Raw genomic sequence first — 144,179 nt, 5'->3', positions numbered from 1 at the left:
CTGTACTCAGGAGTTCTCACCCATGTAGCATGAGGTGTTCTTGGGGAAGTTTGGCTAGAGAGATAGAGGACTGATTTCCAGTACTCTCTGGTTTGATAAGTCCATATTCAGACCCAGAATTTCTGAGTTTCAAAGAGATTTCGGTGGGAAGAACCTCCAAACCCTGACTACCAGGTCTTGAAGAGGTTAAGCCCTAGACAAGGAAAGCTTGAAAGGCAGCAGAGAGAAATCAGCACCTGTGAATGTCAATGAAGCAGTGTGGAGGAGTTCACTAGTTGTAAGCAAGGGTCAATGGTCTTAGGAAATCAGACATTTGTTGCTGGATCCCTGCCCAGCACCCTGAACCACTGAGGAACCCTATGAAGGGTATAGACGGTATGGAGGAGATGTTTTGACTTACAATTAATTTGTCATGTTGTCCAGCCAGGTGGGTGATCTCATACTTCCAAGCAATTTAATATATTGCAGCTTTTGCAGGTTTGGTGGCTGCATTATGTTTCTTTTTCTAGGCTTATTTTCTGTTGATCCTGATAGCAACTTGCCTCCTATCCTAAACTTAAGCTAGGTACATATGGGCCAAAAATGATCTGTTCGACAGGTACTGATCTGTGTATACAGCTCCTCATCCAACAGAAGCCAGCTAACTTCTGTCAAACCAGCATGCTGGAAAACCAGCATCTGTTCAGCGCTCACAACCAATGGCTACAAAAGCTGATCACATTGTCCTGGTGGGAGGGGGGGGGGCACAGTCCCCCTGTCAGAACACAATAGCTCAGCGGGGAGATCACCACACTAACATCAGATGTGTTAGTAAAGCGATCTGTGAGGGTTTTTTTTCAGCCCGATGTTTTGAATGAAAACAAGAAACTTCCCGTGTGTACTCACCATTGCCAACAAATTCTTTCCAGTCCTCGGGACACTATCACCCCTGTCCAGCCCATGTCATGCCTATTACACAGTACGGATTGGTGAATCTGCTGCTGTGGTTATTGTATTTGGACAGCTAGCCCTGCCAGCTGTCCAAATTTCTGAACAAATTTCTGACTAAAGCCTCATACACACGATAGGACTTTGTACAAACTTTCCCTTGGATTTTTGTACAAAGGGCGTCGGCCCTGAACTTGTATTGCATACACACAGCAGGACTTTTTCAGCCAACTTTCACCAAATCATGTGTTTTTTCTGCTCTTTACCGCCACCTTTGGTCAACTTCTGTATTGTTGTCTGATCTTTTGCATTGGTTATGAGCATGCCTATTTGTACTTTGTACAAAAGTCCTATGGTTTTCTATACACACGATCAGACTTTGCTCCATCGGACTTTTGTTGCCAGAAAGTTTGCCCGTTCGCACAGCCAACAAAAGTCAGATGAAAACCAAAAAAGTTTGTCCGATGGAGCATACACACGGTTGGATGTTGCTCCAAAACAGCTAATTTGCATGTTTATTGTCAAAAAGTCTGATCGTGTGTACGGGCCTTAAGTCCTTTGATTTTTCAGCGGGAAATGGTGGGCAGAAGGCAACAGGCAGGGCCACCCACTAGCAAATTTCATCCGGTTCATCTGGAACCATCCAAAATTTGAACAGTGTAGTTATTGGTGTCTTCTATGGCCTAGTCCCAAGCTTCTTTTGTGTCTAGAATACTCCAGTGGGAAGGGAAGTGAAATTCCAGGTGATTCCTTGGCAATCTAAGTAGATATTATATAAGATTGTGTAAGCATTAAAAAAAAATCTGTTCTCTTCATCAGCCATCCCTGTCCTTGTGGGATTTCTGGGTGATACCTAGCTTTGCGTGTTTTAGTTCCTTCTGTGAAATTCTTCATACCTTAGATTGTAAGCTCCTTGAGGGTAGCTACTGATGTGCATGTACAATGCATATGTAAAGCGCTGCGTAAATTGACAGCTCTATATAAGTACCATAAATAATAATAATAATATAAAGTAAACATAGAATCCAACTGGGAGATTGGGATCCCTTCATAAAAGCCATAGCAGATGAGTAGACTCCAGCAGAATCCTCGAGAGATAGAAGAAACTAATTTCACCTCTCCAGAATCTATCAAAAAACTAAATATTAATTTTCGGTGGGCCAACCTTTCACATGTTTCACGTTTCAGCACAACTAAAATTGGTTATACACTGGAAGAATTTCTTTACAACTTTCGTTGTAAGAACATTCTTTTATGTTTCTAATCATTAGTGGGTCAAATCAATGTTCGTTTTCAACCACTGTGATGAGAAAATTCAAAGAAGCAGAATAGAAATTTTTTCTCGAATGTATGAATTTCTAATAATGTCTGTTGTTTTCTTTCGGTATGTCCATTCACTCCAAAATCAAATGCTAAAAGTATACAAATTCTTTCAAATGTTCAGAAAATTTTCGTACAATTTTTTGTTTGAAATTCTAGTATTGTATACCCAGCTTAACTCTTTCAACAAAAGTCTTTTTTATGACTTTTGACTTTAACAATTAAGCATTCATGTTAGTTCTGAATGGTCTATTTACCTAACCGATAAATTCCATTGTGACAAAAGGTGAACTTTTTCTGTCTAGTTTCACATATGAAATGTTCCAACAGAAAGTAAGCTACTTCTAATTCACATGTTCTGGAAGATAACTCAGCTTACTTTCTTCACAGCTCAGTGTGGTCAATGGTCACCTAGAGAATGACGTTCTTTTCTAATATTGTGTTCAACCATGATAGCTGAAAAGTTTACATAGTTTTGCATCAATGTGGTATGATCCAGGCCATTAGTATACTATAATGGTTATCTACACAATGCGTAACTGCTTTGACTTCAAGACTTACTCCACCTAAATGTAAACATATATGTGCATAGGAAGTGTACCATGTACAAAGTGCAACAGTGATCTGAAACCAATAAAAATTCAAATTTCTGTCATTTAACAGCAAACTAAAATGTGAAGTGGTCTGTTTATAAAAAGTTTGTATAGAAATTTGCCCAGTTAAAGTGCACGTATATTTGTGTTGTGGCAAAAATAAATTTGATCAGGCTTATTTCTTGTGATGGTCAACTGTTTTTATTTTTAAAATGCAAAATAGTGCATTTAGGAACTAGGTGGTGCTAAGTATCATGGGAAATTCCTATAATACTTAGTGCCATCTAGTGGCCAAATTTGGGAATTTTCCATTTTAAATCAAGGAATACAATCGACCAGCGCATAAAATATCCTAATAATATTTGCTTTTACTTCCTCCGTTCACACAGAACAAATATACATTTACTTTCACTGGGTTGATTTCTATGAAAACCTATAAACAGAGGTTTAACTAAGGGTTAACCGAGTTAACTGAGGTTAACTGAAGTTAAATTACTGAAAATTTTTTATTTTTTTGGCCCATTTGCACAAAACGACTGTTCTTGATCTTTCACTGGGAAAATTTCTTCACAATTTTTTTTATAAATACACCCTTAAGTGTTTGATATGAGTTACTGCACTTTGCACATGATCATTGCGCTTTACCCTGCTTTATTTAAAGTGGACCTTCCATAGAAGATCCTCTTTATTAAAAATTCACCCCCCCCAAAAAAATCGGATGTTTTGAAAATAAAGCTGTTAAAGAAGAACTTTTTCTTTTAAGTCAAGCAGTCAGGAAACAGTCCAAGCAGCTTAATTTTTTGTTTTATTAGGGGATTTGAACTTGGAAAGGGATGGGGGATATGGCATGCCCACTTGATCAGTGTAGTACAGTCTTCAGGGACAACTATATACACACAGTATATACACTCCTCTGCCTCCTGCACTAACTTGCTTTCAGGCCTCCTTTAACTCCTCCAACACAACTCTTGCTTGTGGAACTACAACACTCAGGACCAGCTGGCACTGTTTGGTTGGTTTAATAAAGGCTCAATTAGACCAGTAGCAAATGCCCCTTACAGGCAGGGACCGTGGGCCTCTTTGGTGTAGTTAAGTTCTAGTGCACAGCTGTCCTATTCCTGTGACTACTGCTCCCAGTACCACCTCTTCAAGCACTGCCAGCCCACCTGGTTGCAGCTGCCCCTTTCTCCTGCCCGTTTCAATACAGTCCTCCCGACTGACTCTGCATCCATCCCAGACTGCTCTACCCAGTCCTCTCAGGCTGCCTCTCAGTCCGCCTCTCTGTCTTCCCGACTGTGTGTCACTCACCATCCCACCTGGCTAACTACCTTCCTGGAGAGTTGCCCTGGCTAACTTCCTCCCTGGAGATTTGCCCAGCAGTGTCCTCCTGCTGTCTTCTCCTTGCTCCCATACCTCCTGGTCAGGATCCCAATGTGTGTCATGAGAAGGGTGTGTACAGCACCCAAGCCCAGGCCTGAGTTCACCCCCCAGACTAGGTGGTTACTCTCAAAGCCCTCCAACAGCCTAACACTCCATCTCCAGCTTCCACCCAAACTCCGCTGCCTCCAACTGGGCTGACACTAAGTATTTGAGGGGGCCTGCCCCCTGCCAACCCATCTGTTGGGGATTGGTCAGGGCCCTCTTGAATACTCCAGGCAGCTTCACCTTACTTCCAGTACATTTCCAGTAAGTTCTAGAAGTAGAGGGAGGTCTCACTGATGCTGCCTGTGAGTGATCCAGTCCTTCCTGGATCCCTGCCCAACCCTGGGAAAAAACACACAGGCTTGGCTGCCACCCAAGACTGAACAAATGTACTTACTCTAACAAAAACAAAATCTATTCTAGCACACTAGAGGGTGCTACACTAGTACACACCAACACTAGAGATTCAGCACTGTACTGTTTCAACTGGGGAAATGTTTTAATTATTTAGGGCCCCAGGCAGCAGACTTTTGTAACTGCTATTACTATTATCTCCTGTCCCCCTGCCTACATAGTACTTGAAGTGCTGCAACTGCTTTATGATAGTAATGTAGAAGCCTACACTTTATACCTGCTAACAGCTTTATTTTCTAAGTCCTCGAAACAAAAAACAAAAAGTTAGAGGAATTAACAGCGGTGAAAGATGGGACTTGTAGTCTTTATATTCACAGATTTATGCAAATTGATTTGTAGAGGGATGAGGAAGCTGTGCAATTCAAAACAAAACAAATGCCTGGAGGGAGAAGCACCCCTTGTTTGAGGTAAGTGAGGCATGGATTGAAAGTGGGGGTATGTGACCATGTTTTATGTTACACACTAAATATTGAACTAACATGGTCAGAAAGTTTAACACCTTCCCCCCTGGCCTATAGCCAGGCGGTGGTTTTAGCATTCTGACTGGACATCACATGACGTCCTTCATAGCGTGCCACTCGTGTGCGCCCCTGGGAAAATGCAGAACGGCAATCGGTGGTGAGCTGTGTCTCTTGGATACAGAGTATTGCCGATCAGGGTAAAGGGCCGATGATGTAAGCTCTTTACCATGTGATCTGCTGTGTTCAATCATAGATGAACACATGTAAAAAAATGAAATGCCATGGATCTGCATTTCCTTTCCTCAGTGCTGTCAGTGTCCAAGTTAAGGAAAGCCAATAACCAACTTTCCAGTTACAGGGGACATTTACACTGATAAGCAGGGCACTGCTTATCAGTGCCATCATGATCAGTGCAGCACCATCAGTACAGCATATCAGTGTCCATCAGTGCAGCATATCAGTGCCCATCAGTACAACATATCAGTGCCCATCAATGTCGCACATCAGTGCCCATCAGTGCAGCATATCAGTATCCATCAGTACAGCATATCAGTATCCATCAGTACAGCATATCAGTATCCATCAGTGCAGCATATCAGAGTCCATCAGTACAGCAAATCAGTGTCCATTGGTGCAGCCTATCAGAGTCCATCAGTACATTATATCAGTGATTTTTGGTCTTTTTTCGTTTGTTTATCAAGAAATAAAAAATTAATTAAACACCCCCATTTAAAGAGCTATCTGTGTCAAAAAAATGATCAAAATGTCATGTGGGTACAGTGTCGCATGACCATGCAATTGTCATTTAAAATGCGACAGCAATGAAAGCTGAAAATTTGCCAGGGCAGGAAGGGGGGAGGGGGGGTTTATGGTATTGAGGTGGTTATCTAAGCTTTTAAGCCTCATCCATTGGAGGAATGTGTCTGCCTGCACAGGATGCACATGTGTTCCATGCATCAGCATGCAGGCAGTCCTGTTTATTTCAATTGGGATGCAGTGGATGCACGGACATGGCTGCTACTGCCAAATTGACAGTCATGTGCATGCATGGCCCTGATATCACACTGTCTGTGCTCAGGGCAGTACACCTACAGCCACACAGATGTCACATTGGGAGTGGTGTCTGTATAGCTGCGTTCCTTTCGAAAGTAATGTGACTGCCTTCTCACAGATGCACAAAATACGTGTTCATCCTGTGCAGGCAGACGTGACCCTTGCACGGGTGTCAACAGTAGTACTCAGTGTGAAGGAAGCATCAACCCTTCCCTACTCTCACCAAAACTGAAAAAACACAACATTTTAGCTATACATACACTAAAGCCCCATACACACAGAGAAATTCTGCAAGCAAAAGTTGGATGTGAGCCTTGGTCAGAAATTCCGACCGTTTGTATGCTCCATCGGACTTTTGCTGGCAGAATTCCAGCCAGCAAAAGATTGAGAGCAGGTTCTCTATTTTTCGGTCGCAAAAAGTTTGGATCGGATATTCCAATTGTCTGTACAAATTCCGATGCGCAAAATTCCTACGCATGCTCGGAAGCATTGAACTTAATTTTCTCGGCTTGTCATAGTGTTGTACGTCACTGTGCTTTTGACGGCTGAAAGTTCCGAGAACTTTTGTGTGACCGTGTGTATGCAAGCAAAGCTTGAGCGGAAATCCGTCGGAAAAACCATCCAAGTTTTCTTTGATGGAAAATCCGCTCGTGTGTACGGGCCATAAGTATTTCCATACAAATTGGAGATTTAAAAATCACCTGTCCTTCACAGGTATCTTGTTCCCACTTCGGGTAACTTCAGCCACGGGTATTGATGTCTCCGCCCTCCTCGTTCCCACCGGGCCAGTAGGAGAGAGAAGTGGAGCCTCGCGCATGCGCAGTAGGGTTCCCAGCGTGAAGCCATAAGGCTTCACTGCCGGGTTCCCATACTCGCAATAGAGCCATCAGCTGTGGTGCCGACATTGCTGGACTTCATAATAGGTAAGTGTCCTAATATTAAAAGTCAGCAGCTGCAGTACGTGCAGCTTCTGGCTTTTAATTTTAGCAGTGGTTGGCAAACCTCCACTTTAAGTTGCTTATTTGAAATTATGGACCCTGCATTGGTCTGGGTGATGTTAGGACCTTTGACTGTTGAAGCATTAGAGAGGAGACACTACATGCGACTGGTCTAGCAGTGCAAAAGAGCAGAAGATCAGGTAGGTAGCCGTCCCCTAGTCTAGACCTAAATGAACATATAACAATAGCAGTGCAGATGCAGCCCCAACGCAAGGTGAAGTTTCCAAATTTTCAGGACGCTGGCTTTAAAGTCATTCCAATCGGGTTTGATAGATCTAAGGACAGAAGGCCGGCCAGTGATTATGACTATCTTGCAATGTTGACAGAGTAGATCTCAGTCTTGATTTTTGAGGTTTTATAGGACTAACATTTAGGGGCACTATTCAAATGCCTGTGTGTGTGTTTGAGGCTATCCATAAGAGATGAAAGCTAACCCCATTTAGTATCAGTTATAACTAATGGTGATTGAAGTATAACTATGACATGAGTAATGAGTAAAGCAACTTGTAATGAAGAAGGGTTTATTTACACAGTGTCTACAGAACACACCCTCCTCTGTTAGTTGGTAACATGGCGATAAGATCGAGCAACTCATTCTCTCCTCTGTCTCTATGTAACTTACAGATACATGATGTCACCGGTTAGAAAAAGGTTACAGGGGAACCACCGGCTCTTAGCTACTGCATTTGTTTGCCGATGAGGTCAGATTATATAAATATCCTGAATGCCATAGTCAGATACAGTATAAAATAAGATAAGCAAGATATAGGCATCTCTAATCGTTTTTGTAAAGGCTGAAGGTTTTTTTACATTGTACCGGAGGAGGCTGGAGCTCTAGAAGAGTAAATAGAGGTTCCAACTGATCGTCCAGTTTGATTTTATTATTAATTCTGGGCATCCCATAATTTCCCTTACCCCAGCCAAGTTCAAATTCCCCCAATAAAATACAAAACAAACATACGGACAGTTCATTGTTCATTAAGGTGAATCGGAAGTGAATGCCAAGCTGGGCAGAGGTGACAGGTAGGACCACGATATCCGGCACCAACAAAAATCCATGAACTGTGCAGGGACTGCAACAATGTACAATTTCTCTTTTAGGCAGGGTGGGGTTTTGACCATTTGACCTTTATTATACATAATAATGTGTTACTGAAGTCATCAAAATGATGTGTGGGTGGATATGCGCTGCTCCATGCCATGGACTATGTAGCCTTTGCAGACATCCAGCCCTAGTCATACTCAATCATAGTTCATCAAATGCAATATGTGAGTTTGGTACTGTAACAGATGAAATGATAAGAGACCAACTAGAAAATAAAAAATAAACTTAGAGAAAGATTGCTCCTGGAACATAATTTAAAGTGGTCCTAAAGTCTAAATGTTTTTTTACCTTAATGGATCCCTCCATTAAGGTAAATAATGCTCCACAACCTGTCCTAGCCCCCCTGTCTCTCAACACTTACCTGACTACTTTCACTAATCCAGCGTTGTCTCGACTGCAGCACCACTCCTCTCTCTTAGTGGTCTCACTGGAGACATTGGCAGCAATGGAAGCCATAGACTCCTGCTACTGTCAGTCAAACTCCTGTGAGGAAGGAGTGGGGGCGCGACTTACTGGCGCTGTGTATGTCTATGGACATACAGAGCCTAGCTCGGGAGCATGCCCCTACCGCTGCCCCTTTATCACATGGCTTGCTGAGGGGGCACCCAGAGGGAGGTGGGGTAGACCGTTCTGGTGTTCTGGTGGGGACTGCAGAAAAGGAGGTATATATATATATATATATATATATATAACTCTAGAAAAAGCTGTGGCAATTTCAAGACAAAGTGAAACTGCTGTGGCTGAGGCAACAAACCTCAGTTAGGGGACTGCTGATACTGTACAGGCTGTCACTTCAGAATCTGCCTCTTATAATGCAAAATACAAGGGTACAACAAGAGACTGATCTAAACTTTAATGCAAAGCTTGTGGGCAGGTTGAAATAGTTAGATAGGTGCTGTCCCAGGCGGGAGGGTAGGAGTTAATGTCTTTTCTGGTTCTTTGGTGTTTTTTGGCAGGTTCTTCTCTGGGTCTGGCTCACTTAACCTGTGACAAATACATTGGGACAGTGGTCTGGCCTGAGAGTTCCCCAATGGAGAACCTAGAGGGAAGAATCTCTTGTAGAAAAACCCATAGGGAGGTAGAAGTGGGAGAAGGAGGAGGAGGATGCTCTCTGCCACCGTCAAAGATGTAGAGCTATCGGAACCTGGGGTTTGCCCTGAAGACACTAGCACTGGTCTGTGCCTTGAAAGGACTCGTACCTGCATGGAGATCCTGTAAAGGACTTATCTTTGCTTGACCTATGCCTTAGCAGGTATGCTGGGGCAGCACTCAAGCTTGTATTTAGAGTTAGGGAAAAAGAAATAGTAATACCTTCATTGTCAGACTGTGAAATGTCTACTTGCACCTTTCTTAAGTAAAGCATTTAAAACGTCCTTGCCTCTAGCAGCGAGGGAGATGTTGCCGGCACCTATTACTCCAGCAGTCTTTCCCCCAGAGCAACGAGAGAGGATTCATGGCGCAGAGGTTCCCATCCAGTACAGAGGTACTGAAGGCCAAGAGTTACATTAAGTGCATGGCGGGGCCCACTCTGCTACTAGGGAATAGAAAATAGTAGTGGAAAAGGTGGATGGGGACATTGGCTCAGCATGTCTCTCCAAAAATGAAAGTTATGGTGAAGGTGTACATTGTCACCGGGACCCAAGAGTTAACTGGAGAACAGTTGCAATACATTCATCTCTAAGAGTGGAGGTCCATCTTAAGGGTGAGTGTTCCCTCATGACAGCTTCAACCTTGTCCTAGGGCATTGATGAAGATGACACAAAACGAAGGTACCTCCCATGTGTGTAGTAAGTTGACCCTGTTAAAGTGCCTGATGTAGCCCAGAAGAACCCACGTGAAGTAGGCCTTTCATGTGACCCTTTCTTGGCGCCAAACGAGTTATTGGGATACATGGGGACATGGCAAACAACAGATCTACCCATGCAGGCCCCACCTGTCAGCCTGCATACAAGCTGAACATACACAAAACAAGTACTGCTTCATGTGTGGTTTAACACCGCACATTGTAAATTATGCTCTGTGCCCTGACAAAAATGCAAAGCTCCATAAAAGCAAGAAAAAGGGGCACTTAAAAAAATAACTGCCATATTTCAACTGCTAGACAGGTTAATGAAGTTACTGCTCCGGAGGTAACTGTCCTAAATATAGACAAATATGACACTTTTCAGATGAACATTTGCAAAGTGTAACTACTACTGCTGTTCCGCTATCAAGAGCCACTCCAGTATCAGGATGCTTGATACTATCCTGATGCTTGATACTGGATCTGCTGTCTGTACTGGCTGAGACCAGAAGTACTTTGCAAGAGAACCACTTACTGCACCCACTCTAAAACTGATTAGTAACCTTGAAGACCCTATTTTTGTGCTTGGTTACCAGTGACTGTAAAATTTTCATCAACTAATGTGCAAACTGAACTCTACATTGTAACAAACGGCACTACTTTACTGGGCAGGGGTGTTTTTGATGCACTAAATCTACAAGTATGCTACCATTGTATGTTACCATTGTCCAAAGCTTTGCCACTCAGCACAAAATTTAAGTGTGCTCAGATGTGAATCAGACATTACTAACATGTGCTTGTCTTGCATGCTCAGTACAAGTACAATTACGGTACATTCTACAAAGCAGATTGCCATACTTAGAAAGTAAGCTGAGCCTTGTTCTACAACCTTACTACTGGGTTAGACATGAACTGTCCTTGGTTAGTGAATGTAATAGCATCAGAGAGACCTTAAAAGAGCTTCTTAATGAACCTGCATGAGAGTCACCAAGGAATTGTAAATCTGGCCACACATGGATCGAAATTTGGCTGGTTCAGCAGGGCCTGGCTGAATTTGATCCATGTTTAGGCAGGGTGGTTGTGCAGAAGTCAATCTACTGATTGACTTCTGCACAACCTCCTTTTCAGGTTCTTGCAGCTCAATTGGTGCTGCCGGCTAGGGCCGTCTTTAACACAGGGCAAAAGGGGCATCTGCCCTTGGGCCCTTTCATTGCTATGGGGCCCAAAGCAGCTGTCAGTGATTTGTGTGGAGGGAGAATGACATGCAAGAGTGGGAAGCTCAGGGACAGATATCTAGTGCTGCACACAGTGCCCAGCTGAGTAGGAGGTGGATGGAAAGTTTTGACAGGTAGAAAGCAAAAACGGTGTGTGCAAGGAGGAGGGTTGTCAGTATGATCAGTGGGAAGATGAGCATTATCAGTGTGCAGCATTGTGGGTGGAGGACTTGTTGTTTGACATGCTGTTGGAAACAGTGAGTCCGCGTGGTGAAGCTTCCAGTAACTTCTGTTTGCTTCTGTCCTGCTCCTGCCTAACACACTGGGGTTGCTTTACTAAAGGGAAAAAGATTGTACTCTGCAAGAGCAGTTTCTCCAGAGCTTAGTAAATGAGCAGAAACTGTGATACCTTATATCATCCAATCATGTGCAAGCAAAAATGCTGTTTTTTTATTTCACTTGCACGTAATTTGGTACTCTTTGCAATGTGAAGGTTTACCCAACTGCACTTGCAGAGGCCAACTGCACTTTGCAAAGTGCATAGTCTATTTGCCTTTAGTAAATCAACCCCACTAAGTTCTAAGGTGGGGACTAACTTAAAAACAATTGCACTTTGCTACTTTACTTTGCATAAGCCTCCAAGCTGTATGTATTTAAGCTGCTTGAACCATTGCCTGTGCATTCCATTGCTGTTCTAATATTCTGCATAAGCCTCTGTCACAAAAGTTGTGGTTATTCCAAGCCTGCAATTGTGCAGTGCAATGGGACATCCTTTACAAGCTTGATGGTGGTAAAGCAATCTAGCCTGTTTGCATGATCCCCTTCACTCCTTTGCTTGGACTAGCTGGTGTATTATAACACCTTTATGATATTCTGGTAAAGCATTTGCTTAAAAAGCTGTATGTTTATCCACTTTAATGGACATAAGTTTCAATTGTGAGAAGGACTACTAGTGCCAGCAAACCCAAAAGCTAAAAAAAAAATCGTTTTATAAAAAAAAATCGTTTTATATATTTTTTCTTAAGTCCCTCTTTTTTTTCAAAAGTCCCTCTTTTTTTCTTTATAGCACAAACAATTAAAACTGCAGAGATGATAAAATACCACCAAAAGAAAGCTCTATTTGTAGGGAAAAAAAGGACGTCAATTTTGTTTGGGAGCCACGTCGCATGTCCGCGCAATTGTCAGTTAAATCGACACAGTGCCGAATCGCAAAAAGTACTCTGGTCAAGAAGGGAGTAAATTCTTCCGGGGCTGAAGTGGTTAAGACAACAATGTCTTTATTAACTGGGAAGGTGTAAGGCAGAGTACACACGGGCGGACTGTTCGCCCAACTTTGTCCGCTGAACAGTGTTTCAGCGGACAGTCTGCTCGTGTGTGGGCTTCAGCGGACAGTTTCAGCGGACAGTCTGACGAACAAAGTTTTTCGGAATTTCCGTAAGACTGTCCGCTGAAACTTGGTTTGAGCGGACAGTCCGCTCGTGTGTAGGCTTGTTCGGCAAACTAAGTCTCGCGCATGCTCAGAAAGAATTTACACGGCGAAGGTTGCATTGCAGTGTATCGGATGCCGAATTTCTCGTCCCGTCGTACGTGCCGTTCACGTCATCGCGCAAGTTTTCAGCGGACTGTTCGTTCGTCGTGTGTGGTCAAGTCCGTTCATGCTAATTTTGAACTAGCTGTTTGTCAAACTGTTTGACGAACCTAGTTGGGCGGACAGTCCGCCCGTGTGTACGCGGCCTAAGGTGTGTTTTGCACTTTAATATATTTGGGAAATTATATTTATAATAAAGTTCAATTTTAGAAATATTTTATGATTATGGGTCTATAATAGGGTGGTTTCTGGGTGTTGGGATGTCTATGTCCTGACCAGTGTTTATTTTGAGTAGGAGGTGGACAGGATTATTGATTAATCGAATACACTGCAGGGCTGCAGTTATAGTTGCTCCACCTGCTGCCTCTCAGCCATTCAGTGAGTGATAATGATAAGCAGTAACCTATAGCAACCAATCAGTGAACGGTAATAATGTGTAATAAACTCTAGTAACCAATCAGTGAGCAGTAATGATGTGCAGTAACCTCTAGCAACCAATTGGCAAGCAGAAATTATGTGCTGCAACCTCTAGCAACTAATCAATCAGTGAGCTGTAATGCGTGCTGTAACCTCTAGCATCTAGTCAGTGAGCAGTTATGATATGCTGTTACCTCTGGCAACCAATCACAATCATTGCCTGATCTGCTGCAGTAAATTGGTTTTGAGTCTAGCTGCTATTTATTGCAAGTCTTAGAGGGGAGGGGTATGATTAAGGAGTCCAAGAAAATGTTTGCCCTGGGGTCCAGTCAATTTAAAAGACAGCCCTGCTGCTGGCTATAGCTGCCAGCAGCGGTGACCAATATATTCTGACAGTGGGGGAGTCTTCCCACTGTCAGAATACAAGGGCACAGAAAGGGAGGATTCCCCCATCCACCTTGAATGTGTGGGAGGGAGAATCAAGTCATTTTTTTTCATTCAACCCACTGGTTAAAAAAAAGACTCATCTATAGGCTGCTTAAGAACACAGCAAAGAATATGTGACCTATACTATTGGTCAAGCATGGATACCCAAATACTAACTGCTATTCAGTCTTGCCTTACTTGTCAAAATCATGACAATCCCACTACCACATTTCCTCCACCATTCCAGCCAGTACAATTTCCTGATTCTGTTTGGGAGAAGATTACTATTCATACTGTAGGTCCTTCAACAGAGGCACATGTGGACGTCTGATTTACTATAACATTAATAGATTGATACAGTGAATTGCTGGAAATTGTATTTGTTTCCAATATAACATCTGCTACTTTAATTACATTTCTCTCCAGTCTTCAGAAGGGAAGGTAACCCAAAGAACTAGTATCTGACAATGGACCACAGTTATTTCACCTGAGTTTAAATCCTTCCCAAGAGAGATAAATATTGTGTATAGGAAATCCTCAGTTTATTACCTCCAAGTAAATGGAGAGATTGTGAGAATGTATAATACTTTCTATGATAGGTGTGCACAGCCTATTGCATTAGGGTGTGCACCCCAAAGCTGAAAGTGAAACATGCAGACTTGTGTGTATGTATGTATGTGTAAGATATATATATATATATATATATATATATATATATATATATATACAATCCTACAAAAAAAATTTTTAAATGTATTAAAACATGGATGGTGTTAGTAGGGTGGAGGTTGGTGTCAATAGGGCATTATTTTTTACAATTTTATTTTTATATTACTTTTTACAATTTTTTTAAGAGCCCCATTGGGGGCTTTGGTGAAATATCAGCAGGGGAAATCTGCTCTGCACAGGGACACCTGGCACACCCCCTGTGCACACCTATGCTTTCTATACTCTGTACACGTTAGTTCCTCTTCCTGTTATGAAATACTCAGAAGGCTGTTTTATGGAATACTGTTAATAAAACACTCTGGGGATGATTTACTAAAACTTGAAAACCTGGCACAGCTCTGCATAGAAACTAATCAGCTTCCAGGTTTTATTGTCAAAACTTAATTGTAACACGCTGAAGTTAGAAGCTGATTGGCTACCATGTACAACCGCACCAGATTTTGCACTGTAGTAAATCAACCCCTCTATAACCGATCTCCTTCCAAGACTTCAGGATCAGGACACAACACAAACTACCTGAACAAAACATAGCGGTCTAATTATAAAACATTGTTTGGACGAATGTCACATACATTTATGCAAGCTGGACAAACTTTCCCCATAATTTTTGTAATAGGTTGATTCCTATGATTGCCAGTATATGTTCTCATTAGATAGTTCAGAAAACGATATCGCATTTTAGCCATTAGATGGCACTGATGACCATAGAAATTAATCTATTATGGAAAACATAGGGAAGGTTCATCTAGCCTGCTTGAATGTGTGTGACATTCCTCCAATGAAAATGTTATAAATATACCCTATGGTTTGGCACAAGAAATACAAATACTAGCTGTCGGGAGAGTTTATTTTTTTTATCCTGTGCGATGTGTTGAGAAATAAAGTTTGAAAAACTGCAAGTGCCTCAGTACTTTATCTACTGTAAAAATGAGTTTATTATGTAAGCAGATTCGAGGACTATTTTACATATAGTCATCCAGTAAACATGCACTTGGGACACGTAATAGAAAAAAAAGAAAAACATACACACGCCTATGTGAAAGTGGATCCCACATGCAATACTTGCTATGTAATGAGTAGCTCTGAGCGAGAATGTCGTTATAATATGAATCATAGCAATCACTTCTGGAATGTTTCCAGTGTCTAAAACAAACCCAAGACCCGAGGACTTTTAAAAGACTTTTGGGCACCCTACAAACAATATACTGTAAGCTGTGCCAAGAAGACATAAATTTCACCCAAGCTGTATAAAACTCCAGACTTCATTAAGAGCTATCAGCCAGTAAGGGAATGAAGAGTAGGAGAAATAATCATGGCTTGGGGTTAACCTGCCATTTCCATTTCGAATAATAAATGCAATGTAGAGTAGCTTGTGTGCCCTGCACACATTGTACCCATTGAGCTTACGCTACTGTGTGTAATTCCAAACATCAGAAGCCCCATGAAATGGACCATGTGTTCCAAAGTCATTGTACAAGCAGGCTCCACGGGCAGATTAAGAACATCATGGGCCTGGTGCTGAGGATTTTGGTGGGGCCTTTTATGAACAATAAATAAATAAAAATGCAAACTATTTTTTGTTAGAACAAATTGAATTAAAGAGAGAGAGGGAGGATGAGAGAGAGAGAAAGAGAGAGGGAAAGGGGATGAAAGGTGTGAGGGGTAAGGAAGGGAGAATGAGAGAGAAAGGGGGGGTGAGAGAAAGAGGATGCACATGAGCATGTGTGGGAATGACATCAACGCAGCCTGGCCAAGGCAAGTGACCGAAGGCACAGAACCCAGAAGGAAGACCGGGTGAAGATGTAAGTGCCCGGGTCCCGCTGGATTGATCACAGCACAGCACTGGAGGGCTCAGTCTGACAGGTAAGTGTGCCCTAATGTGCTAATATGTTGGGCATACTTGTACATTATGACATAACCTACCCCAGGGCCTCTAAAAAGTAGTAATGTTAGAAAAGTTTACTACCGCTTTAATATCACAGCAGCCTCTCATGGGGCCCCCTACTGATCCTGTGGCCCTAAGTGCATAGTTGTCAACATTTCAAAAATATTTTCAGGGACGCTTTTTTTACAAGTGCTATATTTAGAGTAGCTGACATCCCCTATGTTCCTCTATACATCACAATAGTAATTAGAAAATTAAATAAGTACTAATAATGGGCAGAACAAATATGAGGACTGTGAGATTTCCTTTAGTTGAACTAACAAAAGTGCCCATTCTAGAGCTGGTAACATTGAGGATATTCAGTATAATTTTAAAGAACTGTTTTTGTGGGCAAGAGGCATAGGGGAGGAGTATGGATGGTATAAAAGTGGGAAGTATGTGCAGGGGAGGGAGAGGAATGTGGAGGGTCTAACAGTGGGCACTATGTACACGAGAGGAGTGCAGAGGGTATGGCAGAAGGCACTATGTACAGGAGAGGAGTGTGAAGGGTATGACAGTGGGCACTATGTATAAGAGAAGAGTGTAGAGGGTATGACATTGGGCACTATGTATAAGAGAAGAGTGTGGAGGGTATGACAGTGAGCAATATGCACAGGAGTGTGGAGGGTAAGACAGTGGGCACTATGTACAGGAGAGAAGTGTGGAGAGTAGGACAGTAAGCAGTAATTACAGGAGAGGAGTGTGGAGGGAGGGTATGATGGTGGGCACTATGTATAGGAGAGGAGTTTGGAGGGTATGACTGTGAGTAGTATGTACAGGAGAGGAGTGTGGAGGGTATGACAGTGGGCACTATGTATAGGAGAGAAGTGTGGAGGGTATGACAGTGGGCACTATGTATAGGAAAGGAGTATGGAGGGTATGACAGTGAGTAGTATGTACATGAGAGGAGTGTGGAGGGTATGACAGTGGGCACTATGTATAGGAGAGAAGTGTTGGAGGTATGACAGTGGACACTATGTATAGGAGAGGAGTGTGGAGGGTATGACAGTGAGTAGTATGTACAGGAGAGGAGTGTGGAGGGTATGACGGTGGGCACTATGTATAGGAGAGGAGTGTGGAGGGTACGACAGTGGGCACTATGTACAGGAGAGAAGTGTATGACAGCGGACACTATGTACAGGAGAGGAGTGTGGAGGGTATGACAGTGGGCACTATGTATAGGAGAGAAGTGTTGGAGGTATGACAGTGGACACTATGTATAGGAGAGGAGTGTGGAGGGTATGACAGTGAGCAGTATGTACAGGAGAGAGGTGTGGAGAGTATGACAGTGGGCACTATGTATAGGAGAGAAGTGTGGAGAGTATGACAGTGGGCACTATATATAGGAGGGTAAGATGAAGTAATCTGGGAAGGAAAAATTTAAAGGTTTGTGGAAGGATGTTTAGGGACTGCGTAATGGTTAAGCGGGCCATACATGAACTGAAATTACACCAATTAAGCAGAGACCAGCCATAGTCGATCTATGTATGGGCTAGATGGTTTTACACAAGTCAACCTATTAATCGACTTGAGTACAACCAGCCTGTCAGGTTTTCCCCAAAACAATCAGTGCTGCCAGCTATAGTTAGCAACACTAATCATTGTATTGACTGGTAGAACACAATAACACTGCGGGAGTGATTGCCTCATTCACAGGTCAGCAGGTAAGAGGGTGTGTCCGGACAGGCTGGGGAGAGATACTAGTCAGTCCCTGGGTAGGCACTGGTTAGTATCAGAGCCAGATACACACAGGTTACATACGCCACGATCGTTAGAGCGAGAGCAATAATTCTAGCACTAGACCTCCTCTGTAACTCTAAACACGTAACCTGTAAAAAAAATGTAAAGCATCGCTTAGTACACAACAAAAAATCGTGCTAACTTTAGTGTTTTTTTTTATGAATGAAACATATTCTTTCCAAAACGTTTGAAAAATTGCTGCGAAAATATCGTGTAACATAAAAAGTTGCAAAGACCACCGTTTTATTCCATAGGGTGTCTGCTAAAAGAATATATAATGCTTGAGGGTTCTGAGTAATTTTCTAGCATAAAAAAAAATGATGATTTTTACATGTAGGAGAGAAGTCTCAGAATGGGCCTGGGTGGCAAGGGGTTAATTATCATAAGTAATATACAAATAATTATTATAAGCACTGTGAGTTCATCCTCTCAGTCTGCTGCAGAGTGTCCCAGCTTGTATTTAAACTGGCCGCTCTGTATGTAGCTTTTGGCAGGCTGAGCAAGCAGCCCTACTGTATCTCCGGAACCATAGATGATAGCAGCCCCATATTTTAACCAGTGCTGGAGTGGGTCTTTAGCTACCTACTCACCAAATGTGGGGTTTCTGTGACTCCTGATCGCCGAACTACAATGCTCGAAGTCAATCCTTTTTTTTTTTTTTTGGGCAAATGGGCCTATCTTGAGAAAGGGGTCTGGAGCTGCAGCTCCAATAGCCCCTATGTTAATCCGGCCCTGGCAGGCTCAAGCGTAAAAGCATGTGATGTGATCATAAACAGGACCTCCAGGGGAAAAGTCCAGTGTATCATCCACAAATAAAATAAAATATAAATATAGCTTCCTTTTCTTATTACTTCTACCATGTTTTAATCTACCACCGACATAAGATCCATTCCTATCCATAAAAGTTATATGTTTCCTATCAGAGAGATCTGAAACACTTTTTACAATGTGATCCTTCAGAATTGGTGCTCTTCTACAACATTCTGTATATATCTCCAACTTTTCTGGAAGATGAGAAGACAATATTTTGTCATTTTCGATAATTGGTCAATCTTTCTGCAGGGCTTAGCGTCCTTATATTGTACTCAGTTATAATTGCCACATTGCCATGTACGTTCCTAGTCTCCTTAAAGTTGACTTCTGGCCAAAACTATATACACACTAGTTTGCAGTACAAAGTACATGTGTGGTCTTACCTGTATGTGTATACCTGCGAACATGCCAGATCTCTCCTGGCAATGCTGACTTTTCATTGAAATTACCAGGTCATCACCAGCTCTGGGAAGCAATGTTTGTGAACATTGCGTGCCGTGATGTCATATGACAGAATTGCCTGCCCTTTTCATCACCCTCCTCACCCCCGCTAGTCCTCCTCCCGCTGATGTTACCACTTTCTGTGCCCCAGAGCCATGGAGACTCGTGGACCATAGACCAGAGCGGGGGAAGAGGCAAACTGACATTGAGCTACAAACTGACATTGAGTGACAGCACCCAGGAAGGAGTAAAGTGACTGCAGATACCAAGATGACAGCGGAATACTTTCAATGTCCTTGGTGTCACTAAGGCTAAGCAGTCAAGTAGGAGATTCCAGAAGATAAGAGCGGGACAGTTTCCTGACTTCTGCCATGTGTCACACTGATGAGATACCTGGGCAACAGGTAAAAGACAGGGACTTAAGTGTTGCTCCCAGAAGTGGTGTCAGGCATTTGGGTAGAGGGTCCACATGAAGGACTTTCAGGGAAGAAATGTTGTCAGTGTTTCCCCACCCCAGTACTCCACTGACACCCACACCGTGGCATTTTTCCCTGACATGGACATTGACCCAGGGACGTATTTTCCTTCCAGTGACACCACTGACACAGGGATATATTTTCCTCATACTGATGCTGGGGCATTTTGTCCTTCCCCACTGTTAGTCTCATATTTTGCACCACTTTGAAACTCTTCAATTGGTTGCGGTGCACCACAATCCTCTACACTATTTTAGTGAATATAGCAATCATTAAATATGTTATGGCATGGCACACTGCTTTTACCTCACCCCCTACCTTGATCCCAATTTTCTCAGGACTGCTGATATACAAAGTTCTCAGGTATGTGAACGTAGTATATTCTTTTTCTTCATATGTGCCTCAATCCAGCAAACTTTCCTACAAGTTTTACTGTAGGGGCCTCTGAACAGGAACACCCTTTTTACCCAAATGGTCACTTCTCCATTCTCTCCATCGCAGAGGGACCGGTCACCTAAGCTCCCTCCTGCAGAGGCAGTGCCTGGAGTGGGAGGAGCTGTAAGTGCATAATGCATTCTAACTCCACCCAGACACCCCCAAGCATTAATTGGCACCGTGGGGTCAGCTTACCAGATATAATCCGCAAAATTCCAATTTGCTACCTGGCAGCAACTTTTCAGCACTGGGGTTGCCTACTCACATGATCATCAGTTTACTCCTGACGATATCCACCAGGCTCTTCCTAATGAGGGAGATATAGACTCACACCACCATAAGACAGCCGGACTCTTTCCCACCAACATCTTCCTGGCTCCCTCCAGTGAGCTTCTCCAGACCAGACTTCATCCCTGGACTCAAGCTTGTGATTAGGGCCCAAACTAAGCCTAGCTGGCGTCTTCTATGACCCTAACAGGTTCTTCTAAAACTCTGTCCCAGTGGCAGAGCCCCCCTGCACAGGGATAGCCTTCAGCATGACTGGACCCAGGAACTCTGCACCCTACTGCTCAGGTCTCAAACTATTTATGGTTGGTCTCTCTCTCCACCAACTGGACCTCAGAGATTGGCTGGAATCCCATAAATATTCAGGCTGCCCACTCTATTCCTAATCCCACCATAATTAAAGAAGTAATCAGAACAGAAGTCAGCATTTGCTGTTGATGAGTTTTAATGAGACTATATACACAGAAATATTTCTGAACTCGTTAAGAACTTGAAAAATTCCTTTCCCAATCAATGCAGCCAAATTATATTAACATGAAAACAGCTTGTGTTGCAAGTTATAATGCTTTAAGGTGCTTCCAACTCACCTTCTACCACAAATTATATAGTCAAATTAAGTGAAGAGCAACACTCTCTTTGTGATAAAATAACAAATTATGTGTACATGATTACATCAAATATAGTCCATACAAAGAATATAATCTATGCATGAATATGCAAAAAATGTAAAAAATTTAAAAATACCAATAGGTCCTGCCCCCCAAAACAGTGCAACACACTCCAACACACTAAAAGCACGCTTATCTGTATCCTTCAATTGGTATTAATCTCATAATCGGCAGACCTTCACTCTCTCCTCTTGGTCCAGCTCTGAATGGAAGCTCCTCCCAATTTTAAACCAACTCGTATGACATACAACATGTGTTATATGAGACAAAAAGGTAACAACATAGTGCTCTCCTTTTAAAAAGAGTTTTAGTATCCCCCACTAATAAAAACACTTACAGGAAAAATTGTAGCAGCCAGCTCACCACTACACTCTTACAGAGGTGGCTATGTGACGTCACGGGCTTAGCCCCTCCCTCCTAGACACATTGTGCCCTTTGATTGGGCTTCCTCCGTAGGCCTGGAATTTGTTTGAAACTCTGAAGCATCTACTTGTAGAAGATGATGGTGGCAATCTCTAAAAAAGGGTCTCGAAAGACATTTTGAAAGACACTAAAATCATAAAAGTCAAAAAGTCAAATCATAAACTAAAGGCTGGAAATGTAATGGTTCTAAAAGGTTGTTACAAAAAAAGTAGAAAAAAAGTAAAATAAATAGAAAATATAAAAGTACAAAAAAAACAAAAAAAGTAGGTAATGTTATTTTGTTACCGTGTCTTATTGTTAACTGTTTTTTGCTTTGCAAGAACGCCAATCAGCTGAAGCACTGATCTGTGTATTCTGACAGCAGCAGGCTTCTGCTGTCAGAATACATATGCCAGTGCCTATAGTGCTGCAGGAGGAGATTTGTATACTCAGTTTAAAAAAAAAGTAAGTGTATGCCCAAGTATTAAGAGCGTAGGGTGGTCAGCGGGCGGTAGTTCCTATGCGTCTGCATATGCGTTTTTAACTTTTTTTCTGGCCGAGATTTCTTCATCCACATCGATCCAAGGGTTAGCCATGGGCTAATGGAAAAAAGAACATTACACATATGCCCAACATTAGAAGAGTGGGTGGATGTGTGACGGAAGCTTCTAATGGTGGGCATACCATACACTTTTTCTGGAGGAAATTTCTTCATTCACATCAATCAATGTGAATGGAGGAATATTTTCTTTTGCTAGACACAGAGACGGCTCTCAGGAGTAAGAGGAAGATGATCACCAGAGTCTTCCAGGATGTATAATATCTTCTCATGTTTCAGGTCAGCGATGTTATAATGGAACACCTGCAATTCCTAAATCCATAACCACTGAAAAAAAAGACTCAGCTGGGAGACATCTGTTCTATATAAATAGTTAATTGACCTCAGCTAATATGCATATAGAACTTTCTTCGGGTTAGAAGAAACCTGTCAAAAGAAAAATATGTGAGCTGAAATTTTTTTTTATTGTACTGATCCTCTGGCTTCAATAGATTTTGAGTCTCGATGTATTAAAAGCTGAAGTTTAGCAAAAAAAACTTTTTCTTTTCTCTACAGCTTTAGTTACATTACTTACGTGTAACAAAATAAGTCTCACAATGTGAAGGTTGCTGGATTCTGTAGAACTGTTCACTGCAGGGATGCCCTGTCCTCTTCCTGTCTCTGAAATTTCAGTGCTGCCATGGTTAACAGCTTCAGGTTTTCAGCCAGAACAGCAGTACAGATGGTCTGATGGGGACATGACTCCTCCACTGAGAAAAGTTCTGTCATTGATTACACTGCCTATAACATGATTTGTGATGGGGGGGGTCTGAGCAGTCACAGGATTCTCTCCCCCATTTACAAATCATGTTACAGGCAGTGTAATCAATTGAAGGGGGGGGGGGGGGTACATCCCTGTCATACCATCTTTGATCAGCTGAGCCCTGAGACCCAAAGCTGTTGACCCCCACAGCTCAGAAAGTTCAGCAGCAAGAAGAGGTCAGTCTATTTCCCGGGGCTTCCACGTCTTACCTCCCCGCTCTGTAGTGGCGCTGGCTTCCCTCCTCTCCCCCCTGCTGCTACGGGGGGTTGTTTCAGGATGGAGAGCGATGGAAGGGGCTAACAAATATTTAATCTACCAGCGCCTTCCTTTTCTAAAGGAACACAATGAACTCACTGTGTTCAATCATGACTGAAGCATCGCAAACTGTTTGTGATGCTTCAGTTTGTGAATGAACAGGAAGCCGCTCAGCACAGAGCACTTCTTATTCATTCATGGCCCCGCGCAGCTGAGGCTGCAGAGAAAGGAATGTGTGTTTGAGCTTTGGGGTGCACACCCTAAGGAAATGGGCTGCGCACACCTATAATTACTGGTAAGTAATGTAACTAAAGCTGTAGAGAAAAAGTTTTATTTAGCAAAACTTCAGCTTTAAGAGTCCATTCACACTTGTGTGATTTGTCATGCGACTTTGGACATCAATGAAGCATGACAAATCGCACACCGTTCTTTTCCTTTGCGCATGTTCAAATCAATGCAACTTAGGCCCCTTTCACACATGCGGACGATATGTCCGTATTTCATCCATCCGTTTGCGGATGAAATACGGACATACATTCATCCCTATGGGATAGCGGGTGTCTGCGGATGAGCATCCGCAGACACCCGATTTCGTCCGCCTCCGCAACAGTCCGATTCTGCAGACGGAGGAAAATCCTATTTTTCTATCCGTCTGCAGAGCGGATCGGACGAACACGGACAGACGGTCCGTGCTCGTCCGATCCCCATAGAGGAGAGCGGAGAGCTGACAGGGCGGTCCCCGCACAGTGTGCGGAGGCCGCCCTGTCCGCAGCCGGCTCAGCGGGGACAACGGAGCGATCCCCGCTGAGCGAGCGGATCTTCACGGGGCGGATCATTACTGATCCGCCCCGTGTGAAAGAGGCCTTAAAGGGTCCTTTCACACGGGGCGGATCAGTTCTGATCCGCCCCGTGGATGTCCGTTTGCTCAGCGGGGATCACTCCGCCGATCCCCGCTGAGCAGGGAGATGACAGCTCCATCTCTGCACACTGCGCAGGGACGGACCTGTCACAGCGCCGCTCTCCCCTATGGGAGATCGGATGACGACGGACCGCAGTGCCCGTCGTCACCCGATCCGATCCGCAGACGGATGGAAAAATAGCTTTTTCCTCCGTTACACTTTTTCGGATCGGAGCGGGTCGGATGTCAGCGGACATGTCACCGCTGACATCCGACGCTCCATAGACCTCTATGGAGCACCCGTTCAGGTCCGCCTGAAAAACTGACAGGCGGGCCTGAACGGGACGTCAGTGTGAAAGAGGCCTAAGTCGCAGTGACTTTGAAGAGGTGCCTATACTGCTGATCCACAGACTGTAAAGACGAATCATTATCGCACCAAAAGTCACATCAACGTCACATTTCAAAATCACACTGGAAATCGTTTTCAGGTGCACGTGATGTGAAGGAGCCTCAATCAAGAGGGTCAGCAAAATATTACATTCTTAGGAATTGTAGCTCACATATCAGCTAGTAGTAGTATATCTTAATGTTTATTAATATTCTTCATTTATATTGTCAGGAGACTTTACGTGCTACAGAAGGGTTCACTGTCCTTTTCCTGAGGGCTGCAAAAGCTTTCATGGCTCCATCCCTCTATGCCCGCATACGCAGTGTGCTCTTTCTCCTACTGCAGCCACTGAGGTCTTTCAAGCAGACAAGGGAACACACTGCGCATGAGCAGCCCTAGAGAAAAAGATGGTGCTCCTCCCTGTAGTGTCAGGGGGTAATTCGTCCTAGTAAGAAGACGGGATGGAGCCATGAAAGCTTTTGCAGTATTTCTGGCAGGCTTCAGTCATTGTAAACATGGCCTATATATATTTTAACAGAAGAGAGGCATAGAGAGAGAAGACGGGGTGATGCTATTGTGATGGTTTTGTCTATAGAGGCTACATAGACTGTTTTTTTTAAAAAGGTGAACTTAAAGTAGTTGTAAACTCCAGATATTAAATATGAAAAAAAAAAACATATCTCTATATAGTGTGTGCTTGTCTCAATCCAGAGAACTGAGTGTAATTTCTGTCTATTGCCTTGTTCCTCTGCTATAAGCATGAATCACTTTTGAAAAGTCTTCCTGACACCAAGAGAAAAAAGGTGACAAGCAAGGAAGCTCCAGCTGATTGACAGCCTCAGCTCTGTTCCTGTGTGCTGTGTGAAGGGGGTGTGTCCCTTCCCTCTAATCAGTTATTTTCCCCCCTGCTTTTCAGAGCTGAGAGATCCTGTGTAAATTCTGCATTTTGAAAGGATGTAGGAGGAAGATGGCTGTAGATAAACAGGTACAATTGATGTACAAGAATTTGTTTCATCTATATGTATCACCTGAGGCCAGTCACTTCACTTGGTATACAGTGCACCCGGAAAGCATGCACATTAATTCACTTTTTCTAAGTTTTTTTATGTTACAGTTTATTCCAAAATGGATTAAAGTTATTGTTTTCCCTAAAATTCTACAAACAATACCCCACAATGACAACGTGAAAGATATTTGTTTGAAATCTTTGCAAATTTATTAAAAATAAAAGCGCATGTACATAGGTATTCACAGCCTTTCCTCAATACTTTGTTGAAGCACCTTTGGCACCAATTACAGCCTCAAGTCTTTGAGTGTGATGCTATAAACTTGGCACATCTATTTTTTGGCAGTTTCATTCTTCTGCAGCAGGACCTCTCAAGCTCCATCAGATTGGATGGGGAGCCTCAGTCACAGACATTTTCAGATCTCTCCAGAGATGTTAAATTGGGTTCAAGTCTGGGCTCTGGCTTGGCCATTCGAGGACATTCACAGAGTTGTCCCGTAGCCACTACTTTGTTATCTTGGCTGTGTGCTTAGGGTCATTGTCCTGTTGGAAGACGAACCTTAGCCCCAGTCTGAGGTCCAGAGCGATCTGAAGCAGGTTTTCATCAAGGATGTCTCTGTACATTGCAGCATTATTATTTCCCTCCATCCATGCTGCCATCATCATGCTTCACTGTAGGGATGGTATTGGCCAGGTGATAAATGGTGCCTGGTTTCGTCCAGACATGGCGCTTGCCAATCAGGCCAAAGAGTTCAATCTTTGTTTCATCAGACTAAAGAATTAGGTCTCTCATGGTCTGAGTCCTTCAAAGTGCCTTTGGGCAACCTCCAGGCAGGCTGTCATGTGCCTTTTAGCAAAAAACAAAAAGGCAGTGCTCTGTAGGTAAAGTCAGAAAGTACATATAGACCAATGGCTAAATAAAAAATAGTTTATTGCACTGTAATGGTGAACAACCACTGCAGAAAAACTGTAGAAAACTGTGGAATCTTGAGAAGGCTGCAGCAATCAGTCATAAAAGCATGTAGCAAATGAAATTATTGAAATATTAAAAGAAAAAACGGTACCACAATGACATCCGGGTGGGAGGAAGTTAACATCATCCAGGTGGCTTTCTGGTTGGACATGGAAAATAGACAACCTGAACCATGTGAAGAATGATGACAGCCCAGTGGAAAAAAGGTGATGGACAGCACACTGCCTGCAAGTAGGAGATCAAGCTTCGTTAGATGGAAACTGCAATGGTGGGAGGGCACTCTTCTAGCTGCTATGGAGTGCTTGAAAACACTCATGCTGAACTGCAGGTAGTATAGTATGCCATCCGCTGCTGGAAGATGGAGCCGGGGGAGCAGGGCCTGCTGGGTGACGTCAGGTCTGCTTCTGGAAGTTAAGGGAACAGGATGCCCATGTGAGGTGGTGGACCAAAGCTCTAGGTTGCCGTGACTAACATGTTTCGCACGCAGACGCTTTATCAAAGACTAGGAGGAGAAGGTGGGAAGGGGAGGGGGTGGAGATAGCAAGCCTGGTGTATGCTGTTAACTCCTCTCAACCCTATAACTTAGAATAGAAACTGTATAAAGTGCCTAATGCATATGAGCCTGTGTCACTTACATATAATAAAATAAATAAACTGTTAGCTGATATACACATTGAATAAAACTATATGTACATGTATAAGAATTAATAAAGATATATTGGAAAATTAAAAATGATACTAATAAAAAATTATAATAAATAGTAATGAATTATAATGAAAAATAAAAATAAGGTAATTAATGATGATGATTAATCAATAATGATGATAAAAAGAAATGGTGAAACATAGGTGAATTGATGTGAAATATGATATGAAAAGGAGGACATAAGACTTGGTGATAGCACATTTGATGAAAAATAGAGAGGAAAAATGCATGTATAAATCTACATATGTTGGTGAACAATGGACATGCATGCAAGCAGTAATAAATAGGACAAGTCTATTGGTCATACTGCAGAACTCAGTATAACAAATGTCATGCATAAGGGTATCACATGATGCTATGAATTTCAAAGCTCTTCATTGAGGCCCTCGGGCAAAAGAGAACTCAACAAATAAATCCAAAAGGTTTCCCTCTTGCAAAGGAGGGAGAACCTCTCATTATCGGTAAGCGTACCCTTAGGGATGACCTCAATCACCAATACATCCAGGCATCTCAAATACCCCAATTTTCTTACACCTAGCGCCGCCTAGCCAGATGCAAAAAAATATAACAAGCGCTTACACTTTAAACTGTGTGTATATATTCTGGGGGGTGTGGGATTTCGTTCCTATTTAAGCAGCTGTTTTAATTCGGCTCTATACACTGATACAGCCCTATCACTATTGTGCAAAAGAAAACTCTGTAAGGATAAAGCGACCCCACCAGAAGATGAGTTAATCCATCAAGAAAGAGTTAAAAACAGCGCATATTATTCTAAATCCAGACAATAACGGTATATGCATAAAATAAAATAAAAATAAAATAACTTCCTGAAAATATTTAAACCCAAAAAATATGTTGAATAAATTCCAAGCTCAATATTTCATATTGTATCCATTAACCAATGTCCGGCTAAAAGTTAGTGCTTGGTGACGAAGACATCGATCTCAAAGTCATTCAACATAGTTCATTAAAAATTATATATAATCTATATTGCACTATTGCCCGGAATACACCTCCACACGTGTGCACATGCAAACACCGCCCGGAATCGTTGCCAGTGAAGAGATAGTCCCCCTTAGGTATTTCTCTTACCAGACTTTAGCTGGTTTCTCGCAGCTGATTAAGAAATCCTCATAGGTGAAAAATGCAGGTGTCTTCCTTTCTTCCTTCATATGCTCCTCCACTCAGTCTCCACCAACATCCAGGCATCTGAAGTCTTTGTTATGTGTCCGGAGGAAATGGCGTGGGACACTGTGTTTGTCAAATCACTTTTTTTATAAACCTACAGTGCTCACCCACTCTTATACAGAGAGAGTATGTATTGTACGACCCACGTACAAGAGATTGCAGGGGCACCGCAGGACATAAATTACAAATTCAGTTGAGTACGTGATAAGCGACTTAATCTGAAAAGAGGTGCCCTTGTTGGTGACAATCTTAGTACTTCCATGAGTAATATATTGACAAGTAAAACAACCTCTTTTCAGGCATTGAAAAATACTTTTTCTAATATCGAAATAAGCCTTAATATCAAACAAAGGTCTTTTGTTAGGTTTTTCTAGCTTACTCGGGGCAATGATGTTTTTATGGTACTTGATTTTCTGAAAGTTATTTGTGGTTTGGAAGGTAACAGAGGTGCTAAGCATTGATCCAACTTCAAAATATTGTAACGATTATGAATAATTTTCGAGATGGACCTATATTTAGTGTTGAAAGTGGACACAAATCTCGCTGTAGTTACAATTTCTTTGGTAATATTATCTTTATTTTTATATGGCTTATTAATATGTAATAAAAAAGCATCTTGAACTAAATCTCTAGGGTAGCCCTTTTCTTCAAATTTCCTTTGCATATGTTTACCATGTGAGATATAGTCTTCCAGTCTGGTACAATTTCTTCTTAATCTGTGAAATTGGCCATTGGGGTATTCTTCTGCCATATTGGGTGGTGGCAACTTTCAAAGTGAAGGTAGGAGTTTCCACTTGTGGGTATGGTTTCTGGTAATAATATTCTGTTGATCATGAGATAGGACCAAGTCAAGAAAAACCATAGGGTCCAACGCGTGTGTGAAAGATAACCCCAATGCATTTGTATTACAGTAGGTGAGAAAGGAGAACGCGTCTGGGCCCCCACTCTAAATGAGCAAAACATCTTCAATATAATGTCCATGGAAGATGATGTGCTCGGAGAAAGGGTTGTTGGCCTAGACGTGCTTCTCCTCTCAATAACCCCTGGTGAGGTTAGCATAGACTGGGGCAAAATTTGCCCCCATAGCTGTTCCTTTATGTTGAAAATAGAATTGATCCAAAAAAGATAAAGCAATTGTGCTGTAAGCAAAAATCTATGCTATCTGGCAGGAGCTCAGACTGTAAAGAGTTCATCTCCCCATTTTTGGTGAGGAAGTATTACACATCATTAAGTCCAACCTCGTGGGGTATGGACGTATATAATGAAGCAACATCCAAAGTAGCCCACAAATATCCCTCTTGCCAAGAATAGTCTAAAATGTCAATAACATGACTGGAGTCTCTAATATACAATGAAAGTTGACAAACTATAGGCTGTAATAGGAAATCTATATAAACCGACAGACCACTGGTGAAGCTGTTGGTGCTTGCTACAATAGGCCTACTTGGGGGATCCACCAAGGCTTTGTGCACCTTGGGGAGATGGTAAAAATAGGGGATGCTACACACCGTAGGTAACAAAAAGTGTTTTTCTTTCTTGTTTAGCACCCCCTCTCTCCAGGCCGTGTCAACCAGGGTAACGAGCTTCAATTGATATAGGGGAAGGGGGTCGGAGGGAAGTTTCAAGTAGGTGTCAGTGTCTGCCAAGAGCAGATGGGCCTCTCGGAGATAATTTGATTTATTTTGGACTACCAGGCTACCTCCTTTGTCTGCCCCTTTGACAATAATGTCTTTGTTTAATGTTAAATGTCTGGGGGCTTGGCGTTCTGCTGCACTTAGATTGGAGGAGCTCTGTTTGGCAGAAGTGTCACATAATTGTACAAAGTCCCAATAGACTGCCTGGTAGGACATTCTATGTATGGAGCTTTGGATTTTGTAGGGTTAAATATAGATGGAGATTTAAAACCAGTGTGTTTGATTTTTGGGTCCAAAAATGGGCATTGGGTTTGGCTTTCTATATTGCCCTCCAACCACAAGTCATCTAAAACCCGCAGGATGTCATCTTGAGGGTGAGAAGAGGCCTCATCGATAATAAACTCCGATATTAAGTTCCCACTAAGATGGTTCGTAGTCTCATTTCTGGCATAATGTTGTTTTAAGGTAAGAGAACGAACAAACAAATTAAGATCTTTGAAAAGACCAAACTTGTTGGGTCCTATGGAGGGTGAGAAACTGAGACCTTTTTTCAGTAAAAGAAGTTCAGCAGGTGTGCGGGTATGTGTGGACAGAATATAGATCTTAATGTTACTCTCTTCTAGTTGGTGTCCATCCTCTCTTTTTTGTTTGATCTTGGATTGTATTCCTCCTCCTACACCTTGTCTAGTTTTATTTTTTCTTTTGGTTGTGAAGCCCACTTTGGAGATTGGAATAAAAAATTCTCATCAACCAATGATGTCTTGTTTGTATAATTTGTGTTTGTGGGAGGACAATCAGGCAACCCTTTACTCCTAGGTCGAGCATGTCATGTGCCTTTTACTGAGGAGTGGCTTCCGTCTGGTCACTCTACCATATAGGCCTGAGTGGTGAAATGCTTCAGAGATGGTTGTTCTTCTGGAAGGTTCTCCGCTCTCCACAGAAAAATGCTGGAGCTCTGTCAGAGTGACCATCGGGTTTCTGGTCACCTCCCTGACTAAGGCCCCTCTCCTCCGATCACTCAGTTTGGCTGGGCAGCCCACACTAGGAAGAGTTCTGGTAGTTCCAAACTTCTTCCATTTACAGATGATTGAGGCCACTGTGCTCATTGGGACCTTCAATGTTGTAGAAATTTTTCTGTACCCTTCCCCAGATTTGTGCCTCCATACAATCCTGTCTCGGAGGTCTACAGACAATTACTTGGACTTCATGGCTTGGTTTGTGCTCTGACATGCACTAATTGTGACCTTATATAGACAGGTGTGTGCCTTTCCAAATCATGTCCAATCAACTGAATATACCACAGCTGGACTCCAGTTAAATTGAAGAAACATCTCAAATGTGATCAGTGGAAACAGGATGCACCTGAGCTTAATTTTGAGTGTCGTGGCAAAGGCTGTGAATACTTACGTAAACGTGATTTTTATTTTTTTTATAAATTTGCAAAGATTTAAAAACAAACTTCTTTCTCATTGTCATAATGGAGTATTGTTTGTAGAAATTTGAAGAAAATAGTGAATTTAATCCATTTTGGAAAAAGGCTGTAACATAAAATGTGGAAAAAATTAAGCGATGTGAGTACTTTCCGGATGCACTGTATGTGAGGGTTTACAGCCTCTTCAAGCTTGTTTAACCACTTGCCGCCCGCCCTATTACAAATTGACGGCGGCAAAGTGGTTTCATAATCCTAACCGGACGTCATATGAAGTGATTAGGATTATGAGCCGCTGCGCGCCCGCGGGGGCGCGCATCGCGGCGATCGTTGTTGCGGGGTGTCAGTCTGACACCCGGCAACTACGATCTCGGTAAAGAGTCTCCGACGGAGACTCTTTACCATGTGATCAGCCGTGTCCAATCATGGCTGATCACAGTGTAAATGGGAAGAGCCGGTGATCGGCTTTCCCTCACTCGCGTCTGTCAGACGCGAGTAGAGGAGAGCCGATCGGCTGCTCCTCTGACAGGGGGGGTCTGTGCTGATCGATTATCAGCACAGCCCCCCCCGAGGATGCCCACACTGGACCACCAGGGACACCACTAGACCACCAGGGAAAAGGTAATAAAAATCCATAATCCTCCCTAGACCACCAGGGTGCCAGTCAGCACAATGGGTGCCAATCAGTGCCCATAATGGATGCCAATCAGTGGCCACAATGGGCATCACTGATTGGCATGCATTATTGTTTGGCACTGATTGGCATCCATTACTATAACACCGATGCCGCCTATGAGTGCCCACCTGTGCCGCCTATGAGTGCCCACCTGTGCCGCCTGAGTGCCCACCTGTGCCGCCTGAGTGCCCACCTGTGCCGCCTATGAGTGCCCACCTGTGCCGCCTATCCATGCCCACCTGTGCCGCCTATCTATGCCCACCTGTGCCGCCTATCCATGCCCACCTGTGCCGCCTATCCATGCCCACCTGTGCCGCCTATCCATGCCCATCCGTGCCGCCCATCTGTGCCAGCTATCAGTGCCAATTTGTGCCACCTATCAGTGTCCGTCCGTGTCGCCCATCCGTGTCGCCCATCCGTGTCGCTCATCAGTGCCGCCTATCAGTGCCACTTCATTGGTGCCACATTGGTGCCCATCAGTGCCACCTTATCAGTGCCCATCAGTGTAGCCCCATCAGTGCCCATCAGTGAAGGAGAAAACGTACTTATTTACAAAGTTTTGAAACTGAAACAAAAAAAAACATTTTTTTTTTCAAAATTTTCGGTATTTTTTTATTTGTAGCGCAAAAAATAAAAACCGTAGAGGTGATCAAATACCACCAAAAGAAAGCTCTTTTTGTGGGAAAAAAATGATAAAAATTTCATTTGGGTACAGTGTAGCATGACCGCGCAATTGTCATTCAAAGTGCGACAGCGCTGAAAGCTCAAAATTGGTCTGGGCAGGAAGGTGTTTAAGTGCCCTGTATTGAAGTGGTTAAAATGGGCTTCAGCTTGTATAAGAGCAATGTAAACAGCAAGCTTTGACATTTGCAGAGTTTTCAGCAAGCTTTGTTGAAGCTTTTTAAATACCATCCAGCTCCAGTTTGGAAATGTTGAACAACAATTCTAATGGGAGTACTTACAGTCACTTTTAAGCAAGCTGTTTAAATGACGGGTGATATATAAAACAAGTTTGCATGTGATTGTTATGGCACAGTGCTTGCAGTTTTTTCTTCTAACACGCTGATACACTTAGCAGTATCATTAGCTGTAGGGAGAGTGAATGAGTTTTGGTGAATGGTAAATTCAATATATTCATTCTTGGCTCCTTGTTGCCTAAAAATTACCTTGGATCAAATTGCTTTAATAAATCTCATCAGGGCCACCATTAGAGGATGTAAAAAGTGCATGGTTCGCATCCTCATTGAAACTGGACCCTGCACAGAGTATGACAGGAAATACAACTAAGATATACCGTAAATTCAACTTTTCCAGCTAGGAGAGGAATTACCATTATAATAATTAAGTTACATCCTGTGAGTATTTTTAACACAAGTTTCAGAAGCTGCTGCATTGGAATTGGTAGTGAACCTACAAAGAACGGTTCATTATCCTCTACTCATCTATACAGAAAAAAAGGAAAAGCAGGTTTTAAAGGTGCCAACCAATATCAAAGAATATAAAAAAAAAAAATTACAAAATGTTCTTGCACCAAAATGAATTAAAGTCAATTAAAACATGGACAACAAATCCAAATTTGCTACAATGTGGGTTCTATCTGGATCTCTGGTAGCTTGCAATGGTAACCTCAACATGTTTTGCCCTGAGCGGCTTCATCAGGAGGAAATTGATTATAACTGTGTCCTCCTAAAACAGGGCTCTTTATACATTTCAGTACAAGGCAAGGTCACATATTTTACAAGTATTTACGTGCCAAATGAAAAATCATTGTTATAAATCAATATCATTGCTATGAATCAATACATTTTACTTGAATCATTTTGTAAGCATGACACAGAGTCCACCTTTTACATCAGGATCCACAATCAGTCCCCACCCTTTACAACAGGTTCCCTATCGGGGTCCCCCCCTTACATCAGGGTCTCTATCAGAGTCCCTCTCCTACATCAGATTCCCCATCAGAGTCTGCCTGCTTTCATCTGAGTCCCCATTAGAGCTCCCTTTTGCACCAGACCAGTACCTCCACCAGAGTCCACACCTTACATCAGAGACCCCATCAGAGACCCACCCCCTTTACACCAGAGTCCTGCCTTATATCAGTATCTCCATCAGAGTCCCTCCCCTTACATTGGAGTCTCCATCAGAGCCCCCCCTTACTTCAGGGTCTCCATTAAAAAAAAACGTTACACCCATCAGAACCCACCTTTACACCCATCAGAACCCAACTTTACACCAGGGTCTCCCCTCCCCTTATATCAGTATCTCCATCAGAGTCCCCTCTTACATCAGAATCCTCATCAGAGCCTCTAATTACATCAGGGTCCCTATCACAGCCTCCCCTTATATCAAAGTCCCCCTTACCACTGTAAGATTTACATAGTGGATTTAGCAGCAGTGCAGGAGGTGAAGGTGGAGCAGGTTTGGATAGTGGAAGCTCCATTCTTCTGTGAATGCTGGGGCAAACATGTCATTGGTTGTGAGGACACTGGCAGGGAGAAGCATAGACATCCTCTGCTGACCTGAATCCTCAATCAGTGCACATTAAAGATATGCCACTGACCCTAGCTGCAGGCCAGAAAAATTCTTGTAGTGGGCCAGATGTGGCCCATTAATGAGACCTCTATCCTGAATCAATCAAATCAATGAGTTAAAAAAAATGGCCAGCGATAATCAGATGAATTTCCATCCATTTATGGATATTGTCGTTCGAGAGGAGTTGATCTAGTGTTGGTAAATTTCACTCGATCATCACTTGCAGTGAAGGAGTCCTCCTGTCAGAATACAATAACACAGTGGGGAAATTCCCCCATCCATCTCGAATACGTGGATGGGGAAAATTGGTTTAGTTTTATTTGATAAGCTGGCTGGCTTATCTAAAAAAAAAAAAAAAAAAAAAGGATCCTTCTATGACCAGCTTTAGGGACTTTTGATCGATCTGTCAATTGTGCGACTGAAATCTCACATGATCTTTTTTCTGTTGTCTCTCATGTGTTCCAATGGAATGCACAAATAAAAACTATCCATATACTTTCAGCCTAAACTTCACCTTACAGATGTGATATAATTCACAATTCACATAGTATGGAACAATCGGTTATCACAGCACGGAACAGGTGCGTACAGATTTTATGACAAGGTTTTACAATAAACAGATTTCTGAACCTGAGACGGCCTATGCAAATTCCCCAACAGTCACATATCGCATTCACTGACACTTTTGTTCTAGTGAAACCTGAGTCGGGTTGAATCTAGGCCGGTAATGGTTGTAGGTGGGGTGATGCTTCTGCTATTCCTTTGAGAAGAAACTGCAATAAACGCTTAACCCCTTTATGACCAAAACAACCAGACCAAAGTTAGCAGCATCAGCATGCACTAATTAACTTAATAAGAACTCTGTGGCTAATTTCCCTAGTTAATTTCTGCCTAGAGTTCAGCTTTAACATTAACATGCACATTGTTGTGACAGGGACTCTTTAATCGCTTGCCGACCACATACTATACAAATACGGCGACAAGGCGGCTCTTATGGACAGGATCACTTTTTTTCAACAGGAATGCGGGGGAACGCAGTTCTGGCATCTCCAGCTTTGAATGTATGTAATGGCAAGGGGTGCTGGAGTGTACTGAAGGGTCTATTGATGTTGTTTGCTGGAGGATCTATTGTTGCTGGAGGGGAACTTTTTTTACAGGGGGGCAGTCTGTTGTTGCTGGGGAGGTCAGTTGTTGCTGGTGGGGAATCTATTGTGGCTGGGGTACTCTTATGCTACTGGGAGACTATTGTTTCTGGGAGACATCTACTGTTGAGGGAGAGGTCTATTGTTGCTAGCTGTTCAGACTCTATTGTTGATGGGGATGCTCAATTGTTGCTGGCTACAGGGGATCTATTTTACTTCCTATCATTAACAAATTACATACAAATTAGCACCACAAATTGAAAATTGATTCTGTATCCATTACTGAGAGGTGGGTAGGGGGTGGAACCAAGGAATGTTGCTCAGAGGTGTGTAGGGAGTGGAACCAAGGAATGGAGTTCGGAGTTGGGTAGGGGGTGGAACCAAGGAATGGTGCTCGGAGGTGGGTAGGGGGTGGAACCAAGGAATGGTGCTCGGAGGTGGGTAGGGAGTGGAACCAAGGAATGGTGCTCAGAGGTGGGTAGGGAGTGGAACCAAGGAATGGTGCTTGGAGGTGAGTAGGGGGTGGAACCAAGGAATGGTGCTCGGAGGTGAGTAGGGGGTGAAACCAAGGAATGGTGCTCGGAGGTGAGTAGGGGGTGGAACCAAGGAATGGTGCTCGGAGGTGGGGAGGGAGTAGAACCAAGGAATGGTGCTCGAAGGTGGGTAGGGGGTGGAACCAAGGAATGGTGCTCGGAGGTGGGGAGGGAGTGGAACCAAGGAATGGTGCTCGAAGGTGGGTAGGGGGTGGAACCAAGGAATGGTGCTCGGAGGTGGGGAGGGAGTGGAACCAAGGAATGGTGCTTGGAGGTAGGTAGGGGTGGAACTAAGGAATGGTGCTCGGAGGTAGGTAGGGGGTGGACACAAGAGGTGATTTGGAAGGAGGGAGTTCCTGCACCTATTCTAAAAAAGCCCTGCTAGTACCTGATCCTGCACGTCCGGGTCTGGGGCGCACATGTGCGCTGCCGGTGACCTGCTCCCACTGTGATTGGACACAGCGGGAGCCAATCAGCGGGTCTGGCAGACTCAATGTCTGCCGGGACCCCCTGATCATTCAGGACACAATCAGAACGGTAGTCTGCCTATGTAAGCAAAGCAGACTGCCGCTCTGTCAGTAGGGAAGATAGGGACCCTGAGTTTCTGCAAATAAGGAACACCGATCTCTGCCTTCCCATAGTACAAGCACCTGCCACACAGTAACCAAGCACATTTTAGGCACACATTTAACCCTTTGATCGCCCCTGATGTTAACCCCCTTCCAGTCAGTGTCATTAGTACAGTGATAGTGCATATTTTTTAGCACTGATCACTGTATTGGTGTCACTGGTTCTCAAAAAAATGTCACTAAGCCCTTGTTCACACTGAACACAACTTTGAAATCATGTGTGTTTATCTGTGTGACCACTCCCCTAACAAATTCATACTTGTAAATTGCACATGCTAAGCTGAATTCACATTGCGATGTAAAAAAATTGCAAATCAAATTTGCACCGTGTACTGCTTTAAATTCGTACCGCATTAGTATGAACCAGAGCTGAAACAATATTCATCCTCCCAGTCCCACCTATAAATGAACAGCAAGAATTAAGCGCAGCTTTGTTGTCAGATTATTTGGAATTCAACCACAAATGTGATTTACAAAGCGATTATTAATTAGAACAGGGAATATAATGTTGCTATGGTGATAATCCTTTCGACCCCACCCATAACTGAAGGAAAATGCTCCATTCAGTTATGTGCAAACATTTCAACAGTATTAATTCCATTGGTTCCACTCATTACTGAAAAGCCCACATTATAAGTGGATCTCTTCAGTCACAGATTAATTGGAATTCAACCACAAATGTGTTTTTCAAAGCGGTTACTAATTAGAATGGGGATTACAGCGTTTCTATGGTGATAACATTTCCAACTCCACCCATAACTGAAGAACAAATACTCAATTATGTGATGTGGAAACTGGCAATCCCCTTATCCTGGTGTGATTGCTTTGTGAATGAAGCCTGTTGTGTAATACAGCGTGTGTCCTTATTAAACAGAAGCCAAACCAGAGAAATAAATGGACAGAATCAATTGACTTAGACTACATATATGATGCAGATTATCAATAACTTTTACAGGCAATTAGTAAAAGTAAAAATTGAAAGTCCAATAACATGTGTAATCATAAGTAGTGATGGACGAACTTCCGACGGGACGTTTCGCGAACGCGAAACGCGAACGGGCACAAACGTTCGCGAAAACGACCGTTCGCCGCGGGCTCCATTGACTTCAATGGGAGGCGAATTTCGCAAACCTTTAGGTCGAATTTGCGGCCACGGGGTAATTATTAGGGGGTAGCACGTAGTCCCACCACCTGGACAATAGCATAATACATGTATGAGGTGAATTTGGGATCGATAACTACAAGCATTTTTTTTTTATTTGGGAAATTGTTCTGACAATTCAGGACTATGGAGCTAATGAAGGCAATGGAGGAGAGGGAAGGTCAGGGACCAGGGTAGGCAAACAAGAGGGTGCAGGAGATACAGAGCACTGACAGCAGCACCGTAATACAGAGCACTGACATCAGCACCGTGACATACAGCGCTGACAGCAGCTCCGTGACATACAGCGCTGACAGCAGCTCCGTGACATACAGCGCTGACAGCAGCTCCGTGACATACAGCGCTGACAGCAGCTCCGTGACATACAGCGCTGACAGCAGCTCCGTGACATACAGCGCTGACAGCAGCACCGTGACATACAGCGCTGACAGCAGCTCCGTGACATACAGCGCTGACAGCAGCTCCGTGACATACAGCGCTGACAGCAGCTCCGTGACATACAGCACTGACAGCAGCTCCGTGACATACAGCGCTGACAGCAGCTCCGTGACATACAGCGCTGACAGCAGCACCGTGACATACAGCGCTGACAGCAGCTCCGTGACATACAGCGCTGACAGCAGCTCCGTGACATACAGCGCTGACAGCAGCTCCGTGACATACAGCACTGACAGCAGCTCCGTGACATACAGCGCTGACAGCAGCTCCGTGACATACAGCGCTGACAGCAGCACCGTGACATACAGCGCTGACAGCAGCTCCGTGACATACAGCGCTGACAGCAGCTCCGTGACATACAGCGCTGACAGCAGCTCCGTGACATACAGCGCTGACAGCAGCTCCGTGACATACAGCGCTGACAGCAGCTCCGTGACATACAGCGCTGACAGCAGCTCCGTGACATACAGCGCTGACAGCAGCTCCGTGACATACAGCGCTGACAGCAGCTCCGTGACATACAGCGCTGACAGCAGCACCGTAAGCAGCCCCAGGAGGAAGTCAGCACAGCACAGGGATGGTGTGATCCCCTCATAATAAGAACCCCCAGGAGGAAGTCAGCACAGCACAGGGATGGTGGGAGCCCCTCATAATAAGAACCCCCAGGAGGAAGTCAGCACAGCACAGGGATGGTGGGAGCCCCTCATAATAAGAACACCCAGGAGGAAGTCAGCACAGCACAGGGATGGTGGGAACCCCTCATAATAAGCAGCCCCAGTAGAAATATGACACCGCTCAACCTCTTCAAAGAGGAGGGTAGGGGCATATAGTACGGTGTGCTTTTTTGGGTCAGGGAAGTGAGCCAAATGAATTAAGAAGGTCTGTGTGCTTGATTCCAAAAATTGTTTATAGACATATACATGGTCTACTGATCACATGTGTTGAATTCCTCCGAGATCCATGCCTCATTCATTTTTAGAAATGTGAGGTAGTTAACACTGTCGTGAGCTAGGCGAGTACGCTTATCGGTCACAATCCCCCCTGCTGCGCTGAACGTCCTTTCGGACAGGACACTGGATGAGGGGCAAGCCAACAGTTCGATTGCAAATTGGGCAAGCTCTGGCCAGAGGTCAAGCCTGCCCACCCAGTAGTCTAGGGGTTCATCACTCCTCAGAGCGTCCACATCGGCCGTTAACCCAATGTAGTCGGACACCTGACGGTCTAGGCGTTCCCTGATGCTGGATCCGGATGACACCTGTCGATGGGTCGGCTGAAAGAATGACCTCATATCCGAAGTCACCAACACATCTTCAAACCGGCCTCTTCTTGCAGGCGCTGTTGGATTGGTACCCGCAAATCCTTCTCTGGGAGTGGGAATTGCTCCTCTGCCAGCGCACGCAAAAGCAGAATGCAGCATTTCTCGAAGCAAGGCCTGGAAGTGCTGCATTCTGACAGCCCTCTGCGACGGCGGTAACATTTCCGCCATTTTGTGTTTGTACCGGGGATCTAAGTACGTTGCCACCCAGTACTGGTCCTTGACCCTCATGCTTTTTATACGGGGGTCCCTATTAAAACACTGGAGCATGAAGGCCCCCATTTGCACTCAAGCGGAAGGTATGTGGTGGTGGTGGTGTTGTTGGTGGTAGTGTCTTTGGGGGTGCACATAGCAGAGAGTGAAGAAGAGGGTGCAGATCGAGAGGATGAGGAGGGTGCAGAAGAATAAGGCTGAGTGAGCCACTCAACCAAGTCTGGTGCGTCCTTTAAAGTAATTGAACGCACCTTCTGCAACTTCCCACTTTGGCTCAAGGCTGTTGCTCCTGCCCTACCCCTACCACCCCTGCGGAAGGGCCTGCCTCTTCCTCTGCCTGTCATTTTTTAAATCACCCTGTGACAAAACTCTTAGTCCCTATACCGCTGAAGGACTGCTGCAGTATAGGGCAGCGGTCAGCAGTAGTGCACGTCAACCCTATGTATTGTGGACCGATAGCGGTCCTTACAGAACAGCAGACTGTACTGCACTCAGGCCTATGTACCGTAGCACCCTATACCAAGTTACCAGTCCTTATAAAAACTTTTGTGGACCAAGCAGGTTGTGTGTTAGTGATTAGCAGACTGTACGTCAGTCCCTATACCAATGAAGGACTGCTGCAGTATAGGGCAGCGGTCAGCAGTAGTGCACGTCAACCCTATGTATTGTGGACCGATAGCGGTCCTTACAGAACAGCAGACTGTACTGCACTCAGGCCTATGTACCGTAGCACCCTATACCAAGTTACCAGTCCTTATAAAAACTTTTGTGGACCAAGCAGGTTGTGTGTTAGTGATTAGCAGACTGTACGTCAGTCCCTATACCAATGAAGGACTGCTGCAGTATAGGGCAGCGGTCAGCAGTAGTGCACGGCAACCCTATGTATTGTGGACCGATAGCGGTCCTTACAGAACAGCAGACTGTAACGCACTCAGGCCTATGTACCGTAGCACCCTATACCAAGTTACCAGTCCTTATAAGAACTTTTGTGGACCAAGCAGGTTGTGTGTTAGTGATTAGCAGACTGTACGTCAGTCCCTATACCAATGAAGGACTGCTGCAGTATAGGGCAGCGGTCAGCAGTAGTGCACGGCAACCCTATGTATTGTGGACCGATAGCGGTCCTTACAGAACAGCAGACTGTAACGCACTCAGGCCTATGTACCGTAGCACCCTATACCAAGTTACCAGTCCTTATAAGAACTTTTGTGGACCAAGCAGGTTGTGTGTTAGTGATTAGCAGACTGTACGTCAGTCCCTATACCAATGAAGGACTGCTGCAGTATAGGGCAGCGGTCAGCAGTAGTGCACGGCAACCCTATGTATTGTGGACCGATAGCGGTCCTTACAGAACAGCAGACTGTAACGCACTCAGGCCTATGTACCGTAGCACCCTATACCAAGTTACCAGTCCTTATAAGAACTTTTGTGGACCAAGCAGGTTGTGTGTTAGTGTTTAGCAGACTGTGCGTCAGTCCCTATACCGCTGAAGGACTGCTGCAGTATAGGGCAGCGGTCAGCAGTAGTGCACGGCAACCCTATGTATTGTGGACCGATAGCGGTCCTTACAGAACAGCAGACTGTAACGCACTCAGGCCTATGTACCGTAGCACCCTATACCAAGTTACCAGTCCTTATAAGAACTTTTGTGGACCAAGCAGGTTGTGTGTTAGTGATTAGCAGACTGTACGTCAGTCCCTATACCAATGAAGGACTGCTGCAGTATAGGGCAGCGGTCAGCAGTAGTGCACGGCAACCCTATGTATTGTGGACCGATAGCGGTCCTTACAGAACAGCAGACTGTAACGCACTCAGGCCTATGTACCGTAGCACCCTATACCAAGTTACCAGTCCTTATAAGAACTTTTGTGGACCAAGCAGGTTGTGTGTTAGTGATTAGCAGACTGTACGTCAGTCCCTATACCAATGAAGGACTGCTGCAGTATAGGGCAGCGGTCAGCAGTAGTGCACGGCAACCCTATGTATTGTGGACCGATAGCGGTCCTTACAGAACAGCAGACTGTAACGCACTCAGGCCTATGTACCGTAGCACCCTATACCAAGTTACCAGTCCTTATAAGAACTTTTGTGGACCAAGCAGGTTGTGTGTTAGTGATTAGCAGACTGTACGTCAGTCCCTATACCAATGAAGGACTGCTGCAGTATAGGGCAGCGGTCAGCAGTAGTGCACGGCAACCCTATGTATTGTGGACCGATAGCGGTCCTTACAGAACAGCAGACTGTAACGCACTCAGGCCTATGTACCGTAGCACCCTATACCAAGTTACCAGTCCTTATAAGAACTTTTGTGGACCAAGCAGGTTGTGTGTTAGTGATTAGCAGACTGTACGTCAGTCCCTATACCAATGAAGGACTGCTGCAGTATAGGGCAGCGGTCAGCAGTAGTGCACGGCAACCCTATGTATTGTGGACCGATAGCGGTCCTTACAGAACAGCAGACTGTAACGCACTCAGGCCTATGTACCGTAGCACCCTATACCAAGTTACCAGTCCTTATAAGAACTTTTGTGGACCAAGCAGGTTGTGTGTTAGTGATTAGCAGACTGTACGTCAGTCCCTATACCAATGAAGGACTGCTGCAGTATAGGGCAGCGGTCAGCAGTAGTGCACGGCAACCCTATGTATTGTGGACCGATAGCGGTCCTTACAGAACAGCAGACTGTACTGCACTCAGGCCTATGTACCGTAGCACCCTATACCAAGTTACCAGTCCTTATAAGAACTTTTGTGGACCAAGCAGGTTGTGTGTTAGTGTTTAGCAGACTGTGCGTCAGTCCCTATACCGCTGAAGGACTGCTGCAGTATAGGGCAGCGGTCAGCAGTAGTGCACGTCAACCCTATGTATTGTGGACCGATAGCGGTCCTTACAGAACAGCAGACTGTAACGCACTCAGGCCTATGTACCGTAGCACCCTATACCAAGTTACCAGTCCTTATAAGAACTTTTGTGGACCAAGCAGGTTGTGTATTAGTGTTTAGCAGACTGTGCGTCAGTCCCTATACCGCTGAAGGACTGCTGCAGTATAGGGCAGCGGTCAGCAGTAGTGCACGGCAACCCTATCTATTGTGGACCGATAGCGGTCCTTACAGAACAGCAGACTGTACCGCACCCAAGCCTATGTACCGTAGCACCCTAGACAGACCAAGTTACCAGTCCTGATAAAGAGCTTTGTGGAACAAGTGAGTTGTGAATGATTAGCAGACTGCAGCAGAAGGGCAGCAGTCAAGTATAATATTCTTTCTATATTTGGAAGAAAGAATATTATACGTGTACAAGCCTATTACCGTACCACTGATACCAGTCCTGAAAAGAACCTTTGTGGAACTAATAGTAACAGCAAGTCTTTAAAATTATCCTCACTGCCTGACACACTGCTTCCTGCCTGTCCCTATACAAATTGGCAAAAAAGAGTAGGCTGGAACGATTAGCTGGAACAGCTCTTTTGTGGACCTGATAGTAACAGCTAATGATGATGATGATGATGATGATGAAGAAAGACTAATCTGGCTGAGCTGTCCCTAAAATAGCAGCATACAGCGCTCTGTCCCTTTATCTAAACTGACAAAAGAAACTCAGGCTGCTGACCTAACACCTATACCAGTCCTGAAAAGAACTTTTGTGTACCAAATAGCTAGCGTTTTCTCTGTCCCTACTCCACACAGGATCCTTTCCCTACAGTGACAGAAGAAAGAATGTAAAATGGCCACCGGATCGGGTGTATTTATAGGTTAGGGGGAATGTCCAAGTGTCCATGAGCTGTCATGTCTCAATTGGTTGTCCTGTAACACATGATAAACGTGTCACGAAAGGTTAAAGTTCTTGTATACATTAAACACGTAAGTCCGCCGGGGCGAACGACGGAAAAAGGCGTTCGAACCCGCGGACGGCGAAAGTCGGAAATTCGCCGCGAAACGACCGCCGGGCGAACCGTTCGGCCATCACTAATCATAAGGGTGGTAAGGTTTCCAAATCTTGACATTGAGGGGAATCCAAATTCACCAAGCGATCTACCACCAGAGATAAGATGGACTCAAACCCTTAGATCAGCCTTTCTCAACCTTTTCATCACAGAGGAACCCTTGAAATAGTTCTCCGGTCTCAGGGAGCCCTGCTAAAAATTAGAAATCTACAACTCATGATACATTAGTGTGATGGTCAGTGGGAAGAATGGTCCTTACACTTGTGGTCATTGGGAAGAATTACCTCCTTACAGATAGTTAAAAAGATCAGTGGTGTCAGTGGGAACTTATCTGAGAGGCAAAAATTGCCCAATGCTGAAGGAGGGGTTCCTTAGCAACCTCTGGAGGAACCCTGGTTGAGAATCACTGCCTTAGAGAATAACAGGTGTTCCAGGAAAATCTCAGACCGGCACGATAGGACAAGATTTCACAGTGTAAGTAAAATGAGGGAAATTCCACATAGTGTAAAACCGTAAAGATATTTATTGATCCAATAAAGTTCAGAATACTCACATGTAGTATGTTAAAAAAACACAAAATACAAATCAGGATCTGTGTGTGTAAAGTAGATCCAAATTACACACAGATTTGTATACAGCGCTGTTTTTTATTCAGGTGCATGTGACTCCGTAATAGAGTCCATTTGTCTTGGTAAGAGTCCATCTTTTCTCTGGTGGTCAGTGGTGCTAAACTTTTTTTGGGGGGCAGCAAACAAACCTCCTCCAGGTCTGCACTCCCTGCTCCACGGCCGGTCCCCCCACACTAAGCCCCCTCTGCTGTTTCCTCGGCTTCTCCTCCCGGCCAACCCGATTCACCTCCCGTACTGATTGGCTGGGAGGAGAATCCGGAAGACAATAGCAAATATTGATTAGCTAGTGTCAAAAGTGGGTGGGTTTGGGGCGCAGAGCACTGCGCCCCATTCCCGACCTATTTCCAGCCAATTAGAGCCTCCATCTCTAATGTGGCTTGAAAAAAAATCCGGTGTCCTGCATACAAACAAGGGGGGCGGCGCCCCTGTGCCCCTGATGGACCAGCCGCTCCTACTGGTGGTAGATCACTTGGTGAATTTGGATTCCCAAGATGATTGTGTTTTTCTGCACATGGTGACCCCTGGATGTCAAGATTTGGAAACCTCACTTCCCTTATGATTACACATATTATTGGACTTTAAATTTTTACTTTCACTAATTGTATGTAATCTATTATCTGACTGTTTTTTGCTAGCGGCTTCTTCGTTTCTAGCAGTGTGATTTCTTGCCTTTACACACTATCAATAACTTTTGTCCAGTGATTTTGTTTTCCTGAACCATCCACACCACAGCTGAACCTTCCTCACTTAGCAACATCAACTCGCCGGCAGATAACCTTTTGTGTTCTGCGCATTTTCTTTAATTTCCTGGATTAAATTTGACTTTTATTCTCACCAATAATGGTGATATAAGGATTCCTACATAGAAGTGTTGAGGACTGTTGCACTATATGTATCATTATTATTTGGACTCATTTATATTTAAGTTGGACTTGCACTGGGAATTTGGTATTAATTTCCATACTTCCTGGAATGTGTTTGTATAATTTACATGGACTTTGTCATTAATTATACAGTACAATATTATGTGTCCTGATCCTAACTTTTATGCAACTTTAATTTGCAGCACTGGTATTTAGGTCTCATATTTGTGTGAACTCATATTGGTCACTTTTGGTTCAATGATTTTCTTTTGAGAGTTTCATTACAACTCTCTTACACAGTGTACTCATAACACCAAGACTTTGGCCACACATACAGTATCTCACAAAAGTGAGTACACCCCTCACATTTTTGTAAATATTTTATTATATCTTTTCATGTGACAACACTGAAGAAATTACACTTTGTTACAATGTAAAGTAGTGAGTGTACAGCTTGTATAACAGTGTACATTTTCTGCCCCCTCAAAATAACTCAACACACAGCCATTAATGTCTAAACCGCTGGCAACAAAAGTGAGTACACCCCTAAGAGAAAATGCCCAAATTGGGCCCGAAGTGTCAATATTTTGTGTGATCACCATTATTTTCCAGCACTGCCTTAACCTTCTTGGGCATGGAGTTCACCAGGTTGCCACTGGAGTCCTCTTCCACTCCTCCATGATCACAGAGCTGATGGATGTTAGAGATCTTGCACTCCTCCACATTCTGTTTAAGAATGCCCCACAGATGCTCAATAGGGTTTAGGTCTGGAGACCAGCTTGGCCAGTCCATCACCTTTACCTTCAGCTTTACCTTCAGCAAGGCAATGGTCATCTTGGAGGTGTGTTTGGGGTCGTTATCATATTAGAATACTGGTCTGCGACCCAGTCTCTGAAGGAAGGGGGCCATGCTCTGCTTCAGTATGTCACAGTACATGTTGGCATTCACAGTTTCCTCAATGATCTGTAGCTCCCCAGTTTCGGCAGCACTCATGCAGCCCCAGACCATGACACTCCCACCACCATGCTTGACTGTAGGCAAGACACACTTGTCTTTGTACTCCTCACCTGGTTGCTGCCACACACGCTCGAGACCATCTGAACCAAGAAAGTTTATCTTTGTCTCATCAGACCACATGGTTCCAGTAATCCATGTCCTTAGTCTGTTTTCAGCAAACTGTTTGCAGGCTTTCTTTTGAACATTTTCACTTAAGGATGTACTCACTTTTGTTGCCAGTGGTTTAGACATTATTGGCTGTGTGCTGAGTTATTTTGAGGGGACAGCAAATTTACACTGTTATACAAGCTGTACACTCACTACTTTACATTGTAGCAAAGTGTCATTTCATGTGTTGTCACATGAAAAAATATAATGAAACATTTACAAAAATGTGAGGGGTGTACTCAGTTTTGTGAGATACTGTAGATACACTCAAAGAAGAGGCTCTAGAGAAGAAAATGGTAGGTGTAGCACTTTTTATATCACACTGATACCAGGGTCATGACTACAGCTGCAGCTTCAACTACATGGTTCAGCAGGTACCAGTTGAATTTCAATCCATCTCTGGCTGTTCCCATTCTGAAGAGTTCGATCTAATGATTGACTTCTCTCAAACAGGACTGTTGCGAAATTTATGTTTGATCAGTGCCTGCAGCCAATCCGCTGCTGAAATGATCAGTGTATTCTGATAGCAGAGGAGATCCTGCTGTCAGAATACAATAACACAGTTGGGAGGACTCCTCCGGCAATCTTGCTTGTGTGGATGGGGGAATCCATATGTTTTTTTTTCAATCAGCACTTTGGCTGATTAAAAGGATCCATGTATGACCAGCTTATTTCCAGCGTCTCTAATTGGTCCTATTAAAGTCATATGGCTTTTTTGTAAATAGAACTGCCAAAAAACAAGACTAAACAAATAAACACTGAAATTCACATTCAAATCTGGCATACTAATTCATAGTCGGTCACAATTTTGGGATCAACTCTATCGATCACACCCTCATTTATAGTTAAAAGACCTGCAGACTTCAACATTGGACTGACTTCTTATTGTCTCCATTTATTTTCCATTGTAGCAGCTGTACCTGTATAATTTTTTTTTAACATGTATTGGATGCTATTTTTTTTTTTATTATAAAGGCTTCTTTGTATTTGCTGTCGGGCTCTATTGTGCTGTAGCCAACACACACACACATCTAATGATCCGAATATCTTTAATGACTCTACTTAAAACTACCTTTTACTAGGGATAATTCCAATGTATTTGTGGAATGATAACTTGGAGTGTAAATGGCCCCAATCAACCATTTTCTCCTTGATGTTAATGACACAAACTTTTTTAATAAATTGCCCATGACCTTGTGAAGTTATTACTCATAGCCAAACCCATCTACTCTACCCAATTCCAGGCCTGCAGCTTTATTCTGACAACGCGGAGCAGGCCTGCACACGAACCTTGGCTTGGAGGCTTGAGATTTATCATTTGTTCCTTTCTGATCCTTGCTGCCGAGCTGTGACTTGTCCACTTATGTACCTTGTAAGCCACCAAGCACAGAAAAGGTATAGAGTACTTTAACAGTGTTTTGTTATAATGCACCATCTATGAATTGTGACAACTCTGCCCTTAGTACTGTATAGAAAAATATAAACCGATGAAAAAAGGAGCTGCTCACAAGATACCTAAATACAGGATATCTGATATAGCAAAGAAAAAATTGCTGCACCACCCCTTTAAGTGATATAACAAGCCACATGAAATAAAACATATTTACTACTTATAACAAAATCAGTATTGTGGAGCTTAGGAGCCGACGTCATGACGTCCACCAGAGTGAGCGACACAATATTACTGCTTTTAATGCTGGATCTAGCTCTAGGCTTGTGAGTAACATTTTAATCCTAATAAAGTGATACTGTTCTGTGGATTTACAATATATGGAGTTCATTCTTTCCTCCTGTATGGTCCACAATATGTCATATTTGTTAAGAGTGGATCAATTAGAGCAGACATGTCCAAAGTCCAGTTTGATGTGGCCCCCACTTGGAATTTATATATATATCCATCTGTGGCCCCCAAGCTCGAGCGTGTTATGTTTTTTTTGCTGTGAATATTTCTATCTTCTGTAGCTGAACAAATCCCAGAGCGCCACGCTCATTGTTAGGATGAGCCGGGGCGTGATGCTAAGGCGTGTTCAGAAGTCGATGTGCCAGAGCCACTATGAAGCTGACAGCGTGCAGAGCCAATCACAGGCACTGTGACTATTCCCGATCTCTGCATCTGTGGACTGCAGATGCAGAGATTGGGGTAATGTCACAGTGCCTGTGATTGGCAGTGACGCTGCATGCTGTCAGCATGGGTACATCGACTTCCGAACACGCCCCAGCAACATGCCCCGGCTCATCCTAACGTTGAGCCCGGGATTTGTTCAGCTAAAGAAGATAGACATATTCACAGCAAAAAAAACATAACACGCTCGTGCTTGGGGGCCACAGATGGATATACTTGGGGGGCCACAGATGGAAATATATATGTAAATTCCAAGTGGGGGCCACATCAAACTGGAACGCGGTTCAGTCAGTAATGGACACTGGTGGATTAGGCTGGCTGAAGGAAAGATTATTATTTAAAAAAAAATAATAAACGCACAAGCTCATCCTTAAAAAAAATAACAGAAAACACCCAAGCTCATCCTTACAGTGAGAGGCGCTGGTGGATTTGGCTTGCTAAAGAAAGGATTATTATTTTTAAAAAATAATAAACGCTCAAGCTCATCCTTACCCCGAGAGGTGCTTGGGGATTGGCCAGAGGCTAAATGTTAGAGAACCATCTTAACTTACGTTTGTTCCCCCATGCCAGCCATCAATCTTCGTTCCTCCAATACGAACCTGTATATGTCACATTGTAGGCAAGAACAAACGAGTCCCGAACCAAGCACATGCACTTGCGCACCCACAAGAACAGGTGTGCGTGCGCACACACCAATCTATCTTCTTTAGTGTCATGTACTTTGCAGCAGAGTCTGAAATGATGAGGGCAGCCTCTTGCATGGTCGCGGTCCTAGCACCCCTGGAGGTTGAGACATTAACTGCTAGGGCAACGGAAGGGTGCAGTTGCCTGTAGACAGGTGTGTCAGGAAGATCCTTCTCACAGGCGTCCGAGCGGCGTAAGTCGCAGGAGATCTTATGTGCAGTTTCAAGAGCGTTACCGCGATCAGCAGTGCGCGCGCGGCCGTTTGACGCAATTGGCACCAATAGCGCTATTTAAACTGGATCCTTGCTTCACTGCCTTGCTGCCTGATCAACAGCGTTCCCGTGTTTCCTGGTAACCTGTATCTGAACCTGAACCTGCATCCGTATCCTGATCCGTATTGAACTCGGCCTGTTCCCGACTCTGCTGTTTGCTGCCTGCCCCCCGACTTTGGCTTTGTACCCGACTACTCTTCTGGATTCCGTTTCTGTACCTGATCTACTCGCCTGTGCCTGACCTGGACTGTTACACCATCCGTCATCTGTAAGTTGCCTGTTCACCGCTGCTGTACTACAGGATACCTCCCAGTCTTCCACCATACCCGGCTGTTACTCCCTCTGCGCTTGTTGCCTTCTACCTCTTGCTGCAGACTACTGGACTCTTCCCACTTCCCGCAGTATCCCGTTTGCACCTGCATCCGCTGTCGGACTACAGAACCCCTCCCGTTGTTCGCTGTACCCTGCGATCACTTGCATCCCGTTGCCGGACTACAGGAATCCTTCTGCTGTCTGCTGAACCTTACCTTTGCCTGCATTCCGCTACTGGACTACAATACACCTCCACCATCAATGGTCTGCTACTTCTTACATCTACCATCCAGTCAGGCACTTGTGCCCCTCTGTGCTCCCGAGCCCCTGTCATCACTACCAGGGTCTCTCGAGTCAGAGGTCTACGAGAAGCCACTCCCTGCACTCCGGGTTCTGCCTTAAGGTACGTGACAAGGTGGCTGAAGATCAGGAACACCGGAGCCTTTGTGAAGGAGGTGAGACACTGATCACCGGATTAGTGTGAGAGAAGTCTGACATTCAATTGCAGAGTCAGGAGTAGGCAGGAGTCGGCAACAGGCTGGCAGTGAAGTGCAGAATCAGAAGGCAGGCTCGTAGTCGGGACAGGCAGAGGTTGGCAACAGACTGGCAGGCGGTGTACAAGATCGGGAGACAGAGCCGTAGTCAGAAGTCCAAGCCGGGGTCGATGCAGGTAGCAGAGGCAGACAAGGATGCAGGGATAATCCGAGAGAGTGGTCAAATGAAGCCAGATGTTCAGGATCAATCATGGCAAGACAGTAACGCTTACACAGGAACGAGCTGAAGACAATCCAGCACTGACACTGAGTAAGCTCTTCCTTTAAATAGGGCGCCGTGTGCCCTAATTCGTTGGCGCGTGTGCACGCACACCTGTTCTTCTGGGTGCGCCAGCTTGGTTCAGGACTCGTTTGTTCTTGCCTACGACGTGACGTATGCACGTTCGTATTGGAGGAATGAAGATTGGATCCGGCCGAACTCAGTGGCGGAGCTTTACGTTGACTCCAGGAAGACTTTGTGTGCCTCACTTTCTCTAAAGGAGGCATAGTAATTTCCGTAGCAGTGGTAGAAGCAGTGTCCATCTGCTCCAGAGTGGTTTCCTCAGCGGTCTCAGTAATAAACGTAGCAGCATCTCCCTCGGGGATGTCAGAAACTACAGGTGTCACTGCGGTGGAGGGCTTTACTGAAGGGGCGAAGATGGCCGACTCCTCGGTTGTCACGCTCATGGTCCAGTCCACGTGATAGGCCTTTGGGAGTGTGACTGACTGCTCCACTTTGAAAGTGTACTCTCCACACTTCTTGCAACTGGAGAAAGGCCGGGGGTTAACTTCCAGGCCATCGCACTTTCCGCACAACATACCCAGGCCTTCGATGTTTCCAGTACAGGCAGTACCTGCAGCAGGCGAATGCCCGTGTCCGTGAGCACAGTACCAGGCAGCTGTATTCCTGCAGGACCCCTTCCAAGAGGCATCCTGGGTCCTGACACAGGTTGCACACCTGGAGAACGGTACATCCTCAAAAACTTTTTCTCCAAACTCAGGGAGCCTTGTGACGCTACTTCCAGTGCCGATTATGGAAGCGTGGTGAGGAGGCGAGTGTGTTATTACTCCCATTTTATAGTGCGTTTTTTGTTCTTACTTGATGTAAGCAGCTTCTTTTATTAAACAAGTTTATTTTATCAATATTGCACTATGGCTGTTCTTTGTTTCCTTTGAGTGCCATTCATACAAGAAGTATTTATCCTTTGGAGGGAGCTTTTTCTCTATATATGATTTGCCCATTGATGAGTGCAGGATGTGTTGATGCTAAGATTCCATACAGCATTTCGTTTTCAATTGGGACATGAATGTCTTCACAGATCCACCAGCAGGATTCCCCATTTGCTGTCTGATGAGCCTTGTTTGACCTTTTGGTCATTGTTGGAGGTCAGCGGCCAATCTATAAATTTTACAGTTGATGTTGGATTGATGCTTTGTTTTTTCTCCTATCAAGTTACTTCTATGAGATATCCATCTCTATATAAACTGATTCTTACCATTAGGCTTTACTTGGAATTTTGTTTGCATTTTTAGTTTTGTTTATTTTATTTTACGGCACAATATATTGAATAAGCGCACCACTCCCATTTCTCTCTTTTTGCATTGCATGCGAAAGCAAGGGGAGGCAACTTATGTGGAATCTCCAGTACAGGCTAACTATAACTTGTGGCAGAATACCTTACACGAGTTACCCCTGCTTAGAGTTGAATTACGGTAACTAGGAAATCTAGGCTGGATAGTGCCCAAAGGATCTTTGAGTTTGGCGATAAAAATGGCAGGCTTCTGAGCCTGGCTCGCCAAGGGTCCATATGCAATGGCTCACATCGGCAGGATTTGGTGCCCTGAGGGCCAGTTGCTGACTGCTCCTGAGCCGTTTAGTGCTAGGTTCCTGCAGTTCTATAGGGAGTTGTACTTGTCTAAGATGGCCACGACACTACCAAGCTGACCCATTATTTGGACCAGATTCCCTTTCCCACTCTAGATCTGGATAGGCAGTGTGACTTTGACAAGGATATTTCCCTTGAGGAGATACAGGAAGCGATGGGGGGTATGCAGTCGGATAAAGCTCCTGATCCGGATGGAATTCCAATTGAGTTCTTTTCTACCTACCAGGAGCTACTGGCTTCCAGGATTACATTCCTGTTGGGTCAGTTTGCTTCTCTACACTCCTTTCCAGGATCTATGCTGAAAGTGATTGTGGTGTTGGTTCCCGGGACCCAGAGAAGTGCGCCTCCTATAGGTCAATGACGTTGATTAACGCTGATGCTAAATTGTTGGCTAAGATATTGGCCCTTCGCCTTGCTAAGGTGATGGAAGAACTTATTCATGTGGACCAGACGGGATTCATGCCTGGCAGAGGAACCGACGTAAACATTCTCTGCTTATTTCATAATTTGTCATCTTCCCATAGTAGCGGGGGTACACAAGTCATAGCTTCGCTGGATGCAGAGAAAGCTTCTGACTCGGTTGAGTTGGTGTATCTCTGGGAAGTTATGAGGAGGTTCGGGTTAGGCCCCAAATTTCTACAGTGGATGGGCATGTTATATAGATCCCCTAGGGTGAGAATCCGCACAAATGACCCTTTCTCTGGTTATTTTCCCCTTCAGAGGGGCATCCGTCAGGGGTGCCCTTTATCACCTAGCCTGTTCACACTAGCTCTGGAACCACTGGCGATTTTGGTTTGGATGTCTCGATGCATTGTTGGACTCCAGGTTGGCACTCTGGAGGAGAAAATTTCACTCTATACGGACGACACACTGTTATATCTGCATGATGCGGACGAATCCTTACGAGCTGCCCTAGAGGCCTTTGATGAGTATAGGTGTTTTTCGGGGGTCCACATCAACTGGACCAAGTTGGTCCTCTTCGCTGTTGACACGCTGGCCTGGGAATCAGTACCTCAGACTTCCCTACAATGGGTGGATGAGTTTCAATACCTGGGGATCAAGATTTCTCAGGATCTGCGCTCGTTCCTCCCCCTTGGTCTTTTTCCTGTGGTTGTGCGCCTTAAGGAACATTGTTTTAGAGTGAATTGTGTGAAGCCACTCAATCTCCTTGGGTGCATAAATATATTGAAGATGATTTACCTCCCCAAAGTTAACTATATGTTTAGGAACTTTACGGAGTGGCTACCCTCCTCCTTTAAGGATCTGGATGGCTGTATTGGCTCTATTCTGTGGCAGGGATCTCCTCCTCGGTTAGCTAGATCAACTCTTCAGCTCCCGGTGAGCTGTGGTGGTCTGGCGCTACCTAACCTACTGGTATATTACTGGGCAGCTGTGCTGGTTACGGTTAGGTGGTGGTTCCAACAAACTAGGTCTAATGTGGCTGTCTGCCTGGAGGCAGCCATATTGGGGTCTGTCAAAAAATATGGTGTATAGGGGACTCAGAGCATACCCTACTCTGCCAGACCCTACTAAAGTGACGTGGCATGTGTGGGAGGTGGCTAGACAAAGGTTCTTACATCCCAGTAAGTGGTCTCCCTACAACCCCCTTGTGGGGGAATCCTTTTCTGCCTCATTTTAGGATGATATCGGATCTGCAACTTTGTGCCGGTTTTGGGATTAAATTGCTTAAAGATGTAATGGCTGCAGGTACTCTGCATGACCTTACACTTAAATTCAGACTCCCTAGATGGATGGGGTTCCGGTACCTTCAATTGCACCATGCAGCAAGGGCACAGTTTCCCACTCTTCCTATTCTTAAGGCAGATCCTATAGAGGAGCTACTAGCACAGGAAACCTTAGACTAACCCCTTTCTTCGCCATCCTTGCTGTTGCTTAGGGTGGACTCACCGAAAATAGAAGCGCTGTGGGTGAAATGGCAGACAGATATCCTGACCCTGGACAAGGAGACATGGGAGGAATGTTTTGACCAGTGATGGCGACCGTTGACACCGCAGATGTTTTGGAACTATATTTCCCATGATGCTCAACTATACTGCAGAGTGCATGAACATCATGGGAAATGTAGTTCCAAAACATCTGGAGTGCCAAGGTTCACCATCATTGCTCTAGACCAGTGATGGCGAACCTTGGCACCCCAGATGTTTTGGAACTACATTTCCCATGATGCTCCACTACACTGCAGAGTGCCAAAGCATCATGGGAAATGTAGTTCCAAAACATCTGGGGTGCCAAGGTCTGCCATCACTGCTCTAGACTAATTATCTCCTCTAGGGACAAAATATTGCAGACCACATTTTTACATAGGATTTATTACACGCTTCAGAGACTGCATAAGATTTATCTACAGCGCTCTTTGAACTGTCCACAGTGCCAACCTTCAGATGGCATCCTTTTCCATATGTTTTGGACCATCCTAAAGTGGTACAATACTGGCATAAGATACTAGAATATGTTAACACCCTCTTGCAACTGTCCATCCCTATGTCGGCTGAATTAGTATTACTAGGCATTCAGGACAACGATCAACGGCCTCGATACACCAAACCACAGATATCATTTTTATTCTATTATGCTAAAAAAAAAAAAAAAAAAAAAATGTAAAAGAGATTTTAGTTAAATGGATCGTATAAGTTGACATACATTAATATGGGATGCCTGCGGACGTTTGACCTAATTTGGCAGCCATGGATTGAACCAACTTGATATTATGTTCGTCTTAACATCGCATAGCCAGACAAGGGACAGGAACAGTCAGTTATGTCATTGCCTCCCCCCCCTCTTTTCTTCAAGCAGTCATTTCCACCCCACCCCAAATGACTTCCCATTTGCCCCTTCTTTTCTGGGAGGCTATTTATATTGCATAGGTTCATCCTTTTTTAACATTCCTCTCTGGCACCGAAGTGCCTGTCTTTGGATATGTTTGAGTGCATTTTGACATATTTTGTTACATGAACTTTTTTGTACTTCCTTACTTTCGTCACATGGCTTGTACTGCACCATATTTTCTAAATAAAGACCAATCTTGTTTGTTAAAAGATTGATGTGGTTAAGCAAATCCAGTGACACAGAAGCAGGGGTGGGGCTCAGTGCCGCTGACTCAGACATGCACAGGTGCCCAAATGGAAAGCAGCTCTCAGCGGGGGGACCCCAATGAAAAGGAGGAGCCTGGAGCGCCAACAAAACACCCCAGAAAAGGTGGAGCGGGGCTTCTCTGTGCAAAACCCTTGCACAGAGCAGGTAAATAGAACAGGTTTCTTATTTTTATTAAAAAATGTGAACCTTTACAACCCCTTTAAACTGGATGACTGCCTGAGAAACCCATCCTGGCAGATCAAACCTTTTTCCTGTGACTGTGCATAGTGTAAAGATAGGAGCTACTCATTTCCTCCAATCTTATCAATATTTTATATTCAAAATATATAAATCATATTCACAATAATAACAGTGTTTAGATCTTCCAGCAAACATAGAAGTGCATAATCTTCTAATTATATCCATATTATCCAAAACACTGCATCTTTAACCACTACAATACAGGGCACTTTCGCCCCCTTCCTTCCCAGCCCAATTTTCAGCTTTCATCGCTCTAGCGCTTTCAGTGACAATTGCGCGGTCATGCTACACTGTACCCAAATGAAATTTTTATCATTTTGTTCGCACAAATAGAGCTTTATTTTGGTGGTATTTATTCACGACTCCGTTTTTTATTTTTTGCGATATAAGCGCAAAAAAGCGGAAATTTGGAAAAAAAACAATATTTTCTTTTTTCTATTTTAAAAGAAATCCAACAAAATCAAATTTTGTCATAAATTTAAGCCAAAATGTATTCTGCTACATGTTTTTGGTAAAAAAAATTCCGTTAAGTGTATAATAATTGGTTTGTGTGATCACGGACATATGTACGCAAATGATCATGTACATATGTGTGCAGGTGATCACGTACATATGTGTGCACATAATCATTGGGACAAGTGATTTTAGTGGGACATATGTGGGGGACATGTTTTTATTATTAGGGACATGTGTTTTTATTTTTTGGGGACATGTATGTTTTGGGGACATGTGTGTTATGGGGACATATGTGGGGACTGTGTTTACACTGTGTGGTGTGTTGTGTGTTTACACTAGACTGAAGATCAGTGAGTAAAAAGCTGTAAAAAACAGCTCATACTCACTGATCATCAGCCGGCTGCAGCAATCTGCTCTCCTCTCCTCAGCGATGACTTCTGTGTGAGGAGAGGAGGAGCCGATTGCCTAGCAACCGGCTGTTTGTTTACATCACATGACGGCCGTGATTGGACACGGCCGTCATGTGATCAGGAGGGCCAATCACAGAGCCCTCCTGCCGATCTGAGATGCGCCGTGTCCCGGTGACACGGGCGCATCGGGATTGCGCCGCTGCGCGGGCACGCGCGCGATCCCACTCCTCCTGATGGACGTTCCTGAACGTCCTATCAGGAGTAGACGGCTCCCACCCGGCCGTATATGTGCATTGGCCGGGTGGGAAGTGGTTAAATACTCTTGTGCAATGAAATCTTATCAAACTGCTCCACCATGTGCAGAAGAAATGCACACTTACCATCCATATATTGTCCCTTAGGACCTCACTTACTTTTAAAATGGATAAATACATAGAATGAATCCACCATCACCAGGAACTCCAGCCCCAATTTTGGCTATGAGAGAATATCAGGGCTGGAGCTCCTGCTGATGGTGGATTCATTCCACTTTTTTTTTTTCCAAAAAAGGTTTATTGAAAAAGGTATGAGTAGTTTACAGAATGATGAACAGAAATATAGTACATCAGGTACACAACAAGTCATTCAATCGTGACAATCCTATGAGGTTTAAAAATCCCCCAGAATGGTACAATACTTTGAAATAACTTGACTAACTTTAGAGCATTAAACGACTCTACAGGTATATAAACACAAAGGTGAAAAATAGTAGATTAACCCAATATCAAGGATAGTAGATGTTCACATTCTTGAGTATTTTTCCAATGAAAGTACACTAATAAACATGTTACTAGCCAGGGGCGTATGTTTTAGGTACAGGCCCTAAGAAAATGGTACAAGGTAATATATAAATGCCAGGACTTAGGAGAGTAATGATGCGTATTCCGATGAGTTTCGGAAATGATGCCAACAAGCCCAAATTTTCCAGAAGCCTAGTGGAGAATCTTTCGTTTGGTGTATAAGTTCTTCCATCTCAGCTACCTTGGAGGTGCGATGGAACCAATCTGAGATGGAGGGTGGGGTACTGGATTTCCATAGAACCGGGATGCACATTCTCGCTGCATTAATGAGGTGTTGCGCCAGTGATCTTTGGTATTTCGATCTCGAAATCGAGGTATGGTGAAGAAGTAGTTGTGCTGGCGAAAAATCAATGGGGAGGGTGGTGATCTTACAAATGAGACGGTGAACCTCTGTCCAGAAGGGTTGGATACGGGGACATGACCACCAAATGTGGAGGAGAGTTCCCTCTTCCTGAGAACATCTCCAGCATGTAGAGGGTACTTGGGGGAAAAATTTATGTAACTGAGACGGAGTTTTATACCATTTTGCAGCTATTTTGAAACCATTTTCTTGGACTGATACATTGACAGATCCCTTGTGGATATGGGAGAATATGGCTTCCCACTCCTCTTCTGACCAATGCAAGTCCAGATCTGATTCCCAACTGCCGGAGGATTTAAGAGATCTGGGATTACATTCCGCGAAGAAGAGAGTGTAAATTTTAGATATGAGGTGTCTTTGCGGTTCCATCGTGTCGCAGAGAGATTCAAAGGGAGTGAGTGATCTAGCAAAGTCTGGTTGATGCTGGTGGGAGACTAAGAAATGTCTAATTTGGAAGTATACCCATTGAGGGATAGGTCGTCTGGGGTCTGTGCACGGTATGTTTGAGCGCGTTAAAAGATTTCCATTGGTGAAAAAGTGTCGGGCTAGTATCTCTGGGTGTGGCCATATGGAACGGAGAAATGACTCAGATTGACCAATTGGGAAGTCTGGATTATGTCTGATAGGTGTTAGTGGGCTGCGGTGAGACGAGATATGTTGTGTTTGGCATACTGATCGAAACACATGTAAGGTAGGTGCTACTAACGGGTGCTGTTTACAGATCATGGGGATGTGTTTCTGATCCAACCAGGGTAGATGTCTCGTCGGAATAGGTGCAAGTGTGTTCTCCAGATGTACCCAAGCTTTCGTAGCGATATGTACTTTCCAATCCACAATTCTGGATAGATGGCAAGCCCAATAATATTTCCTTATATCTGGGAAGCCTATACCACCTTTTGCTTTAGGTATTGCTAGTCTATCGTGGCTTAGTCTGGGCCTTTTTCCGTTCCATAGGAATTGTGTGCAAATCGATTTGTATGAATTAAAAAAGGCCACGGGGAGCTTAATGGGGATCGTTTGTAATAAGTAAAGCATTCTGGGTAAGATATTCATCTTGACGATTGAGGCTCTGCCAAACCATGAAAAGATGCTCGTGGACGATTTTTTAAGATCATTTTGAATGGTCTGGAGTAAAGGAAGGTAGTTGTGTGAGTATAGGTTCTTAATGTTGGAAGGTAGCTTAATGCCTAAGTACGTAATAGCTGAGCTGTTCCATTTAAATGGGAAATTTCTTTGACAATGCTCTACCGCTGTTTTGCTAAGGGATACATTAAGCGCTTCTGATTTATTAAAATTTATTTGCAAATTTGAGATGTATTTAAATGAGTCTAGATCTTTGAGGAGGTTGGGTATCGTAATATGTGGTTCTGTAAGGAACAAGAGGATGTCATCAGCAAAGGCTGCTATCTTTTGGACTGTACCTGCCATTGACACACCTCTTATATCAATATTTGCCTTGATACGATTGAGTAAGGGCTCTAACGTGAGAACAAATAGAATGGGCGAGAGCGGGCAACCCTGACGAGTCCCGTTGGATACGGAGAAGGCACCCGACAGGTGGCCATTCACCCTAACATGGGCTTTCGGCGAGGTGTATAGTGCCATAACATGGGAAATGAATTTGTTAGGTAGACCTATAATCTGTAAGGTTTCTTGCATATAATCCCAGGCCACTCTGTCAAATGCCTTCTCTGCATCAAAGGAGAGGAGGAATCCTTGAGTTTTGGAGGAGGACAGCCAATTATGTATATTAATTGCTTTAATTGTGTTGTCTCTTGCCTCCCTCCCCGGGACAAAGCCCACCTGGTCCAGTGAGACCAGTCCCGTCAAGAGAGGCAAGAGACGATTAGCTAGAATTTTGGCATAAATTTTAAGGTCTACATTCAGTAGGGAAATGGGTCTATAGTTCGAAAAACTAGCGATTCGTCTTTGTTTGGTTTGGGAATTACAGTGATGTGCGCTGTCAGTAGATCTCGTGGTGGAGGGTTTTCCGTGGAAAAAGAATTAAATGCCGCTAGGAAACGTGGTTTTAGGATGTCAATAAACGATTTATAGTACCCAGATGTTAACCCATCTGGGCCAGGGCTTTTGCCTGGTTTTAGGTGTTTGAGGGCTGTATCCAGTTCAAGTGAGGATATTGAGGCCTCAAGATCATTGGCTGTTTCGGGAGTTATAGGAGCAGGGCCATATTGTTGTAAAAATTCTCTAATTAGTCGTGTCCGTTGTGTGTTCATTGGTAAATGGTGAGTATCATTCAGGTTGTATAGGTTCTTATAGAAGTGAACAAATTGTTCAGCAATTTGGTGATTGGAAGAGATCGTGTTCCCCTTTTTGTCTTTTAACTGGTGGATTGAGTTGGTAGCTCTTTGTTTGCGGAGCGCTCTGGCTAAAAGCTTACCAGATTTCATTCCACTTTTTTTATCCACACCTATTTGAAAAGTGAGCGAGGTCCAGGGGGACCATATCCTGTATTTTTGGTCAATACGCATTTCTTCTGCACATGGTGGAGCACTTTCATAAGATTTCATTGCACAAAAGTATTTAAAAAGACACAGTGTTTGGGATAATATGGACTAGAGTTGAATTAGAAGATTATGCACTTCAAAATTTGCTGGAAGATCTAAAACACTATTATTGTGCATATATGAGTTACATATTTTAAATATAGAATATTGATTGATAAGAGGAGTAGTGCCCATCTTTACACTATTCACATTTCTAGTGTGTCTCAACACTTAAAGGGGCAGCTGCACTTTGAATACACAAGGTTGGCACATTTACCACTAGTTCACACCAGATGCAGTCCCGTGTGTTTTTTTTTCCCCCTGCATCAAAAATGCATACAAAGCATTTTCCATGTATTCCAATAGTTCACACCACCAGTGCATTCAGTTCCAGTGCAAAAAAACTAAGTAGAATATTCTGCATTTTTTCTAAGCAGAACTGTATTGGAGCAAAACGCATAACAAATGTTTCCCGGACTGGAGTGTGTTGTGAGCTGTAAGCAAAAACGTATACCAGAAACACAACTGGGGTGCTTTTTTTATGGTGTAAACTGGCCCTCAAGGTAAATCTTTCCTGTGATTGTTTGGCCCAGAGGTGTATGCATGGGTAGGCAAGTGGTCATACAATGGTTTCCTAATCTGACCAAATGATACAATGGTCTTCTATCTTCATAAAATATACCCGGCAACCAAAAATGCAGAAAAAGACAGACACAGTGTTTTAAAAAGCACATTATTCATTATAACATACCAATAATGACAGTCACAAACGGATGAACAGAACAAAAATGGATAAATACAGTGAAAAAGACATGAACGATGAAGTCCCAGGTTACATTAAACCTGGTTCACTGCCAAAGCAAACTCTGCCAATCTCAGATAAAACTATGAGCTCTTAAGGCACCCATCTGACCAAAAGTGGATGACATTTTGTTTACAGGAAGAGCTCATCAAGGAACTTTGTGCTACAATCTGGTATACAGAAGTGCTTTTACATGCAAGCAATGTCAATATCAGAATACATTTATTATACATTATTTACATATATATTTACCATTATACAAAACACACAATAAAAAAAAAAATCTGTAAATTGGTTTACTTGAGCACTGGAAGTAGCATTCAACTTCATCATGATTACATTTTATTTAAAGTAGAACTACAGGCAAAACTATTTATATTTTTGGATAGTTTTTTTTTTACCATCTCTGTCCCATTGGGGAGATTTCCCTTCACTTTAAGTCCCATAGCCAAAACAGGAAGTGAGAGTAAATCCCTACAAATTAAAAAGTGTTACTAAAATATATTTTTTTTAAATTAAAACATGTTATATTCACCTTCATGTCAAAAAACCAAACAGGGGTTTTAATCCATCTACACTCTATCCAAATCTTAAAAAAATAAAATGTTTTGCCTTACATTAGTAAATGAAAATCAGACATAAATAGACAAAAACTAGTAAAAATGATCATGAGGATTGTCGTCGCAGACTCTTCATCATTTTGTAAAGTTTCTTTGCACTGTATGAAATGGTTTTTTTGACTCCTGAAAAAAAAAAAAAAAAAAAAAAAAAAGGGAAGAAGTATGAGGAAAAAACAACACAAGTTAAATTGCACTATAAAACATTTGTTATAATAGTAATAGAATATTCATTTTTACTATAATCTTAAAGCAGAAAATCGTTCAAACTTATTTTTGGGGGGGTGAGCTGGTACCTAGTGAGCTGCTCCCTTTTCTACATGGATCCCCCCCCCCCTTTTTCCAGCAGCCTTCTGGGACACATCACAGGTCCCAGGAGGCTGCAGGATCATTCACAAAGTGGAGTGAGTCTTAGGCATGGTCAGTGAAAAGAGTGTTGTGACAAAATGTCAAACCTGGCAGAATATATCTCTTCCTGTGACGTGGAATCAGCCGTTTTAGAAAACCACTCGCACCGCTGACATCAGGACACTGCATGTCAAATTCATTGACCGACAGCCATCTTGCTACACCACGCACTCGACCGTACTAGGTCTGCAGTCAGAAGGCAGCAAGGGACATATTTTTACACCCACCCAAGTCTTGCATGATGTATTTTTAACAGTGAACTCCGCTTATATAGTGCAAAACAGTATTTACAAGTCGTGACACTGTTTTGCTGTTGAAATTTAAAAGCAGTGTTCTGTCAGATCTGCAGGATTGCCGCTGCTTTTAAATTTCAACAGCAAAACAGTGTCACAGACTTGTAAATACTGTTTTGCACTATATAAGCAGAGTTTATTGTTAAAAATACATCTGAAATGCAAGACTTGGGTGGGTTTATATGTCCGCTGCCACCTTCTGACTGTAGGCTTAGTACGGTCGAGTGCGGGGTGTAGCAAAACTTTCGGCTGACGAATTTGACATGCAGTGTCCTGACGTCAGCGATAACGTACTGTGCATGCGCAGATGACACGGTGCGCATGCGCAGTGTGTGTAATTTTCTAAAACAGCTGATTCCACGTCACAGGAAGTGATGTGGTTCGATATTCTGACAGGTTCAACATATTGTCAGAACACCGGCTGTGAAGCTGTAAGGAGACACAGCCTGCTTCCCATGCGAGACATGGTGGCGCTGGGGACCCGAAGACCGGCAAAGAACTGGCCTGGGTGAGGATGGTGCCAGAACCCTGGACAGGTCAGTATCTTTTTTAAAATGTCAAAGTATTTGTGCTGACTTATTTTATTTTTATTTTTTTGGGGGGGGGGGGGGGGGGGAGACTTAAGATCCTCTTTAATGATCTTTATACTGATCCATTAATGGCAAAGAGTATCAGAACCAATAGACACAGGAGGAAGTATATGATCTGAACAAGAGTTCATGAGAATTTAATAACCCTCTATTAAATCTTAAAATGGAACTAAACTCTCTCAATCAACATTAGGAAATTAATGCTCGCCATAGACAGTGTCCAACAGAGTGGCGCGACCAGCTGCGTAGGGTAAAGTCTGAGCGCTAAATGGGCACCCAGCACTCATAGAAATGTAATCCTTTCATGATCTGACAGTCCTACTCATGTAGTAATGCAGATGGGGGGGGGGGGGTGTGTTAATTTAGGTCAGCCGGCAGGGTGAGAATTTTTTGTCTGCACACCTTCCCTTAAGGCTCCTTGCACATGGGACATCTAGCCCCTGTGCGTGCAATCCTGGTGCTTTAGTACACCCCAGCAGAACAGCTGCACCATCCAGCAATCATGTCTACAGCGTGTCATCTGTGGTAAGCTGAAATATGCTGAAGCTGAATGCTGTGCTGAGTGGCACTTGTGTTAAGACCCTATATTCAGAGACAAATGTCTGGAAAGCAAAATACCTGCATTCTGCGCATTAGTCTCTGAACGCATAGGGTCCAAAACACAAAGTACCAATTGGTACAGTGTTCAGCCTTGTCCACCTGCATCATATAGCAGCCTTCCATAGACTTTGACAGACTGCAGATAGCAGGGCTGGATCCTGCCACTGTGCACACCAAAAAGCTGGAATTTCATTCACTGGTGCAAGATGTTCCGTAAACAAGAGCCTTACATTCCAAAAGAATGTCTTACATTTTTATCACTATAGCCCTGTCCCCCTGTATGTTATGATCTGTGACCACTTTTTGGTTAGAGATGCCTTAAAATATATTTTTCTACCCTCCAGTGCTCTATGCCAGCACAGCCACATCCTCAGCACAAATGTCCTCAGACTTGGTCTGTTATTGAGTGCTGATTACAAAGTGCACTAGGTCTTATTCTGGAGCCTATTGGACTGTACAAGGAAAGGGGGGGGGGGCAATAGTATGGAAATTGAGGTTGCTGGAATAATGTTCATTTGTATGCATGTCTATTTCTGAGACCAAGTTGGGCTTTAAAGCAAAACAGTGAATATGGGATTAGAAAATCTTAAAAGATTGACATTGCATCACAAACAATGACTAGAGAGAGCAAAGCAAAAAAGTTAGGATACCATGCTCCCAAAACACTCAAGTTCACTATAAACCAAAATAAAAGAAAAAATGGCATCTCACATAAGTGAGCACTTCAGTCAACCCAGTGGTTCTCAATCCACCACTATGCTATACAAACAGTAAAACTGGGACTCCAGGACCAGGATCTCTTCCCGTGTTATCTTCAGCTAATTTACCACTACCGCACTTGCCGTTTGTACCGTAAACCTGCATAAATTCCTTCTACCTCCAGCCCCAAGTACCTGAAATATGTTAGGATATCAGCACTTTAAAATCCACTCCATTCCTGCTACCAGTCTTATTTTCGCTGTACAGGGGAACCTGCATGCATTTCAGGCAAATTGTTGTTCGATATGCCGGTTTTTAATCAAGTCCGCAAGTACGTAATGGTTGAAGAGATTCAATAAATGGTTATGGTGGTAATGCGCGAGGTTGCACCCCCTTGGGCATGTTTTTTCCTAGTGTATTGAAGAAAATTACCCAATCTGAGGAAGGCTACATCGAGTAAAACATTACTTGACAAAATATCACCTGAAGCACCCTTGTCAGAGCGCTAGAGGGTTTGGAGTTTTCTGTTTTAGTATGTATAGTTACCTGACCACTTCTAAAATCCACTGAAGATGATGCAGCACAGAAAAAACAAATATATGGCAGGGACATCGGCCAAAGGTTTGTTTTCATCCTCACACTGCACTGCCGCAGCAGTAGTGCAATGAAATGGTTAAGGAAGGCCAGAATGGTAACAGTATGGCAAGACCCCTTTCACACTGGGGCCCTTTGCAGGCGCTACAGCGCTAAAAATAGCACCTGCAAAGCCCCCTGAAAGGGCCGCTGATGTGTCTCCAGTGTGAAAGCCCCGAGGGGCAGGAGCAGTGAAGGAGCTGAGTATACACCACTCCTGCCCATTGAAATCCATGTGGCAGCGCGGCTATAGTTAGGTCCATATATATTTGGACACAGGCAGTGTTTTAGTTTTCTTCAGGTATTTAGCAAAACATATTCATAGTTTCATAGTTTGTTAGGTTGAATAAAGACACCAGTCCATCAAGTTCAACCTGAGTGTCTACAATTGTCCCTATCCCTGTACATTGCACACTCACATCAGTCCCTACCCTTAAGGAGCCCACAATTGAAGGTCCCCATTCATATACTATGGCCAATTTTTTTGACTGAAGCCAATTAACCTACCTGCATGTCTTTGGATTGTGGGAGGAAACTGGAGTACCCGGAGGAAACCCACGCAGGCACAGGGAGAACATGCAAACTCCAGGCAGGTAGTGTCGTGGTTGGGATTCGAACCAGCGACCCTTCTTACTGCTAGGTGAGAGTGCTAACCACTACACCACTGTGCTGCCCTAATATTCAAGCTATAGTTATATAATTGATATGGGATGAACGTGCACTCAGGTTTAATTTGAGGGTATGTACATCCAAATCGGAGGAAGGGTTTAGGAATTACAGCCCCCCCCCCCCTTTTTTTTCCCCAAGAGACCAAAAGTAATTGGACAATTGAATCAAAAGCGGTTTCATGGCCAGGTGTGGGCTACTTCTTCATTATTTCTTCAATTAAGCAGGTGAAAAAGGTATAGAGTTGATCAAGTGTGGTATTTGCATTTGGAATATATTGCTGTGAACCTACAGTGCCTTGCAAAAGTATTGACCCCCTTGGCATTTTTCCTGTTTTGTTGCCTCAACCTGGAATTAACATGGATTGTTTGAGGATTTGCATCATTTAACTGCTTGTCGAACAGTGCACGCCGATTTAGGTCGGCAGAATGGTGGTGGTAGGCAAAAGGGCGTACAGGCAAGTCCCTTTTAAGAAGCGTGTCCGTGATCGTGTCACGGAGAGGAAGAACGGGGAGATGCTTTTGTAAACAAAGCATTTCCCGTTCTGCCTACTGACAGGACAGAGATCACATCTCTTTGCCATCGAGAGCAATGATCACTGTCATGTGAGTTGTAGCCCAGCCCCCTCAAAGTTAGAGTCACTCCCTAGGACACACTTAACCCCTTCACTGTCCCCTAGTGGTTAAGTACTTCATTGCCATTGTCATATACACAGTAATCAATGCATTTTTTTATAGCACCGATCGCTGCTATAAATGACAATGGTCCCAAAATAGTGTCAAAAATGTCCGATATAATTTCGCAATCCCGATAAAAAAAACCAAAACACAAAAACATTTTTTGCAGATTGCCGCCATTACCAATAGAAAAAAAAAGTAAAAATAGAAAATGCCATAAAACTATCCCCTATTTTGTAGAAGTTATAAATTTCGCGCAAACCAATCAATGTGCTTATTGCAATTTTTTTTACCAAAAATATGTAGAAGAATACATATCGGCCTAAACTGAAAAAAATTGTCGTATTTTTGTTTATAGCGCAAAAAATAAAACGCAGAGGCGATCAAATACCACCAAAATAAAGCTCTATTTGTGGGGGGAAAAAAAAAAGGGATGTCAAGTTTGTTTGGGTACATGGTCGCGCGACCACGCAATGGTCAGTTAAATCGATGCAGTGCCAAATCGCAAAAAGTGCTCTGGCCAGGAAGGGGGTACAATCCTTCGGGGTTGAAGTGGTTCATTTACAAAGCATGCCCACAACTTTGAAGATGTTTTTTTTTTATTGTGAAGCAAACAAACAGGACAAAATAACAGAAAAAGTCAATGTGCATAACTATTCCCCCCCCTAAAGTCAATACTTTGTAGAGCCACCATTTGCAGATATCACAGCTCCAAGTCTTTTTGGATACGTCTATGAGCTTGCCACATCTTACCACTGGGATTTTTGCCCATTCCTCCTTGCAAAACTGCTCCAACAAGTTTGATGGTTTGCGCTTGTGAACAGTAATCTTTAAGTCTGACCACAGATTTTCTATTGGATTGAGGTCTGGGCTTTGACTAGGCCATTCCTACACATTTACATGGTTCTCCTTAAACCACTCAAGTGTTGCTTTAGCAGTGTGTTTGGGGTCATTGCCCTGCTGGAAGGTGAACCTCCGTCCTAACCTCGAATCGCACACAGAGCGATACAGGTTTTGCTCAAGAATATCCCTGTATTTCCCTCAGCTCTGACCAGTTTCCCAGTCCTGACTGCTCAAAAACATCCCCACAGCATGATGCTGCCACCACCATGTTTCACCGTGGATGGCGATCTTTGGGTAATGTGATGTGTTGGGTTTGCGCCAGACATAGCGTTTTCTTTGATGGCTAAAAAGTAAAATTTTAGTCTCATCAGACCAGAGCTCCTTCCTCCATACATTTTGGGAGTCTCCCACATGCCTTTTTCACAAACTCCAAACTTGCCATTTTGTTTTTTTGCAGAAAGTAATGGCTTTCTTCTGGCCACTCTGCCATAAAGTCCAACTCTATGGAGCGTACGGCTTATTGTCATCCTATGTACAGATACTCCAGTCTCTGCTGTGGAACTCTGCAGCTCCTCCAGGGTTACCTTTTGTCTCAGTGCTGCCTCTCTGAATAATGCCTCCTTGCACGGTCCGTGAGTTTTGGTCTGCAGCTGTCTCTTGCCAGGTTTGCTTTTGTGCCATGTTCTTTCAATTTGGTTATGATAGATTTGATGATGCTCCTAGGGATCATCACAGATGTGGATTTTTTTTTATATTATATATATATATATATATATATATATATATATATATATATATATATATATATATATTTATATTATATTAATTATATTAATTATATTACGGTATATTAATTATATTATATTAATTATATTACGGTATATTAATTATATTATATTAATTATATTACGGTATATTAATTATATTATATTAATTACGGTATATATATATATATATATATATATATATATATATATATATATATATATATAACCTAACCCTGGCATGTACTTCTCAACAACATTGTCCCTTACTTGTTTGGAGAGTTTCTTGGTCTTTATGGCAGTGTTTGGTTAGTGGTGCCTCTTGCTTAGGTGTTGCAACCTCTGGGGCCTTTCAAAAGGTGTGTATATGTAATGACATCATGTGACACTTAGATTGCACACAGGTGGACATCATTTCACTAATTATGTGACTTCTGAAGGCAATTGGTTGCACCAGAACTTTTTATGGGCTTCATAAAGGGGGTAAAAAACATACGCACATGCCAATTATCAGTTTTATATGTATATATTTTGCTAATTTTACTTCACCAACTTAGACTATTGTGTTCTCATCCATCACATATAATTCAGATTAAAACAAACAATCGTTGAACTAAAAGGCTGTAATGTAACAAAATAGGTAAAAAGCCAAGGGGGGGGGGGGGTGAATACTTTTGTAAGGCACTGTACATCATCTCAGCAACATCAGGAGTGGCCAAATCAACAGTTTGGTACATTCGGCGGAAAGAAGAACGCACTGGTGAACTCAGCAACATAAAAAGGCCTGGACATCAACGTGACACCAGTGGTAGATAATCGCAGGATCCTCTCTATAAAACCCATTCACAACATCCAGACAAATGAAGGACACCCTCCAAGATGTGGGTGTATCAATTGTCAAAGTTTACAATCAAGAGAAGACTTCACAAGAGCAAATACAGAGGGTTCACCACAAGTGCAAACCAAACCATTCATAAGCCTGAAGAATAGAAAAGCCACATTAGACTTTGCCAAAAAAAAAAAAAAAAAAAAAAAAAAAAAAACACATCTTAAAAAGCCAGACCAGTTCTGGAAAAGTAGTCTTTGGACGGATGAAACCAAGATGCATGGCTTCCAGTGGCAATGGGTCATTGGTGATGTGACAGAAGACAGAACCAGCCAGATAAATTTCTGCAGCGTTTAGAGATATACTGTTAGCCCAGATTCGGAAAATGCAACAAAGTTGATTGGACGGCGCTTCACAGTGCAGATGGACAATGATCCAAAATACACTGCAAAAGCAACCCAAGAGCTTTTGAAGGAAAAGTGGAATATTCTGCAATTGCCGAGTCAATCACCTGATCTCAACTCAATTGAGCATGAATTTCACTTGCTGAAGGCAAAAAAACTAAAAGGCAGAAAGACCCACAAAGAACTGAAGACAGCTGCACTTAGAGCCTGGCAAAGCATCAGAAAGGAGGAAACCCAGTCTTTGGTAATGTCCATGGGTTCCAGACATTCATTGTCAGTCATTGCCAGTAAAGGATTCTCAAAATATATAAAAGTTATATATGTTATGATTATATTAATTTGAGCCCCTGAAAATGGGGAGACATACATACTATATATATATATATATATATATATATATATATATATATATATATATATATATATATATATATATATATTTTTTTATAAAAAATAAAAAAAGAAGAAAACAATCATCCTTTAAAATATTTTTTTTTTTTAACCAGAGTTCAGTGTCACCTTAATGAGATAAAGGGACAAATTTCACAATCTGAAATAGAATGCAAAAACTTTCTATAAATGTCCTAACAAAAGGAGATTAAATAAATGTTTGGTGAAAATAAAATGAACTGCAGCTTTTCTGTTAAATAAAGAACAGATGATGCTAGTGAAATCAAATACATTGTGTTCCGTTTGGACTAAGCAGGAAGAATAGTAAAATGGTCACAGAGGACAATACTGAAACATGATCACTGGGCGGAACGATTCTCAAAAGGATCAGCAGAAGTACTACAATATTACAGAAAAAAAAAACCCTTTGAAAAACATAACTTAGCATTTTTAGAGGTGATACCAACACTGAATATTACCATAAATCTTTTTAAAAAAAGAAGATATATACCATGTGTCAAAGTATTGCCTGGGGTGAGGTCATGAGCCATGAGATTATCAATGTGCCTAAAGGGACGGAAGACTGCATGGAAATCTGATCTCCTTCTAAAATATAAGGGTTGCTAAATAGCTAGGTTCACCTATAAAAAAAAAAAAAAAAAAAAAAAAAAAAAAAAAAAAAAAATGCACATGTTTCTGCAGGAAATAAAATGTACCATTTATTATTTCTTTTGGCACAGCAGCCTCTAAAGGGCAAGTCCACCTAAAAGTGAAATTTCAGTTGTTGGTAGATGCTGGAGAATTGAATTTCACAGCGACTACATTTTTTACTCTGCATTGAGCCTCTGCTTATATATTTGCGATGCAGGAAATGCAGTGAATCCTGTGCGTTTCCCACACTGCATTGAATTTGCACAGCGTTCATGCGATCTGCTGCATGCGTCAATGTTAATTTAACCACTTCAGCCCCCCCGGAAGGATTTACCCTCTAATGATCAGGCCATTTTTTGCGATACGGCACTGCATCAATTTAACTGTCAATTGTACGATCGTGCAACGTTGTACCCAAACAAAACTGATGTCCTCTTTTTCCCAGAAATAGAGCTTTCTTTTGGAGGTATTTGGGCACCTCTGTGGTTTTTATTTTTGTGCTAGAAAAAAAAAAAATAAATAAAAAAAATTATAATTTTTTTACTTTCTGCTGCAGTACATATCCAAAAAATATATATAAATTAATATATAATAAAAAAAAAAAAAAAATGTATTCATCGGTTTAGGTCAATATGTATTCTTCTACATTTTTTAAAAATATCGCAACAAGCATATAGAGATTGGGTTGCGCAAAAGTTATAGCGTCTACAAACTATGGGATAGATTTATGGACTTTAAAAAAAAAAAAAAAAAAAAAAATTGTTTTTACTGGTAAGGACGGCTATCTGCGATTTTTAGCTAGACTGCGACATTGTGGCAGACAAATCTGACCCCAAGGTGACGCTTTTTGGGGACCAGTGACATTATTACATTGAAAGGAGAAAGCCTACCAAGGTGGTCACTTCAGTGGCACACCACGGTTGAATAAAAATATTTAATAGTAGAAAAACACACCATCAAAATCACAGAACAAAATTCAGTGAATAACCTTCTAAAACAATATTAAAAAAACAAAACAAAAAAACAGCGTTGTCATGATATGGAAATCGCAGCTGCGCACGCACCCATCCATTCAATCACACTTCCAAAGGGTCTAATGTCTAAGAAATGAAATAACTGGGCTTGTTGGACCTTGAAAAGTGACATATCAGCCCAATGTTCCTTAGAACCTGGGGGGGGGAGTGTGTATGAAGTACACCTGTATATTGGTGGGTGCTGGCTTGCAGATTGAGAATTGGTTAGAGCAATCCTTTTGAGAGTGAACCGTCACAATAATTCTGTTAATTGCAAACTATAATTGGCAGGATACTCACTGAGGCATGATGGTTAGCTGGTTGATACAGACTAGATACGTCAAAGATAGCCATCCTTACTAGTAACCGTGGTCTGCCACTGCAGTGACCTTCTTGGTAGGCTTTCTTTTGTTTATGCGTGGCTTGGTCACATGGACTGCACCATATATGCAATGCCTATGTGGTGATTGGATGAGACAATTTATTTATGTGAACATATACTATTTGACAGTTTAAGCGGTGGATCCAGGCTATGCGATTGGAATTTTTTTCATTCATTCTTACATTGATCAGTGCTACAAAAAATGCACTGATCAATGTATAAATGACACTGGCAGGGAAAGGGGTTAACAGGGGCGATCAAGGGGTTTACCGTTTCCTGGGTGGCTTACTGGGACAACACAGAGATCACTTTTCCTGATCACTAGGAACAGCAGATCTCAGTGTTGTCCCTTGTCAGAATGGGGATCCGCCTTGTTTACATAATCAGATCCCCGTTGTGCCTCTCTGTACCGAGATTGCGGGGGGCCGGCAGACAGTGTACGTGGGTGCACTGTATCTCATGCATGGACCGACGTACAGGTACGTCGGTTTGCGCAGCTAAGCCGTCCTGCTACAGTATATGTGTGGTAGGCGAACCGGACATGGTTAAGGACACCTCTAAACAACAGCTCGCAAAATGCATTGTGAACACCCATGTGATTAGGTTCCGGAGTGGCAAAAAAAAGGACAAAAAAACCTCACAAATGGGGGCACAAACAGTAATACAAACCGAATAGGTGTTGTAATCCCTCTCTGCTCCATCCAAAACAAAAACAAAAAAAAAAAGTTGCTTTTAGCCCTGGTTCACTAGTGCAGCTTTGAAGTTGCACTACTTCAAAGAAAACTATAAGTGCGATTTTACATGCAGCTTGACGATATGTAATTTCAATTTAACAGTGGTCAACGCAAGCTGCAGTGAAATAGTGCAGAAATCGTTTAGACCCTCTATTTGCCGCAAAATGGAGTGCGGCTTGTCATGCGACTTGACAGTTCAAAATCTCGTAACAAGTCACACTGGTGCAATTGAAGGCTATACGTTAAAGTTCAACTGAATGTGCAGAGAATCCCCTAAAATTTCAAAGTGTAAGTATGCATGCAAATTATGGCAGACTTCCTCCTTGCCTAGTCACCTTTTTCTTGGAATATTTGGGAAATAATTAAAACACAGACCAGGGGGAAGTGAAAGGAAAACCCCTCATAGACCCTGTATTGTTTAGTAAAAATGCGAGTTCCTGATAGCAATCTAAAAAGCGTGGTTCACAGGTGAAAACGCATGTCACGCATAGAGCAGCCCATTCACTTGAATAGGCTGCCCTATGTGCGTTTGTAAACGCCAAAGAAGCTCAGGGATAAAATTTTGGCCCTGAGCCAGGTGCGATTTCACACACACGTGTTTTGTCACGGCAAAATGCCGCTGCGTTTGGGGTGCCATTAATGGCACCCAAGCGTGCATTATGCCACGATTCCAAAAGCTTATATGTGGACAGGGCCTAATTTTCTCTAAGCCCTTGTACACACGGTCGGACATTCCGACAACCAAATCCGTCGGATTTTGTCTGACGGATTTTGTTCGAAACTGTTGCATACACACGGTCGGACAAAGTTGTCGGAAAATCCGATCATTCAGAACGTGATGACGTTATTTCGTTACGACGGGACTACGTTCAGGCTAGTAGCCAATAGCTTTGGTGTAGGAATTTGATCTGAGCATGCGTGGCACTTTGTCCGATCGTAATTCTGTACACATGATCGGACAAGATCCGATCAGATCATGTTGTCGGAAAATTTTACCGACAGTCCGATGAAGACACATACCGTCGGAGTCTCCGACCGTGTGTACAAGGGCTTAGGGTTCTTTCACACTACCGATGCGTTCAGGTCTGCCTGTCAGTTTTTCAGGTGGACCTGAACGGATGCTCCATAGAGGTCTATGGAGCATCGGATGTCAGCAGTGACATGTCCGCCGACATCCGACCCGCTCCGATCCGAAAAAGTGTGATGGAGGAAAAACCTACTTTTCCATCCGTCATCGGATTGGGCGACGACGGACTCCACGATCCATTGTCATCCGATCTCCCATACGGGAGAGCGGCGCTCTGACAGGTCCATCCCTACACAGTGTACAGAGACGGACCTGTCATCTTCCTGCTCAGCGGGGATCGACGGAGCGATCCCCACTGAGCAAGCAGAGGTCCACTGGGCAGATCATCACTTATCCACCCCGTGTGAAAGAGGCCTTACTTTTAAGTCTTGATGAAAATGGTCAACGGGATAAACACAGGGTAAATATCACTTGCGGGGACAAAAAAAAAAAAAAGCAATGGAAACCTGGAGGGGTTTCTAATCCTTCACTTTAGTCAAATGCAGTATAAAAACGGTGGCGGTTTTATGAAATACTGTATAATGGAAAAACAAGACAGGAAAGATCATCAGTGATCCCGTTTACAGCAAGTGGTGGTACACAGTAGCCAGGCAGATTAGTTACTGAGCTCTTACCAGCAGTAAATATCCCTTTGGCGCTCTGAGTCAAACTGAACGATTTCACTATGCCAAAAATAGCTGTAAAAGAAGCAGAAAACAGATGTTACCCATCACAGGCATGTACTGTAAACTGTGCGCGAAACTAAGGGGCAACTCATTTCCATTCACACTTTATTTACAATTGCTCCATAGCTGAAAACCATTTGACAAATGGAAGGAAAATAATTAAAAATGACCGCATTTCCTTATCTAAAGATTATTTAGGTCCACGCCTAACATTTATTGTAAATTTTAAGCAACTGCTCAGGGACTATGCCATCCACAAACCCCTTATACCTCTGGAATCCTCAGATTTTTTTCGTTCAGCCCACTGAGTTGAAAAAATAATATGGTGTGTACCCAGCCTTAGACGATAGGACTTGTAAACATATTTTCACATCTTTGAAATTTTGCAATAGCAGTAGGGGGACTTGCTGAATTTTTTTGTTTTCACTCTACCAGATGAAAATGGAGCATGTACTGTGCTTTAGTATGACAAAATGTGAAAAAATAAATAAATAAAATATATCCATATACCAAGTAGAAGAATAGATTCTATGTAGATAGCAACAGGCACATTGTCTAAACAACTAAACATTGCTAAATATGTGGTGCAGCTGCTCTATTCAGCCACTGAAATGTTTGTTCTCATCTGTCAGAAGGCCCGTGTTTTGATGCTTGTCATCAAGGATGATTACAAGTTAAACGAGTTAGGACACCTGGCAGAAAGTTTCTGGAGGAGCTCATCGTTACATATAAGTGACCAGAAGGATCAGTCAAGCCCTGAGGCCTTCTCTAATCTGCTATATCTGAGCTCCGACAGATTAATGCTCCAGGATGAGGCAATTCAAATAAAATAACATTTCAGAACTCGTCATCAGCAGAGGAGCACACTCAAAAGAGGTCTAACAAATATTTAAAACAAACAAAAACAAACATGTCATAATTGCCTCCTCTGTGCAGTTGGTTTTGCACAGTTGTCCCGATCCTCCTCTTTTGGGGCTCCTCAGCGGCGCTCCTGGCTCCTCCTCTTCTTGAGTGCCCCGTTGGAGAGACGCTCTCCCTCAGGGCACTCGTGTGGGCGTGCTCCTGTGTCCCTTTGCTGTGTCCATTGACACCGCCCCCCAGGTCATTGGATTTGATCGACAGCATTGGAAGCCAATGGCTGCGCTGCTATCAATCTAGCCAATCAGGACCCGAGACACTGGATGGAGCTGCTGGGCTCATGCCAGTCGCGGAAAGACCAGGTTTAGGCAAGTAAAAAGGGGGCACTGGGGGCTGCTGTATCACAGGAGGTTTTTCATCTTAATGCATAGAATGCATTAAGATGAAAAACCTTGAGGGTTTACAACCCCTTTAAAGTGATACTAAAGTCTTGTTCTTTGCATCAAAGATCTTTTGTAGCTGATAATAAATCATTTGCATGAGCATTTCCATACTTAAAGCATAAATTTCAATATTGCTGAATGAATTTGCTTTCCAGTAGATGACATTATTGCAATTTATGCAATTATCTTTTGCACAAAACATCTTTCACAAGTCTGGTGAATACTGTCTCATGTCTATTGGCATCCTTTGTTACAGTAATAAAGTGGTATTAAACCCGCAGCATCGTTTAGTTTAACACATTGGGCACAGTAAATAATCCCTAGTAAACTATTAACCCCTTCCCGCCAGCCCTTTAAGGGTTCTAAACACCGGGAGGCATGCATTCGGGTCAAGTGACCTCTGTCATAGCGGTCACATGATCAGAAAGCTCCCGTTCGCTAGCATGCATCAGGTGTTTTCCGGTAACCACTCGCTACAGTTTTGGAAGTGTGCTCTCAGCAGGGTAAGTGGTTTACACAGGGTCACATATGTGGCCACTCGATCTGAAGGCCCACATGCCAAGAGGCTGCATATGTGCATTCAGTCTGCATGAAGAGGTTACAATTTTTACCTTAGCACTTGCAGTTTATAAAACTTTCAATGCTGCTGTCTCCTGCTCTCTTAGTACGGCTTCCCGTCTCCACAGGAAAGCGTGAACAGTGCAATCTCCAATCAGTCTGGAGGAGGGAGGAGCAAGGGAGTGCTTTGCCATTTTAAGATATGAGGTTGTGTGTTTCTATTGATGCACACAGTGTAAGGAGGCACTGCTCTAGTCCCTGCATGCAAAGTTGGCTCCACAAGATACTGCAAGAGAAAGGAACAACCCTGAAACAGCAAACCTGGCATACCAGTCATTGCACTGGATTGCACTGTAGGTAAGGGAAAAAAAAAAAAAAAAAAAAGCTAAAAAGAAACTGCATGCCCAGTAAGTGAATAAATCAGTTGATAGAAGTGCTTAAAAAAAACCTGAAAGTTTAAGATCACTTCAAACTAGTTCAGCAGGGACTGGACAAATTTTGATCTATGTGTGGCCACTCACGATCAACTTTGGTCGAATGAGCTTGTTGGAGATTCTTTTTTGATTCGCAGCTGCTGATCAATGTATTCTGACAGTGGAGAGTCACTGCTGTCAAAATTCAATGCCCAGGAAGAGAATTCCCCTATCCATCTCAATTGTGCAGATAGAGAATTTTCTTTTTTTGTATTTTTATTTTATTTTTTTACAGCTCCTTGTCTATGGCTTATGTACAAGACACAGTTATGCTCTACATAATACTGCTGAATTTCATGTGAGTCAATATTAAAGTGGAACTGTAAGAGCCCTTTCACACCGAGCCACCCACATATATATTTTTAGCTGCGTTTTACCGTTGGATTTGCGGCGCATTTCGGCTGCAAGTGGGGCGCTTTTAACCCCCGCAAGCGGCTGGGAAAGGGTTAAAATCGCCCGCAATAATGGCGTTTTGGCGGCAGTATTGCTGCGCTGCCCCATTGATTTCAATGGGGAGCAGCGGTGGAAGAGCGGTAAACACACCGCTCCAAAGAAGCTGCTGGCAGGACTTTTCCTGACGCCCTGCCAGCGTTCCGCTCCAGTGTGAAAGCCCTTGGGCTTTCACACTGGAAACAATGGAGCAGCTGTTTGAGGGCGGATTGCAGGCGCTATTTTTGACGCTATAGCGCCTGCAAAACACCCTCGGTGTTTAAAAGCATAATACTCTCCTGTTCGGGCTCAGACGCTGGCATCCTCCTCTTGGTTACGGTCTTTGGGCCCCTCCATTGGCCAGCAGGAAATGTCACTCCCCCGCACGCATCAGTAGGCTGTCATCCTGGCACTCAAAGACCGGCCCACCGCTGTAAGCTGAGCAGCTCAGTTTACAGCGCAGAAGAAGACAGCAGTCATTTTATAATTGCAGTAAAGATAGTGTACGTCTCTTCTGCAATAAAAGCTTGCCTGTTTGCGGTTTATTTTTTTTACAGTGGAACTTTAGTTCCTCTTTAAGATCTGTATAGGGGACAATGCGTCTAGTTTTTTTTTTACATAGCTGAATGCTGCAAATTTGAAATAGCTATTAACAGAGAATGGTATTCTGCTCTCATTTTAAAGGTTTTACCTTGCTGCACCACAATGCCACAGTCGGGGTCCAGAGCGACTTGTAACAATACCTCTTCTACGTCTCGATTCCTACCCGGCTGATCCACAAAAGCTGTTATTTGTTGTTGTAAAGTCTTTGGCAGATTCATTAGTTGGAGAAACTGGCCCTCTGGGCTTTTATCTACCTAGGATAAAAAAAAAAAAAAAAAAAAAAAAAATTATTCAGGTATGAAAATACAGACGAGTATAATCACACAAATCAAACACCTGTGCCCCATATTAGCACTGGCCAACTGCCCAATCAATTACTCTGATATGACTATACCAGAATCTGGCCAGATACTGCAGCCAACTTCTGCAACATTCCAGTGATAATTACAGAGCATCTGCAAAGCATTCACTGCACTACACTTTTTCCACATTTTGTTATGTTACAGCCTTTTCCCAAAATGGATTAAAATTAATTACTTTCCTTAAAAATCTTCAAACAATACCCCATAACAACAACATGAAAGAGGCTTATTTGGGGGGGGGAAAAAAAAATAAAAAAAGGATAGAGGATAGAGATTTTTTGAAAAGCAAGCGATTTTCTAATCAATGATGGGAGAATCGTGTGAGAAACTTAATAAAAAAGAAAAAATTTATGGAGAAAAATAAAAATAAAATAAGATTCCCGGCCACATTCTTTTCTGTAGCAACATGAGGTGAAATTGAAGGCTTGGTCGGCCGAATTTCAAAAATCAATGATGGCATCATCGGATCACAAAAAAACAAACTTTGATTTTGAAAAGAAAATTTGTTCGAAATTCGACCATGTATAGCCTGCATTAGTATTCACAGCCTTTGCCATGGCACTCAAAATTGAACTCAGGTTCATCGCGTTTTCACTGATCATCCGAGGGATGTTTCTAAAACTTAATTGGAGTCCACCTGTGGTAAATTTGGTTGATTGGACATGTTTTGGAAAGAACACACCTGTCTATATAAGGTCCTACAGTTAACAGTTCATGTCAGAGCCCAAACCAAACCAAGCCAAGCAATCCAAGCAATTGTCTGTAGACCTCTGAGACAGGATTGTATGGAGGCACAGATCTGGGGAAGGGTACAGAAACATTTCTGCAGCATTGAAAGTCCCAATGAGCACAGTGGCTTCCATCTTCTGTAAATGGAAGGAGTTTGGAACCATCAGGACTATTCCTAGAGCGGGCAGCCCGGCCAAACTGAGCGATTGGGAGCAGAAGGGCCTTAGTCTGGGAGGCGACCTAGAATCCAATGGTCACTCTGACAGAGCTCCAGTGTTTCTCTGTGGAGAGAAGAGAACCTTCCAGAAGAACAACCATCTCTGCAGCACTCAACCAATCAGGCCTATATGGTAGAGTGGCCAGACAGAAGCCACTCAGTAAACGGCACAAGACAGCCCACCTGGAGTTTGACAAAAGGCACCTGAAGGACTTTCAGACCATGAGAAACAATATTCTCTGGTCTGATGAAACAAGAATTGAACTTGTTGGCCTGAATGGCTAGCATCATGTCTGGAGGAAACCAGGCACCACTCATCACCTGGTCAATACCTTCCCTACAGTGAAGCATGGTGGTTGCAGCATCATGCTGTGGGGATGTTTTTCAGCGGCAGGAACTGGGAGAATAGCCAGAATTGAGGGAAAGATGAATGCAGCAATGTACAGAGACATCCATGATGAAAACCTGCTCCAGAGCGCTCTGGACCTCAGACTGGGATGAAGGTTCATCTTCCAACAGGCACACAGCCAAGATAACAAAGGAGTGGCTACGGGACAACTCTGTGCATGTCCTCGAATGGCCCAATCAGAGCCCAGACTTGAACCTGATTAAACATCTCTGGAGAGATCTGAAGTGCACAGACACTCCCCCCCCATCCAACTTGGAGCTTGAGAAGTCCTGCAAAGAAGAATGGGAGAAACTGCCCATAAATAGGTGCGCCAAGCTTGTAGCATCATATTCAAAAAGACTTGAGGCTGTAATTTGTGCCAAAAAGGTACTTCAACAAAGTATTGAGCAAAGGCTGTGAATGCTTATGTACATGTGATTTGTTTTTTATTTTTCAAAAAAAAATTAGCAAAACACTTCACACAAACTTCTTTCCACGTTGTCATTATGGGGTATTGTTTGTAAAATTTTGAGGAAAATAAGCAAATTTAATCCATTTTGGAAGAAGGCTGTAACATAACAAAATGTGGAAAAAGTGAAGCGCTGTGAATACTTTCTGGATGCACTGTACCTGTAAGTTTATGATGAACTCTACAATTTGATGAAGCTAGTAGACAATCCTTGAAAGAGTTATGCCAGGAGCTGAACCCCCCCCCCCCCCTTTTTTTTAATCGATAGCTTAGAAAACATTGGTATATTTTCAAATAAGGTGAAGTGGTATAGGGCTCCTTTCACGCAGGGGGTCTGATCAGGTCTACTTGGCAGTTTTTCCAGGTGGACCCGATTGGACAGTCCATTCACCTCTATGGACTGGGGGATGTAAACAGACTTATGTCTGCGTACCTCCAATCCGATATGTGCCACAAAAAAAAAAAAAAAAAAAAAAAAAGGGGGGGGAGGGGTCTGCCCTCCTCCGTTTAGGTGGATATGGTGGAAGTTGGGTGTAAATGGACAGCAGAGTCAGTTTACTACCAGCTGTCCATAGAGCACAGCAGGTTCTGTCTGTTTGTTCTGCAGAAATTGAATGGACACAGACCTGTCATCCACCTGCTCTGATCAGCAGTCAGGTCCTCTGCGGATTAAAACGGAGTCCGCACCGTGGAAGGGGCTTTAATAAGGGATTTTAAATAAAATAAATATTCAGGGAAAGCTATTGTTTTAATCATAATTCAGGTCAAATAAAAAAAAAAAAAAAAAAAAAAAAAAAAAAAGTGACGCCATCAAAAGCAAATCATTTTGAATACAACTGACAATAACAACTGGCCCTGCAAGCACCACCCGGCTCAACAAGAGAGGATTTAAAAAATTAACTTATTAAGACCAGGGTGGACTTGTTAGCCTTGTGCTCACAGCAATGGTTACATCAGAGAACAGTGCTGGAGTTTTGGAAAAAGTGTTGCAGCTTAGGTAAAATGTTTTTTTTTTAAAAACATCATTAACTGCTTGCCAACAAGCACACAACGCTGTATGTCGGCACAGTGGCATGGCTGGGCAAATGGGCGTACCTGTACATCCCCTTTAAGATGTGGCTTAGTGGGCGCATGAGCTGCATACTCCATGAGCGTGCCTGCGGGTACCGCAGACTTGATGTCCGCTGGGGGCCCGCCATCGTGACACAGAACAGCAGAACGGGGAGATTCCTATGTAAACAAAGCATTTCCCTGTCCTGCCTAGGATTTTTATAGCACTAATGGCTGTATAAAATGACAATGGTCCCAAAATAGTGTCAAAAGTGTCTGATGTATCCACCGCAATGACGCAGTCACGAAAAAAAAAAAAAAACAACAAAAAAAATAAAAATAAACGCAGATCGCCACCATTAATAATAATTAAAATACATTTATAAAAATGCCATAAATCTATCCCCTATTTTGTAGGCACTATAATTTTTGCCAAATTTATTTTTTTTTATATATTTTTGGGGGATATTTATTATAGCAAAAATATTGTTTTTTAAATTGTCGCTTTTTTTGGTTAGAGCACAAAAAAAAAAAAATAAAAAATAAAAAAAAAAAAAACACGCAGAGGTGATCAAATACCACCAAAAGACATACGACCATGCAATTGTCAGTTAAAGCGACGCAGTGCCGGATCGCAAAAAGTGCTCTGGTCAGGATCGGTTAACAGTGTTCCCTATGAGTGTTTCTAACTGGAGGGGGGAGCTTAATGGGACAGGAGGACAGGACAGAGATCACGGTTCCCGACCACTGGGAACAGTATATCCCTGTCATGTCACCTGTCAGAATGAGGAAATGCCTTGTTTACATGGGATAAAGGTTTTATGATCATTGTAAGCACCACTGTCAGTATTAAATGGTTAGTTCCATCCCTTGAACTGCTACCTCTGCAGGACAGCTTGATCTTTTGAAAAATAGATTTACTGGCCAGTTCACCAGAAAAAAGAAAGCCTAAAAAGAAAAAGGAATGCAGCCATTACACCTAAGAATTAGTAAGCTGTAATAAAATTATCCTTTGCCTTTGGTTTAATACTGCTTGAAACTAATGCTGCCAATTTTTTTTTTTTCTGCCCATGCGGTTTATTTTTATTTTTTATTTTTTTTACTCCCCGGGCATGTTAGAACACGCACAAGCCCCTCCACCTTCATACTATACTATGTCTTTAAATATCATAAACCTTGGCGAGACGGTTACCTCTACTTTACCCAGTGTAGGTTTATAAACAGCCTGAGGACACTCCTGGAGTATGCCACTGTACAGCTTCTGAAAATGGCCAATGTTTGGTTTGACGATATTCATCACCTTGCTTTTATCTTCACCAATTATCATGCGGAAGTCACCTAAACAGGGGGGGGGGGGGATATAACAGTATAGTATAGCAATAAAACAAAAAATAAAGTTGATTAGCAAATAGGAATTTATGCAAAAGATAATAAGCTGCCCAAATGAACATTTACATTACAGGGAGAACTCCATAAAATATAATGTTCTAGGTATGTGTGTAGATTAGATGCTTAACCACTTCAATACATGTAAAAGCAGGTTTCAAATTGTGTTTTTCTACTAGTTTTGAATTCAGCTTTACATTTTATTAAATTAAACCCAGGTTCACTTCTCTTAAATACAGGCCACTTGCACAAGGACGTACTATTTTACTGAAGTTTAGGCTTCATGCACATCATTGGGACATTATAAATCAGTAGTGTTGGATGTAGCTATAGAATGAGTTTTGCAGTAGTTTTTTGCCATTTTTTAGCAAAAAAATAAATAAAAAAAAAAGGGGAGGAGGACACGATACGCCCACAAAAGGCTCAAACGATGAAAAACGCGGCTATTCTGTTTTTTAGAGCATTTTTCCAGCTGAAAAACTACTTTTAGAAACCCAGTAGTTCTGTGGTTTTCCAGCCAAAAAAAAACCACTGATAAAAGCCTGTGTGTGCATGAACACATAGGATAACATGCTGGGGAGTTTAACCACTTGCTTACTGGGCACTTAAACCCCCCTCAGTCCCAGACCAATTTTCAGCTTTCAGCGCTGATGCACTTTGAATGACAATTGCGCGGGCATACAACACTGTACCCAAATTAAATTTTTATCATTTTTTTCTCACAAATAGAGCTTTCTTTTGGTGGTATTTAGTTACAGCTGGGAGTTTTATTTTTTGCTAAACAAAAAAAGATGCAAAAAAAAAAAAAAAAAATCATGTTTTGATAGTTTGTTATAAAATTTTGCAAACGGGTCATTTTTCTCCTTCATTGAAGTGCGCTGATTAGGCGGCACTGATAGGCTGCATTGGTGGGCACTGATGGGCTGCATTGGTGGGCACTGATGGGCATAGTTAAGGCGGCACCGATGGGCACAGATAAGGTGGCACTGATGGGCAAAGATGGGCACAGATAAGATGGCACGGAGGCATGGATGGGCACTGATAGGTACCACTGATAGATGGGACTGATAGGTGGCACTGATAGGTGGCACTGATAGGTGGCACTGATGGGCGGCACTGGGGTGCAGCACCTTTGAGGCAGATTGTGGGCACTGTGGGTGGCACTGACTTTTTATTAGGGTGGCACTGCAGGGGGCAGGTGGCCGCTTGCATTGCTGGCCGTGATCGGGACTAATGTCCCGATCGCGGCCGCCGGTGATCGGCTTTTTTTTTTTCTCCTCGCGCTGTCAGCGCGAGGAGGAATGCTAGCCGATTACCGGCTCCGTTATATCACCTGATCAGCTGTCATTGGCTGACAGCTGATCACGTGATAAGGGGTCGGGATCGACCCCCTGCAAGGATCGGTGATCAGGCGAGTCTCATGGACTCGCCGATCACAGAGCGCGCCCCTCAGGGGGCGCGCAGGCCGCTCGTACACGGGACTACGTCAATAGACGTAGTCCCGGAAAAGGAGATCCGCGCTGTAGCCGTCATTTGGCTATAGCGCGGATCTCAAGTGGTTAAAGGCTGCAGAAAAAAAAATCTGAAGCCAAAAACAGCAGCTGTAAAAATGTCCAAGTATGCATGAGGCCCTATACTCAGGATCGTATTGACAGAAAAATCTTGAGCAAAATGTTCAGTAAAGACCTTGTGTAAACACGCACATCTCTGGGTGCAAGGGACAAGACAGAAACACAATGTTGGATGCCTATGATCTTCTGGCCCTCAGGCGGCACTGCATTTAAAACAGGCATATTTCTGTGATGAACATCACTGCATGAGCTCAGGAATACCTCCAAAAATCTCTGTCTGAACACAGTTCGCTGAGCCATCCTAACATGCAAGATAAAGAGGAAGCCATATCTGAACATGATCCAGAAACGCTGTTGTCTTCTACAGGTCAAAGCTCATTTAAAATAGTCTATTGCAAAGTGGAAAACTTTTCTGTGGTCAGACGAATCCAAATTTTACACATTTTTTTGGCTACTATGGGCATTGTGTCCTCCAGACTAAAGGAGTGGAACCTTCTGGCTTGTTATCAGCGCTCAGTTCAAAAGCCTGCATCCCTGATAGTATTGGGGCACTTTCATGCATATGAAAAATGGGCAGTTTGCACATCTGGAAAGGCACCTTCAATGCTGAAAGACATATCCAGGATTTAGAGCAGCAAGTAGGCTTTTTCAGGGAAGGCCTTGCATATTTCAGCAGAACAATGCTAAATCACATATTGCATCTATGATAACAGCATGACTTCGTAGTAGAAAAGTCCGGGGGCTTAACTGGCCTGCCAGAAGTCCAGACCTTACACCAAGTCAAAATATTTGGCAAATCTTGAAATGAAAAATATGACAAAGAAGACCCAGGACAGTTGAGCAATTAGAATCATATCAGGCAAGAATGGGACAACATTCATCTCCAAGAACTTCAGCCATTGGAGTCTCCTCACTTCCCAGACAGTTACAGAGTGTTGTTAAAAGACGAGGGGATGCTACACCGTGGTAAACATGGCCCTGTCCCAACTTTTTTGAGATGACATGTTGCTGCCATGAATCTCAAAATACTTTTTTTTTTTTTAATTGTACATTTTTTCAGTTTAAACATTTGGTATGTTTTCTATTGTGAATAAAATATGGGATTGTGAGATTTGCAAATCATTGCATTCTGTTTTTATATAGATTTTAAACAGAATCCCAACTTTTTTTTTGGAATGGAGGGTTGTACTTAGACATGTACCACCTACCAAAACACATGTCTGTTAACCAGTTGCACGGTTTTCTGAAGCAGAAGCAACCCAATTTGAGACTAATTGTTTTGCTAATTTTCCTGATAATTGTCCCTGCCCCCCATCCCACTTGTGCTTTAGCATAGGCGGTGCATCTGTACATGTGCACACACAGTGAAGTGCTTATTTCCTCTTCCATAGAAAAAGAGCTTGATAAGTCTTTGGTCTCAAAGATTCGACATGTTAGGAAATACTGTACATTTTCATGCCCCTGCTTGCTTGCCACTTAAAACAGTATCCTTAAGCTGTCACAGTAGCACAAATGAAGCTTGTTTTGCATCACTTGTCAAAACAGAGCATTAACCACTTCAGATCCGCGCTATTGCCAAATGACGGCATTAGCGCGGACCTACATTTCCGGGACTACGTCTATTGACGTAGTCCTGGTTACGAGCGGCCTGCGCGCCCCCTGAGGGGCGCGCGCGGCGCGCTCTGTGATCGGCGAGTCCGTGAGACTCGCCTGATCACCGATCCGTGTAAGGGGTCGATCCCGACCCCTTATCACGTGATCAGCTGTCAGCCAATGACAGCTGATCATGTGATAGAACGGAGCCGGTAATCGGCTATTATTCCTCCTCGCGCTGACAGCGCGAGGAGAGAAAAAAAAAGCCGATCACCGGCGGCCGTGATCGGGACATCAGTCCCGATCACGGCCATCAATACAAGGGACCACCTGCCACCTGCCTGTGCCCACCTGCCTCCCGCAGTGCCATCCTGAAGTAAAATAAAAGAAAAAGTGCCCCCCGTCAGTGCCCCCTGTCAGTGCCCATAGTGCCCACAGTGCCACCCACAGTGCCACCCCACAGTGCCACCCAATCTGCCTCAAAGGTGCTGCACCCCAGTGCCGCCCATCAGTGCCCAGCAGTGCCGCCCATCAGTGCCCAGCAGTGCCACCTATCAGAGCCACCTATCAGTGCCACCTATCAGTGCCCATCCGTGCCACCCATCCGTGCCACTTATCCGTGCCACCCATCCGTGCCATCTTATCTGTGCCCATCTGTGCCCATCAGTGCCGCCTTATCTGTGCCTATTAGTGCCGCCTTAACTATGCCTATCAGTGCCCACCAGTGCAGCCCATCAGTGCCCACCAATGCAGCCCATCAGTGCCCACCAATGCAGCCCATCAGTGCCCACCAATGCAGCCCATCAGTGCCCACCAATGCAGCCCATCAGTGCCCACCAATGCAGCCCATCAGTGCCCACCAATGCAGCCCATCAGTGCCCACCAATGCAGCCCATCAGTGCCCACCAATGCAGCCCATCAGTGCCCACCAATGCAGCCCATCAGTGCCCACCAATGCAGCCCATCAGTGCCCACCAATGCAGCCCATCAGTGCCCACCAATGCAGCCCATCAGTGCCCACCAATGCAGCCCATCAGTGCCCACCAATGCAGCCCATCAGTGCCCACCAATGCAGCCCATCAGTGCCCACCAATGCAGCCCATCAGTGCCCACCAATGCAGCCCATCAGTGCCCACCAATGCAGCCCATCAGTGCCCACCAATGCAGCCCATCAGTGCCCACCAATGCAGCCCATCAGTGCCCACCAATGCAGCCCATCAGTGCCCACCAATGCAGCCCATCAGTGCCCACCAATGCAGCCCATCAGTGCCGCCTAATCAGCGCACTTCAATGAAGGAGAAAAATGACCCGTTTGCAAAATTTTATAACAAACTATTAAAACATGATTTTTTTTTTTTTTTTTTTTGCATCTTTTTTTGTTTGTTTAGCAAAAAATAAAACTCCGAGCTGTAACTAAATACCACCAAAAGAAAGCTCTATTTGTGGGAAAAAAATGATAAAAATTTCATTTGGGTACAGTGTTGTATGCCCGCGCAATTGTCACTCAAAGTGCATCAGCGCTGAAAGCTGAAAATTGGTCTGGGACTGAGGGGGGTTTAAGTGCCCAGTAAGCAAGTGGTTAAAGCTCTAAGTCCTACATATGATTGGGTAAACCCATCGATTTAAAAAAGGCATGCTGGGAATGCTAACTGCACATTGGCTGTGCTCTCAGCCAAACTATCAAACCATCCAATGGCTGGTGTCCTAACGAATCACATGTGCAGCACCATAGCAGTTGAAGATTAAACAGAGGCAAAGATGGCAGCTTCCTTGGCTGAAAGCGATAGGGGAGTTTACTTCCACTTTAATACTAAACCTCACCTGAATAAGAGAGGCCAGCGATCTGCAGGTAGAGCTCCTCTTCAGAAAAGCTTTCGGGTAACATAAGGAAAGCAGCAATGACCGCACTCTTCAGGTTGGTGTTCAGCGCAGTGCGAAGCTGCTTATTTTCCTTCTGTACTAGGATCTTCACCTGCACAGAGGAACAAGATAGACACAGCATTGTCAATCATACAACCTAATTCATGAACTGATGCAATCTGTCAGTAATTCTGGGAAAAGAAGTTATATCTGACAAATATAAAACGGATCTGAGCTCTGATTATAGGATTTACTAATAGCCCTGTAAACCAGAGAAGTTAGGACATGTTTCTCACACACAGCTGTACAGTATTAGCTCTTGCATGCAAAGGTTTTACTTTATATTATGGTGCCCTGGGGCATATAAAAACATCAGTGGGTGGAATAGATGGTCTATTAAACATTACAGTATTTAGCAGAGTAAAGATGTAAACCATGTAGCAAAAATTTTAGCCTTTGCAATTTAGGAGTATAAATGAAGCGTAACAAAATCATGTGCTGCCCTCTAGTGGAAGCTTTGGGAATTACTGATAAAAGTGAACACTATTCCATTTCAGAACAATACACAAATAAATTGTGTTTGATTAGTATTTGAACAATTGCACAGAAATCTTACAGCTATCCAATAAAGTGGGATCATTTCTTTTCAATAGAAATTCAACTTTTATTACACAAAAGGAAATTGGGTTAAAGTTAAAGCGTAACTAAACCCACAAGATTAAAAAAAAAAAAAAAATAACAAAAAAAAAAAAAAAGTTACATTCCGGTAACATTCTCATATCAATTCATCTTGTTTTATTTTACTATTATTCTGTTTGCCGTCATTGTCCACAGGGATTCTTGAGTATCATTTTAGTTTTTTCCTTAATGTAGCGAACCTCTGTTTTTATACATGGCAGATATTATTCCTGTAGATGAACTGGATAATAGAAATAAGAGGAGATCAGCAGAGATTTTCCAATCTTTGTGCCAGAGCCAAATTAAGCACCATCTCCAAACAAAATAGTAGCAATGGCATACCTACTGCTCCTTTACCCAACATAGGGTAATGGCGAATAAACTTCAGGATTACGAGAAAGAATTTTGGGTATTATGTAGAAAGGGGAAGGCTGCTTAGAATTATGATACCATCCAATGGTGGGACATGGTCTATTTGAAACAGTATCTATCTAGGGGCCTAGCCCTAGGGGGCTACAAAACAAAAAGTAGCAACTTTCTAGATTCAGATTCACAGCAGACCTAGGAAAAAAAGTCTTCTCCCTCTGTACTGGTGAATGCTCTGGAAGGGAGAGAGGGAGAGCACTCAGACAACAAAATAAAATTGAGAGAGAACAAGAGGCGTGCTAATCAGAGACTGGGTCCCACAGAAAGGGCATGCGGACAGGATGCAGCCTCCACTAATGAAGGGTCACCTCTGAATGGAAGTCATGTCTCTAAAAGCTGGGGTGGGGGGGCCTGTGAAGGTCCCCGATTTTGTCGTATCCCCACAAGGCCCCTGGGTTGACAATCTTGGTAGTCCCAACACCACAAATCAGTGGTAATAATACATTTTTTTAGACAACCATCAAAATATTTAATCTAGCATCCCATGTCATCGGTGAGAGTGAGATTACCATATTACACAAAGGGCTTAATTTTGCTCCTAGTTATAATGCCAATTTAAAGTGGTTGTAAACCCTTACAAACCACTTTGACCTACAGGTAAGCCTAGATTAAGGCTTACCTGTAGGTCCAAGAAATATCTCCTAAACCTATATGGTTTAGGAGATATTTGCCTGAAGACAGGCACCGCTGTCTACGGGGCATGCGCCGTAGGCAGCGGCGCGCAGGCGCACTGAGCGCGGCATTTCCAACAATGGAGCTGCCGCGCGTGTCGGCTCCCGTGCGCATGCGCGGGAGTGACGTCATCGCGGCTTCGCCGAATGACAGCGGCGGAGCTGCGAGACCCCACCGAGAAGATGGATGCGCCGGACTACAGGGGATAGCAGTGACTTCGCTGGCTCCTGTGTCAGGTAAGTGACACATAATGGGCTACCATGCGATGCATAGTAGTCCATTATGCTTTGCCTTTGCAGGGAATGAAAGAGGAAGTAAACTCATCAGGGTTTACTTCCTCTTTAAGTTAGAGACGTTTAATACACAAGTATACTAGGGACATGTCCAATGATTTTACAGTTTGAAGCCACGTGGAAATAGTTTGCCAGGTACCATTGATGGTAATAACATTGCATTACCCGATTGTACTTACCCAGATGTATCAGGTCAGCGATTGAGAAATATTGGGTATAGCAGAAGAACTATTACTTGAGGGTAGCGAGGAAGGCGAGTGTCTAGCGTCCACTTCTTTTTACCAACAATTTTATACATACAGGCTTCTGCCCGATATCAGCCTTATACCCCCACCACATCAAAAGTGAATTTATTAAGACCTACTATTGCATGATGTATGCAGACTTTAAGAAGTTGTGCAATTGTCCCCAGGGGAAGGGAAGTAGAGACAATCTCACCAAAACAGAGAAAATACCCTTGGATTCACTGAAGAGGAATCAAAGTTGTTATATCGATGGCAGACAAGGGCAGGGTTATAGTGTTCCACAAGAGGAGGACTACCTCAAAGCCACCACTAAAAGAAGAGGAGGACTAGCTCAAAGCCACCACTAAAAGTGGACTACCATAAAGCCGCCACAAAAAGTGGACTACCTCTAAGCCGCCACTAAAAGAAAAAGAGGACTACCTCAAAGCCGCCACTAAAAGAAAAAGAGGACTACCTCAAAGCCGCCACTAAAAGAAAAAGAGGACTACCTCAAAGCCGCCACTACTTACTTTCTGATCCCGCTACATATGGGATTCTAATTCGGGACCCCCTCCCAGAGTACAGGATTGACTTACATGATACGATAAAAACGAGGAATAATTAAATCCCAGAAGCCCTTTTTCATCAATAATTACTATAAAATACCCTACTTCTACCATATACTGAAAGACCATAAAAGCCTTACTTGTCCCCCTGGTAGACCCATTATAGCGAGCATGGACAGTATGACCAGTAGGATATCGGAGTAAGTGGATATATTTTTTCAACCTACTGTCACGTCACTTTCTACCTATATTAGAGACTCATCCCACCTTTTGGAGAGTCTGCAAAAGAACAGGTGGGAATCAAGCTTCTTATAAATTATCCTTACAGTAGATGTGTGCTCGGAACACATTTATTCTCCATGTTGGGGGATTGCGAGCTGTAGAACAATTTTTAATTGAGGCAGATTACATGCATCCCTAACAAAATGGAAAGTAAATAAACAGAAGAGAAATCCAAATCAAAAATCAATATTTGGTGTGACCGCCCTTTGCCTTCAAATCAGCATCAGTTCTTCTAGGTAAACTGTCACACAGTATTTTAAAGAACTCGGGAGGTGGGTTGCCCCAGACATCTTGGAGTATTAACCACAGATATTGTGGTTGCAGGCTGCCTAAAATCCTTCCGTCTCTTCATGCAATCTCAGACAGACGCCAAGTTGAAATCAAGACTCTGTGTGGGCCCAATCATCACTTCCAGGACTCCTTGTTCTTCTTTACACCGGAGATAGTTCTTAAATTACTTTGTATGTGTGGGGTCGTTGTCCTGCTGCAGAATAAATTTGAGGCCAATCACATGCCTCCCTGATGGCATGGCATGATGGACCCCAAAACATACAGCCAATGTTTTGAAGGCAAAGGGTAGTCGTGCCAAATATTGATTTGATTTAAAAACTTTTCTTCTGTTCGCTCACTTTGCATTTTATATATTGATAAAAATAAACAATTAAAATATATATTTTTGAAAGCGGTCTTACTTTACAGCATTTCTTCACACCTGCCTAAAACATTTGCATAGTACTTTATCTATATACATACAGTAAATATGGGTTCATTTACTAAAGGCAAACAGGCTGTGCACAGGAAATTGTAAATTGAAAGGGAATTTTCCCCAGAACTTAGCGATTGAGCAGAACTTCTGCTCACTTCCATTATCCAATCACCTGCAAGCAAAAATGCTGTTTTTTCCTTTTTCCTTTCACATGCTTGGATATTCTTTGCCAAGTGAAATTTCACCACATTTTACAAAGCTTTGGGGAAATTCCTATTCGAAGTACAAGTTCCCTTGCAAAGTGAACAACCCATTTAGTAAACCAACCACACAGCCTCAGTAGCTCTTTCAGACATGAGGAGCCTTGGTAATGAAGTTCTTTAAAGGAAACTTTTACTGAGGAAACACAGAGCAACCATTATGAAATTTGTTACTTTAAACCAAAAGCTTCAATGTGTTAAGTCCCCGACCTGAAACAAGTCTACAGATTAGGATTTCAGACTCAGACTTTGCCTCGGGTATCATAACCCACATTTAGAGAGACTATCAAGATCTATAATTTTAAGTCGGCAATGGCAGCCCTTAACAGGTATAGAGAACTGGCATAATATGTGAATAATAGGATTTTTATAACAGCTTACAGTAAAATCCTTTTCTTCTCAAGTATATCACGGGACACAGAGCCATAGTAGTTACTATGTGGGTTATAGTCCACCTTCAGTTGCTGGACACTGGCACACCCTAAACAGGAAGTTGCCTCCCTATATAACCCCTCCCACTGCTGGGAGTATCTCGGTTTTGTAGCAAAGCAATACACATGTATATTAAAAAGAGGGATGGGACCTCTGTGTCCCGTGATGTACTTCAAAAGAAAAAGATTTTACAGGTAAGCCGTTGTAAAAATTCTTGTTTCTTTTAATCGTACATCATGGGACACAGAGCCATAGTAATTACTATGTGGGATGTCTCAGAGCAATGCCAAATGGGGGGAGGGAGACACAACCAAAGTAGGGCACCATGAGATCAGAGGATGTATACTGCTTCCTGCAGTACACTGTACCAAAAAACGACACCCTCAAGTCTTTTTACATCCACCAGATAGAATCTGGTAAATGTATGGATTGAAGACCAAGTTGCAGCCTTGCAGAGTTGAGCCATGGAGACTTGGTGATGCACTGCCCACGAAGCACTAACGGCCCTAGAGGAGTGCGCTTTGATTTGAGCGGGTAGAACTACCTCTTTAAACCATAAGCTAGAACGATTACTTGTCAAATCCATTTAGAAATAGTAGATTTTGATGCTGCCTGTCCTCTTTTAGGACCTTCAGGCAACACACACAAAACATGCGTTTTCTGGATGGGAGCAGCCGTCCTAAAGCGGAAGTCCCGTAAATTTTTAATTTTTTTTTTAAAAAAGTCAGCAGCTACAAATACTGCAGGTGCTGACTTAAAATAAAGACACTTACCTGTCCCAGGGTCCAGCGATGTCGGCACCCCTCAGTCCTCGGGTGCTGCCACCATATTCGGTAAGAGAGTCAAGAAATGAAGCCTTGCGGCTTCACTTCCCGATTCCCTACTGCGCATGCGCGTGTTGAACAATCAGAATGGTCCCTGCTGTCTCTGGGAACCGTTTGTGTCCCAGCAGACAGCGAGATGGGACAGGAAGTGGAGTAGACTCCCGTGGGAGTCTATGCCCAGAAGTGGGTGCAAGTACCCGTCTGTCTTCGACGGGCATCTGACCCCCTCCCCCCTGAAAGGTGCCAAATGTCACACCGGGGCGGGGGGTTTCCGAAAAGCGGAGGTTCCATTTTTGTGTGAACCTCCACTTTAAATAGACTTTGACTGCTCTCACCACATCAAGAGAATGTAGTGATTTTTCCTTTCTTTTTTTTTTTAAATTGTATTTTTATTGAAAATATAAAGATAACAATGACAAAGTGTTGGCATAAATGCACAGGTAAACAGTAAGTCCATCAAATAAAACAAATCAGAAACAGCGAGGGGGGAGGGAGGAGAGGGGAGGGAAGAAAGAGGAGGGGGGGGGGTAGGATATTTCAGCACATTCTGTATATCCTCACATTAATTAACAATTATTTGTGGTACAAAACAGCAATCGTCACAATCAAATAGGCATAGGACAGTGAGCAGGAAATGTGGAAACTTCATTCCTTTAGAAGGGCATGGAACAGTGTGAACGTGCAATTTGAGCCTTAAACTCAGCGTAGGAGGTCCAAACTCAGAAGACTATATTAAGTAGCAGTATATAGTTTAGAGCGATACCACAGATCCCAAATCATTGAGAACTTAGGCATAGTGTCATGGACTATGGCTGTAAGCTTTTCCATACGGCCGATATGTTCTAGGTTCTGCAAGACTTGGGGGAAAGTGGGCGGGGTACGTGATAGCCACCGTGTAGGGATAGCTCTCTTAGCTGCTAACAAAATAAAGGTGGCAAGCTTCTGAGCATGTCTAGAGAGTCCAGGAATCGGCAACCCTAGTAAGAAATACAGAGGGTCTAATGGGAGGGAAATCTCCAACAAGTCTTGGACGAAGGATTGTATTGTAATCCAAAATGGACAGATCAATGGGCATGCCCAGAAGATATGGAAATGGGAACCTATATCTCCCCGACATCTCCAGCACATCGCAGGGGTCTTGGGATCATATTTATTTAAAATTTCAGGCGTTCTATACCAAAAGAGCAGAATCTTGTAAGCCGTTTCCTTCTGTTCCACACAGCGGGATGTCTTAGAGACGGCCCCCAGATTCTCTGCCATTGTGGGAGTAGGATGGGATGTTCTAACACTTGCGACCACTTACGCATATATGAATGAGAAGATTCCGTAAGGGGCACCGATTCATGGAGTATTCTATAAATGTCAGTGATTAAATGGGCCTGGTATGGGCCCTGAGCACATAAAAATTCAAATGGAGTTGGCTTATCAAGACAGAGAGTGGGGGATTTAGAAGCAAAGTAGTGTCTGATTTGCAGATAGGAGTGGAAGAGTTGTTTGGGAATTTGGTGCCGTTTCTGCAAGTCCGCGGACTTGCAGTGATTTTTCTTTCATAGAACAGGGTTCTGGAGAAATGGTTATGGTTATATTCAGGAATTGAATTTAGATTTTTGAGATCCAGAATGTCCATTCGGATTTGGCACCATGAAAAAAAAATAAAAAAATAAATAAAAAGGAGGTTTGAATCAAAGCCCAACCTCTGTTCTTATATGGTGACCCCCATGATCACTTTATTTTTCTCTGGATCCTTAGAAACGTATTATCTGAGAAAACTAGGTGATGGGAATTCTTGGAACTCCAGTTTGTACCCTGGAGCTATTGAGGAAGCCCCCCCATTTGTCTCGACACTCTTCCTGCCAGATCCTTGAGAACTGCAGAAGAATTTCCCTATTCGATTGAACACGACGGTGGAAGCCACCATGACTGCCTGGAGGCTGATGCCTCTGGCACAGGAGAAGGAGCTTTAAAACGAAAAATACATTTACTCATTTTCTTAAATGGTAAAAGGGGTGCTTTCCACTAGAATTTCTTTGGATGCATTATCAAAAACATCCCCAAATAGCGGTTTCACTGCAAAAAGGAAGACTAGCCAGGAGCTTCTTACAAGGAGCTTAGAGAAGGGCACAAGGCCTGAAGGATAGAATCTCTCCTAGCAATTATTACAAACATAAAGCTGCCTCCTGTGCCTTAACCTTGAACACCTGTTTAAATTGGTTCAATGATTAAGCAATTACCGTCAGCACAGGCTGAGACACTCAGGCTGGGTTCACACTGCTGCGGTGACGAGAATCGGATGCATTCGCACCGCACTGCAAATCACATCCGATCTCTGTGCGATGCGAGTTCAGCCATACAGATAGTATGGCTGAATTCGCATCGCATCCGGCCCAAACTCACACAGGACCCTTTTTATGGTCCGCAGCATGGGTGTTCCCACCATGCGATCCGATTCCTGTCCGAGTTTGCAGATCGCACTGCGATATGCAAACTGATCTGGGGGTGTCATTAACGTTTCACTGACACTCCCAGCAGTTCACATAGGGCAGTGTGAACTGCCGCCGGGAGGCATGCGATGCGGGAATCCGCAGCGGATTCGCAGCGTTAACGCATCGCTGTAGTGTGAACCCAGCCTTAATCTGCCAGAGAAAAAAAAAAAAAAAAAGTTTTTTGTTCCCCCCCCCCCCAATAGGAATTCCACCTTATTATTCGCTGGATCCCTAAGCATTTGAGCATTGTCTGCCGGACAAGTCAAACGTATTCAGAGGATATAGCAGCGTTAACTGCTGGTATACCCTACTTAGTGAATTTCCTCCACCATAGGATAAAGTGTGAAAACTTTTTAGGAGGGGGAAAAAATAAAAAAATAAAAAATATTATGCTTATCTGGGTGATCCTCTCAGATACAAAAAAGCTTTTCCAGCAATGAATGGACAGGAAAGGCATGCACAGCTTGAGGAGGCTTTAGTGAACCCAAACTCTAAGTTAAGGATACATAAATGTAGAGTGATCATTCAGCAAGAAATTGCACCATCAGTCTTAAGATTGGAACAGCCGATTCTCCTGCATTTGACACCTCAGAAGAGGAGTCATCAGCCCCACCACGGTCCCCTGAGGGAATTAGTCTTCTCCTGCCCCTAGTTCCTCAGTTTGAGGGTCCTGGGTAATGGAAGAGAACCTGTTGCATTTTGATCCATGGTGGGATGCGATTAAAGTCGCTAAATTATTATTATTTTTTGCATATCATAAAATAAAAACAGGGGCTGCAGTGTTTAAAACAGTTGCAGACATTTCATGGCCCTGATGCCCACTGACCAGCCACCTCCTTGCAGGGGAGGATGCCATCTGTAGAGATGAATAGGCTTTCCAGAGCTTGAGGGAGTCCCTTTTTTTCTCTTTTTAGGGGGCGTTTCAACCCCCCCTTCTTACCATAGCCTGATGCACAAAGCAGAGGTACTACCATAAGACATCGCATCCACTGCTTGAGCAATAGTCCAGCCACTGCCGCTGCTATTAATGCTCAGCCTAATGCAAATAGTAAATGCGTCACCAAAACCTCTCATGCTTTTTTCTTTGCTCTTATGTCTAACAATTTTGCAGCCAGCATAAAAATTATTATTTTTTTTTTTTAAAAACACTCCCGCGTTGGAGGACGGCAGCCCCGCCCCCACCGTTGCATCGTGCCCCCCTCCTTTCTTTTTCAAAAATAAAAGTTTTCCCATGCAAGCACGGGCCTCTGATCCAACGGAATCGGCTTGTGAGTGAAGAAGGGATGGCGTGGAGGAGACCTGGAAGCCGCTGCCAAGTAGGGGCGGTGAAAGAAAAAACGGCATTGCCGATTGTTTTTAGTTCTCCCTTATACTCAGCCTCTTGAAAAGGGGAAGAGTTCAGCCCAGGTGGGGGGTGTCTGGAGGAAGCAACCCCCCCCCCCCTCAAGCTTACCGGAGGTCTGCCTGCTAGCCGGAGGAATAAAGTCTGCTGCTTCTATGACACAGCGTGAGTCCGAGAAGGTACGTGCTCCATACAGCCCCCAGTGGTGACACCCAGTCAGGACAACATTTGCTTTAACCACTTCAGCCCCCGGAAGAATTTACCCCCTTCCTGACCAGAGCACTTTTTGCAATTCGGCACTGTGTCGCTTTAACTGACATGTCGGTCAGGCCGAGCGACATGGCTCCCAAACAGAATTGATGTCTTTTTTCCCCACAAATAGAGCTTTCTTTTTGTGGCATTTGAACACTTCTGTGGTTTTTATTTTTTGAACTATAAAAACAAACAAAAAAATAAAATATCGCAACAATTTTGGGGAAAATAAATAAATAAAATCGCAGTAACCGTTGATTGATTTGTGCAAAAGTTATAGTGTTTACAAAATAAGGCATCGTTTTCTTGCATTTTTTTTTTTTTTTAACTAGTAATGGTGGCGATCAGCGATTTTTATCGTGACTGCGACATTATGGCGGACACATCGGACAATTTTGACACATTTTTGGGACCATTGGCATTAATACAGACATCAATGCTAAAACATTGCATGGATTACTGTAAAAAATGTCACTGGCAGGGAAGGGGTTAAGCATGTCCTAGGGAGTGATTCTAACTGTGTGGGGGGGGCCATGTGTGACACGTCACTGATCAGCGCTCCCCATTACAGAGAGAGCTGATCAGTGACAGTGTCATTAGGCAGAATGGGGAGCTGCTTGTTTACATTAGCATCTCCGTTCTTCCTCACCTCAGAGGATCGCGTGCATCACCGTGAACATAGAGTCTGCGGGACCCGTGATCACGGTCACGGAGCTCCTGGCGGGCGTGCACACAAGGACAATCTTAGAGGACAATGTACAGGTACGTTAATATGCCTGTATGTGCCCTTCTGCTGCAGTATATCTGCGTGAGGCGGTCAGGAAGCAGTTAAAGGAGATATTTCATAAGAAAATTAAAACATTCCTTAGAAAAACTCCACTTACCTTTCCTGCGCCGCAGAGTTTTCTGTGGTAAAAACAAACAAACAGACCCAATCTTCACTCTTCATGGTGGGTTCCGTTAAACCTCAGGAACCCTTGGGGAACCCACAATCCTGGACCTGTAAAAAGCACCCTGACAGTAAATCTTTATGGCCCTAATACCGAAAGTACTGGAACCCGGGGTCTAAAAAGGAGAAGAATTACAGGTAAAACCTTGTTTCTTCAGCTATGAGGCCCAGGTACCATTCAATTTGGCCTAAAAGACTCTTTGAATGGATCCGGCTGCATAGCTAGCCCCAGCAAGGATTGCTCCAGAGGCGCTCAGCACAGCACATTTACTCATGACCAACACATTAGACACTGGTGAAAAAAACTGAGATACTCCCAGTAGTAGGAGAGGTTTTATAGGGAGGCAACTTCCAGTTTAGGATGTGCCAGTGTCCAGCATCTGAAGGTGGACTGTAACCCACATAGTGATTGCTATGGCTCTGTGTCCCGTGATGTACGATTAAAGAAAGTAATGGTTGCAATTCCTTAGGGCCGGTTCACACAGCGGGCGATGCGAGGCGACACGACTCGCCTCGCCTCGCTCCCGCAAGTCGCCCCCGTTCTGTACAATGGAACCGTTCTGAGAGGAGCGACTCGAGTCGCTCCGACTCAGAAAAAAGGTTCCTGTACTACTTCTGGGCGACTTCGGGGGCGACTTGCATTGACTTCTATACAGAAGTCATCTGCAAGTCGCCGCTGAGGTCGCCGCAGGTCGCGGCGAGGCAAGTCGGAGACGCCTTGCCGCGCCTGCAGTGTGAACCGGCCCTTACTGGTGACCCTGAATACACAAGGTTTTTTATTTTTATATAAAAACAAAATAAACACACACACCTATAGATTTCATTAATGAGTTTTGAAGGTTCTTCAGAGGGGTGCCTGATCTAGACACATTCTTCAGGTTTAAAAATGAGATCTGTCAATCAAATTTACCTAAATGCTATTATTCCATCAAGAACCAAACAACAATTTGCAGTCTGAGCAGCACAAGGTAAACCCTCCGGCAGCCAGGCTAAATAGTGCAGACTGTTGCAGTGCTTTTGGGTAGAAGTGGCCAGAAAAACTTGTTACCAGGGTGCCCCTGACCTTCTAGTTCTGTGCATTTCTAGAAATAACAGGCAGCACACTAGATCCTATTCAAACACAGCTGTCAATGCAGTAGTATTTCAATGGAAAAAAAACAGTGTTGGACAAGAAAAGGCTTTGCCTGCAGTTCAAACGCACCTGAACAGAACATACAGTGTCAAAAAAAAAGCAGCACAATGAAAATGCAGCCTCTGCAGAGACATACGTATTGCCTTATTAAAGTGAATGGGAATTTTCTGACCTTTGTTTGACATGTTTTAAACATGTCAAACGCAGGAAAAAAATGCCTGTGTACATGTCCTTTAGCTTTGCATCTGCATATAGAGAAACCCTTTCCATTCATGGATCGTTCTTCAGCTTTCACACTCCCCATCTTACCGGTTTATGTAAACGACCAGCAATGTACAAAGTCTTCCAGTAAAGCAAGTCTTCAATAAGTGTATCAGTACTGACGACCCCATATTTGATGACCTGGGGAAAATAAGACATGAAGTTAAGACAAGGAAGTCCCATATATACAGTGCAAGTTCATTTGGAAATAATGCATTGCTACTTTCTAAATACAAAATCCGTAGAAAACACTGGACTGGTCAAACAGGTATGATGCACATATTTGTTTTAGGCCCCTTTCACACATGCGGACAGTATGTCCGTATTTCATCCATCCGTTTGCGGATGAAATACGGACATACATGCATCCCTATGGGATAGCGGGTGTCTGCGGATGAACATCCACAGACACCCGCTATTGTCCGCCTCCGCAATTGTCCGATTCTGCAGACGGAGGAAAATCCTATTTTTCTATCCGTCTGCAGAGCGGATTGGATGAACACGGACAGACGGTCCGTGCTCATCCGATCCCCATAGAGGAGAGCGGAGAGCTGACAGGGCGGTCCCTGCACAGTGTGCGGAGACCGCCCTGTCTGCCGCCGGCTCAGCGGGGACAACAGAGCGGCCTTACACACCGATCAGTACAGTATTCATCAAACACAAGACCTATTCCTTGTTTTTGGAAAGTAGAAGTCACAGTAATTTAGAAAAGGGACTTTTGGTTCCCTTAGGCCCATCTCATTTTAATCGGAATAGTTATTCATTAAGAAATGATTAGCATCATTTCTTAATAATTATCTTAAAAGATAGTAGGTATAGTACAGAAAATTGAGTATTATATACTTACCTGCAGCATTGCATTTTTTAACATTGCCTTAAAATTGCAAGCAAATTTGGTTACTCCAAGAAGAGTCAAAAACCAAGCACGCCTCCCTCCTTCCACACCACAGCCCTCTCCTTTTTTAGGAGTGTCTAATGGTTGTCTATGCTGTCCCAGCTCCTCACCTCCCTGCATAGCTTTTCAGAGGAAGAGCAAAGAGGAATACTTGAGGGGCAGCTCTTAGTCTGCTGACATCACATCTACGACAGCAGCAGTATCAGACACTGTGGATGTCTACACAAGGGAGGCTTTTACAGGTTAAAAAAACAAACAAACACCATACTAAAAATACGTTAAGAGCCAAGTTCACCTTAATCACCTCCTGTTGACCTGATGCATATATGTGGCCCTAGGTAAAAACTTTACTGTACTGAGGGTGCACTCCCAGCACAGTAATGAATGGGTAGCTAAAAGCTCCCGATGCATAATTGTAATCGAGAACTTTCCAATCATGTGATCGCTGTGAATACCAATCACAGCCATCACATGATCAGAATGCCCGCCTCCCAGCATTTAGATCCACGTAAAGAGCTGGAAAGAGGCAGCCGGAAGTGGTTAAAGAACATGTTACACCCGTATTTAGGGTGTGTTCTCTGTCCAGTCCCTGGCGCCACACCCCACCTACAGTTAGAACACACTTAACCCTTTGATCGCAGATCGCCACCATTACCAATAAAACACGAAATGCTGCAATGCAAAAACTAGAGAGAATGTGCATGTGTATCCAATGCCCCGGAGTGCCAGGTTTTCAATGGGAATGAAGCACTGATGGACTGGGAATGCACTATTGCTTGTGGCACTAGTGGGTGTATGCTATGGAGCAGAAAACTTAGTTTGTATTTAAAGTAGAACTCTAGCTTCTAGTTTTGTACAAAGTGGTATGGGATGTTGACCTCTCAGGTCATTATTATTATCTGTACCCTTTATAGAAGAGCTATACCCCACAAAAAGGAATACATGGATATCCTCCAGTGGGGGGCACTTGTGAAAACCATCAAGGGTAGAATTTAAACTATTTTTGGAGCAATGCCCCAGGGGGTACAGACAGCTTTTGACACATGAAAGAAGAAGTATTAACTCTTCCTCCTCTCTATCCGAAATAAAAAACAAATGCTTTGGCTGGAGATAAACCTAAGTTTAGCTATAATTAAAAGAAACAGCAGACCTAATGGAGGAAATTAGGGTCATAAAAATGTGAAAATGCTACATTTTGGGTTGGTGATATGCTAAAGAAGACAATACATAACTGGGAACGTGTTACATGAGGCTCCTAGAGATCAATGCTGTTACCCTAATTAAAGTAGAACTAAAGACAAAACTTTATTTTTAGTCATGGATAGAGTAGAGAGAGATTACAACACTGGTCAGTTGTTATTGCGGTCTGTGCGCCCGTTAGGGATATTCACCCCCTCTCTATTTGTCCTGTTTACCATTATCATTGAAATTAAAAGAAAATACCAAATTTTGGGTTGACCCCAGAAAAGTAATAGAGGGGAAATCTTTCAATGGGGACACCAATATTGGTAACCTTGGGATCCCCAAGGAATTCCCTTAATTTGCTAGGATTTCCTCTTACTTCCCGTTTGGCTATGGGACAGGAAGTGAAGGGAAATCTCCCCAATGGAACAAAGATGGCAATAATAACCCTTACAGGGTTACAAGACTCCCTTACCCTTTCCAAAATAGAAAAAGTTTTGCCTATAGTTCTACGTTAATGCTCCCACTACAGACTGCGGAGGTCGGAGGGCTCCACATCATATACCAAAGGGCCGCAAGTTTGGCACCAGGGTTATAGATATTATATTAGTAATTTGCCAGCCTTCTTATTCCTCAAATCTTTGTTTCTAGAATTGTGAAAACTACGCTATGGATATTTCATTTGTAAATCTCCATTCCCCCTGTACATCACCTTTTTATTATTTCCAGAATTGTGGGAACTATGCTATAGATGGAGATTTCATTTGAAAATCTCTGGCTTCTTCTGTTCCTATCATCTTTGTGATTTCCACGTATTGTGGAAATGTAAAAATGAAAAATGAAAGACCAAGTTAGACTTACCGGTAACTTGTTTTCCAGAAGTCTTTCAGGACAGCACCTGAGAGATAGCGACTCCACCCTCCTCGTTAGGAAACACCTTCTTCCTCCAGACTTTAAAGGGAGGCGCCTCCCTACCACACCTCAGTTGTAGAAGAGAACCTCCGGCCCCGGCTGGAACACATAAACACATACGTTAGTCACAGCGTAGCATAATATAATACCATAGGGCGGGATGCTTGCTGTCCTGAAAGACTTCTGGAAAACAAGTTACCGGTAAGTCTAACTTGGTCTTTCCCAAGGCGTCTTTCAGGACAGCACCTGAGAGGATAACAGAGACTTACCCCTTAGGGCGGGACAACAGCTTGCAGGACCTTTCTGCCAAACGCCTGATCGCTGGCAGAAGTGAGATCCAGTCTATAGTGTTTCACAAATGTGTGAAAACTCGACCATGTCGCCGCCTTGCAGATCTGCTCCGGGGTGGCACCAGCTCTCTCTGCCCACGTAGACGCCAGAGCCCTGGTTGAGTGTGCACAAATTTCTGCTGGAGGAGATAACCCTGCCTGGGAATATGCCTCCGAGATAGCTAATTTCAGCCATCTAGCTAAAGTAACTTTAGAAGCTTGAAAACCCTTTTTTCTTCCTGAGAAGAGTACAAACAGTGAATCTGAACGCCTGAAGGACTCCGTCCTTTCTAAATAACTCAGCAGAGTCCTCCTGACGTCCAAAGTATGGAAAAAAGTCTCCCTATTTCCTTTGGGGTTAACACAAAAAGGTTGGCAGTACTATGTCCTGTATACGGTTCTGCACTGAAGCTACCTTCGGTAAGAACTTTGCGTTTGTTCTAAGAATAACTCTGTCAGGAAAAATGGAAAGATATGGTTCTTTAACTGACAGAGCATTTAGCTCACTGATCCTGCGTGCAGAGACAATGGCAATCAGAAAAACGGTTTTTAATGTGAGAAACCTAAGGGAAGCCTCCACAAGAGGCTCAAAAGGCCCTTTTGTTAGAGACTGTAGGACTACCGACAAATCCCATCTAGGAAAAACCTTAACAGGAGCTGGCCTAGATCTTTTAAGAGCTCTAAAGAATCTGATCACTAGCGGATCTGAGGCCACAGATTTTTCTAAGAACACTGTCAGGGCTGCTACCTGCACCTTCAGGGTACTAACTGCCAGTCCCTTGTCTGCTTCATCCTGTAAAAACTCCAAGATGGAGACAAGGCTCCCTGTCACCTGGGCGGCTGACAAACACCAAGTTTTATAACGCTTCCAGACCTTAGAATAAATGGCCCTCGTAACCCTTTTCCTACTTGCTAAAAGGGTCGAGATTAAACGGTTGGAAAACCCCTTGCCCCTAAGGAGCTGCCTTTCAGAAACCAGGCCGTGAGAGCCAGGCTGGCCACTCCTGGATGGTTCACTGGGCCCTGCAACAACAGAACGTGTCTGAGGGGCAGATGCCAACAAGGCTTGATCGCCAGGCCTAGAACTGTCGAAAACCAAGCCCTTTTTGGCCAAAAGGGCGTGATTAGAATAACTGGCACCTTCTCCCTCTGAATTTTCCTTAAAATCAACGGGATTAACTGAAATGGGGGGAAAGCATAGCAAAGACGAAATTCCCATGGATAAGCTAGCGCATCTGTGCCCAGCGAGCCATCGCGACTGTCCAGGGAAAAGAACTGGGGAACCTGGGCGTTCACCCTTGAGGCGAACAGGTCTACCTCTGGTAAACCCCATTTTCCGGCAATCATTGTGAATACCTCCGGGTTTAGAGACCATTCCGCTTCCCGAATAGCGTTTCTGCTTAGGAAGTCCGCTACCCTGTTTAGGTCCCCTTTTAGGTGGACTGCTGATAGGGATAACAAATGTTTTTCCACCCACCGAAGAATCTCCATGGCCAGTACCTGAAGCGACCTGCTTCTTGTACCCCCCTGTCTGTTTAAATAAGCCACTGCCGTGGCATTGTCTGTTAGGACCTGGACGTGATGGGACTGAAGCTCCTGAACAAACAATTCCAGAGCTAAGGCAATCGCCTTGAGCTCTCTCCAGTTTGAGGACCTTACTGTCTCCTCTTTGGCCCAGGACCCCTGAGTGAAACGTGTTCCTAGATGGGCTCCCCACCCCCAGGAACTGGCGTCGGTTGTTAGTCCTTTCTCGACTGGAAAAGCCCAGACTAACCCTTCCGATAAGACATCTTGTCTTTTCCACCACCATAGGGACCTTTTTACCTGGGTTGACACTCTCACCTCTGCCTCTAGGGATGCCACTGTATGATCCCAAGATTTTAGAAGAAAAGCCTGCAGACACCTGAAATGCATTCTTGCCCACTGGACTGCTGGCATTGTTGAAGTCAGAACCCCCAGAGCTGACATAACCTGTCTTACTGTCAGATTTTGGCTGGTCTGTAGTAAAGACACTGCACTGGAAATCCTGTCCTTTTTGTCTAAGGGAAGGAAGACTTTTTGCTCCACCGAATTTATTAGATACCCTAAAAACCGAATCTCCTGAGATGGGTTTAGGGACGACTTTTGGAGGTTCAAAATCCAACCCAACGCCTCCAGATGGCTGCGAGCTTTGCCTAGATTGGTCTGCAATTCCTCGCTGGATGGGGCAAAAAACAGCAGATCGTCTAAATAAGGAATAACTGCGATTCCCTGAAGACGCAGTGGCGCTAAAGCTTCTGCCATTATTTTGGTAAAAATTCGGGGAGATGATGACAGGCCGAAGGGTAGGGCCCTGAACTGGAGATAATGAACCACACCCCCCAACCTCACCGCCAGCCTGAGAAACTTCTGAGACTGGGGAGAGATCGGAACATGTAGGTATGCGTCTTTTAAATCTACTGACGCCATAAAACATCCTGGCATCAACAGATTTCTGACCGAAAAAATTGAGCCCATTTTGAACTTCCTGTACCTTATGGACTCGTTTAAGGTTTTAGGTTGAGAATCAACCGAAATTTCCCTGTCGGTTTTTTTACTAGGAAAACCTGGGAATAAAACCCCTCCTGCTGTTCTTGCAGGGGTACCTGTACTACTACGCCCTGTTGCATCAGTTCCTCTAGAGAGGACTTCATGGCCAGGGCCCTTACCGGGTCCCGCGGGGTGTTGGTAATCAGGAACCTTCTTGGGGGGTCGTTGACAAACTCGAGTGAGTAACCCTGCGCGAGAGTGGTCAGGATAAACTGATTTGAAGTTATCCCTGACCACTGCGGAAGAAATTCTTGTAGTCTTCCGCCCACCCGCAGAGACGAGTCATTGCGATTTTCCGGCCTGTGTAGGAGGACGGAAGAGAATTCCGCCTCTACCCTTCGGCTTCGGGGCGGACCAACTTTTTCTTCCCCCCTGCAACTTGCTGTCCCGATCCTGAGTTTTTTGAGGTCGAAAAAGACGTTTTGGTACCTGCCTTTTCTTTTTGACCGGAAAGGATCTCTCTTAATCGGCTGTCCTGTCAAGGATATTATCGAGGTCAGAGCCGAAGAGCAAGTCCCCTGAAAAGGGTAACCCACACAGCTTATTCTTTGAAGCTGAGTCACCCGGCCAAGTTTTTAGCCATAAGGCTCTTCTTGCAGCATTAGTTAGGGCTGCTGACCTGGCTGATATCTTAATTGCCTCAGCTGAGGCATCTGCAACATAAGCCACTGCCGTAATCAGGGTAGGAAAAGAATCTAAGATTTCCTGTTTAGGGGAATCTGCAGCTATATGCGACTTTAACTGGTTGATCCAGTCTTCTAAGTTTCTGGCTACACACGTTGTGGCCATTGCTGGTTTTAAATTGCTCATAACTGATTGCCATGATCTCTTGAGCAAAAGATCCATGCGTTTGTCCATCGGATCTTTCAAGACTCCCATGTCCTCAAAGGACAGATCCGTGGACCTTGAAACCTGGAAAAAGGCGGCATCCAGTCTGGGCACCTTGTTCCATACTGCTGCAGGGTCCTCCTCAAAAGGAAAACGCCTTTTGTGGGCTTTGGAGAAAAAGGGTTTTTTCTCTGGATCCTGCCATTCTTTCCTAATGGCCTCAGAGATGACCGGATGAACTGGGAATGTTCGGCCCTTAGGCTCATCCAACCCAGCATACATGCGGTCATGGAGTGATAATTCCTTTTTCTCCTCACTTAAACCAAGCGTAGCATGAATGGCTTTAAGGAGCCCATCGACCTCTTCAAGGGACAGTTTGAATTTAGAGGGGGCTACCTCAGAATCCTCCAACTCCTCTTCCGAATCTTTAACGGAAAGAGCAGTGGACTGCTTTTCCCTCTCTGAAGGGTCTTCAGGCAGAGATTCTAACACCGGGATTGAGAGAGACCCCTGGGAAGACTCTGAAGTGGAAGGCTGACTAGCAGCCGGGTTTGCTAGTGAGTCACGAAAATTCTGAATCGTGGCGTACAGCTCCTTCTTTACAGAGGCACCAGATCCTCACATACAGAGGCAGATTCCTCCCTAACTAAAGAAGTAATGCAGGGACTGCATAAGGTTTTTTTTCCAATTTTCTCCCAGCTTGGCCCTGCAAGAAGGACATCTTTTCTTTGGGTCAGAGCTCTTAGCCTATGAAGAAAAAGACAAAAAAAGGGGAAAAAAACCAGGGAACCCTTAGTGAGACCCAGTCTCAGCTTTGATAGGGATCACCACATAGGTGCACTGAGAAGAAACCAGTCAGCTTCTAGTGCCCAGACAGGCCCCTTGCCACCAGGGGGGAAAAAAGGAGAGAGCGAGACCAAACGCCAGGAAATAGGAAAAGAAAGGCAGACTTTAACTGCTGCCTCTTACCTGGGCTTTGCTGGTGCCTGTGCCTGTCCCCACCGCTGCAGACGCTGAATCTTCCATAACAGGTGTGCAGAGATCCACTTGTGGCTAAACGCCGCCTCCGGAGTCACGCCGTGCAGCTGCACCGGACCGGAAGCGGAAATCGGCACCAGCACCTGTCCTCCCTCCTCCCCCCTGCGTCCACGCCGGAAACGACGTTTCAGCTGACCCGATGACCCGCTCTGTCACTTCCGGCGCGACCGCCGGAAAAAAGCATGGCGGCGGCACACGCGCGCCGCCGCGCCTACGAACGTGCGGGCCACCGAATCTTCGGCTCTCTCCGAGCACAAGAGGGGAAGAGGAGCCCGCTTGCTACCGCTGACGAGGCGTGGGTAGGTCGGGAGGACAGCGGGTCTCTTAAAGGAGGAAAACAAGGGAAAGAAGCCTAGTCCCTCAGGAACACCTAAGAGAAACAGACTCCCTCCCAAAAGGTGTTCCCTCCAGGCCGGAGGAAACACAAAAACTGAGGTGTGGTAGGGAGGCGCCTCCCTTTAAAGTCTGGAGGAAGAAGGTGTTTCCTAACGAGGAGGGTGGAGTCGCTATCTCTCAGGTGCTGTCCTGAAAGACGCCTTGGGAAAAATGTATTGTGAGCATAAACAAAAAAAAACAAAAAACAAAACAAAGATCTGCTGAAGTTGCACTGAGTGTCTCCACTTAATACTCCGAGAGTGTGCACTGTTATTTTTTAGTGGTATCAGATTCATTTCTAGTATCAAATTGCATTGTGTACAATGGCCATTTTACTGTAAACCAGAAAATCTGGCCTGACTTTATAAGCTGTAAACCTGTTTTCTTCAAACAATGCATCAGGGAAAACAAAAAGCCCACAGCTTTTCTGATAACACACAGCTTTCTTCATTACATCGTACTAAGGCAGGCCATAGATTATGCAATTTTCTTCGTTGCCACCCATGGGAGAGGGAAGGGGAGGGAAAAAAAAAAAACCTCAATTAGTCCAACAGTCACTTGACGGTGGAATCCCTCCCGCAGTGATATTGTGTCCTGCCAGCAGAACACAATGATTAGTGCAGATGGCACTAATCATTTGGGAAAAACCAAACACGCTGGCTGTACCAAAGTCATTTGACAGATCAACGTGTGTACAACCAGAGTGTCCATACATGGATTGAAATTTAGCCTGTCCCTGCTGAAGCAGTTGAATTTGGATCCATGTATGGGCAGTGTAAAGGTTTTTGCTTTAGCAAGAGGACCGATGTTTGCCACATGGACATTCTATTGTACAATCATGGACAGCAGTACCCAGAGGATGGACATACCTTGCCTTCACATGGAACCAATGTGTTATAATAGACTCCGGCTCCGTACTTATTCTGGACTTTAGAGATTTGTTTGGGCCCCAGATATTTCAGGAATGAGTAGTGACTCCGGTTCTGCATTAGATTCATGGTATGCCATGTGACAGGGTCATCAACTGCAAACACAAAGTCCAGCATGTTGTCCTGGAAGGCAAAAATTTAATCGGGTAAACAGAAAAGAAAAAAAACAGTCATACATAATCTGACTCATGTGTCACTTTGGTACATGGGTCGCTTTAGGTGGCACTTTCCTATGTAGGCAACAATCATAACAGCTTGATTTTCTTTATTTTCATAGCTCTGCGATAATCATCTTTTAATCGCCATCTAATAAAGCTCCTGAAGAAGCGGCTAATCATATGTATTTTTGTAATCAACCTTTTTCATGTATTTTACCTCTGACTGTCTAGCATCTGTTGATATACAGCACCATTAAAGTCCAATATAGCCTCTTCCTTCCTATTTACACATATGTGATGGAGGAAATGCAGACTTGTATCATTATTTTGGCTGGAAGTAACCAGACATGCATCTGTTTACAGCCCACTTTTTCCTCCTGGGTTACTCATTACTTTATCAGGGGTCTCAAAACGTTCTTCACAAAGGGCCAGTTTAGTGTACTTCAGACTTGAGGGGTGCCAGACTGTGGCCCTTGGGAGTAAACAGTACATCACTGGCATTAGAGGGAGGAATATCTCCCACTGACACCCGGCGGTGTCAGCGGGAGGGGCAGTGCCTAATAATTGGTATCAATGTGAGAGAGAGGGCCTTGTTGTTGATGTCAGTAACAAATTATACCCCATTGTTGGTGTCAGTGAAAGGAATAGGGTCTTTCCTCAGTGGAAAGAAAAGTGCCCCCATTGCAAGATAAAGGCAAGCAAATGGGCCACATCTGGGCCCAGGCCACAGTTTGGAGAGCATTGCTTTATAGAATTGCTCGGACATCCTCTGAACTCATCTCTATCTGAACATCAATTTTGTGCTTTTTATTTTTATCCAATCAGCTGAGGGTTGGATTATTTCCTAAACTGTTGCATGTAAACAAAGGGGTGGGGAATGCCAATGTCACTGGCTAAATATGGGCAGGTGTCCATGGAAAGGATCTGATGACACCAGCAACCCTCCGCTTTGTTTATGTGTGTTGTAGGGGGGGGGGGGGGGAGACAACCTTCTGATTGGAGCAAAATAAACATTGTGATATTGATGCTGAGATAGAGATGAGAGGACACCTGAGCTTATCTCCAATGGGAAAAGGGAAAAGGAGGGTCTCACTGTCTGAGCTCCCAACAGATATAAAAACAGCAATCAGACCCCACTTAAAAATGAAATGTCACTTTGTTTACACTGAACTTGTTAAAGTGTAACGAAAGACAAAACTTTTATTTTTTTTAAGTTTTGGAGGGCTGAGATGGATTAGCAGACCTGTCAGATTTACAGTATCTCACAAAAGTGAGTACACCCCTCACATTTTTGAAAATATTTTATTATATCTTTTCATGTGACAACACTGAAGAAATTACACTTTGCTACAAAGTAAAGTAGTGAGTGGGCAGCTTGTATAACAGTGTAAATGTGCTGTCCCCTCAAAATAACTCAACACACAGCCATCAATGTCTAAACTGCTGGCAACAATCGTGCGTACACCCCTAAGTGAAAATGTCCAAATTGGGCCCAATTAGCCATTTTCCCCTCTCCAGTGTCATTGGACTTGTTAGTGTTACAAAGTCTCAGGTGTGAATGGGGAGCAGGTGTGTTAAATTTGGTGTCATCACTCTCACATACTGGTCACTGGATGTTCAACATGGCACCTCATGGCCAAGAGCTTTCTGAGGATCTGAAAAAAGAATTGTCGCTCTATATAAAGACGGCATAGGCTATAAGAAGATTGCCAAGACCCTGAAACTGAACTGCAGCGTGGTGGCCAAGACCATACAGTGGTTTAACAGGACAGGTTCCACTCAGAACAGGCCTCACCATGGTCAACCAAAGAAGTTGAGTGCACGTGCTCAGCGTCATATCCAGAGGTTATCTTTGGGAAATAGATGTATAAGTGCTGCCAGCATTGCTGCAGAGGTTAAAGGGGGCATGGCTGTTGTCCCAGAAGGAAGCCTCTTCTAAAGATGATGCATAAGAAAGCCCACAGTTTGCTGAAGACAAGCAGACTAAGGACATGAATTACTGGAACCATGTCCTGTGGTCTGATGAGACCAAGATAAAACTTATTTGGTTGAGATGGTGTCAAGCATGTGTGGCGGCAACCAGGTAAGGAATACAAAGACAAGTGTGTATTGCCTAGTCAAGCATGGTGGTGGGAGTGTCATGGTCTGGAGCTGCACGAGTGCTGCTGGCACTGGGGAGCTACAGTTCATTGAGGGAACCATGAATGTCAACATGTACTGTGACATGCAGAAGCAGAGCATGATCCCCTCCCTTCAGAGACTGGGCCACAGGGCAGTATTCCAACATAATAACGACCCCAAACAAACCTCCAAGACAACCACTGCCTTACTAAAGAAGCTGAGAGTAAAGGTGATGGACTGACCAAGCATGTCTCCAGACCTAAACCCTATTGAGCATCTGTGGTGCATCCTCAAACAGAAGATGGAGGAGCACAAGGTCTCTAACATCCACCAGCTCCGTGATGTTGTCATGGAGGAGTGGAAGAGGACTCCAGTGGTGACCTGTGACACTCTGGTGAACTCCATGCCCAAGAGGGTTAAGGCAGTGCTGGAAAATAATGGTGGCCACACAAAATATTGACACTTTGATAGTTAATAAAATATTTACAAAAATGTGAGAGGCATACTCCCTTTGGTGAGATGCTGTATATAGGTGCCTGTGGCCCCATTAGGGAAAGTCACGCTCTCTATTTGCCCTGGTTATCACCAAAATCAAAAGAAACCCCCACATTTTTGTGTTGACACCAAAACAGAAATAGAGAAGAAATCTTCCAATGGGGACACTAGTCCTGGTGACAATCCCAGGATTCCCTCTCCCTCCTGTTTTGGCTATGAGACATGAAGTTAAGGTAAACCTTCCCATGGGACACCGATTATTTATATAGATTGATTTTTATAACCCTCCCATGCTCTATCCAAAAAAGGAAAAGTTTTGCCTTTAGTTCTCCTATAAACAATCTCATCTCCAATCCCTCCAGAGTTGTCTGTCATCCCCCATCTTACATTGGCATGGCTGAGGGATGCCCCGGTCTGTCTGAACACCGCCGATCCATAGGCGAAGGCGAGGCTGATATCCTGGGGGAAATAGGTGAGCATCCTCCGGAGATGGTAGCCGGTGCCCTGTATGGCCGGCAGTGCCATCCTTCATCACACAGCCTGCTACAACAAACACATCACCGACTCCTGTCAACGTGTATTTATAACACACCGCCTGTGTACACAGCACAGCTAATTCCCCTCACCGACCATCAGCACACATGGCATCGCATATTCATTCTGACCTACATGCCACTTCCGGGTCCGGTGGAACGCATGACTTGATAGATTAGGTCTGAAGACCTTAGTTATTCGCTTACGGCCGTTCGGGTATCATTGGTCGGACTGCGTCAATGCACGTCAAGGGAAGGGCGGCACTTCCACGTAGAGCTTGCCCCTTTAGGTGTCTAGGTGGAAGTGCCGCCCTTCCTTTGTGGGTGTGTGTGTAAATATAGAGAGAGGAGGGTAAACGATGCTGGTTTATTACTAGCGGCTGTTGTAGGTTAGACTGAGGTGTAGATCAGTGTGACATAGTACAGGGCACAGAATAAGCAGGAGCAAAAACACGATACAGAGAGAGACACTTCACATATGAAGGGTTGTGGTGGGAGGTTGGGGAGCTGAGGCTCCACTCACACCTATGTGATTCAACGCCTTGCATTTTTTTTAACACTTTTTATATGCAACAACACAAGGCAGCCCATCTCCTTGAATGGTCTGCTCTGAGTGCAACAAACATGCCAAAATAAGTCCTGCAACTCTTTGTGGCAATGAACCTCATTCGTTTTTTTGCAATGCGTGTCCTGGTGCAATTCTTTCTGTGCATATTGCTGTGTGACAAAACGCACAGCTGCTACCTGTGTACATATAAAAATGTCTTGCTTTGAGGAGGAGGAATGGGCAGATGTCTGGCTCGCCATTAACTTCAACCCCGGAAGAATTTACCCCCTTCCTGACCAGAGCACATTTTGCACTGCCTAGCTTTAACTGAAAATTGCGTGGTTTTGCGACCTTGCTCTCAAACAAAGTTGATGTCCTTTTTTTCCCCACAAATAGAGCTTTCTTTTGGTGGTATTTGATCACCGCTGCGGTTTTTATTTTTTCTGTTTATAAAAAAAAAAAAAAAAGTGTAAATTTTGAAAAAAATGCTATATTTTTTGCTATAATAAATATCCCCCCCCCAAAAAAATAAAAAAAAATAAATAAATATATATATATATATATATATATATATATATATATATATATATATATATATATATATAGCAGCGGGCTCCTGAAGAGCACGCACTATGCGTTTTCAAAGTTAAACTTTACCCAAACTAGTTTGGTTTGGGTCTATTTGCCTAAATTAGACTTCTGTATCAGTCTGACTGGGCTGTGAGATGTTCAGCCTGGCCACAGGAGGCACTGCTTCTTGTGGCAGGGGTGGAACTATGGTCTGGTCAGGTGCTTAAGTTACTCTCTTTCGGAGCCAGGTCAGTGGGAGTGGCCCTCTCGCTGTGCCCTCTGGGAGAGGGTATTTAAGATGCGGACGTCACGTGGTTCGGGGTTCCGGCCCAGTATGATGTGCTGATTACATGGTCCTGGTCCTCCTGACCAGCCCCCAGGAAGGTTATGTCCTGGGGTGCAGATCCACCCGACTTTGATGCCTCGGTGCTGGCTAGCCCAAGGCAGAGAAACGAAAGGAGGATTCTGAGGTGGTTGGGTGCCGTCTCCAGTTCAGGAGAAATTCAGTGTACTTCAATCATTCCAGGGGAGGACTCTTTAGAAGAACACCACGCACAGGTTGGTTTTCTTAACGAGAGCCTGGAAGGGCTGAAGTAACCAAGAGCATCCGGTCTTGTGGATATCGCCAAGTGGGCTGAAAGATCCAGGTAACCTAAAAGTGTTCTACAGCTTAGTTTCCCTACTTGTTCTGCAACAATGTCTGTGACAAAGACTTTGTTCCTGAGTAAGCACCTTGTTGGCTGCTAGGCCTTGTGAGAGAAGGACTATCCAACCTGAGTGCTCATCTAGCTGCGAATGGCTATTCTCTGGATGCAGTTAAAGTAAACGTTTATGGACTTTGACATTGAGAGTATCCGAACTTCCCCTTCTAACCCTCTGATCCCAAGTTGAAAGATTGTTCAATGGTTTGAGTTTTTGCAAATAAAATCCATTCAAGTGGATCTGTTGTCAGTCTCAAGTTACTGGGCCATCTACCACGGGACATCCCCTAGACGTGAAACAAGGAGAATGGAAGGTAACGGTAAGCCTAAAAATAACCAGCAGCACCTTTAGGGGTTAGTGCTACATATTTAAAAAAAATATTTCTCAGTTGAGGCCGATATGTATTCTACATATTTTTGGTCAAAAAAATCACAATAAGTGATTGGTTTGCGCAAAAGTTATAGCATCTACAAAATAGGAGATAGATTTATGGCATTATTTTTTATTACAAATGGCGGCGATCTGCGATTTTTGTGACTGAAGCATTGTGGTGGACACTTTTGCCACTATTTTGGGACCAGTGACATTTATACAGTGATCAGTGCTATAAAAATGCACTGATTGCTGTGTAAATGACATTGGCAGGGAAGGGGTTAAACACTAGGGGGTGATCAAGGGGTTAAGTGTGTCCTAGGGAAGGATTCTAACTGTGGGGGGGGGGGGAGGGGCTCATTACAACATGACAGAGATCCCTGTTCCCGATGACAGGGAGCAGTAGATCCCTGTCATGTCGCTAGGCAGAACAGGGAAATGCCTTGTTTACATCTCCCCATTCTGCCGCTTTGTGTCACGATCACAGGCCCCCGCTGCGGACATCAAGTCCACGGGACACGCAGGCACGCTCACGGAGTACGCGGCGGGTGCGCGTACCCAGTAAGCCACGTCTTAAATGGGACGTACAGGTAAGCCCATTTGCCCATTGTGCCGACAAACGTCGTCGTGCACTTGTCGGCAAGCAGTTTACCACTTCAGCTCCAGAAGATTTACCAGCCTTCATGAACGGGCCATTTTTTGCTATACGGCACTGCGTTACTATAACCGCTTGCCAACCAGCCGCTGTCATTATACCACAGCAAGGTGGCATGATGCCGCAAATCACCAGAGGGTCTGATGTCCACCGGCCATCAGTGATCGTTCCTCCGCAGTGACAGAACGGGGATCTGCCTGTGTAAACTGGCGTGGAGACGTGGCGCTTCATTTGCAGGCGTTTACCCCGCCTTGTGGCGCTTTCTGAAGCACTGAGTAGCTTCCGCCCATTCGTAGTATATATTACTATGGCCGGGCGGATTGATTGACATCTGAGTTGATGTCACTTGTTTCTCTCTCCAATTGCGCCCAGGAGAGAGGAACCAGGAAGTATGAGAGGACGGACCTCTCTACAGGAAGGAAGGAAGGAAGTAAGGGGCGTTTGATGTGAGGATGCTGCAACTTGTTGGGACACATGCTGCTGCAACTTGTTGGGACGCATGCTGCTGCAACTTGTTGGGACGCATGCTGCTGCAACTTGGTGGGACGCATGCTGCTGCAACTTGGTGGGACGCATGCTGCTGCAACATGGTGGGACGCATGCTGCTGCAATTTGGTGGGATGCATGCTGCTGCAATTTCGTGGGATGCATGCTGCTGCAACTTGGTGGGACGCATGATGCTGCAACTTGGTGGGACGCATGCTGCTGCAACTTGGTGGGACGCATGCTGCTGCAATTTGGTGGGACGCATGCTGCTGCAATTTGGCGGTGACACATGCTGCTGCAATTTGGTGGGACGCATGCTGCAGCAATTTGGTGGGACGCATGCTGCTGCAACTTGGTGGGACACATGCTACTGCAATTGATGGTGACACATGCTGCTGCAATTTGATGGTGACACATGCTACTGCAATTTGATGGTGACACATGCTGCTGCAATGTGGTGGTAACACATGCTGCTGCAATTTGAAGGTGACACATGCTGCTGCAATTTATGGTGACAAATGCTGCTTCAATTTATGGTGACAAATGCTGCTTCAATTTGATGGTGACACATACTGCTGCAATTTGGTGGTGACACATGCTGCTGCAATTGATGGTGACACAGGCTGCTGCAATTTGGTGGGACACAGGCTGCATTTGGTGGGACACAGGCTGCATGTAAGGAGGTACTCCGCTGGGGGCATCTGATGTAAGGACGGACTCCGCTGGGGACACCTGATGGCAGGCGACGTGGCTAGTGACACGCTCATGGCTCCCACTGATTCTGCATTATGGTGAGTTGAATGATTTCATTTTATATTACAATGTTATAATAGAAATAATGCGCTTCAATCATCCTGACACCATAACAACATTGGTGCCGGGATGATTGAAGTGCTAACACCAGGTGTTTGAAATATCTTTACGTGCTGATTGATAAACTTTCTAGAATACACATATTTCTATTGTTGTGTAGGATCTGGGCCTACTGTCCCTCCATCCCACTCTCTCTCCGTCCCTCGTTCATCTCATCTCTAACCACACCACCTTAGAGCCACGCCCACTATTACACTGAAACCACGCCCATTTTCACCAAGTGGGAGCGGTCAAAAAGGAAGGGTGGGGTCTGGCGCCCCCCCATTATAAAACTTCACCAGCCGCCACTGCTTAAAACTAGTTTTGTTAGTAAAAACTTGGCTGTGCCAGTAATTTTTGGGTGTCTTATGAGTACATTTTAATCTGGTAGGTTGGCAACGCTGGCGAGAGAGGGCGGAGGGCGGGAGAGAGACAAAAACAAGAAGCTATCTACAAGCACACTGCTCTCTCTTCTCTAATAGAATGGCTGAAATAATTAATACTTACTTTTCATGCAATGTGGGCATTTGGAAGGGTCTCCTGAGGTTATCTGGAAAATATGCTTATAAACACAAACGCTCATAACCACTGCTAAACATGCATAAACGCGGTATGTAAAAGTGGCAAAACTGACGTTTTTAACTGTCAGTTACCAGCTGTCAAGTTTCCAGCGTTCAGAAGAGGTTTTCAAACGTCCTGTGTACATGAAGCCTTATAATGTTAATAGAAAAACACCAAAAAAAGGTATTTAGAGGCAGCCCTGGAATCCACAACCGCTGAATTAAATCTTGAAAATGTCTGCTAAAAATACTAAATTATTTGTGTATGCAGTTAAACTTTCAAACCAAGAGCACCTACTTACTGGATGTGATGCCTATAGAGACTGTATATGCATGAACATTAAACAACGCTGACACCTAGTGGTATGACACCTTATTGCACTTAGATAGCTACAAGTTTACCCGTGTTGTAGGTTATTCCTTTATTTTTGTACTTTATCACACTCTACCATCTGATATCCAGCATAATAACTTGACAGAAATAATTTTTGCGCTTGTCACTACAGATAGACCTCACAAACGAAATAAAGTAACCTGCAAAAATGAAAATTACCATCAACTTTCCTCTGTTGTCAATCTAAATACTTGATTCAGGTTGTAAAAATGATCAATCTCACTTTCCTAAATGCATCTAGATAGTTCAGTACAAGTACAAGATTGGATAGCTTCAATTTAGGAACGTCATGTGACCGTTATATCAAAGTCAATTTGCAGAATGTGGAACTTGATTAAAGTAATAATAAACCTTCAGTTTTAAGCACTTTCAGCAGCTGATTAAAGTGAAATTAAACGCCACAATTTTTTTTTTTTATTCAATGGGCCCCCAGGAGCTTTAAGCTATAATGTGCTTGTATGAACAGCATATTAACACATTATCACAGATTTACCCACCAAAAGATGCCCTTCAGTTGGTTCTTGGGCTCCTCCATCTTCTCCCATTCTTCCTTCGGGTTCTGGTCTGTTTGGCCACTTGAATAGCCGGGCCATGATGACGTCATTCCAGTGCATGCACACAGGAGTCCCATCATCACAGCACGTATAGGGGGTGCCTTATATGTATGCTGAGCTGGATCTGACATGTTTTTCCAGCACATCCCACAGATGCTCAATTGGATTGAGATCTGCAGAATTTGGAGGCCAAGTTGAAAACTCAAATTCATTGTTGTATTTCCCAAGCCATTCTTGAACCATTTTTCAGTGTGGCAAGGCACGGAGGAACTCAGCTATGATGAGAGATTAGAGAAACTGAATTTATTCTCTCTTGAGAAGAGGAGATTAGGGAGGGTTATGATCAACATGTATAAATGCATTAGGGATCCATATAGTGAACTTGGTGTTGTTAAATACTTTAAGATCATCACAGAAGACACATAGAGGACACGCTTTATGTCTAGAGGAAAAGAGATTTAATCTCCAAATACAGAAAGGTTTCTTCACAGTAAGAAAATGTGGACTAGATTCCCCCCAGGGGTGGTTCTGGCCAGCTCAGTAGATTGCTTTAACCTCTTGAGATCCGCACTATAGCCGAATGACGGCTACAGAGCAGACTTACTTTTCCGGGAGGGCATCGATAGAATCCTCCCGTGCTTGAGCGGCCTGCACACCCCCTGCAGGGGGCGTGCAGTGCGCTCTGTGATCAGTGAGTCTATGAGACTTGGCTAATCACAGATCGGAGTAAGGGATCAATCCTGACCCCTTACCACATGATCAGCTGTCAGCCAATGACAGTTGATCATGTGATGTAAACAGAGCTGGCAATTGGCTATTTTTTCTACTCACGCTAAAAAAAAAAGCTGATCGCTGGCAGCTGTCAGAGGGACATTGGTCCCGATCAAGGAGAGCAGCCTCTGCCTAATCTGTACCCACCTGTGCCACCTACCAGTGCACAACAGTGCTGCCTACCAGTGCCCACCAGCGCCATCTACCAGTGCCCACAGTGCACCCACCAGGGCCCACAGTGCCACCTATCAATGCCACCAATCAGTGCCTCATCAACAGTGCTGCCCATCAGTGCCACCTACCAGTGCCCATCAGTGTCACCTACCAGTGCCTATCAGTGCCACCTACCAGTGCCCATCAGTGCCACCTACCAGTGCCATTTATCAGTGGTACCTATCAGTGACAGCTATCAGTGCCCATCAGTGCCATCTATACACCATCAGCACGGCCTCCTATTGTAGTATCTCCCTCTGTGTGTGATTTATAAAAACAAATGCTGCAAATACCTAATTTCACTGATGATATTTTGATCACATGACCAGGCAGCTTTCTCCTTTTCTCCTCTGAGAGATGCAGCGGGCGGGGCTGAGATTCCCCTGCTGATGTCAGTCTGGAGGGGAGGAGGAGAGAGCTGGCTGGTCATGTGATCACAATCTCTGCTCTTTAAATTAGGTATTTACAGCATTTATATTTATAAATCATTCACAGAGGTGGACACTGCAATAGGAGGCAGGGCTGATGGTGTATAGAGGTTAGTGTTATGAGAGCAGCAGGAGGGGGGAGGAGCGACTCACACACAGACAGAGAGGGGAGGGGGAGGAGGACACAGGAGCAGAGAGGAGAGCAGATAACAGGCTGCTGATGACAGAGGCATGTAAACTGACCACAGTGTAAGGGCTCAGCAGCCATGATACACTGTGGTTAGTTTACAGGGGGGTGGGAGAAACTACCAGGATCAGCCAGTTTTTTTTTAGGTGTTACATTGGGCCAAATGACACAGGACAAGCTCTGTGTCATATAATATGCTTTAAAGGAGCAGGATCAATTTTTTGGGGTTAACAAACGCTTTAGCCCCCTGTGCACACAATAAGAACTTTCCTCTGTCAGCTGCAGCTCCCTCACTCACAAACCTGTCTGACAGGGAATGCAGTAGATAAGATAGCTACCATGTTACTTGTTTGTTGTTGATTTGGCTTAAAGTGTTACATTGAATTCTCATGGAGATTGTGTGTCAGAGTGAGAAAGGCTTCAGACTAGCTCCCAGTCATAGGATGTCAGGGCTGTGCACCTAAGCTGAGTAGAAGGAGATAAGAAAAGATAAGATAGTGCAAAGCATACAAGACACATCCTATGTACAGAGGAGGGGGTTATATGGACGTTTGTAAGACACCCAAGGTAGGAAACTGGTTAAGGGATCATTCAAATCATAATGGTTCCCTTTGCTTGCTGCAGTGCGTGAACAGTATTCTAACCTGTCCCATCACTCCCTTAATTACTGTTGATTGGCAGTCTGTACATCACGTACAAGAGTATGTCATTGGAAAATATAACTAGATTGGATGACTGTCATCTCATGTCTTTTGAGTACTCTTATCTTGTATGCAAAGGAAGAATTAAAAAAAATATACAAATGCAATATATCTTTGCAATACAATTCACTTCTCTTGTTTTATCCCATTCCAGCTTTGATTTACCAAATTACAGTAAATCCATGGCCCATGAATTAGAAATCTCCCCACTTCTCTCCCTTCTTTCTGAGAGCTTCAGGGTTGGATCATAGCGATTCTATGTGCTGCTGCTGATCAATCAGAATCGCTCTGATCTGTTCTGGAAGCCCTGGAGAAAAAAGCGAGAGAAGATTGGGGATTTCAAATCCATGGACTGCTTCACAGGCTCATCACCCATGGGAGGTAAGTACAGCCGGAACCAGAGGGGTGGGAAGGGTGTAGGGCAGGGATATGCAATTAGCGGACCTCCAGCTGTTGCAGAACTACAATTCCCATGAGGCATAGCAAGACTCTGACAGCCACAAGCATGACACCCAGACCCAGAGGCTTGATGGGATTTGTAGTTTTGCAACAGCTGGAGGTCCGCTAATTGCATATCCCTGGTGTAGGGTGTTAGTACACTCGGTAATTGTTTCCGAAAAGGTGAGCTACCCCTTTAACTAAAATGTAATTACTATCAGTTTCTTAATATGGAAACTGGCAGTAATTCTTTATGAATCTGTGACAGCCATAGTAACAGATTCTTGAAGTGGCACAAACAAGAACTATTTGAATTTGTTAGACGAGTCAGAATTCAGAACAAAACAGTTGCAAGGCTTTACTTGATAAGGTGCAGCATGTTTTAAAGGGGCCATACTACCAGCATTCCCCTATGGTCTAAACAGGACACAGGACAGGTTTGGATTTCTAACAAGATCAACAAGTTCTTTTTATCATGCAGAATAACAAAATGTTTACAGTGATATATTTATTTAACAGACCAAAAGAGAGGAAATAAAAGCAATGGTTACATATACTTTATGACATGAGATGACTGTTAGCTGAACTAAATCAGTTGTATGCCTGTAGCTACAGCAGGATCAATGAAGAAATATCCTATGGTTTTATGTATGCCCAAGCAGTTATTGTTGCCTTTCCTGAAAATGTTGTAAGTTTAATAAGTAAGGTTCTGTAGTTGGCCTTCAAATTCACAAAGAAATAAAAGAATGTCTTATTACATATAAATGATACATGGTTAAGTCTAAACCCCTAGCTTTATATTTCTCTCAGCATGGATAATTGTGTAAATTTGGCTTGGTGTAAGCCATGGGACTGGGAAAATGCTCTAGTTTAATTGTCAGATGTATTGTAACCATACACCATGCTCTTCCTTGAAAAATCAAATAAATGTTACAGTCCTGACTACTCTTTTTTACCTTATTAAAATGTACATTATATTGATATGTCAGGATAAAGCTGGTGGAAAAAAAGAAAGAAGTCAAAATCTACATAAAATAAAATGGGGTATTTTAAAGACGATACATTGATGTTATTGGTAGCTAGGCTGTGACCTCAGGCTAGGTTAGGCAGTGCTCTTTGTTTGTTAGATCCATCTCTCGGGTGGCTCCATCAGTTGAGTCCCACACTTGCTTCTCAGCTCCAGAAACCATGGCACCCGAGATGATTTCAGAAACCACTTCCAATCAAAAATGATTCAGAGCAGCAGTGCTGCTCAACTTGTTGAACCTACATGGAGGAAAGCTCTTGCTGAACCTACTTGGGGGGAAAGATGATTGGCCGCAATATATTTGTATGCACAAGATAGCCCAATGTGAACTTACATGCTTGAACAATGGTTGCTTGGTGACCAGTATGCATGCTCTCCTCTTTGTGCCTTATGTTTTTCTCTATTTCCTATAATTGAATATAATTGAACTTTATTTTTATGGATTCCCAGTATCCTTTCACTTTCTTGACCATGGTTATATATATATATTACTTGTAGGAATGATTGCTTATTGAGTTGGAGGGCATTAGCTTCAGTCTTATCTAATTTATGTCACTGTTGCTTTTTTTGACAAATGCTCATAACATTTTTTTGCACCTGATTGCCTCACTCCTGTGTAAGAAAATAATGAAAATAAAAAATGAAATAAACTCATAGAGAAATGACAGGTTTTCTAAAATGAAATTGTCAATCCTGAGAGTAAGGCCCCTTTCACACATGCGGACGATATGTCCGTATTTCATCCATCCGTTTGCGGATGAAATATGGGCATACATTCATCCCTATGGGATAGCGGGTGTCTGCGGATGAACATCCGCAGACACCCGCTATTGTCCGCCTCTGCTACTGTCCGATTCTGCAGACGGAGGAAAATCCTATTTTTCTATCTGTCTGCAGAGCGGATCGGATGAACACGGACAGACGGTCCGTGCGCATCCGATCCCCATAGAGGAGAGCGGAGAGCTGACAGGGCGGTCCCCGCACAGTGTGCGGAGACCGCCCTGTCCGCAGCCGGCTCAGCGGGGACAACGGAGCGATCCCCGCTGAGCGAGCGGATCATCACCGTGTGAAAGGGGCCAAGGCTGCCATATTGCATAGAGGATTTTAATGAAGCCTAGGTCTTTCTGCACAGTAAAATATATATTTTTACACGTACTACCCCATGCAACTGCATGGAAAATGTTTCCGTTTTTAAATAAGGATTTCTCTTTAACCCTCTTTAATATAAAGTTCATAACCATTACATGTTGTTAAGCTCACAATTGCAACTGAACAAAGGGCATTTTTTTCTTGATTCTTAAGATGTACTGTAAATCTATCTTTAGTTACAAGAAGTTGAAACTCTGAAAGAGGAAGAACTAGGCAGCAGAATGTTCTGAAGATTCCAGCTGGTATCAAGAGCCATATTCTGAAATCTCTGACTGAGCTCATTTTATTACCTTCTCCTCAAGATCACAGGGAATGTTACTCTGCACTTTTATCCTGAAAAGTTTATTTTCAGCATGGAAGAGAATAAAAATCTAATTTCAATCCAGTACATTTTAGACTGTAGATGCTTTCTGATTCTGATTATTCTGATTGCAAAATGTCCTAAAAAAGCAGAAGAAACACTGCTTTGAAAACTAGATCTGGGCCATTTTACAATAAATAGAATTCATGGAAATGTCTTGGGTTTAGAACTATTTTTATCAAGCTGCTAGACATGACCTTCCCAATAGCAAAAGCATGTACCAATCTTAAACTTGTGATTATCTCATCACCTGGGAACAGTGGTACAGGGAAGCATGGTGTGGCAGGTTGTTATGATTCATGCTGGATTTAAATCACTGGATGACATAATTGACAATGGATTTATATTGGGGGACATTGTTTTCAATTGTTGTGGATTATTTCTATTTAACCACTTCAGTCCCGGAAGATTTGGCTGCTCAATGACCAGGCTATTTTTTGCGATACGGCACTGCGTGCTTTAACTGACAATTGCTCAGTCGTGCGACTCTGTACCCAAACAAAATAGAAGTCCTTTTTTTTCCCACAAATAGAGCTTTCTTTTGGTGGTATTTGATCATCTCTGCGGTTTTGATTTTTTTTGCGCTTGAAACAAAAAAAGTATGACAATTTTGAAAAAAAAAAAAAAACACAATATTTTGTACTTTTTGCTATAATAAATATCTCTCTTTTTTTAAAAAAAGCAATTTTTTTGGTTCTGGCCAATATTTATTCTTCTACATATTTTTGGTAATAACAAAATCGCAATTAGTGTATATTTACATATTTGCGCAAAAGTTATAGCGTCTACAATATATAGATTTATGGCATTTTTATTATTATTTTTTTTTTTACTAGTAATGGTGGCGATCTGCGATTTTTATCGGGAATGGCGGACACATCGGACACTTTTGACACATTTTTGGGACGATTGACAATTATACAGCAATCAGTGCTATAAAAATGCACTGATTACTGTATAAATGTCACTGGTAGGGAAGGGGTTAAACACTAGGGGGCGATCAAGGGGTTAAGTGTGTCCTAGGGAGGGATTCTAACTGTGGGCGGATGGGCTACTACTCACATGACAGCGATCACTGCTCCCAATGACAGGGAGCAGTAGATCCCTGTCATGTCACTGGGCAGAATGGGGAAATGCCTTATTTACATAGGCATCTCCCCATTCTTTTGCTCCTTGACAAGAGCGCGAGCACCCGGTGGACATAGGGGGCGATCAAGGGGTTAACTGTGTTCTCTAGTGTGTGTTCTAACTTTGAGGGGGAGGGGACTGACTTTAGGAGATGACAGATCGTGGTTCCTAGCTATCGAATCTGCATCTCCTCTCCGCACAGAACAGGGTTTGTGTGTTTACACACACACGTCCCTGTTCTGACTCTTGTGCCTGCGATCACGCGTGGCCGGCGGTCATTGCGACCGCCGGTCACAAGCATCAGCACCCCCGCAGTGCAGCGGGCGCGTGCACACGCCTGCTATCCCGCTTAAAGGAGCCGACATACAGCTACGGCGGTTCACGGGATCGTACCGACCTGCCACAGTATAATGATGACGGCTGGTTGGCAAGTGGTTAAAGCAAAACAAAACTCTCACGATTAATATTAACAATTTTTAATCCTTATGCTACTAGCCTTTCTAAATAGGTAGGAATGTATAGTACAGAGGGCGATGGGCGAATTGTTCAGCCCGAGCATAAGTTCGGGCTGAACTTTGGTTGTTTGGACGTTCGGTTCGAACACCAAACAATGTGTCGTGCCTTAGGGGACATGTATTAATGCAAAAAAAAGTTTTAAAAACAACCGTTTTTTCGGGAGCAGTGATTTTAGTGAAAGTGAAACAACAGGTCCTTCAGGTCTGGTATGGAAATGAAGGTGAACCCTGCACCAAATTTAAAAAGAAAATGGCGTAGGGGTCCCCCCCAAAATCCATACTACACCCTACAGGTCTGGTTTTTAAGGGGAACCCTGCACCAAAATTGAAAAAGAAATCCATACCAGACCCTTATCTGAGCACGCAACCTGGCAGGCCACAGGAAAAGAGGGGGGGCGAGAGAGCGCCCCCCTCCTGAACCGTACCAGGCCACATTCCCGCAACATGGGGATGGTGCTTTGGAGCAGCTCCCCAAAGCACTTTGTCCCCATGTTAATGGGGATAAGGGCCTCATCCCCACAACCCTTGCCCGGTGGTTGTGGGGGTCTGTGGGCGGTGGGCTTATTGGAATCTGGAAGCCCCCCTTTAACAAGGGGACCCCCAGATCCTGGCCTCCCCCCTGTGTGAATTGGTAACAGGGTGCCAGTACCCCTACCATTTCTCAAAAAAAGTGTCAAAAGGGTAAAAAAGACAAGAGACAGCTTGGGACAAGTCCTATTAAAAAATAAAAAAATAAAAATGTCCCACGATGTAAGTTCACGGCACCCAACTGCTCTTTTATAAAGATAAATCAATATAAATTTTTATAGAGAGAAGTAAATATACATTTTTATAGAGATAAGCAAATATTTTTTTTGCTATAAAATGTCTACACTATACTATAATTGTCTACACTCTAAACGAATCTACTCCTCTGTTCCCTGCCGGGCCTGGCCCCATCCGCCTAGTGCCCCGACGGCCCTGGCTCCATCTGCCTAGTGGATCTATGTGCCTGGCTCCACCTAGTGCCTCTACATGACTGGATCCATCTGCCTAGTGCCTCTATGGGCCTTGGTCCTTCTGCCTCATGCCTCTATGGGCCTGGCTCCATTCGCCTAGTGCTTGGCTCCAGGCTTGGCTCCATCCACATAGTGCCCGACCGTGCCTGGCTCCATCTGCTTAGTGCCCCACTGGGCCTGGCTCCATCCTCCTAGTTCCTCTACGAACCTGGCTCCAACCGCCTAGTGCCTCTACTGGCCTGGCTCCATTCGTCTGGTGCCCCCCGGTCCTGGTTCCATCCACCTAGTGCCCCCTACGGGCCCTGGCCCATCTGCCTAGTGCCTTTATGGCCCTGGCTCCATCTGCCTAGTGCCTCTATGGGCCTGCCTCCATCTGCCTAGTGCCTCTACTTGCCTGGCTCCACCTAGTGCCTTTACATGCCTGGCTCCCTCTGCCTAGTGCCTCTATGGGCCTTGGTCCATCTGCCTCATGCCTCTATGGGCCTGGTCTTGGCTTCATCCACCTAGTGCCCTGCCGAGCCTGGCTCCATCAGCTTAGTGCCCCACTGGGCCTAACTTCATCTACCTAGTGCCTCTACGAACCTGGCTCTACTGGTCTGGCTCTATCCGCCTAGTGCCTCTGCGGGCCTGGCTCCATCCGCCTAGTTCCTCTATGGGCCATGCTCCATCCGCCTAGTGCCTCTATGGGCCTGCCTCCATCCGCTTAGTGCCTCTACTAACCTTGCTCTGCCTAGTGCCTTTACATGCCTAGCTCCATCCACCAGGGTGCCTCTATGGGCCTGGCTCGATTCACCTAGTGCCCAGCCAGGTCTGCTCCGTCTACCTAGTGCCCCACTGAGCTTGGCCCCATCCACCTAGAGCCTCTACGGGCCTGGCTCCATCCACCTAGTGCCTCTACGGGCCTGGCTCCATCCGCCTAGTGCCTCTACGGGCCTGGCTCCATCCGCCTAGTGCCTCTACGGGCCTGGCCCCATCCGCCTAGTGCCTCTACGGGCCGGCTCCATCCACCTAGTGCCTCTACGGGCCTGGCACCATCTGCCTAGTGCCTTTACATGCCTAGCTCCATCCGCCTAGTGCCTCTATGGGCCTGACTCGATTCACCTAGTGCCCAGCCAGGTCTGGCTCCGTCTACCTAGTGCCCCACTGAGCCTGGCTCCATCCACCTAGAGCCTCTACGGGCCTGGCTCCATCCGCCTAGTGCCTCTACGGGCCGGGCTCCATCCACCTAGTGCCTCTACGGGCCTGGCTCCATTAGCCCAGTGCCTCTATGGACCTGGCTCATCTGCCTAGTGCCTCTACAGGCCTGGCTTCATCCGTCTAGTGCCTCTATGGGCCTGGCTCCATCTGCCTAGTGCCTCTACTTGCCTTGCTCTGCCTAGTGCCTTTACATTTCTGGCTTTATCCCTCTAGTGCCTCTATGGGCCTGGGTCCATCTGCTTCATGCCTGTATGGGCTTGGCTCCATTCGCCTAATGCCCAACTGGGCTTGGCTCCGTCCACCTAGTGCCCTGCCGAGCCTGACTCCATCTGCCTAGTGCCCCACTGGGCCTGCCTCCATCTGCCTAGTGCCCCACTGGGCCTGGCTCCATCTGACTAGTGCCTCTACGGGCCTGGCTCCATCCACCTAGTGCCTCTAGGGGCCTTGCTCCATCTTTCTAGTGCCCAGCCGGGCCTGCCTCCATCCGCCTAGTGCCTCTACTTGCCTGGCCCTGCTTAGTTTCTCTACATAGTATAAAACATGCTTGGCTTCATCCGCCTAGTGCCTCTACAGGCCTGGGTCCATCTGCCTCATGCTTCTATGAACCTGGCTCCATCCACCTAGTGCCCCTACAGGCCTGGCTCCATTTGCCTAGTGACCAGCTGAGCCTGGCTCCATTCACCTGTGCCCTACCAGGTGTGTGCCCCCGGGCCATGCTCCGTGCCCACACTGTGCCTGGCTCTATGTGCCTAGTGTCTCTATATGCCTGGCTCCATCCACCTAGTGCCCTGCCAGGCCTGGTTCCATACACCTAGTGCCCCGCCAGGTTGTGGTCCATGCCCCCACCGGCTCGGTGCCCCACTGGGCCACGCTCTGTGCCCCATGCTCTATCCGTCCTAATCAGGTGCTCCCTGCCCTCCCCACAAATATAAATTTTTATTGATAACAGCAAATATACATTTTTTATGTAAACAAAGAGATGTTACACATAGAAAACTAAGTTGGAATTGCCAAATTCATCAATTTCATAGAAGAAACCAAAGTTGATGGTGTCTTCCCCATGGAGGAAGGGTATATCCCAGAAGTCAATCCTCCGGATTTCTCTTCTGTAGACATCCTGCAGAGGAAAAAAAAATCCATTACTGCTCTGCAAAGAGGACAAGTATTGCTTTGTTCCCTCCATGTATCGATGCAGTTTGAATGAAATTGGTGGGAGCAGGGTAAGGTAGTGTCCTCTCCCACTTCAATTTCACTTAAACAGATGGTACATGTGGGAAGCGCCTGATACTCCCTTGCCGGTGGACTGGCTGGTGCTGGCTGGTCCTCAGCAACGATGCAGTCTCTTGGAGATGGACTTCTGTTGGACCTGGCGTTCTCCTGTTGCTGTCAGCGAGCTGTCCTAGACCGTGTGCGGTGTGCAATGGGGGAATCCATGCCTGTAATAGCAATGCAAGAGATTTCAGCATTTCTGTCATGTAACCCATTCTATCACAGTTTTAATCATTAAACGACAAAGGCAATTTTTTACATATTTCAAGTGCGCATGTGGTTGTCTCGATGGTAAACCAGAACATTTGATATTATTTAAGACTTAAAGTGGCTCTGAAGGCAGTTTTTTTTACCTTAATATGTCCTCTGCACTAAGGTAAAAAAAAAAGGAAAATGTTGTACTTACCTGACGGTAATTTTCCTTCCTGATGCAAAGACAGCATACACGAATGGGATAGGCTCCGCATCTCACCCAATCAGGACTGGTTATACTGTATTTAAATAAGTCACCTCCCCCTAGGCGGCATTCTCGTAACTATACTCAAATGCGAAACGCACAAGGGAGGGACCTGTATGCTGTCATGCTTTGCATTAGGAAAGGAAAATTACCGTCAGGTAAGTATAACATTTTCCGTTTTCCTGACACAAAGCATGACAGCATACACAAATGGGATGTAGCACTCCCACAAAACCTATAAGGGAGGGCCATGCTGAAGCATTTGAATCAACATATCATTAGATTAGAACTGAAGTCAATTCCCCTGCTTCCAATGTTGCCTGATTGACTTTGCAATAGGCAAAAAAATGGTTTCTAGTATATGAACCTGGTTGGTATCCTGTAAAATTCTGGACCTCTGAATTTTGCCCATGAGCATCTGATAAAGTGAGCTCTGCACCAGATTGATGAATTTATCTTCCTTCTATAAGTCTCTTAGCCCTTGTACACACGGTCGGACATTCCGACAACAAAATCCGTCGGATTTTGTCCAAAACTTGTGTCGCACACACGGTTAGACAAAGTTGTCGGAAAATCCGATCGTACATAGCGTGATGACGTTATTTCATTACGACGGGACTATGTTCAGGCTAGTAACCAATAGCTTTGGTCTAGGAATTTGATCTGAGCATGCGTGGCACTTTGTCCGATCGGAATTCTCTACACACAATCGGACAAAGTCCGATCAGATCATGTTGCCCAGCTCTAAAACTTTATCCGTCGGATATTCCGACGGAAACAGTCCGATGGAGCCCACACACAGTCGGATTATCCGACAACACAGTTCGATCGGACATTTTCCGTCGGAATGTCCGACCGTGTGTACAAGGGCTTAGGCTACTCTGACTTGAGATAATGCTATTGTCTTAGCGGACAGTGAAAGTCTTCTTCTGATACTGCCAGGCCTGAAGAGTCCACTGTCTGACCTTCTAGAGAAGGACCACTTCCATGTATTTCTTCCACATAGAGTCCATTACTCCAGCTTGTGGTGACGCTGACATTTTAGCTTGGACATGCCGGAAGGGTGATGTCTTAACCCAGAAGCAAAGATGCAGACCCTCGTCTGGTGCTGGTGAAGAAGAAACCAGAGCCATTTTGTTTGATTATGGTAGCAATAAGGTAGTTTACTGCTTGATGCTTGGATCTCTGAAAGAATTCTCAAAGACGTGATATCCTTAATACTACTTTAGTGTCGCTGAAACTATTGATGTAGTCTTGTTCAGAAGAATGACCCTAGTTGCAGTTGGAAAGCAGAGGATTCATCATGAAATTCTGCAAGATTTTCCATGTTCTAGTATACCTGCAGTTTTCCACAAGGTTTCAAATAATGAAGGTGAGATCCCACAATGAGCCTTTCTAACTTGGTCTCCCAGTTGCTAGATGTAACGTGGCTGAATTTGGATACACTTGGCTCTGCTGTGTAAGGTCTGAGATCTCAGGAAGAATAAAATAGGAGGAACTTGGGCCACAGACTGTACTTTGAGGACACCATGGCCTGTAAGGCCACCAGATCATTGCCCTTATCCCAGCTGTATGACTATGGATCCTGGTTAAACTAGACTTGTGTCCTTTTTCAACCTGCCCAACCATGCACTATGATTCTGATGAGGAGCTTAGAGATCATGAGTCTGGTGGCTATACAGGCTACTCTGCTGACCCAGCTGCATGTTAGTAGATCCACTGCTTCCACTTCTGGGAAGCTCCTCTTGCAGGAATAACTTCCATTCCTGCCCATTTAGTTTACTGCCAGGTTGAGATTCATTGAACCGCTTGTTGGTCTAGGGACTCACCCTTGACATCCAAGGCTTCGTATTTTACCCAATCTGACAGGAAGTTCAGAGACACCAGAAAACAGAGCGATGAGATGAGACAGGTTTTACCATTGGTAAACCTGAATAGGAGATGCCTCTTGCCATGACGATAGGAGGTTACCTATACCCGTCTGTTTGGAGCATACCTGAGGCCTCCTAGGCTCTGTTGCCCAAATGACTTCCCCACTTGGCAATTACTGTACCCCTGCTGTTAGACACTTCTTCCTTCGCTGTCCTATATCATTGACTTGAGCTAGGAGGTCACTGAGGTGAATAGACTTTCATGATTGTTATGTCTGGGAGTTTATGAAAGTTTATAGGATTAACTATCCTTAGCCACCATCAATGGGACTCATCTCATATGTAGGGTAATCTTCCCTGGAATAGGAAGCAAAAACTCTCGTTACCTTAGAAGGCCAGTTTATGATGTTCTCAATCTTCTTGACCATTTGAAACCATGGGATACAAACAGATGGGATAGAGCTAGGACTTGCCTCCACATAAGTCCTAAAACCGTCATCCTTCGTGTGGGCAACTCTACAGTATTCTCCTGAACGTCTTAGCCCCTGTACACACGGTCGGACATTCTGCCAACCAAATCCGTCGGATTTTGTCTGACGGATTTTGTCCGGCGGATTGTTTCCGAAACTGTTGCATACACACGGTCGGACCAAGTTGTCTGATTTTGCGGTTGCCAAGAACGCGGTGACGTAAGCCGTGTATGGCAGGACTAGAAAAGGGAGGTTCAGCACCACGTCCGGCACCCTTTGGGCTCCTTCTGCTGATCTCGTGTCTATTGCGTGTTAGTAGAAGTTTGGTGAGAGACGATTTGCGCTTTTCAGATTTGTGATTCAGATCGCTACCGCTCTTCAGTTTGTGCTTGTCTTTTATTAAGTATTTGTTTCTCATTGTGGACTATATCTTGGTACAGTACGCTTTGAAAGGCATTTTTTATTGTCTGCTTGCTTCTGCTATTCAGGTCGTTCTTTCAGGCCTTGCTGTTTATCGGTGCTTTCTGGTGTCCGTTCTGGCCAGCCGACCGATTTCAAACCATGTTTCGTCTACGTACTCATCGTACAGTTTGTGCTGTGCAGGGGCTTCGTGTTGGGGTTCTTACTTTGACACAAGCCCAGTCCATTAACAGGGGGGGGGGCGTTTGTGGACCAAGAATTGGTTGCGCCAGCGTCACCAGTTCTCGCACATGCCTTTGCTCCGTGAGATCCGCAAGAATAATCCTGATCATTTCAGGAATTTTCTCAGGATGACGGACCCCGTTTTTCACTGTCTGTTGGCTTTGCTGACCCCTTATATCAGTAGGCAGGATACCTGCATGTGGCAAGCCATCACTCTGGAGCAGAGGCTCATTGCCACGTTGTGCTACTTGGCGACAGGGAGAAGTCTTCAGGACCTCAAGTTCTCTACAGGCATCTCCCCCCAGGCTCTGGGGATCATTATTCCAGAGACCTGTTTTGCCATCATTCAGGTCCTGCAGAAGGACTATATCATGCTAAGTTTTATCCTTAAACATCACATTCTATGTATTTCATGATTGCTAATGTCTTGCATTTCTTTCCTCATTCCCTAATTACCATCATTGCAATATGCTCTAATTCATATACTCTGCCCCTTTGTCCTCGTGCATATTTGCCTCACTAACTTCCCCACCATGCTCTTCTTGACCCATAAAACTATAGTCTAGTCACTTACCAATGTCTTTTGGCAGCTCCATAGTATTGCTTTCCCCTAAACACCCCCTAAAATCTATACAAATGTGATGTGTGTGCTTCAATTCATGCAAAGTGACTTTTTTTTATTTTTGGAGTTGTGCCAAACTCATTAGTAACCCCCCTCTCCCCAACTGCTACCTCAGCTGATAGCAATCTTCTATCTGATGACTTGACCAAACCCAATACACACTATAACTACCTTTTTCATGATCACATTTATGGACGAATTCACCAAAGCATGTAGTGTAAGGGCCTGCCTCAATACTTTCCAATGCTATTTTTATTTTTTTAACACATTAATTTTCTTGCTATGTACTAGCAGAATGTCAAAATGTGCTTCAGTTTTGTTATTATGACACTTCTTACCTGTCCGGTGGGCTGCCAATAGTGTAAGTAAGGAGGAGCTTCCCAAAGTATCACACATTATTTAGGCATTCAGCTCTCAATCAAGTGGAGAGGGTTACCTGTCCTAAACATCCCCCCCTCATTTTTTAGCAAGGGCCCATCATATGGGGGGGGGGATGGGGGGGCTATGACTCTCATAAAAGGACCTTATACTTTAGGCTTTAAGTACTCAGTTCCCAAAATGTTATAAGAATTTTGACCAAAAATGTGGGTTTCTAATCTGCTTGCAATGTTGATTTGTCAAATTACTAATTTTTGTTCTTGTTTCACATCACAGTGTCCTTCAACGCCACAGGAATGACAGACTGTGGCCTCCCACTTTGCCAGTTTTTTTTAAGTTGTGCCTTTTTCACCAACAGTGCAAACCCAAGTTCAGAGCGAGATGAGGGGACAGTCTCTTCTTCAGATAATGTTATTATGTTGTGGGTCTGCTACACACACACCTTGTTTTTGTTAACTAATGTATGTAGTGAATTACTGACCAAAATCATGCTCATTTTCAGCACCATGGCAGGAAAATGACATGATTGTCCAAATTTACACCTCACCGTGGGTGTTTTTTACTAAAGGCACATCCACTATGCACTACAAGTGCACTGCAAAAGTACACCTGAAACTGCACTTGGAGTGCAAAGTGGAGTTGCCTTTAGTAAATCACACTCCTTCTCAGCACAAACTAAAATTTGACTACAAAAACATTTTATGCGCAATGAAAAAGGAAGCCACACATTGTTGAGAATTCAACTTTTTAATACAAGCACATTCACATGTGCGTTTTGAAAAGGTTTTTACAACAAACCAAGAGATTTTGTGTATCCAAAACAGAGTTTAATCAGATTTTTTTTCCCTTGTTTTTGTGTAAACAGGCATGTATCAAACCGTAAAATACAGAACACAGGAACTTACAAAGTTCAACTTTGAAAAGTGAAGACAATATCAGACATGAGTATGTACAAACTGGGCTGATATTGCCTTCATCACATGGGGTGTCACCCCTGAAAAAAAACTAATTTGGAAGATGCACACAGTGTGTCAACGTGTGCTATATCCCATCATGGGGGATCAATGTACATGCTTTGGGGCTGCAACCCCTTCCTCTCAGACACTTTCCACAAAACACGTACATTGATCCCCCATGATGGGAGATAGCGCATGTTTACACACTCTGTGCATCTTCCAAATTTGGAATTTCGAAAAATACAACATTTTGTTTTTAAAATAGCAAAAATAAAACCCTATCTAGTTTTTGTTGTTTCACACTCTCCCCAAAACATCAATGATGTTCTTCATTTTATTTTTAACATCATTGATTTTTTTTTGGACAATTTCCAAATCCCGATTGCACCCCATTATCTCCCCGATCAAGATCTGGGCACTTTCACTGGTAAAACTGGAATCTTCTTCCACATCACCTACAAAACAAAGCAAACAAACACACCATGTAATCCAAATATGGTGATATACACTGATGAGTTTACCGGAAGCTGTGTTCTCTGACACTCACCTGTTGTGGTGACAATTTGTCCAACCTCCACGATCTCTCCTTCCTCCTCCTGCTCCTCTGTTTCTGCTTTTGGAAGTTGCCCTTCTTTGGGAGGGGTGTGGTCCCTGGTGTCCTCATACTTGCCGAGTCTTCTCTCCCCTATGAGAATGTAAACAAAGATTAATTAGCACACAGAGGGCCGAAATAGGAATCAGAAACATTGCTTGGAAGTGTTGTACAATTGTGTTTTTGGGCCGAGTTACAAGGTGAGAACATTATTGGGGACACTTTGTTAAGCTGGAATACTTCCCTGCAGAACGATGTTTCATACGAACGAACGAAACCATGAACTTGAAAGTGACCATTTTAAAATGCACAACATGAAATCAAAGCACATGGAGCAGTATGCAAGCAAGAATAATCATATGAACACACGACAACTACTTACTTTTTTTAAGAACACGCTTGATCCTTAGGTACTGCTCGTGCTCCCTCAGTTTCAGGTCTGACCAGCGTTTTCTCAGTTGATCCTTGGATCGGTGTACCCCAAAATTCTTCAGAAGACTCTTCACAACTTTATTCATGATCTTGGCCTTTCTGATATTTGGGTTTGGGTAAGGTCCATACTTCCCATCATAGTCGGTCCTGTTCAATATGTCCACCATCTCCAACATCTCTCCAAAAGACATATTTGAGGCCTTAAATCTTGTCTTCCTGGATCGGGACGTTTCAGGCTCCGGCCTTTCCTCACCCTCCTCCTCGTTAGTGGAACTATTATTAGTGCGCACCTGCGTTCTCTCCGCCATGTGCTCTCCCCACTGCGCCAGAAGCGAAGGGGCGGGGAATAGTCTGGAAAGAACATCGGGCAGGCGGAGTTTCACGCATGCGCACTGTATACGCAACACGCGTGTATTGTCCGTACGATCTGGGAAGAGAGTGAGGCGTGGACGCGATGAACGTGGAAACGAAGGTAACATTTTTAACTTGGTGCTTCACTAGACTAGACTGCTTCTATCTAGGCCGATGTTGGGACAAGATTAGGAGGGTTTTTAATGGCATCATTAGTATTTGAGGGTTTGTCTTGTGTTGTGTCTTGCAGACAATATGGATCCTTTCACAAATGAAAACTTTATGGGGCTATTCATAGAACTGTACATGGAGATGCCCTGCCTGTGGCAGTTCCACAACAAGTTTTATACTGACAGAACAAAGAGGAACGCAGCACTGGAGAAACTGCATGCTTTGTTGCGGATCATGGTCCCCACGGCAGACATGGCCTATCTGAATCCGAAAATTGGGGCCATGAAGCTTACATATCTCAGGGAGAGAAAGAAGCACCTGGAGTCCTTGAGAGCAGGAGATCCAGATGCTGTTTATTACCCCAGGATGGTTCACTTTGACAGGCTGCATTTTCTGTTAGACCAGGGGGTACCCAGGCCACCACTCAGGCCACCACTCTCCAGGCTTCCTTCAAGGCATCCTTCACCCCCAGCTGAGGCTTCTGATGTCCAACCTGGGCCTTCCAGGCAGCAACATGTGGTGGGGCCCAGCTTTAGACAGGTATTGCATTGTTGAACATATTTCTTGTGTTACATTTAATTATGTTAACTAGATGTTCTTATTGATCAGTAAGTTGTGATTTCTCAAGTCTCAAGTTCCACAAGTGGTTTACATATCAAGAGACAGTAGTGACCAAAAATGATTGGGACGGGAAAGAAAAATGCTGGGCTCAGAATGATAGTCTGTTCTATTTGGTAACATTCAATTTGCAAAAGCCAGGAGCACAAAATGGTGTGATTGATGATCAAAAAACTAAAACTATGTCCCCTTTTCATACACAGGAAGACCTCAGTTGGGGGGAGGCTGTGGCAAGTGGCAGCCAGGAGGTCGACCAACGCTCTCTTCCTCCTGCCCCAGCTACAGGAGCCCAGCCACAGCCTGGAAGGATGCCTGGTGGGAAGTGCCGAAGGAAGACGAGAGAGTGATGGCCTGGGTTGAGTCTGGTCTGCCAGAAGATGCAGCCTCTTGAAGATCCACATCCTGGGGACAGAAATGGCATCTGAATTTCCTGCTCTTTAGGACTTCTGGACCAGACTTCTCTCCCTGAGATATCTACTCCTTAGGCCACCAATTTTTTCAATTAGAATTTGTTCATGTCTGCCCTGGGGGCCAAAGGCTGCACCAAAGTTAAGAAGTTTCTCCAGTGCTGCGTTCCTATTTTTAGTTTCTAGCGAACAAAATAAAGGTTTTTTTTGTTTGATGAAATACTTGTGTAATGTGTTTTCCTTCCAAAAGGCCAGTTTATTTGTGAGCAGGCAGGTACATTTCAAAAATACAAAGTGAAATAAATAACAAGGGGTACCAACACTAAACAATATCCTGTAGATTAAAATAGAAAAACAAAATATAAAAAATAGAATAATGTTGTTGTTGTAAGTTTACACACAAAAAAAAGGAGAAATGAGCAAACTGTCTTTAAAGGAGATTTTTAGGGAATCCCGCAAAGAAAACATCCAAAAAAGAAAAAACAAATCTAAAATTGTGTAACTGTGACGCAAACTAAAATTGTATTGCTGAAATGGTTAAAAAAGAGTAATGAAATCCGGGAGAAGTGTGTGTGACTATGAGCATCAAAAGAAGTTAGTTCTTGCAGCATTGTAAAGAACAAGAGAATGCGCTTGATGAAAGAATTTTTAACATTGCAGTGTGACGAATGTGCTATATCGCTTACGAGCAGTCGTTTTTCCTGAACGAGCACTTCCGTGTCGGAATTTGAATGTGAGCATGCGTGGCACCTTATCCGTCGGAGTAGGCTACACATGATCGGAGTATGTCCGACCGGCCCAGTTGGTCGGGAAATATTTCCAACATGTTGGAAAATTGGGTCCGACGGATATTCTGACGGAATCAGTCCGATGCATACTACACACAGTCGGATTATCCGACAACACGGTCCGATAGGACACATTCCGACGGATTCTCCGACCGTGTGTACAAGGGCTAACATGTCATTATTATAATGAGATTAATTGGCCTTCCCTCTGAATCTGGGTTTGCCAGGACCTGGAGGATGTTGAGCCACATAAGGAACCTAAAGCCCTTGCTTCTACAAGATGGCCACTATGAAGCAATTTTATGGAAAATGTGGGAAGGTCAATGGTTGCTGAACGAATGAAATTCTCAGAAGTCTGGGTGTACCAAAGTGCGCATATACACATCAACTAGATCTAGAGAAACTATAGCTGTTGTAAAGGATTAGCATCAAAATGTAGAGCTTGAAGGACACCGCCACTCACTGGTTCTTCTTTTTAAGGGCTTTGTTTGCCCATTTTTATTAAAAGAAAGTCCAACAAACAAAGAGAGGTTTCCCTTGCAGGGGTTTCAGCATTCCTTTTCATCAACAAAACTACATTCAGCCTAGTAGGCTCTCACTTGCAGAACTGCTGCTCTGGCCTTACACTCCAGGCCCTTGTCTGTCTCCTACAGCGGCGTGGGGGTCCCCCCAAAATCCATACCAGACCCTTATCCGAGCATGCAGCCCAGCCGGTCAGGAAAGGGGGTGGGGACGATCGAGCACCCCCCTGAACCATACCAGGCAGCATGCCCTCAACATGGGGGGTGGGTGCTTAGGGGCAGGGGGCGAACTGCAGCTCCCCGCCCCAAAGCACCTTGTCTCCCATATTGATTAGGACAAGGGCCTCTTCCCAACAGCCCTGGCCGTTGGTTGTCGGGGTCTGCAGGCGGGGAGCTTATCAGAATCCGGGAGCCCCCTTTAATAAGGGGGCCCCAGATCTCGGCTCCCCGTCCTATGTGAATGAGTATGGGGTACATTTTACTCCTACCCATTCAACTGGAGGAAAAAAGTGTCAATAAAAAAACACACTAGACAGGTTTTTAAAGTAATTTATTAGGCAGCTCCGGGGGTCTCTTCCATCTTCTCCACTCTCTTCGGCCTGTTCTCCCGCTCTCCGCCCTCTTCTCCCGTTCTCCGGTGTCTTCTACCGTGCTCCTCCGATATCTTCTGCTCTTTTGCCGCTCTTTTGCTAGCGTTGGCCTGGTCTTCTCCGTCGTCTTCTTCCCTCTTCTCTTGATGTTGACACAACGCTCTCTCCTGCAGTAATGCCGTGTGCGCGGTGCGCAACGACTTATATAGGCATGGGGTGTGGTCACCTAGTGATGTCACTCGGTGACCCCACCCCTTATGACATCACCACCCCATCATACCCCGGGCGATAACGTCACCCGGTGACCACGCCCCATGCCTATATAAGTCATTGTACACTGCGCACACTGCATTACAACAGGAGAGAGCGTCGTGTCAACATCCGAAGAAGAGAAGAGGGAAGAAGATGACGGAGAAGACCGGGCCGACGCTAGCAAAAGAGCGGGCAAAAGAGCAGAATATAGCGGAGGAGCCCGGCAGAAGACACCAGAGAATGGGAGATGAACCAGAGAGTGGGAGAAGAGGCCGGAGAAGTTGGAAGAGACCCCCCCAAGTCGGAAGAGACCCCTGCAGCTGCCTAATAAGTTAATTTAAAAACCTGTCTAGTGTGTTTCATTTATTGACAATTTTTTCCCCCAGGTGAATGGGTAGGGGTATGATGTACCCCATACGCATTCACATAGGGTGGGGGCCCCCTTATTGAAGGGGACTCCCGGATTCCGATAAGCCCCCCCTGCAGACCCCGACAACCAACGGCGAGGGTTGTCGAGAAGATGCCCTTGCCCTCATCAACATGGGGACAAGGTGCTTTGGGGTGAGGGGCCACAGGGTGCCCCAAAGCATCCACCCACCATGTTGAGGGCATGCAGACCTGGTACAGTTCGGGGGGGCGCTTGCTCGTCCCCACCCTCTTTCCTGACCGGCCAGGCTGCGAGCTCGAATAAGGGTCTGGTGTGGATTTTGTGGGGACCCCATGCCATTTTTTCAGAGTAGGGGGCTCCCTTTAAAATTCATACCAGACCGAAGGACCTGGTATGCTCTTGGAGGGGGAACCCATACCAGTTTTTTTTATTTAAAATTTGGTGTGGAGCTCCCCCTCAAGATTCATACCAAACACAGTGCCTGGTATTAGCGATCCAAGTCGGATCCCTGATCATTGAAGTCGGAAGCGTCTCTGACTTCAAGTCGCAGGGCAAAGTCGGATCCAAAGTAGGATGAGTGTTGTGTCACACCAATGTGAACCCGGCCTAATAGTCCTACAGATAAACAAAACCTGTAAGGCAAATGAAACAGACAGAACTATACACAGCAGTTTAACCTACTTTGGCAGCCTGTATATTAACAACATAATGATTCAGACACACCATGACAGCCCACGGAAAGATTACCTGTGTGTGTGTGTGTGTGTGTGTGTGTGTGTGTGTGTAAAGACTGGATCAGTCCCAACTAACCACAAGACAGAACTGTTTTACCTGCATCCAGAGACCAGTATGCAAGCTCCCCAGTATTTGGACCTAGTCTCCCTCATATGGAAGTTTTACAACCGAACAGAGGGCTTTGTCACAGGAAAGAGGCTGAACCTGTGTCAGGGCTGGCTTAGCCCTTCCTCCTCTGGGCTGGCCGCTCAGCTGTCGGCTAATTGCCAGCTCTCTTCTCTTTCCACAGTTACCAGCTGTATCCGATGATGCTCGTCTGACCTGCCTATTTAAAGCCTTCCTGCTCACTTTTTCCTTTGCCTTCACATTGGTCACATCACAAGGAACCATCTCCTGCTGTTTGTTTCAAGACTGGCTTGCTGACATCCCTTCTGGCTTCTTATCCTGCTTGCAGTTGCTCTCCTTGGATCCCTGACTTCTGGCCTGGCTGATTACCCAATCTGGTTAATGAACTTTGGACTGGCTGACTACCTGATCTGGCTACTGGACTCTGGCTATGCTTAACTATGCTTTTTTCTATTTACCTTTTCATTTTTATTAATAAACAAGTGTGATTTGATTGTACTTCTGTCTCAGTCTGTTTCATGGTTTCTGACAACCTGTACGGCTGGCCAGATGAATCTGGCAGGTAAGGGCAAAAATAAAAATCTTCATTGATTCACAGTTATAACCAGTTGAGCATTTGAGGAAAAAAAAAAGAGAATGCCGCCTAGGGGAGGCAACTTATTTAAATATAGTATAACCAGTCCTGATTGGGCGAGAGGCAGAGCCTATCCCATTCGTGTATGCTGTAATGCTTTGTTTCAGGAAAAACCTGCATGCAGCTCTTCCCCTTATACTTGCCTGAGCTTGAGCTCAGTGCAGCTCTGTGCACTAGATCAGAGGCTCCTGTAAGTTAATTTTAGTACACAGTATAATAGCCAATATTTTTTATTTTATTTTTATAATATAAAAGATGTTTCTTCGAGTACATCGATATCAAACGTCAAGATTTAGAAGTGCGTACTCCTGTGAGATGGCAACAAACGACAGTACCTGAAATGTTCCATAGGCAACACTTGAAAAGCCTTTACAGGTTATCCATTTAGAGTTACACGTGAGCTCTGTCTCTAGATTTATTGTTCTCAGTATGAGGTTCACAGTGATACCTGTATACATGTATGATGCAATCACGGTTTTCATATGCTTGCCAATTTATATGCGTGAATGCATTTGCATTGAGGGGCTTTACATTTTTTTGTTGTTTTGATTTACACTTTCAAATAGTTTTTTTTCCCATCCAACTTTATTACAAGTGCGTAGACAAGAACCCTTGTTTTGTTTTGTTTTGAGCAGGTATTCTTCATAGAGAGATCAGGGAGGCCTCCTCTGCTCTCCAATACAGCTGATCAAACAGGTTTGAATTTAGTACACAGAAACACAATATAATACCCAATCCAAAAGATTATGCTGTGTCAAATAAATCAATAACAAAACCCTTTTTATGATTTAAAATTGCGCAACCTATGAAATGGTGACATCTATGATACCTAAAATTGGCCATAGGCAATGCTTTAAAAGCCTTTACATTTTATCAGATTAGAGTTTAACGTGAGCTCTAGCTTTAGAATTATTATTCTTTGATGTTTGCGTCGGCCCCTCATGTGTAATACAATCATTGTTTACATATGCGTGCCAGACCTACATGTGCATTTACATGGAGGATAGGGGTGGTTGAAATTTGTTTCCTTTTATTTTATAAATAAACAAAAGTGATTGCGCGGCTGTAAAATTTGATACTTGTATCATGTTTCCTCCTACACCCACTAAAGAGGAAGCAAATTTCCATCTTTAACCACATGCCGACCGACGCATGCCAATATACGTCGGCAGAATGGCACGGACAGGCAAATTGGCGTACAGGTACGTCCCTTTAAATTTTCTGCCGTGCCATCGCGTGCACGCCGCTGGCAGCGCACGAGCAGGTTGGGACCTCCGTGAGCCCGATCGCGGGTCCCACGGACTTGACCGCCGCGGGGATACCTGCGATCACCTCATGGGGAGGAACAACGGGGAGATGCTAATGTAAACAAGCATCTCCCCATTCTGCCTAGTGACAGTGTCACTGATCTCTGCTTCCTGTGATTGGAGTAGAGATGAGTGACGTGTCATACACAGCTACGCCCCCCCACAGTTAGAAACACTTCCCAGGGCTCACTTAACCCCTACACTGCCACCTAGTGGTTAACTCCTTCACTGCCAGTATAATTTACATAGAAATCAGAGCATTTTATAGCACTGATTGCTGTATAAATGACTATGGTCCCAAATATGTGTCAAAAATGTCCGATGTGTCCGCCATAATGTCGCAGTCACGATAAAAATCGCTGATCGCTGCCATTACTAGTAAAAAAAAAAATATTAATAAAAATGCCATAAAACGATCCCCTTTTTTGTAAACGCTATAACTTTTGCGCAAACCAATCAATAATCGCTTATTGCGATTTTTTTTTATCAAACATATGTAGAAGAATACGTATCGACCTAAACTGAGGAAAAAAATTGTTTTTTATAGATTTTTGGTGGATATTTATTATAGCATAATGTAAAAAATAATGTTTTTTTCAAAATTGTCGCTATTTTTGTTTATAGCGCAAAAAAAAAAAAACGCAGGGGTGATCAAATACCACCAAAAGAAAGCTCTATTTGTGGAAAAAAAAGGACATCAATTTTGTTTGGGAGCCACGTTGCACGACCGTGCAATTGTCAGTTAAAGTGACACAGTGCTGAATCGCAAAACATGCTCTGGTCTTTGGCCTGCAAAATGGTCCGAGGCTTAAGTGGTTAAATTCTACTCTAATTCTTAAGTAGTGTAAATATCTCCTAAACGTGCAAAAAAAAAACCTTTGTTTTCGCTTCATTCGTTTTCTTTTTGCTTTTTTTCGGAAATTCGAAAGTTTGAATATCCGAAAATGTGGATATTCATATTTCCGAATTTGCGAAGTTTCGAATTTCCAAATTTTGAATCTTCGGATTTCCAAAATGCAAAAATTCAGAAATTTGAAATTTCGGAAATTCAAAAATTCTGGAATTCGAAAATTCTGAAATGAGTAATTTCAGAAATTGAAAAATTCAGAAATTCAGAAATTTCTGAATTAACGAATTTGTCAAAATTTGTTAAAAACGAATTCGGAACTAAACTAATTGCACATGTCTACTGTACATGCAGCCAGTGACATAACTGGCGCATGCACTCTGAAGGAACTAGCACATTATGCCTATGCCTTGCAAGGAATAGGCAAGGTAAGGAAAAAAAAGTGCAGTGGTTTACAACCGCTTTAAAAGATAGTAATTTTTTTTTACAAGGGTTGAAAAAAAAAAGAGAAAGTTGGTTTGTAAGTTTAGCTGCATATTTTTACTACCACCACCAAAAAAAACCTGCACAATAAATTCTCCTATTCCTGACGATTGCAGCGATACCACATATGTGTGTGATTTGTTTTTTGTGCCCACAGTAGGACCTAGAAACAATAGTACCTTTACTTTTTCTTTTTTTGTCCTAGCTAAACACACTGACACTAAATATAAAACATTTTTCCTGGTGCCTCCATGGCAGCATACCTGTGACAAGCGCCGCCTTGGCTCCTCCCTCAGGACTAGTGAATATTATAAAAGAAAAGGTTAGTACAACCCCCGCATTCTCATTTTTTTCCTCATACCTCATGGCAGTGAATCCTGGTCGGCGTCCTTACCTTCTGCATTCGGCAGCGTCCGTCCGGGTTCAAGCCTCTCCCGGACGCAGTTCCTTCTCTTGGGCAGCTAAATGCGCTTATAAGGTTGGAAGTCCCTTCTGTAGGATCTTTTGGGACAAGCAGTTTGTCTCTTAAGTAAGAGCTTTACCTGCAGTATGGGCGTTCAGGCTTCAGCTCACGGCAGCAGAGGTAGCAGCTTTTCTCTTTTCCTGAGACTTGATATTCGTCTCTGGTCTCCCCTGTCTTTTCCCTCTCTCTTTCTTTCCTCTCCAGCGCTCTGGTTGTGTTCCCCTGGCTCCCATACTTTTCAGAGGCCCCCCTCCCTTCCCCCTCGCGTCTGTCATTTCCAGAGTCACTAGGGGCCGCACGCGGCGAGCCTCTGGTTCTTTATTGTCGGTCAGCGTTCCCCGCCATCGTCTGCGCATGCGCCGGCGGGTCGTATGCTTCGTCAGCTCGTCTCGCCGCTCGGCGCATGCGCGGTAGCTTCGGAGGCTTCGGCGGCCATTTTTACTGAGGGCGAAATGTCCACTTTGCCCTCAGAGCGTCAGGGGTGGAGCACAGGCGTGCCCCCACTCCTCCTCCTCCTATTTATTTCTCTGGCAGCATAAGTGAAATGCCTGTGGCTGACAAGAGAACTGCACTCTGGAGTTCCAGGCTATACCCACCTCTGTTAAAGGTAAGGCATGTCTTAATGCTTGTAGGTGCATTTGTCTATATATATATATATGTGAGCATACGGATATATATATATCGTTCTAAATGATGTGGAGGAATAATTTATTAATTGATAATTTATTAAATTATTAAAAAAAAAAAAAAAAAAAAATCATTTAGTCATTGGAGCTTCCAAAAAAAAAAAAAAAAAAAGATGGATGTGTAAAAAAAACAAAAACAACACACAGTAGTAAGAGGGGGGGAAATCGTTGCTTATGCAGACAAATTCTCTTCTTTTCCTCGTAAATTAGTGCACGACCAGTTGACACCTCTTCTCTGACTCTTTCCTAGCCGTTACCTCTGCTAAGCCACCTAACATGAGCCTTTCGCCGCCCGCTCAAGATCCTACTCTACTCCCAAGGTAAGGACCTACGTCCAGGTAAGTTTAAAAAAAAAAAAAAAAAAAAAAAGAGTGCACTAAGGACGGTACTTTTGTATTTCAGTCCTGTACGCCAGAAGACATCTAAGAAGACCTCAAGGCGATACGAAGATGACGATGACTCCTGTCACAGCAGAGACAGGTCGCCCAGACATGGGAATTACAGAAGTGGCAGGAAAGCTCCGGCCAAGAGGCGCCGTCATTCGCGCCCCCCGAGACCTAGACCTACTAGATGTCAGGCCTGCGGAGGCACCCCGCTTCCGGATAAACTGATTTGTCGAGATTGCCTTAGAGACTATGCAGCGGACAGAGAGTCTGAGGGCCTGCAAGTGGCAGATCTCCTTAAAAAGGCAGTAAAGGACTCCCTTGCGGAATTGGTCGCCACAATGCCGATGCAACAACCGGCATCCCCTCCTCAGGAGCAGATGGCTGAGGCCTCCATTCCCGGGCCATCCACGAGTGGAAGTTTTCGTCCGTTCCCTGCCTCCTCCTCTAAGCATCAGGATGAAATGGCCATTTCAGAGGAATCTTCAGATGACCCAGATGCCTCTGGCTTTGCCTTCGCCATGGTCCAGCCTTATGTGCAAGCAGTTAAACAAGCGATCGGTTGGGAGGAGTCCAACATGGAGGTTAAGAAGTCCAAATCATACTTCCCCTTTC

The 144,179-nt window shown here is 44.0% G+C and overlaps 1 protein-coding gene across 3 annotated transcripts; it reads right to left on the bottom strand.

Annotated features, from left to right (window-relative positions):
* Window positions 1-61,161: 61,161 nt before the first annotated feature.
* Window positions 61,162-111,580, bottom strand: TAMM41 (TAM41 mitochondrial translocator assembly and maintenance homolog). 3 transcript variants are annotated; one of them, XM_077452126.1, is made up of 8 exons: window positions 111,457-111,580; window positions 107,954-108,136; window positions 99,006-99,098; window positions 87,137-87,287; window positions 81,958-82,103; window positions 77,639-77,804; window positions 74,136-74,198; window positions 61,162-61,987 (listed from the first exon to the last, which is right to left on the bottom strand). In XM_077452126.1, the coding sequence occupies exons 2-8, from the start codon at window positions 108,128-108,130 to the stop codon at window positions 61,911-61,913; spliced, it is 873 nt and encodes a 290-aa protein (XP_077308252.1). In that variant the 5' UTR covers window positions 108,131-108,136; window positions 111,457-111,580; the 3' UTR covers window positions 61,162-61,910. The 3 variants fall into 3 exon arrangements, with proteins under 3 accessions (XP_077308252.1, XP_077308249.1, XP_077308250.1); XM_077452123.1 differs by having other exon boundaries at window positions 111,175-111,545; XM_077452124.1 differs by lacking the exon at window positions 61,162-61,987 and adding an exon at window positions 70,649-70,805 and having other exon boundaries at window positions 111,175-111,546.
* Window positions 111,581-144,179: the final 32,599 nt, after the last annotated feature.

Source organism: Lithobates pipiens, unplaced genomic scaffold, assembly GCF_037356315.1.
Source record: "Lithobates pipiens isolate NorthernLeopardFrog02 unplaced genomic scaffold, aLitPip1_a1.2 Scaffold_23, whole genome shotgun sequence".
NCBI classification, from domain to species: domain Eukaryota; kingdom Metazoa; phylum Chordata; class Amphibia; order Anura; family Ranidae; genus Lithobates; species Lithobates pipiens.
This window is presented reverse-complemented; position numbering and strand designations above follow the sequence as displayed.

Coding starts and splice junctions, on each gene's coding strand:
- TAMM41 (XM_077452123.1), bottom strand. CDS start 111,312: ATGGCACTGCCGGCCATACAGGGCACCGGCTACCATCTCCGGAGGATG. Junction 99,099..107,953: donor TGGTTCCATGTGAAGGCAAG/GTATGTCCATCC, acceptor TATTTTCCCCAG/GTCATCAAATATGGGGTCGT. Junction 61,988..74,135: donor CAAAGGGATATTTACTGCTG/GTAAGAGCTCAG, acceptor TTTTTTTTTCAG/GAGTCAAAAAAACCATTTCA.